At 38.6% G+C, this 127664-nt stretch overlaps 1 protein-coding gene across 2 annotated transcripts; it reads left to right on the plus strand.

Moving 5' to 3' along the window:
* Window positions 1–57340: 57340 nt before the first annotated feature.
* On the plus strand, window positions 57341–113166 carry RNF19A (ring finger protein 19A, RBR E3 ubiquitin protein ligase). 2 transcript variants are annotated; one of them, XM_020900011.2, is made up of 10 exons: window positions 57341–57609; window positions 84535–85300; window positions 96721–96929; window positions 98604–98748; window positions 99532–99694; window positions 102646–102760; window positions 103277–103438; window positions 108570–108783; window positions 110182–110325; window positions 110977–113166. In XM_020900011.2, the coding sequence occupies exons 2-10, from the start codon at window positions 84627–84629 to the stop codon at window positions 111665–111667; spliced, it is 2517 nt and encodes an 838-aa protein (XP_020755670.1). In that variant the 5' UTR covers window positions 57341–57609; window positions 84535–84626; the 3' UTR covers window positions 111668–113166. The 2 variants fall into 2 exon arrangements, with proteins under 2 accessions (XP_020755670.1, XP_020755671.1); XM_020900012.2 differs by lacking the exon at window positions 57341–57609 and adding an exon at window positions 58305–58383.
* Window positions 113167–127664: the final 14498 nt, after the last annotated feature.

Genomic DNA, 127664 nt, shown 5'->3' on the forward strand with positions numbered 1-127664 from the left:
CAGAGGAGAGATTTAATCTAAATAGAATTCACTGAGGGATGTGGAAAGCTAAAAAATCTCATTTTCTCACCTTCAAGGAACTTGCTAGTAACAAAAGAAGATAAAAACAAGAAAGCAGAAAAGCAAAGCAGTACAAGCAAGAAGATACACATACTCCAGTGTTTATTGCAGCGCTATTTACCATAGCCAGGACATGGGAGCAACCAAAATGTCCATCAACAGATGAATGGATAAAGAAAGAGTGGTACATATATCCAGTAGAATATTCAGTTCAGTTCAGTTCAGTCGCTCAGTCGTGTCCGACTCTTTGCGACCCCATGAATTGCAGCACACCAGGCCTTCCTGTCCATCACCAATTCCCGGAGTTTACTCAAACTCATGTCCATTGAGTTGGTGATGCCATCCAGCCATCTCATCCTCTGTCGTCCCCTTCTCCTCCTGCCCCCAATCCCTCCCAGCGTCAGGGACTTTTCCAATGAGTCAACTCTTCGCATGAGGTGGCCAAAGTATTGGAGTTTCAGCTTCAGCATCAGCCCTTCCAATGAACACCCAGGACTGATCTCCTTTAGGATGGACTGGTTGGATCTCCTTGCAGTCCAAGGGACTGTCAAGAGTCTTCTCCAACACCACAGTTCAAAAGCATCAATTTTTCGGTGCTCAGCTTTCTTCACAGTCCAACTCTCACCTCCATACATGACCACTGTAAAACCCATAGCCTTGACTAGACGGACTTTTGTTGGCAAAGTAATGTCTCTGCTTTTTAATATGCTATCTAGGTTGGTCATAACTTTCCTTCCAAGGAGTACGAGTCTTTTAATTTCATGGCTGCAATCATTATTCAGCCATAAAAATGAATGGAATAATACCATTTGCAGCAACATGACAGACCTAGAAATTGTCATGCTGAGTGAAGTAACTCAGGCAAAGAAAAACAAATATCATATGATATCACTTATATGTGGAATATAAAAAAAAAAATGGTACAAGTGAACTTATCTACAAAACAGAAATAGAGGTGTAGAAAACAAACTTATGGTTACCAGGGAGTAAGCAGGGAAGGAGGGATAAATTGGAAGCTTGGGGTTGACATATACTTATTACTGTATATAAAATAGATAGCTTATAAGCACCAACTGTCTAGTGCAAGGAATATCGCTCAATACACTGTAATGGCCCATACGGGAAAAGAATCAGAGTATATATATAAACTAATTCACTTTGCAGTATATCTGAAACTAACACAGCATTGTAAGTCAACTGTACCTCAATAAAAGTTATTTTTAAAAAAGGCAGTACAAGCAAAAAGATGAGTACACTGCTTGCAACATTGTCCATGCCCTGGTTCACTCAATATTTGCTTGTGTTCGGGCTCTCCCAATCCAGGGGTCTTTCATCTCCCATTTAGAAGCATTTGTTCACAAGTTTATTCAGAAACTGTGAAAGGCACCCCAGTGGTTGATTTCTACCAAATAGATAACAAAAGGGGGAAGAGGAAAATTAAACCCTTTCTAATCAGCACTTCTCCAAACTGCCAAGGTCACGAAAAAAACAAGATAGTCGGAGAAACTGTCACAGCCATGAAAAGCTTAAGAAGCCATGACAACTAAATATATCACCGTGTCATGGATGAGGTCCTGGAACGGAAACAGGATATTGGGTAAAAACAAAAGAAATTCAATTAAAGTATGAACTTTGATTAATAGCATATTAATATTGATTGATGGTGACAAATCTATCACAGTAACAGAAGATGCTAATACAGAAGAAAACTGTGTGCAGGGTCTATGGGGACTCTGTGCGCCGGCTTCACAACTTTTCTGTGAATCTAAAACTGATCTAAAAAGTAAAGTTCATTTTCCCAAAGAAGGAATTATTCATTCAGTGAACATTTAGAAAATGACTCTGAGTCAGGCACTCTGCCATGGATCTCACTTGAAGCCTGGAATTCTGGTGAATTTGCATCCTCCAAACTTTCCAATTGTCTCATTGCAGGAAAGGTTAAAGGAGTCATCTGCCCCCTTGACCTTGCAATAACCAATGTCAGTGTTTTACAAAAGACAGTTAATTCACTGTGAGATTTAATGGGTGCTGCAGAGGGGAGGGCAAAAGGGGTAGTCTTTGGTTCAACAACTTTCAGAAAAATTGTTGTTTAGTCACTAAGTCGAATCCGACTCTTGTGCGACCCCATGAACTGTAGCCCGCCAGGCTCCTCCATCCATGGGATTTTCCAGGCAAGAGTACCGGAGTGGGTTACCATTTCCTTCTCCTAGATATCTTCCTGACCCAGGTATTGAACCTTTGTCTCCTTCATTGGCAGGCCAATTCTTTACTACTGAGCTATGTTGGAAGCCCTCAGGAAAATTAGATTAAAGCAAATAAATACATTTGTTTATAGAACCTCTCAGAGCCTTTATTTTGCTTATGCATATTGTAACTATCCAAAAAAAATCTATATAATGCAGCATGTCCCCAACTTATTTGACTGTGAAACTTTCTTACTGCAGAACCCTTTTGGGGACTAACTTCCTCCAGATCATACTTTGGAAAACACTGTGCAACCTAAAAAGAAGACTAAAATAGCTGAAATCTGCTAAATGAAAGGCTTGGTACAGTGAATTTTAAGCAAACACAATGAAAATGATCTCATTAGTCATTACTGATTTTTAACTGGTTGCCTCAGGGATCTCAAGAGCCAAAAACTTTGCCAAACTAATTGCTGAAAATTTTTCGTTTTAAGCTCAAGGCCTTAAACAAGAACCTAATGGACTGTGTATCTTGTTAAATGTAACTGCATGAGGAAACTATTAACGTTAGACTCAGTTGATGTCCTCCATGGCTAAACAAAAGGCATTTGTAACTCAATTCTTTGAAAAGCTACACAAATTTGAGTGGGCAATGAATATTTGGTCAAAATGAGCCAATGCCGAAATGAATAAATCCTCCCTGTTTTGGGGAACAAAGTCAATTCTGTCGCAAATAGCTACAGACACTCTAACGTACCTTGGACAGCTAGAATCTTAAGAACTCATATGTGGAAATTGTACATTCTATTCCTTGAGACATGCAACTTTCTGAATCTAAATTACATTTTAATTTAATCAGTTTGGGCAGTTGTATCTCTTCTGCAGAGATTAAAATAATAATAGGCTCAGACCTGGCAGAATTTTCTTGCAAATTGGTTTCAAAATATAACAGATGACAGGCAATAAGACTTGAATCTTGACAACATGGGCTTTGTTATGGGATACAGATGTAGCATTTTTACCAACCTCTGACTGCTTTTAGCACAGTCCTTGAAGAATTGGAAAAATCTTGCTTGAGATGCATAAAAGTGGCAGAAAAGTAATTGTTAAGGAAACAAAAAAACTGTGGTAGTAGAATAAAGTAAGGCATCAGAATTCAGCATAAAGGGTGTGAAAGAGATGGAGGGTGAAAGAGATCAATTTGAATCCTAGGTCCATCCCGTTGAAGCTGAGTTATCTTGGGCAAGTGAATTTTGGAACTGCAGCTTCCTTATCAGAAAAACGGGAACAATAATGTCACCTTTGTAAATAACAGAGATAGTGTCTGCAAAGTAACTTTTACAGTCCTCGACACCTCCTATACCCTTGGTAAATGTTAATTCTAATAAGAAAGTGCTGTGCTCAATCTTAAACAGCAGAGGCTTTAGCAGGGATTCAAGTGAGTACTGCAGCACCACCGCAGAATAACTGGAAACCACATTTATAAGAAGCAGAGGAGGGAAAAATGTTTTAGGCCAGCTAAAAATGAGTGCTGTATGGAAAGAACAGCTTGATTTGCATCAGCAGAGGTTTTTTGGAAGGCAGGCAAGACATAAACTTTTAGCCCTTTGGCATATCTGAACTCAATTATAGTGGTTCTGCTTAAGTCAGGTTTGTCAAATGGGCTTCTCTGTACATCTCACTTCAAAACCTTCTAAAACCAGTACCTTCCTAGACTCAAACAAGAAAACTATTGGAGCCTCAAAAATGAGACAATGAAAGGGAAGCAAGAAAATGTTTACATATTCAAATCAGCAAAGCATTATCCTTTTCTTGGCTAACAGGGAAGCTTCTTCACAGTCCCACTGAAATGACTCCCTCCTTCCCTGACGGCAAAGCTTATGCTTAAAGCTGCCCAAAAGTAAAGACAATGATGAATAGCAGTTTCTGCAGATACAGCACCAAAGGAGATAAAGGGTGAATTTTATGGTACATGAATTATGGTATTGAATTGTATCTCAATAAAGATGTTACTAAAAAAATATGTAGTAGTAAAAAAATAAGTAGTAGATCTGCCGCAATTAAGTAAAACTAGGTTTTTCAATAACCATTTATATATATTGAGTGCTTATTAAGGACCAGAATTTTTCTAAGTATTATCCATGTATTAATTCATCTGACCCTTGTAATTACCCTGTAAGGTAAGCACTCTTAGCCCCCACAGATAAATTGTGGCTCACTTCATATCACACAGTAGTAAATGGAAGCCCTGGGATCTGATCTCAGGCCATCTGAATCCAGAGCCCTATTTCTTAACCAACTCACCACTTATGATCTTAACCACAATACATACTATGCCATGCTGCTTTCTTGAATACATGGAGTTCATTACTAGAACACAATTGTTTGGAATCCAATTCAAATACTACTATATATTCTAACAAAGAACTGCGGTGTAAGAGGAAGTTAATATTTAAGTCCATATAGTTGTATATTTGGCAGAACTAAATAATATAATCAAGAATAATCAGCCTACAGTCAAAGCCTGGTTTGACAAAATATGAGAGGTTATAAAACAGAGCAAGTCATTACAGACGAAAACCCCTTCCTGCCCAGGCTGATAGATGTTTGTCATTCTGCCGTATGCCCGGTTAAATTTTTATCAGGAAGAAAAATGATGCAATTAGGGAAGATGATAAATTACACATCCTGTAAACATTTAGTAGCCTAAACAAAGTGATTTGGCATCAAGATAAAATAGAAATATCTTCAATAACCACTTTGATGTGTAACTGCTGTTAGAATTTCATCATATGACCAAAAGAAAAAAGGACTTTTTTTTTTGGTTTCTATTTAGTTAGTTAGCTAATTTAGTGGGGGAAAATTGAAGTCTAAAGGAGGAATGAAGGAAGATTTCAATAGCATTTATTTTTTGTCTTCACAAAATTAAAGGCATATCATCTGTTAAATGGGACATAAAAGAATAAGGTAGTAACAGTTCATGCTTTATAGTAATGGTGACATTTCTTTGCTCTTTTGTTTTGAAATTAAGTTCAAGTGTCCTGCTTGACTAACAGTCACACAGCTAATGTTTTGTGCCTATAGGCTGCATGAAGTATAGTCTTTTCAGAAATTGATGGTGCTAAAAGTTTCCTACATACAAAGACATATTATCACTTTCATCCTGTGCCAAGGTTTTATAGGCTACTAGGACAGCAGCATGGAGTAAAAACTACATCAGAAGAATAGGCTAGCTGGCTTGGAGATATACCTGGATTAGAATTCACATTACAAACAAGAGCAGTATGCCGGTGAACTTCTCTCAAGGACATGGAAAAGAAGAAAATATGGCAACAAGCTACTTACTGATTGAGCTTCTTCCATTGCTTTCTTCCAAATCTCTCTTATCCAAAACCCCAGGCTTCATCTCCAGCAAGATGCATTTCTGATGGCTTCTGACATCTGTTCTAGCCTTCACCATCTCTGAGCATTGGTCCAAGCTGCCCAGATCCATGGAAAACTCATCTTCTTTCTACTAAACCCCATTTCCCCATCACCACCCTCAACACACACACACACACACACACACACACACACACACACATGCACATTCTGTGCTTTTTCTTCTTCATCTCACCACTGAACTCTCTTAATTCCAGGAATTTATCATTCGCTATCTTTCTCATTCATTTGTTTGATAATTTTGTTCAACCAAAATCCACTCATTTAGAACAAAAACTATGTGCCAAATATTTCAAAAGCAACCTTTAAATGACATTTCTTCTAAGCAGTTTTGCAACTACCATGGCAAATGTGCACATTTATATGATAACTCTGTCACACTCTCTGTCCTGGAACTAGATAGATAGAGGCTTGCTGGATATTTGTATCCTCAAGCCCTCTGGACTCTGGCACACAACTGGTAATAAATTTGAGTTAACCTAAGAAAAGACCAGTGCTGCCGAGAGCAGCTATTCTAGCTACACATCACAACAAGAGAAAGTAAATGCACTTTGTCTCACATTTCCAAGCCATGCTGATCCAGCCGACTTTTGACTCATCCTCTTCACCCAAACAAACATGGAACATTTATCCCCAACACACAACCACATATCCCACTCAACTTCAGCCAAAAAGAGGAACACCGAAGTCCAGAACGCTAGTTTGTCATTTAATGTACTTCTCGTTAACTGTGAATTAAAATTACATCTTAGAACATAGAGACAAGGAAACAGGTTTTGAGTCCCAGATCTGCCACAAATCAGTTGTGACACCTTGGGCTAGCCACAGCTTTTTGGATCTAATGTCCTCATCTTTAAGACGAAAATGCTTTCAGAGGCTTCTTGAGAGCATGAAATAAGGGGCCGCTATAAGAAAGTGCTTTGAAAATGATAGAAGTCTCCAGAAATGTTGACGAACCTCTTACTGCCATTCAAAAAACCCACAGCAAAAGAAAACCTGATTCCACACTGATGACTCAGACCTTTAATCCTTGCCGATCGGCACTAGAATTTAAAATCGAACTTTGCAAAAGATAATCATAGCTGACCTTCATTGCAGTCACTCCTGCCTCAACCCCCCTGCAATCGGCCTTCCATTCTCATGCAGCTGTACCCTGCCAAGGCCGCCATGAAGTTAACTGGCCAAGTCTGAGAACTTCTTTCCTTGCCCATCTACTGGTCACTTAATGCTTTCGATCAATTTTTCTTTCTCTACCTCAGAGACACGACCACAGGGTGCTTTTCCTTGGACTTCTCAGATTCACCTTCTCAAGTCTTGATCTGCATTTTTTTTTTCTCCTTCCACCTCGAGTCTGTGGCAGTCTTCCTTGTCCTGATGGCCATTCACCTCGTAACCTGCCCACTCTCACCACACATCCTCACCCACCGTCATGGCTTCAGTGACCACTGTCTAAGCAAGTGACCCCCATTCATAGCATCAGTCCTGATGGCCTTCTGGATGCTTCTGGATCCATGCCTACTGGATGTTTCCACATGGATGGCCTACCAACCCCTTGACCTTGTCACGTCTAAACCAGAACTTACTCGTTCTCCCCCATACTGACTTCTTTCTGCTTTCTCTCTCCCTTATCCCTCAGGTGGCATTTAATCCCTTGATTCTGGCAGTTCTTTCCAAATACCTTGGGTGTGTCCTAGTTGCTTCCTGGGCAGAGTTCCACATCTGTCTTGTCCCCAGAGTGGACTGTCCTTATTCATAAAAAGGGGGAAGGACACTTTTGATTTGTGACCTGGTGTAATTACATACTGGCTTTTAAAATTTCTGAGAAAAAAATCTTCTAGATGACAAATTTCTGCTAAGCATGTTTTTATCCATTGTCTTAGGTGCTAGATTTGAATTTATTATGATGATTGGGAGTAAAATGAGAGACTAAAAGATTATATAATATGTGGTTTTCGTATCAGCAGATTGGGGATGATAATGCTTTTCCCCCAGGTATTCATGGCAAAGGTTTTCCAGTTTTGTAAACTTTTGTGCTGTGCTGTGCTGTGCCTAGTCGCTTGGTTGTGTTTGACTCTGTGTGACCCCACGTACTATAGCCCACCAGGCTCCTCTGTCCATGGGGAGTCTCCAGGCCAGAATACTAGAGTGGGTTGGCATGCCCTCCTCCAGGGGATCTTCCCAACCCAGGAATCAAACCCAGGTTTCCCGCATTGCAGACAGGTTCTTTACCATCTGAGTCACCAGGGAAGCCCTTGTAAACTTCTACTCAACCCAAATTGACGCCTACTTCCAAGTGGGGCTCCAGAGTCCAGGTCTTACAGATGGGGTCTGTTTTACTCCTAGGTGTCTAGGTACCCAGTATCCCCCATTAAATTCATACCCGGTTGCCCACCTCAGTGTCCCTGCCTAGTGAACACACCAACCCAGCGAAGCATTTTTTTTTTTTCTACCATATGCAACCCACACATCTGCTCTGTTCTATTTCTGGAATACCTTCCAGGTGTCCCTGCTTCCATCAAACCTCTGCCTTCTGCCCCAGAGAAAAGGAACATGCCCATAGTTCTATTCAAGAACCAGAACTTCAGATGCCTCCAAAGAATACATGAGTGTTTGATAGGGTCATTTTGAATCTGTCTTTTGATGCTATCCATATTTTAACATTTGCCCCCCATTTTGTAACCCTAAAAGGTAAATCATGTAACTTTCAGCCCCTCTTGATTACTAAACAGTGTGTCTGGTAGAGGAGGCAATCCATCTCTCTGGCCCTCCTCCCGGACACCTGTTCCTTAGGAGGCCACACCATTCTTCATGAGAAGTCCAGGCCACCGCTTACCATTCGACCTGATTTGGGGTAAGGCTTCTTCTCACAGCCGTGTTATTTGGTCCTGTGCACCCTGTTTCACTTCTCTTGAAGGAGAAATTTTGGCCCACAGACCAGCTACTGCTTCCTTCTCTCACTCCAGCTGCTTCCTCTGTTCCCCCAGAGGATCTCTCCAAGCTTAATGAATAAATTCAGCCCCAAGACATTTGCCCCCTCTTTTTTAGAGGCTCTCATTACAGCTGCCTTTCACCTAAACTTTCACAACAACAACAAAATGCCATGATACTCCAATTCCTTTGCTCCCAGGAACTCTCTCCAGCAAACTGACGCTGTTGAATTAACTGAAGATGCCTGTCTCTCTAATGTGTATTCTTGGACTATTGGTCTATCACTGTCAACTCATTTGTGCTAGATTTTTATTCAAAATTGTAGACATAGCTGCTGAAATATCAACAGCAACATTGAGATATAGTTTATCTGCCAACAACAAAAGAGGCTCATAGGGAAGAAGGACAGGCAATCAGGAAAAGGAAAAGTCCCTGGATAGACTTGTTTCCACCTGGAGAATAGCCTGAGTTAGGACAGACAATCACAAGTGAGTTAACTGGGGCACCAGCGGGATGGATCTCCTTTCATGCTAATTCACAAAGATGTTTATGCCCCAGTTACCATGGGAAACATTTATTTGTTTCTTTGGGCTTTGAGGTCTATGACCTGGTTTTCAGTGTACCTTTTCTACCTGGTCTATAGCCTCCATATTCAAAAGGTTTTGGCAATTCCATTTTATTCAAGGCAAGGAATGATCTTTCAGGACTACTCCTAGATGAGAGTCAGCAGTGGTGGGAAGAGTTCTGCTTTTTCCTCTCTCATCTCCCCACTCTTCCCCACACATCCCTGGGGTCCTCCTGATTGAAGTCGAATTCTCCTACCAGTTCTTCAGCCTTGGGCATGGTCAGACAGGTTTTGCACTATGTTAAAATTGAAACATCATGAGAAGAGATACACATTAAATCTTATTAACTAGTCATTTGCATCTTGATTTTTAAAAATTTGATTGTATTTCTTTTCTTCTTTCCCACAGAGAAGGTTTTAAGAAAAAAGAGCAAATGGATCATGAACACTGAGGAAGAACAAGTGTCATGGAAGAATCTAGAGTCCAAGTGCCTACATCACAATCTAGCCAAAAGCAGGATCACAGGGATTCCTTTTTGCCAGTTCTGTCACATCCCCTTGGTCCCATATGGTCCCCAAAGGGCAAACAGGTCACTGCTCTCATCGTGATCGAAGACATGGGAGGAAGAAAAGATAAGTGGATTGCAAATGGGGAGCCAAAAAAAGATCAAGTCAGAGGTTTGGGCTGAGGAGCAATTCCTTAAGCGCAGCCTTATTTTCTTATTAGTCAATAATCTGGTGCAAGTTCATGTTTTCAACCAGTTTTTGTTGTCAGAGTTACAGAAACCAAGTGATATACAACAAAGACACAGTGAATCTTGGATTGAGAAGGGAAAGGAGAAAGTAACCCAGTAGCCATCATCTTAGGACATTGAGTTTGATTTTTGATTAAAACTTGGCACAGAGATTTCTGAAATGTGAATGGAAAAATAGCCATTTCAGGACTGCAGGCAGTTTTCAGCCTTATGAACAAGGAGATCTACAGGAGCCAATCAGGGCTGGCTACATAATGTGTAGGGCCCAGTGCAAACCGAAAGTGCAGGACCATTGTTCATTAATTTGTAAAAATTCCAAAATGGTGAGAGCAGAGCGTTAAAACAAGCACTCCTTCTAAGTATGGGCCCCGTGGAGTCACACGGGGCTGTTTAATTATTCAAACGTGGAGTGCAGAACCTCTTCTCACATGGAAATGGTTGCGGCATGATTCCAAGGAGCTAAACTGCTCTCTGTAAGAATACGACTTTCATAAAAGCAGCAAGCTGGACTGTTTGACTTACCACCACATCCTTGAATACAGAGTAGGTGCTCACTAAATATTTGTTGTGGGGAAAAATGAGCAAACGAACATAAAATAATTTGTATCAACAAGTAGCTGCCTCATTACAGATTTGTGTCTACCTTCAAATTTCCTCTGCAAGAAACTGACCCATAAGTGCAAGTAAGCCATCGCCCATGCTTATGGATATTCTTTAGGAAACATTTACTCGAGAAAAACAAGGTGCTGTGTGCATTAAAGGGTTTGAGGATAATCTGAGCATGGGTGGGTCCCTGGAGTTGAGAGTGTAGCCCCAGTTGGGAGCAGGCTCTTCTTATCACTCCTGAAAGAGCCTTTCTTTCGCCTCAACCATTAGAAGCGTCAGAAGTGGGTCTTGGGACACTGGTACAGCACCAGGCTTAAGACGATGAGCACTGTAGTCAGACTAGCTTCCTTATTACCTTATTGGGCAAGTTACTTAATCTTTCTGTACCTCAGCTTTCTAGTGTCTAAAATGGAGGGATAGTAGACTGTCCTCTTCACAGGTCTGCTTAAAGTATCAAAGGAGTGTTATGTGTCAAGTCCTTAGAACAGTGCCTGGAACATAGTGAGTGCTATCTAGGTGTTTGCTGCTTGCTATAACCCTCTTTGGAAGGACACCATCGCCTATGGCAATAGTGAGGCCCCTTCACTTTGGGAAGGTCATGTACCAACTGCTATATTTAAAATGGATAACCAACAAAAACTTATTGTATAGCACATGGAACTCTGCTCAATGTTATGTGCTAGCCTGGATGGGGGCTTGGGGGGGATAAAGGAGAAGGGATAAATGTATATGTGTGACTGAGTCCCTTCATTGTTCACCTGAAACTATCACAACATTGTTAATCGGCCATACCCCAATACAAAATGTTTTTGGCATTAAAAAAAATTAAAATAAAAAAAAAATAGTGAGGCCCCTTCAAGTACCTTCCCAGACAGTAAACACTGATGAAGGGAGCAGGAACAGAAGAGAAGCAACAAGCTGGCCGCTGCCAACTGGCAAGTGTGTGAACAGTTCTATCCCCCTTCCCCTACTTTAATGAATTGCCCTAGATTGCCAGGGGAGGAGGGTTCTTTACTTGGTGGGGTCTTGGGGTGATGGGATATCACAGGGGTTGACAGACTGCAGGCACAGGAACTTCAGGTCCCAATGCTATGATGGGAATTGTATGCTATTTATTAAAGGCAGAGTTGTACAATGGGGTCACCCCATCTTGATGAGCATAAGCAAGGGTTCTGGAGTCAGACTGAATTCAAGTCCTGGTCTACAATAGGGGTCAAAGCTAATCTGATGGTGTGATTAGAACCCAGCCCTGAGTCATTATCCTTTCAAAAGCCCAACGTTGAACTGTGCATTCTAAATCCTCATAATTTTCCACAGAAGACCAAGCCTGTGTTTGAATAACCAGAAAAGTCTTCCCCATTTCTTGAGGCTGAGAAGTCTCAAGATGGACTGTACTCCCAATTCATCCTCTTTCCAGGAGCCCTGGTTCAGTATATAGCCATTTTTAAAAATTATTTATTTTTTTGTGTTTGGCTGTGCTGGGACTTCGCTGCTGTGCGGGCTTTTCTCTAGTTGCAGGAAGTGGGGTCTACTCTCTAGTCGTGGTGGCTTATCATTGTGGCGGCATCTCGTGCCGTGGAGCCTGGACTCTAGGGCGTGTGGGCTAGTAGTGTGGCACGTGGCTTCAGTAGTCACAGCTCCCAGGCTCTAGAGCACAGTCTCAGTGGTCGTGGCACAAGGGCATGTGGGATCTTCCCAGACCAGGGAATAGATCTGTGTCTCCTGCATTGACAGGCACATTCTCTACCACTGAGCCACCAGGGAAACCCAGCACATAACCTTAACACTTATACTCTGAACACAGCTAACCAATGTAGTTACTATTTTAAGGTGCAGGAGAAAAAAAAAAAACTTGGAAGAAAATGTCATTTAATTAAAAAATAACAAAGTCTATGGATTTTACAGAAATTTTTGCAGCTATTCAAGAGCAGGAAGACTGAATGCTGAAAGCTGGGACCGCTCTTACTCTCCTAAGAGAATTAAGATCCTAAGAAGAAAACAAAATAAATGATGGTTCTTAGATGGAAGTGTTAAATTATCTCTCTACCATTTCAAAATAAGGAGAAAGCAGATAAAATATCTTCTATGTATAATTTACATATAGCTACAAAGTGTAATGAAAGCATTAGTAAGAAATTGAAAATTTTGGATTAGGAGAGGAGAAATGATTTAAAATCTTCAGTTACCACCGATTGTGTGTATTTTTCTTGCGTGTATTCTCCTGTGATCTAGAACAGTCTTATCAAGAATGCTTCCCAAGACTGGGAATTTCTGTTCCTGCAAGTATGGAAGGCTGAGGGCTGGATTGAGTGAGGACGCAGGCATTTTAGTTTGCTCTCTAGCACCAATCACCTGGACTGCCTGGAATACGCTTCTTTTCATTCTCCACATGGGAAACTCCTACACATCTTTCAGTACTCAGCTCAAAGGCTGCCTCCTCTGGGAAGCCTTCGAGGAAAGACCCCCAGGGAAAGCCTCTGAGTTCTCATACACTTCGTTTATACCTCTTTTATAGTATTTTTGCTGTTTCATAATTTTGGCTTTCATACAACGGTTTTCTGACTAAAGTATAACTTTCTTGAAGGCAAGGGGACCTGATATCTTTATTTCTCGGGCACCTAGCACAGTATTTGACTGAATAAATGATTAAATTGAATGAAGGAGCTATGTCATCATAGGCAACTAGGTAATTTTTGGTACTGCCTTTTCTTCATCTGTAAAAGGAAGGCATTTGTCTTTTTTCTCAAATTCCCATTCAGTTCAAATGCTCCTTGAATGTAAAATATTTAGTTACAGATGTTCCATCCAGGCCTTTCCTAGGGGTAAGGCAGATGACTCACCTCTGTGATCTGCCATCTCCCCTTTGTACCCTCTCCACGCATCTGATTCCCCTGCACATCCCAGATATGACTCCTTTTCTACAGACCCTTGCACGTAGCTGCTTAGCAATAGTGTCAAGGTTAAGAGCATAGATCCTGGAGACAGACTGAGACGTCAAAGTGAAAGTCACTCAGTCGTGTCCAACTCTTTGTGATCCCCATAGACTATACAGTCCGTGGAATTCTCCAGGCCAGAATACTGGAGTAGGTAGCCTTTCCCTTCTCCAGGAGAATCGTCCCAACCCAGAGATTGAACCCAGGTCTCCCACGTTGCAGTCAGGTTCTTTACCAGCTGAGCCACAAGACAGCCTGTCTGAGTTCAAATACTGACTATAGCTGCTTATTAACTATAGGACCTTGGCAATGTTATTTAACCTCTCAGTTTCCTAATTTTGAAATAGAGATGATGGTGATGATGGTGATGATAATAATAAATGACATCTACCTCACAGGGTGTCTAGGACAGCTTCTGATCAATCAGAATGGATGCCAGCCTTAAACAACCAGCACAGCTATCCTGGCCATGGGACTTCACCCCAGCCGGAGTCTGTCATGACTGTTGACTTCTTTTAGAGAATGGGGTGGAGGGGTGAAGCTTTTAGTAAATGATACTACTGTTGATATTTTCAGTAAGGCAGAGGGGGAGGCATGATTCAAGTCAAGTCCAGGCCCTAGAACCCTAACCCCAAGACAGGTTTCCAAGCACTGTTAATTTCACAGGCAATAAATAATGAGACCAGGCTGTTCTTTCTGGTTTGTGAGCAGAATATATGTCTATTTCTTATTACAAAATCATATTAGGTGATTTCTCAAGAGTTATGTTTCTCTGATCATATCTGCAACTTAAAAATTTGTTATTTTTAATAAAACATACTTAATAATAGAGTAATCCTTCTTTATATTTTTTCCTATAAATTATTTCTTAAGATTCTCATAAGCCTATGAGGTGCATAGAAAAGTTATTATCTGTTCCATTAAAATAGAGATCACTAAAAAAAAATAGAGATCACTAATCTATTTCATATAAGAGTGTTAAACATGTAAGATTTTTGGCAATTCTTTGGAAACTTACGTGGACATTGATGAAACAGTAATATTCTCTGGAAAGGTAAGACAGTAACCCAGATTTTCTCCATCAATTTCCTGGAATTTAATTGTAAATCTCGGATGATTTTAGCGTCTAATAACTTATATTAAATGGATCCATAGCTTAGAAATTGCTGCTGTCACAAATAATCTATTACTTCACTTACTCCAAGAATATGAGGTAAGTGACTTATTAAATTCATAGAGCAAAGTAGAAATAGACATGCCAAGTTCATAGATTAGATATAAAATGATATAGCAGCATCCCTTTGAAATACAAAGCTATTAAGAGCTCTGTAGACCATCTCTCCTATATGGAAATGAATATGGTGCTCGGTCACAAATTAGAATTCCACTTAACAGAATACATGGTGCAGAATGAATAATCTTCGCTCAAGCAGTTGACAATTATACTCTCAATCCTCTCTCACTGTTCATTGTATTACTACAGACTTGACTTTTAAGGGAATTGTTGACAACAGTTAAAACTAATATCTTAAAAATTTGAGTTTGGGTACAGATAGAGATCTATGGAATAGATATTAATATATAATAGCTGGATCTTCTCTCTTGTATTCTAGCTAAGTGTTTATTTGCTGGTAATCTTATTTGATAACTCCAGAGAAACAGAATTGTATCAACTCATCACTAAATGCAATTCTTGTGATGCTTTTTTATTCCTGAGAGCAAATGAGGTAAGCAAGCTTTTTTTACTGAACAGATTGAGGGAATAACATTTTGGAAAAATTATAGGGAGTAAACAGATGGGAAATGGGGGAAAAGTCACATGGGTAAGAAAAGCCATGAGTTTTCACCACAAAACTATGATATATAAAGGACAGTTCTTTGGGGAACTCCATAGGCCACTTGATTCAACAACAGTGATGCATTTTCGTTCCAGCAAAAGCTCCAAACTTCAGGAGCACAGAGAGTTTTATGACATATGGCTCTCGGTACCAGCTGTGACAGAGAAAAAGGGCTGTTGACAGAATAAGTCTGACTAAGATAATGAGATCCTTAGCTGGCTGCATCTAATAGCCTCACAGGAAATTCTAAGGTGGAAGTCAGCCAACAAGCCCATCTTCATTTGCCCTTCCCTTTGAGTTGGCACAAACAGTAGACACTTACTTATTTCTCTGAAAAATTAATTCCTTTAAAAATGTTTAATGGGAGCATTTCACATGATAGTCCAGCCTGTATTTCAAATTAGGTAAAAGCTTTAAAATAACTCCTTATCTTGCTGGCTTATCACCTCCCCTGCTTTCCTCATTATCTCACGCACAGCATCATGTCATGACAACGAAAGGTGGAGGGAACATTCGAGAACGGAAACCATTTGTGACGGGAGTGCAGGAGAGAAACGCCCCACAGGGAACTCTGAGTTCACATAGAGAATGATGGCTAAGTGGCTAGGATCAGGCCACAGATGGTCTCATCAGGAGTGCCAGGGATTGAATCGTTGTGCCCTCTCCAAATCCACGGATTGAATTCCCAACCCCCAACATGATGGAGGTGGAGCCTTTGGGAGATAATCAGGCCACTGTCGCTTGAGTCTCCATAAATAGGATCAGTGCCCTTACAAAAGAAGCCAAGAAAACACTCTTGCTGCTTCCTCTATGTGAGGTTACAGGGAAAAGGCGGCCCCTCATGAGACAGTTGGGCTTCCCAGGTGATGCAGTGGTAAAGAATCCACCCACCAAAGCAGGAGATGCAAGAGCTGGATCCCTGGGTCAGGAAGATCCCCTGGAGGAGGGCATGGCAACCCACTCCACTATTCTTGCCTGGAGAATTCCTTGGACAGAGGAGCCTGGCAGGCTACAGTCCCTGCAGCCACAAAGAGTCGGACATGACCGAGATATTAAAAAATAAGACAATGAGCTCTTGGAAGTGAAAGCGTTAGTCGCTTAGTCTTTTCCAACTCTGCGACCCCGTGGACTATGGCCCGCCAAGTTCCTCTGTCCATGGGATTTCCCAGGCAAGAATACTGGAGTGGGTAGCCTTTCCCTTCTCCAGGAGATCTTCCCAACCTAGGAATTGAGCCCAGGTCTCCCGCATTGCAGGCAGATTCTTTACTGTCTGAGCCACTTACCAGACAGCAAAGCTGCCAGTGCTATGATCTTAGACTTCCCAGACTCCAAAATGATGAGAAATGTTTGTTGGTCAAAAGCCAACCAGTTTATGGTATTTTTGTTATAGCAGTCCAAACAGACTAAGGGAATTTGGCATAATCAGTTTTGTGCTTTAAAAAAGTCACCCTGATGACAATGTGGAGGACAGACTGGAAGGAAAAGACAGTGGACTTTGTGATATTACATGGAAGAGTCAAGAGATAGGCTGAGGGGATAGGGGTACATGCAGAGAAACTGAACTAAGACAGTGCCTCTGAGGATAGAAAGGGAGAAATAGATTCAAGACTAGTCCTCAGATCTTGCTCTTTCTCTCTCTGAAGTCAATATCTCCACCAGGTTAGTCAAATGTCTCAATCATGTCCTTTAGAGCATTTTCCTTTCCTCCAGCCCAGGAACCAGTCCAGGATCACCTATTGTATTTGGTTACTGTCTCTTTAGTCTCCTTTAATCTTGGAAACATTTATCAGCTTTTCATTATCTTTTGTAACACTGCATTTTTGAAAAGGTCCATACCTTTATGGACGGTTCCTTGGTTTTGGTTTGTCTGATGTTTGCTCGTGATTAGATTCAAGCCATGCATTTCCAGCTGGAATAGCACGAGTGCAATGTCGCGGCCTTCACAGAGTCACATCTGGAGGCCACATGACGTCCGCCTGTTCCTCATTGGTGTATCTGTCTTGATCACCCTGTCAGGGTGTTGTCTGGTTACTCCATTGTACAGTTACTACCTCCCTTTGTGACCAATAAGCAATCTGCAGGGAAATACTTTATGAGCACATAAACGCTCTGCTGTGCACCAAATGTCCCTCCCTGGATTTAGATTCTCTGATTATTCTTGTCCTGATCTATTTTCACCATGTTGGTTGCCAAATGGTCATTTTTCCAAAACCTCCTTTTTTAAACTAGACATAGTGCTGCCTGAAATCTATATATATGAATATGAAATATATATATATATGATATATAGCTGTGGTTTTGTGACTAAATTCTCATAGAACTGTTCTGTGGGACTTCCAGAAGTCTCCTTAAAGCACAGGTGTCCGGGGTGGGGGGAATGGCAGGTGTTGGTCTTCCTCCGTTGTCCCTCCTGATGCCTGTGACACAAACATGAAAGCTGGAGGCCTGTTAGTCAGCTTAAACCACCTTGTGTCTTGCAAATAAAATCCTCAAACAGGATGCCAGAGCAGAAAGAAATTCAGGTCCCAGTTGATACCATGAAGCTTCCAACTAGCCCTGGACTGACTATGTCCAAACTCCTGTCTTATTTAAGCCACTATTTGGGAGGATCTCTGTTAGAGATGAGCAAAGGTTTCTAGCTAGATATATACCTCGTAGTTGACTCAGAAATATGAGCTTTAAGTTTAGATGACCTTTCTGTGAAGCTTGCTAGAAAAGGAACAGAAGCAGTGTTATAACCTACACCAAGACAATACATTGAGATTAGACATAAGCCGTCTGGCTCTCTTCAGTTCTCCAACAGTTAGTGGATGCTGGCACATAGTAAACTGTGGATAAATATTAACTGAATGCAAACTACACAGAAAAAGTCCCTTTCCTAAGAAACCTCACAGTCAGGTAAATAAGCAAATAAATAGGGTAGGAAGCATGGTGAAGGAGCTGTTTGTTTTTTAGGGTATGATTTTTTGTTCAGGTTTATTTTATTAGGTGTACAGCTCTATGTGTTTTGACAAATATATACAGTCATGTATCAACCATAACATAGAGAATTTCCATCACCTTAAAAAGTCATCTTGTGTCCCCTCTCCCTACCCCTAGTTCTTAGGAACCACTGATCTGATTACTGTCCCACTAGATCCAACCAGTCAGTCTTAAAGGAAATCAGTCCTGAATATTCATTGGAAGGACTGATGCTGAAGCTGAAACTCCAATACTTTGACCACCTGATGTGAAGAACCAACTCACTGGAAAAGAAAGACCCTGATGCTGGGAAAGATTGAAGGCAGGAGGAGAAGGGGATGACAGAGGATGAGATGGTTTGATGGCATCCCCAATGCAATGGACATGAGTTTGAGTAGGCTCCGGGATTTGGTGATGGACAGGGAAGCCTGGCGTGCTGCAGTCCATGGGGTTGCAAAGAGTCGGATATGACTGAGCGACTGAACTGAACTGAACTTTGACTTTATCAGCATATCAAGTAAATCAGGATCCTTTCATGTCTGGCTTCTTGATTTAGTGTGATGCCTCTGAGAGTCATCTATATTGTTGCATGCTTAGTAGTTCACTCGTTTTTATTCCTTTTATTGGTCCATTGTAAGAATATACCACAATTTGTCCCATCTATTTCTTAGTTGATGAATATTGGATTGCTTCCAGTTTGAGGCAATTATAAATTAAAATGCTGTAAGTATTTGCATACAAATGGCTACAGCAATTTACAACCCTATTGAAAGTGCATGAAGATTCCTTTTTCCCCTAATTCTCACCAACGCTTGTTATTTGCTGTCATTTTGATAATAGTCATTCTGACAGGTATGAGGTAATATCTAATTGTGATTTTGATTGGTATTTCCCTGGTGATTAGTGCTGTTGAGCACCTTTTCATGTACCTGTTGACCATTTGTATGTCTTCTTTGGGAAGATGTCTTTTCAGCCCCCATCCATATTTTAATTGAATTGTTTGTGTTTTAATTTGTTTGCTTTACTATTGAATTGTATGAGTTCTTTCTAAATTTTGGGAATTAATCTCTTAATCAGACCCATGATTTGCAAGTATTTTCTCCCATTCAGTAAGTTACCTCTTCATTTTGCTGATTCTTTCTTTTGCTGTGTGGGAGCTTTTTAGTTTAATATAGTCCCATTTGTTAATTTTTGCTTCTGTTGTTTGTGCAAATTTTGGTGTCACATTTAAAAGCTTTTTGCTATGATCGTTATCAAGAAGTTATTTCTCTATGCTTTCTTCTAGGAGTTTTATGATTGCAGGCTTTGTGTTTAAGTCTTTAATCCACTTTGAGTTAATTTTTGTGAGTAATATAAGGTACAATTCAATTTCATCCTTCTGAATGTGGTTGTCCTATTTTCCCAACACCATTTATTGAAGAGACTATCTTTTCCCCATTGAATATTCCTGGCTCTCTTGTCAAGTGTTAGTTGATCATATATGTACAGGTTTATTTCTGGGCTCTCGGTTCTGTTCTATTGATCTATGAGTCTACTTTTCTGCCAGTACTGCCATGATTACTGTTGGTTTGCAGTATAGTTTGAAATCAGGAAGTGTAAAATTCCTCCAGCTGTGTTCTTCTTCCTCAGGACCACTTTGGTCTATTAAGAGTCTTCTATGGTTCCATACAAATTTTAGTATTGTTTTTAATATTTTTGTGGGAAATGCCATTGGAATTTTGTTAGAGGTTGCATTAAATCTATGGATGGCTTTGGTTAGTGTGAACATTTTTACAATATTAATTCTTCTAATCCATGGACATGAGATACTTTCCCAATTATTTGTGTCTTTTTCCATTTCTTTCATCAAATTGATAGTCTTCCATGTACAGATCTCATCTTTTCGGTTAAATTTGTTCCTAAGTATTTTATTGTTTTTGATACAACTGTATATGGAATTGTTTATTTCTTTTTCAGAGAGTTTATTGTTAGTGTAGTATAGAAATGCAACTGATTTCTCTATGTAAATTTTGTATCCTGAAACTTTACTGAATTCATTCATTAGGTCTAATAGTTTTTTTGTTTGTTTGTTTTTTTGGTGGAATCTTTAGGGTTTTCCATATATAAGATTATATCATCTACAGACAAACAGAGTTTTACTTTTTCCTCTCCAATTTAGATGACTTTTACTTATTTTCTTTGCCTGCTTGTTCTGGTCAGGACTTCTAGTACTATGTTGAATAGAAGTGATGAGAGTGGGCACCTGTCTTCTTTCTACCTGATGAAAAAGGAAAAACTTTCCATCTTTCACTGCTGAGTACAGTGTTAACTGAGGGCTTGTGATATATTGTCTTTTATTATGTTGTGGTATGTTTTCATTCTGCCCACTTTGTTGAGTTTTTATCAGAAATGGTTATTGAATTTTGTCAAATGCTTTTCCTTCATCCACTGACAAGATTCTATGATTTTTATCTTCTATTTTGTTAATGTGGTATATTTCATTGACTGATTTGTGAATATTGAACTATCTTTGCATCCCTGAAATAAATCTAACTTGATCACAGTGTATGATCCTTTTAATTATTATTGAATTTGGTTTGTTAATATTTTGTTGAGGATTTTTCATCTGTGTTCATAAGGTATATATGATTTTATATAAGGCCTATAATTTTCCTTTTTGTCTTCCTTAGTTTTAGTGTCTTTATCTGGTTTTGTTATTCTATTGGACTTGTAGGATGATTTTGCAAGTGTTTCTACCTTTTGGAATAGTTTGAGAAGCATAGGTATTAACTTGCCTTTAAGTGTTTTGTGGCATTCACCTGTGAATATATTTGATCTGGACTTCACTTTGTTGGGAGTGTTTTAATTGTGTATTCAATTTCATTAGTAGTGATCAATCTGTTCAGATTTTCTATACATATTTATTCCTGATTTAGCATTGGAAGACTGTATGTTTCCAGGAATTCATTCATTTATTCTAGATTGTCCAGTTTGTTAGTGTACAAATATTTGTAATAGTTTCTTGTCATTTGTATTTCTGTGGTGTCAGTTGTAACTTCTCTTTCATTTCTGATTTTACTTATTTGGACCCTCTCTTTTTCCTTGTATGACTAAAGACTTCCATTGTGTTTATCTTATCAAAGAACCATCTATTAGTTTCATTGATCTTTTCTATTGTTATTTTAGTCTCAATTTCATTCATTTCCACTCTGATCTTTGTTATTTCCTTCCTTCTACTAACTTTGCACTTTTTGTTCTTTTTCCACTTCCTTTAGCTATAAGGTTAGATTGTTTATTTGAGATTTTTCTTGTTTCCTGAGGTCAGCCTGTATTGCTATAAACATCTCTCTTAAAACTGTTTTTGCTACACCAATAGGTTTTAGAATATTGTATTTCCATTTAATACGTCTCAAGGTATTTTTCATGCCCTCTTTAACTCATTTGTTGGCCTACCATTTGTTTACTAGCATGTTGTTTAACCTCCATGTGTTTGTATTTTCCCAGTATTCTTCTTGTGATTGACTTCTGGTTTCAGACGGTAGTGGTCAAAAAAGATGCTTGATATGACTTCAATTCTTCTTAAATTTATTAAGACTTATTTTGTGACCTAACATGTGATCTGTCCTGAAGACTATTCCACGTGTACTTGAAGAAAATGTGTGTTCTGCTGTTTGGAGGTGGAATATTTTATATATTTATATATATATATATATATATATATATTAATGTCATCTGATCTAAGGTGTCACATAAGGCCAATGTTTCCTTTTTGATTTTCTGTCTGGATGAGCTATTCATTGATGTAAGTAAAGTGTTAAAGTCCTCTACCATTATTGTACTACATCAGTTTCTCCCTTTAATATTTAGTTGTTCCTATATAGGGTACATTGATGCTTATAAGCATTATATCCACTTGTTGGATTGATCCCTCTATCATTACGCAATGCCCTTCTGGTTTTTTTTTGTTGTCGTTACGGACTTTATTTTAAAGTCTATTTTGTCTGATATAGGTATTGCTACCCCAGCTTTCTTTTAGTTCCTATTTGCTTGAAATATTGTTTTCCATCCCTCCACATTCAGTCTGTTTGTCTCTAGATCTGAAGTGAGTCTCTTTTAGGTAGCAAATATATGAGACATGTTTTGTTTTATTTTGTTTAATCTATTCAGCCACCCTATTTATGTCTCTTGATTGGAGCATTTTTTCTATTTACATTTAAAGTAATTGATAGGTGTATACTTACTGCCATTTTGTTAATTGTTTTCTTGTTGCTTTTGTAGTTCTTCCTGCCCCTTTCTTCTTCTCTTCTTGTCTTCCCCTGTGATTTGATGACTTTCTTTAGTGTTATGTCTGGATTCTTTCCTTTTGTGTGTGTGTGTCTATCTATCATAGTTTCTTGGTTTGTGGTTACCATAAGATTCATATTTAGCAATCTATGTATATAGCAGTCTATTTTAATTGGATGGTCACTTAAGTCCAAGCACATTCTAAAAGCAGTACATGTTTTCTCCCTTCATTTTATGTTTTTTGACATCATATTTTACATATTTTTATGTAACAGTTATTTTAGATATATATGATTTTACTACTTTTATATTTTATATATATTTTATATTTTAACCTTTATCCTGGCTTTACAGGTGGTTGGTAAATCCACTACCTTTACTATTCATTTGCCTTTACCAATGAGATTTCTTTTCTTTCATAATTTTCCTGTATCTATTTGTGGCCGTTTCTTTTTCATTTAAAGAAGTGTCTTTAAATTTTTCTGTAAGCCCAGATTAGTGATGATTAATTCCTTCAGCTTTTGCTTGTCAGGGAAACTCTTTATCTTTCCTTCAATCCTAAACAATAACCTTGCTGGGTAGAGTTGTAAGTTTTTTCCTTTCAATGCTTTGAATATATCATACCAGTTCCTTCTGGCCTGTAAAGTTTCTGCTGAGAAATCAGCTTACAACCTTATGGGAGTTCTCTTGTATGTAAGTAGATGTTTTGCTTCTGCAGATTTTAAGATTCTCTATGTCTAACATTTTAATTATAATGTGTCTTGGTGTGGGTTTCTTTGGGTTCATCTTTTTTGAGACTGTTTCCATGACTTAGAATGTCTCTCCTTTACCAGGTTAGAGAAGTTTTCATCCATTATTTACTCAAATAGAGTTTCTGTCCCTTTCTTTCTCCTACTTCTAGATGAGAATATTAATATGCTTGATGTTGTCACAAGGGTCCCTTAAGTTATCCTCCTTTTAAAATTCTTCTTTCTTTTTCCTGTTCCAATTAGGTGATTCCCACTACCCTGTCTTATAGATCTCTGGTCCATTCTTTTCCATCCTCTAGCATGTTGTTGACTCCTTCTTGTGTATTTTTCATTTCAGTTACTGTATTCTTCAAGTCTGATTTTCTTTATATAGTCTATCTCTTTGTTGAAGTTCTGAGTTCATCCATTCTTCTCTTGAGTTTGATGAGCATTTCTATGGCTATTAATTTGATATCTCTATCTGATAAATTTATCTGATATCTTTATCTGCTTATCTTTGTTTCATTTAGTTATTTTTCTAGGGTTTTATCCCGTTCTTTCTTTTTGGAAGATATTTCTTTGTTTCCTAATTTTGCCTAACTCTCTGCATTTTTTTTTCTATATATCATGTATATTGTCTATATCTCCCACACTGGAAAGAGTTGGCCTTATGTAGAAGGCGTCCTGTAGAGACCACTGGTGCATGCCCCCGCGCAGGCTGTGTGGGCTTTCTGTTGTATTTGGGCCACAGCTGCTATCCGCAGGTACACCGGCGGGTGGGGCTGGCCCCCAGTGACTGCCTGTGAGGACCAGCCACAACTTTTGTGAGCATGCTAGTGTACAGGGCTGAGGCAGGAGACACTTTGGGAGGTTGCCAGTCTCAGCCAAGGCCACCCACCAGGTGAAGTGGGGCTCGCCTCCCAGGGTGGGAGCCACTTTGGAGGGGCGCTGATGCCAGCTAGGGATGCCCATCAGGTGAGGCAGGGTGAGAGTCACGTCGGAGGGGTCAGCAGGGTGGCAGGGTGGGCAGGACAGGCCCTCAGGGGACACTGGGATGGGTGCACAGCATTAGCCAGGTTGGAGTGACTGAAATGGCGCCTGCCAAACCAGCTAGGCGGAAGGAAAGTGTGAAAAAAGGAGCAGCACCTGCCAGTGCTTCTACCCCCCCAGAGAAAGTTCCAGCAGATCCCTATCCTCTGGCACCTTCCTTAATATTAACCGGTGGATCGTCTCATATGACACAGATGCTTTTCAAGCTATTGCCACTGTCCTGGGACTTGAAGCAGGCAAGTCTGTGTGTGAGCCCTTCAAGTCTCAGTTTCACCCAGCCCTTCAGCTCTCGCAGATGTAGGCCCCACCGATTTCAAAGCCAGGCATTAGCTGGCTCATATTCTTGCGGGAGGTTCCCTGCGCTGGGGAGTCCAGTGCGCTGCCCAAAGCCCTCACTTCTCAGGGCGGACCTCCGTAGTTGTGATGGCATTCCCATTTTGGGGTTGTCACACTAGGAGTATGGGTTCTAACTAGGCTGCATCTCTGCCCCTCCTCCCCATCTCATGGTGGCTTTTTCTTTATATTTTTTGTTGTAGAAAATCTGTTTGGCTTACTCCCGGTCATTCTTAAAAAGAGTTGCTCTGTATACAGTTGTAGTTTTGGTGTGTCCGTGGGAGGAGGTGAACTCAGGATCTTCCTACTCTGCATTTTGATCTGAACTCAAGAAATAAACCAGAAGAGAGGAAATTTGAACATATTTGGAGAAGGGGGGAGGTTGGAAGTTATGCAATATAGCTATATTGCAAAAAAGGTAGAAGGAAATTGGGAAAGGAGTTTATGAAGACAAAAATGAATTCCTTCTCCCTCTAAAACAGAAAAGAAAGAAACTAAAACAAAATTTATTGGTTTGTAGGGTTTTTGGTTAGTTTAATTTTTAAATCTTTGCTTATTTATTTTATACTGGAGTATATTTGATGTACAATGTTGTATTCGTTTCAGTTATACAACAAAGTGATTTAATTATACATGTACATATATATATATTCTTTTTCAAGTTCTTTTCCCCTATAGATTATTACAGAGTATTAAGTAGAGTTCCCTGGTCTATACAGTAGGTCTTTGTCGATTATCTATCTATTTTGTATGTAATAATGTATATATGTTAATCCCAGCTCCCTAATTTATCTCCCCTACTTCTCCCCTTTGCTAACCATAAGTTTGTTTTCTAAGTCTGTAAATCTATTTCTGTTTTGTAAATAGGCTCATTTGTATATATTTTTATATTACACACATAAATGGTATCATGTGATCTTATCTTTCTCTGTCTTACTTCACTTAGTATGATAATCTCTAGATCCATCCATATTGCTGCAAATGGGATTATTTCATTCTTTTTATGGCACAGTAATATTACATTCTTTACCCATTCCTCTGTTGATGAAGATTTAGGTTGCTTTCATGTCTGAGTTATTGTAAATAGTGCTGCAATGAACTTTGGGATACATGTATCTTTCTGAAGTATGGTTTTCTCTGGATATATGCCCAAGAGTGGGATTGCTGGGTCATATGGCAGTTCTATTTTTAGTTTTTTAAGGAACTTCCATACTGTTCTTCATAGTAATTGTACTGATTTACATTCCCACCAACAATATAGAAAGATTCCCTTTTCTCCACACCCTCTCCAGAATAATTTATTGTTTGTAGACTTTTAGATGATGGCCATTCTGACCGGTGTGAAGTAATACTTCATTATAGTTTTATTTACATTTCTCTAATAACTATTGAGCATATTTTCATGTGCTTTTGCACCATATGTATGTCTTCTTTGGAGAAATGTCTAGTTAGATCTTCTGACCATTTTTTGATTGGGTACTTTGTTTTTCTGATATTGAGCTACATTAGTCATTTGTATATTTTGGAGATTAATTCCTTGTCAATTACTTCATTTGCAATATTTTCTACCATTCTTTGGATTGTCTTTTTATTTTGTTATGACTTTCTTTGCTGTGCAAAATCTTTTAAGTTTTGTCAGGAATATTAAGAAACAATTGTGAACAAGCAACAAAATTTTATATGAACCATTTTCTTCTGATTATCTTGACACCAGAGCAGGAAAGAAAAATTAAAACAAAATTTGTATTTGAGGTGATAAGAAGTTATATGGTCTCATACTTCTGGCCTCCTCTTGCCCTCAAAAGGGACAGAAGATTATCTGACGAAAGGAGGAAGACGGGGCTGTAAAAATAGGTTGGAAAAGAATAGATCTGGAATAGATGGTGGATCTGGAATAGAGGAGAATGGGAAAGAGAAGTAACTAGTAACAAATGAAAGACAAGCTAAATGGTGTTGGGGCCCAAGTGAGTCTGGAAACCTTGAAATTGCACTGTTTCAATTGCACAGTTGGGCAACTTTCCTCACTTATATTGCTGAAATCAACAGTGTACAAACAATGAAGGCCAACACAAGGAGGGACTTGGCAGTGTAAAAAGGGTGAATTCACTGAGAAATGAATGAGTTTAGATAGAGAAGGAATCCATGAGGGGCTGATGGATTAGGGCAAGAAAAAAGCCTGCAGGAACTAGTGGTCTAGATGAGGTTGGTGCTTTCTGTTTATGGGATCAAATTACATATTCTGTATAGTCGTTAGGGTATATTTGGTTGCAAGTAAAATCTACCCCCTCAAATGACTTTCAATAACAGGACATAACAAGAAATCTAGAGTTAGGAAGGTCTGGGAGTAGTTAAATAAATGATACAACAATATCAGAAATCTGGGCCAATGTCTCTGCTCTTGTCTCTGTTGCTCTCAAAAATTGTAAAATGGCTACCAGAAGTCCCAACATGTCTTTTCATGGTGAAATTCAATGGTAAGAAGGAAGAAAAGAGTTTACCCTCATGTGTCTCTCTCTTAAAATGAAGGGAAATCTTTCCTAGAATTCCTCTCCCCCCTAGATTCTCCTCAGTTCCCACTGGCCAGGACTGAGTCACATGCACATACCATAATGCATGTGTATGGTGGGCTAGAAAGCAAATAGCAGGGTTCCCAGTCTCTATAATAGGTGACAGCTTTGCCAGCACGGCTGAAGAGCTACCAAGTAGTCAACCAGAAATGTCTGTCCTGTCATGTTTTTAGAAAGGACCTTAGTGTAACAAAACCCTGCAGCCAGAAAAGGAACTTCAGATATAGTTTCTAGCCTTCAAGAGATCTATATAGCTTAGTGTGTATGTGTATATATATATATATATATATATATATACACATACATATATATACCTTAGATATATAGATCTATATCTATATCTATATACGTGTGTGTGTGTGTGTGTGTGTATTAAGATATATAGATCTATATACCTAAGGTATATATCCATCTAATGTATATATCCATCTAAGGTATATCCATCTAATGTGGATATAACTTCAACCACCTTTCACTGGTTTCTGGGAGAAAATTTTTTACCAAACAATGAATAAGGAAATTCTCTGCTCTACAGAAGCTTACCATCTAGAGGGAAAATAGAAACTCATAATCACAATCTATAGCATATAATAGGACTTAAAGATGGTACATGATAGAGGCAGTGAAGAAGGCACCTAATTTCAGCTTGATGTGCTAATTGGAGTATTTAGGGTTTGAGTAGAACCTTGACTGATGGTTAGAATTTCACCCAGGAGAAGGACCTTCTAGACAAAGAAAAGAGAAAACAGAAAAAGCTAAGATTCAGATGTTAGAAAGTATAGGACTGATTCTTGAAACATCTCATTTTTCTGGTGGTGATAGGATAGCATTCTAGAAGCCACAGTGTGAGATGATAGGCTTCAGAGAGGGTTGAAGCCTCACTGAAAACAACAGAGAAGACAGACTTTTTTCTGTAAGCAATAGGGAGCTATCACAGGTTCTTAAGAGGCAAGTGATTAATATAAGTGTTTTATAAGGATGTGACTAGAGGCCATGTATAGAGGGAAGAGATTAGTGATGGGCTTACTTAGAAGTTTTGCCATGATTGTAGCTAAAATGCATAGACAATGGCAATAGCAAAGGAAGGAACAGAATGAATTCAAGATGCATTTCAGAGGGTGGTGAAGGGAAAGTGTCATGAAAATTTTATTACCATAGGATTCCTGTCTTCGTAAAACACTACTCCTAAACCAGTCTTGGGAGATCTAAGCCGTGGTGTGATTGCTGCTGCTGCGGGTTTCCCCCAACACCAGATGCAGTAGCCTTCTGCTAACTATGGCAATAGTGAAGAGTGGTCTATGAGAATCCAAAGTTATTATTCTTCAAACTATCCATCAAACAAAAACTCACTACCATTAAGTACCCAAATGATAGTCACTGCACTAGTGCTTCAAGTATTTTTCCTAGAGATCTTTACATCAATGCAGTAAGGAATAATTTCCCCATTTATCAGGTGTGGAAAATGAATCCCACTGAAGGGAAAGTACTTGGCTGGGGTCACTCAGGATTTCCCCAAGTTCAAGGCAAGTGCTAAGTACCCTGATGGAGATGATGACCAAAATGCATAAAATCCTTTGAACCTTTACTAAAACATTCACCTTCTCAGGATAGCTAAATTTCTACTATATTTTCCCTTTATCTTAAAAAAGATACTTCTACCTAACTTCTTGTTTTTCTCATTAATATACATCCAATATGTTGCAAATATTTCTGAAAAAATACTTTCCACATTAGGCCTTCCATGTACTTGACTTTCCTGACTTCAATTCACAGTCATATATTGGCTGATGCTTCTAAGTTTCCTCCGTGTGCTGAATTTGGATCCTTTGTGTTCCAGCTAAATGATCATTTGAGGTTGACAAGGGAAGTGGGCTGGTAGGCCACAGTCTGCCTTATACTGTTTGGACAAATTTAACAGTTCACTGTATTTTACCTTTATTTTACTAAAAGAGTATAAAATATAGATAAAAGTATTGATGATAGGAATAAGAAGCATTAGTGTTATAAACTTAATATAGTTACAACAGAAAGGAGCAAATCTTCATTCTCCTCCACTGCTTTTTAGACTTCAACTGATTAATTTTTATCAAGTTGTGATGGAAAAATGCAAAATTGAGAATATGCGTAAAATGCTAGAGTCATATTATCAAAGATTATATCCACACAGAGAGAGAGAAATAAAATCCTCCCTTCAAATATATAATTCTATTAATTTGCATTCACACAGTTTACTCTAATTCATATTTTCACAAACTCATATATGAAAAGGGGACTATCTACTTCTCTTTATAGTCACAGTTCTCAAATCTTGTGGTCTTCTTTAAATAACTTTTCTCATTTCTTCCTAATACCCACCTTGATGCTTTTACTTTTAACAGAAGTCTAATGCTGCTGTTCCTCTGTGTTTGTGTCTGAATTTTCCTCTCTGTTCTGAACTGCAACTCTCACGCTCTCATTTTTTTTTCTATCAGTTACACTTGCTTTCCTTTCCCCTAAAATGTTCCTAAATGTCTCAGTGATTTTTCTTCCCAAAGTGATCCTAAGTGCCTTTAAGCAAAGAGAATAGGAATACAGTCAACATAAAGAAGTAAGAATCAAAAATAGAAATAACTTGCAATATTTTTCTCCATGTGGATTATTTCTTATTTGTGCTATTTAGACCATAACTACTAGAATTCCTCTGCCTCGCAGAGTCTTGAGAATCTTGTTATAAACACTGAATGTTGTATTAACCAATAAAATTTAGTGAACAGTGCACTCAGAGGACCTAAATTCCAATCTAATATCTGCCTTTGGATAATAATTAACACCACAAGATCTTGCTCATTTTAGACTTAGTAGAAGGAAAAGCAAATCTAAATTCATGAAAAATCTGAATCACAGACCATTTTTAAAAGCTAAATTGCTGGGACTTCCCTGGATGTCCAGCAGTTGGGAATCTGCCTGCCAATGCAAGGGATATGAGTTCCATCCTTGGTCTGAGAAGATTCCACATGTCCTGGGGCCACTAAGTGGCCACTAGCCCGTATGCAACAACTACTGAACCCAAACTCTAGAGCCCGTGCTTAACAACAAGAGAAGCCACTGCAATGAGAAGCCCATGCACCACAAGGAAGAGTAGCAACTAGAGAAAACCGTCATGCCGCAAGGAAGACCCAGTGAAGCCAAAAGAAAAAAAAGCTAAATTGTTGCATTATTTTCCTATATCTATCCTCCGGCGAAGGGAATGGCAACCAACTCCAGTATTCTTGCCTGGGAAATCCCATCAACAGAGGAGCCTGGAAGGCTACACAGTCCAAGGGGTTGCAAAGAGTCAGACGTGACTTAGGGACTAAGCAACTTGGACTGCTAAGTTCAACTTGAACTGCTAAGTAACTTGAACTGCTAAGCAAGGTTTGCTAAGTTTTGCCTACCCTAAGAATTGAATAACACTTTGGGTAGTTAGTAGGATCAGTTTAAATATAAGGACTTCCCTGGTGGTCCAGTGGTTAAGAATCTGCCTGTCAATGCATGGGACATGGTTCAATCCCTGGTCTGGGAAGATCCTACATGCCACAGGGCAGCTAAGGCCCTGTGCCACAACTGCTGAGTCTATGCTCTGAAACTCATAAAGCCCACGTGTCTAGAGCCTGCCCTCTGCAACAAGAGAAGCCACCACAACGAGAAGCCCAACACTGTGACAAAAGGTAGCCCTGCCTCATTGCAACTAGAGAAAGCCCTTGAGCGGCAATGAAGAACAAGCTCAGCCAAAAAAAAAAAAAAAAGAAAGTAAATGTAAGTAGCAAAAGGATATATCTCCTTAAAAACCTTTCTACTTTCAAGTAGGCTAGCATCCTAACCACACAGTCACAGTCTCACTTGGGACTAATTTTTTCTTGAGATAGCATTAAGAGTTATTCCTTCCAGAATGGTTTCATTAGAGATTTACATTTTATTTTCATCTCAAGAATTAGGGTTACATCTCTGACAAAATTAAAAAGATTTAGAAAGGGATTCACTGAATGAAATAGCATATGTGATTTCAACTGTGAGGGACAGGGTCAAACATTGTCATAGGCAGTATTAATCTTCAGTCTATTGCTTTCCATTTATCATAAGTAATTAGGTGGTACTTTGTTATGTCATCAAGTTCATGGGCCTTAATTAGAAAAACAAATCTGCATTATACAGAGAATTTGTGGATTTTGAGACACTTAGATATAGCACTTGGTGGTGGCTTAGTCGCTAAGTCATGTCCAACTCTTGCAACCCCACCAGGCTCCTCTGTCCGTGGGATTTCCCAGGCAAGAATACTAGAACGGGTTGCCATTTCCTCTCCAGGGGATCTTCCTGACCTAGGGATCAAACTTGGGTCTCCTGCATTGCAGGCAGATTCTTTACCAACTGAGCCACCAGGGAAGCCCAGATACAGCACTTAACTGATGCCAACTCCCTCCCCCCAAATTCTTAGGGAGAAAATAAAGGAAGAGCAAAGTGCCATTCAAAACCCACAAGATTTGGAGTAAAATGACCAGTTCGTATCTGGAGCACATAGTACTGTGATTTTGGACAAGTTCTCTAACGTCCCTGAGCCTGTTTTCCAGTTGCAAAATGATACTACCAACCTCAGAATGTTATTTTGAGTGTTAAGTTCAGTCATGCATAAGAAAACGTTTGAAACCTGTTTAGTAGCATTTCAAATGCTAGACTAAAACTGGAGGAATGTTTAATTTGCATTTGATTGTTTTTAAAATGAAATTGTTCTCATCTTGGTCTAAGAGAAAAATTTCCTGCAACACTTGGCATCTTTTGAAAAACTAATAATAAACTCTTCCACCCATGACTGACTCACAATCATTTCATACTTCTGTGAAAAGAAGGATACATGGTTTCAAAAGTAGTGATTTTAGTCAAATTGTCAAATCATCCCTACTTTTGGGTCAGGAAAACATCTCCATGTGGATGCAGTGTGGAGTTTAAAGTGGTTTTTCACTGAAACATCAACAATAATTTTAGCTATGTTGTTAAAAGTTAAATTTTCATTATATTTGGTTTAGCATGAACTAAAGTTTTACAAAGAGTACTAGGATCATAACAGATGACAGGAAAGCCCTGAAGGAAAGAACTGCCTTTAATGTACTTTGTATTTATACATGCAGGAAAACCAAGATAGCGACTCTGGACTAGGCAGATCATCTAAATCCAGATGGTGATAGGTAATATCATCATCAATAAATAATTTGTTTATTATTCACAGGACTCTAAGCACTGAATGGAAAATAACAAAGAAGGAGAAATGTAAATATGTAATAACACATCACCTATCAGAGTTTTGAAATATAGAAATTGTGCTCAGACTGAAATGCCAGTCACTTTCCCCTGCCAAAGTCTCCTCAGCCTGTTGCCTGCAGATTAGAAAAGGCTTCCGTGAAGAGGAGCCATCCTGCCCTGCTCTCTGACCACTTAATTTGGCCAGGGACAGATTCTTGGCCCAAAGTGAGTCAATCATATTTTCAGAGATGGAAAGGCTGAACTGGAGGGTGCTGGCACTAAAGACGCGAGGTCATGAAGAGTTGTTGCCAAAAACGACAGCATGGCAGCCCAAAGCCAGTGTTATGAAGGAAAAGAAACTAAAAACTTCAGAGAGAAACAGAATCACTCATCTGCAGAGAGGAAGATGGAACAGCCGTGAAACAAGGACAAAGAGACGTTAGGGAACCAAGCAGCTAGGAGGGGAGAAGGAGAGAGATCTCTGACCATGCTTCCTTCAGCTGGGTTCTGAATAATGTCTTAAAATAAATCTCCTTTCTTTTCTTGTGCTGTCTCCAGTGTGTTTTGGTTTCTGAGAATCAAGGGATACTTTACTAAGCCTTCAATGATTGGACTAGAGCCCAAAGTCAAAAGATAAACAAGAAAGTCATTTGAACAGTCAAATTACATTTCCAAAATACTATGGACTAAAGCTCACAAGACACTAAGAGTCTTTGATTGCTTATTTAATTTCTTATAGCAGCTTTATTAAGATAATTTGCTTACTATAACACTCGCCCTTCTTTAATTGTCTGTTTACTTTAAATTTCTTTTAATCCCACCAATCCAAATCTCACGTCCAAGTCTACCAGTAGCCTTAAAAACCAAGAGAGAATGACCAGTAGAAGCAAGCATGCTAAGGCAATAAAAAGTGACAGTTGACAGCATAGCAGCAAAGGAGGAAATAGAAAAACTATAAATAGGAGAACAATAATTCCAAAGAAGAAAAAAAAAAACTAAAAAGAGCAATCTGGGGCGTGTAGTATGTTTTCGTCAGGCCCTTCTAGTTCCGAGGAACAGCTCAAGTTACATCTAATATTAGGGGAAGGAGTTGTAAGGAATGAAGAAAACAAGAATCTCAACCCCACAGGGCCTCGTGGGAACTACCAAAGGCCAAATCACCAAGCCTTTGGAAGAACAGGCGCTGCAGCGGAGCCAGACCTCAGGAAGACTGGAACCAGGACTCCATGGAGAATCCAAGGTTACCCCAGGACTTCGGCATCGGAGTTCGCACATCGTCACCTCTGTGATCAATTATCTACGGCCTCAGTTCTCCCCTCTGGCTGCGCTAGGCAGTGGCTCACAGCTTCTCTGCTTCGCCCCAACCCATTTCCTCAACCCCTCTTTTGGAATTTGTAAACTGCCGGCTCTTGACCTATGGCAACCTGCAGACTCAGTCCGTTCGGCCAGCGTGGAGGCTTCACGTTTAGAATTCAAAGGTCCTAGGGTGGGGCATGAACTAGGCAGTCGCCCAAATCTTCGCCAAGCCCTGCTACCTTCGCCACGCCCTCTCCCCTCATTTGCATAGCCCGTTCCCCTCTTGCTGAAGGTGTCGAGTCATTGACTTCTGCTCTCCAAATCTTTTCTATCTCACAACTTAGCATCACAATTGCTTCCTCGGAACTTTGGTTTATTCTACCCAATCGGCTCCCTCTGTACATCTTTTTAGCTCCCACTGCTGGCCAGTAATTCCCAGCTCAAATCCCACGGAGGCAGAGATCTGAACCACAATCCAGTTTTTGCTAAACTTTTCCCATCGGTTCATTTTGAGATGCTGGCCAGCCTAGAGTATGGCTGCTTTAGGACAGGAGTTGAGTCCCTTTCATCAGCGGCGTCTGAAGAGTTGCAAGGCCTGCAGAGAACAGAGCACAGCTGTCTGGGGCTGACACCTCAGCAGGGTCCAGGAGCAGGTACCTGTACTGGGGCTGAGGGAGAAGTGGCTGCAGTAATTGTCCAGCCCTGTGGGTCTGAGTGACCTAACTCTGGAAACCTCAAAAGCCTGAGAGAATCAGGTTGCATCTAGCTTCCTTAGATGGAGTCTAGGACCCTCACATGCAGTCTTCAGTAGTAGTGGTAGTCGCTCAGTCATGTCTGACTCTTTGCGACCCTACGGACTGTAGTCTGCCAGGTTCCTGTGTACATGGGATTCTCCAGGCAAGAATACTGGAGTGGGTTGCCATTTCCTTCTCCAGAGGATCTTCCTGAGCCAAGAATTGAACACAGGTCTCCTGCATTGCAGGTGTATTCTTTACCATCTGAGCTACAAGGAAGTCCTGTAGCTTGGAGTCTTTAAGAAAAGGTTAAATAAGGAATCAAGTGATGTGTATAGTACATTTTGGAAGCATTTCCATGGAAAAATCATGAAAGTAAAAATAATGGAAGGTATTTAATGTGTATTAAGATATTTGAGAAACCTTGGATGGTTTAAAAAAGAGAAGAAAAAAAACCCCTCATTTTTCATTGAAATAAGAATTAGTCCCACAAAGTTAAGAACAAAAGCTTTGGAAAATTTTCTAATCCTGGCTCTACCATTTCCCAGCTAGCAAATTCTTTAGCAATTCAGTTCCTCAGTTGCCTCATCTCTAAAATGAGGGTAATAAAAGTACCTGTCTTGTAGAGCTGTGAGATTAAACAAAATAATCCAAATAAAACCTTTAGAGTGGGTACCTGGTTCATAGTTGGTGTTCAAAATTAATTAGTTACTGCTGCTATTGTTTTGTTACTATCATATAAATAAGAGAGGTATGTACTAATACATTAGTAGGATTTTTATAATGGTTGAGATTTTCCTCTTTGTACATACGTATTCTATTTGACATTTTGTTCTAGCTCTGTCACACGAATTATGTATTGTATTTCCACATGAAACAAACTGCTTCAATTGACTTGCTATACTCTATAACAACAGTGTTTTTTGAGGCAGGGAGGGGGGAGGGTGGTTCTGAGCCTATTTTAACCCTGTTGCTGGTCTGCTATCCAGACCAGCACTATTAGCTTATCTTGGTGCCTAGACTGAAAGGCAACCCAGGCAAGGCACCCTTCAGAGCAGGCTGCAGTCAGACAGCTGTCAATTTGAAAATAAACACCTTTGAAAAACAACAAAGGCTAGCGCTGATGCCAAAGGATTTATCTAAAGTCAGTCTCTTTGGAGTCTCTGGCCAGTTCTAGGATGACTTCCTGCCTGGAAATAAGACAGGAAAGTGCTGGAATGGGTGCACGCCAAAAGGACTGAGGCCTGAAAGAAGTAGAACTCAACACAACCATTAGAATCAGCAAGTAAGCTTTAGAAAAAAATCAATGCTAGTCCCACCTTAGACCAATTAAATTCTAATCCTCAGGGTTGGGGGAGGGGATGGAAGAGGGAAAGCAGCCATATTTTTTTTTTTTTAACATTTATTTTTGGCTGCACTGGAATTTATTTATTCCTTGCTCTATGCAGGCTTTCTCTAGTTGCAGCGATCGGGGGCTACTGTTCATTGTGGGGCATGGGTTTCTCATTGCAGTGACTTCTTTTGCTGCAGAACATGCCCTCTAGAGCACTCAGAGTTCAGTAGTTGTGGTGCAGGGCTTAGTCGTTCCACGGCTTGCGGAATCTCCCCAGACCAGGGATTGAACCCATGTCCCCTGCATTGGCGGGGGGACTCTTACCCACTGTACCACCAGGGAAGTCCTACTCAGCCATATTTTTAAAGCTCCTCAAATGCTTCTAAAGTGTAGCCAGGGTGGGAACCCCACTAGTTCAATTCAGTTCAATCACTCAGTCATGTCCGACTCTTTGCAATCCCGTGGACTGCAGCACGCTAGGCTTCCCTGTCCATCACCAACTCCTGGAGCTTACTCAAACTCATGTCCATCAAGTCGGTGATGCCATCCAACCATCTTATCCTTGGAACCCCACTAGGACTTCTAATTGGCTTTTGCCATTGGGCAGGCCCTCCTCAGAAGACAACCTTCTGGACAAGAACAGAGGAAAAGAGAAAAGAAGACATTGCCCAAGGACCTGCTCATCATTGCAGCCTTCTCAGCAGTTGGCCGGGCCTTCACCCTCTGCTGAGCACTGTGTGGAAACAAGGAGGCAAGAAGGTTGTGGTTAGCATTGACTGACTTCACAAGGCTTTCGACACAGCTGGGAAGTCAATATTAGCACTCAAGAAATGGTCGAGGGACTTCCCTGGTAGTCCAGTGGCTAAGACTCCATGCTTCCAATTCAGGGGGCATGGGTTTGATCCCTGATTGGGGAATTAGATCCTACATGCTGCAACTAAGAGTTCACAATTAAAGATCCCTCACGGCACAACGAAGATCGAAGATCCATGTGCCACAGCTGAGACCCCGTGCCACCAATGAAAGAAAGAGTCACAGGACTGCAAGGCATTGAATACTTTGTGGCTGTTATTGAAGGGACACGCTCTGAGAGCTCAGCCAGGGTTGAGGGGAAGGTCAACGTGGAGGAGAAAAAAACCTCCTGAGAATGAATAAGACCTGGGCATAAAGGGAGCCTGGGGTAGGCAGTTAAAAGAACAGAGAACAGAAGGAACAGAGTCAAAGAAAGGGCACGGGGTGGCAGGAACAGTGACGAGACCACTGTATGGAGGGTGCAGGATATCCTGGGGAGTAGTAGGAAATACACTTAGATGACTCAAGCAGAGTGACACCAAATTATGGAGCGCTGGTGTACCAGGCTGAGTAATTTAAATGTTATGCAATAGCAATGCGGTCCCAACAGGAATGGGGTCTTCAGTAATGATAGGCAATCTTTTTGAGTAATCAGACAGAATATTGGAGGAGACCAGAGATAGCAAGACTAAGTAATATTGATGGTTGTAGTAATCCTAATGTGGGAAATTAAAAATAAAAAAACAAAAACTGAAGGCCTATTGGCCATAATAGAAACAGATGAAGAGTGAATCCTAGAAATAGCTTTACATTCCATTTGTGTGTGCTTATTTTGACCTTTGTCAGGTTATATAATACATGCACATTATATAGTTTGAGAAATCACAGAAAAGTTTTTACTTTTCTGCATAATCTCTCTAAACACAAGTAACCACTTCTCTGGCATTTGTTTCCAGTTTTTCGTATACTTTTATGTGGTTGTGGTCTCACTGTCTAAGCAATTTTGTATCCCATCTTTAATGTAATATGTGTGAGAATTTTCTACATCATTAATAGCTTTTAACTTTTATTATTATAGCTGTGTTGCCTCTGTTAATATGGATGTACTGTGATTTACCTATAGGGCAATAAGTTTCAATTTTTTTTTCAATTCTTTCCCTGTTAAAAAAGTGCTGTGTAGAAGTATATCTCTACGTATTAATCTGTCCATCCTGGTGGTTAGATCCATAAGACAAATTCCTAGAAGACATTAATGAATAAAAAAATTTTTTTTACTTGCTGAGAATTTGCTTTTCCAAGTATTGAACTAGTTTGCACTCCTGCCAACAGAGTAGAGCAATGTTATTTTTTTATTCTAATTATCTTTCCTAATTTGCTAGAGTAAAAAAAAATGAAATCTAACTTGTATTTTTTAATTTGTGAAGTTGAACTTTTTATGTGCCTATTAACTGCTTATATGAATGGTTTGTCCCTTCTCTTTTCCCATCTAGAAATAATAAGAAGGAACAAATTTTATAATTAGCAAAATACCTGAGGATGAAAAAGAGTGAAGATTCTATGTTCTTGGTCAAATATAAATATAAGAAAGCAAATAAATAAATAAACAAAATGAAAGATTAGATAACAAACTAGAAAAAAAATGCAACACATGGCAGAAAACAGTCTGCTTTCAAAAAATACAAAGAGCTTATACCAATCAATAGGGCAACAGCCTAACAGAAAAATGGGCAAGGACATGACAAATGGTCCTAGAAAAGGAAATACAAGTGGATTTTAAAGACAAACTGATACCCAGCTTTCCTGACAATAAAATATGCAAGTTAGAATGAAAATGAGATTGCATTTTCACTTAGATTTGCAAAGACCAAAATGTTTAATAAACAGACTTTTTCATGGAGGATATTAGACAATAGGCACTCTTCCACTGTTAATATACTGCTAATTTATGTGATCATTTGGGGGGATAATTGGACAACAGATTTCAGTGTGGAAAAGAGACATGTCCTTTGACCCAACAATTCCACTTTTGGAATTTATCCTACAGATGATTCACAATATTCATGAAACAATATAAAACCCAAATCATCATTGCAAATTTGGTTATAGGAGCATAATATTGGAAACAATCTAAGATATGTTAGTAGGACATTATTTTAGTAATACATGATGTATCTGTACAGTTGAATATTATGCATCCATTAAAAAGAACAATGTGCCTTTGTGGGTACTGATATAGCATTTCTCCAGGATATATTGTTGAAAAAAAAGTAAGATGCAAAGACTACCACTCTGTAAAAGGGGTGAGGAGCATAGGTATTCATTTGCTTGTATGTGCAAATGAGGAAACTGAGAGAGGCCGAGAATTTTCCCTTTATCCTTTTGTTCCTTTTGAACTGTATGTTCTATATCTACAATGGGAAAATGTGACTGTTAAGAGGATGATGATGGCTTTCTTACATTGTGTAAAATCAAGGTTCAAAGGGGCAGCTGCTTGGATTCTCTCCAGGTTGTGATCTGGATAAAGCTGTACTGTTAGAGTCTGCCTGGATGGTAAGCCCAAGTTCATAGTGGCTGTCAAAGTTGACTTCCCCGTTGAATCACCACCATCTAGCCCAGATGATAGGTGCTTTGTAAACGTGTCTTAGATGACTAAAAGATTCTAAAGAATAGAAAACTGAAGCAGCCATAGAGAGAATCAGAGAGATCCGTGTGAAAAGAAGACTCAAGAGACAAAAGCATTTATTAGTGTAAAGAAGGTAACTTGCAAAAATGTTGCAAGAGAATCAGACTTCAGAAGGAGTGGCCCAGAGCCAGCCTGCCCCTTCCACACCAGTGCTGTTGTCTATAGCAGGGTCAAAGCTATGGAGAGAAAGCTGGAGGGGTGGGTGGGGCCAGATTGCCATGGGTCCTAGACGCTGCGCAGTGGAGGGAGAAGAATGAATGAGAGAAGTCAGAAAGAAACTGAAAGCCCAGACATGTTGTTCAGACTACTTTGGCTTCAAGAAACAGAGATCTAAACCAAAGTGGGAATTTATTGGCTTGTGTAACTGGAAAGCCCAGAGATTTGACAATATCATCAGGGTATTCTTTCTCTTTCTCTGCTTCTTCTCCCCCACCCCCAACACCCTGCATTTCTGTGCTGGCTTCATTCTCTTGTAGACTCTTGACACATGCTGGCTTCTGACAGCTCCAATTTTATAATTAACAAGTAAGTGGCCCCAGTAGTTCCTAAGAGTTCTAGTAAAAATCTTAGAAATGCTATTTATTGGACAACTTGAATCACTCACCCATTCCTGAAAAAGTCCTGTTCAAAATACTAGTAGACCAGGCAAAGTGTCATATGATCACCCCTAAGGAGATCAAACCAGTCAATCCTAAAGGAAATCAGTCCTGAATGTTCATTGGAAGGACTGATGCTGAAGCTGAAGTTCCAATACTTTGGCCACCTGATGTGGAGAACTGACTCATTGGAAAAGACCCTGATGCTGGGAAAGATTGAAGGCAGGAGGAGCAGGGGATGACAGAGGATGAGATGGTTGAATGGCATCACCAACTCGATGGACATGAGTTTGTGCAAGCTCCGGGAGTTGGTGATGGACAGTGAAGCCTGGCGTCCTGCAGTCCATGGAGTTCCAGAGAGGTGGACATGACTGAGTGACTGAACTGAACTGAACTAAAGGGTTAACACTCCTCTAATCCTATGAACTAAGAGTGAGGGAGGGGTAAGTCCTCCAAAGAAATCAGGATGCTGTTTCCAAATACAAAGATGCTAAATAAGTAAAATCAATAATAGCACTCCATTCTTCAGTTCAGTTGCTCAGTTGTGTCTGACTCTGTGATCCCATGGACTGCAGCATGCCAGACTTCCCTGTCCTTCACCAACTCCCGGAGCTTGCTCAAACTCATGTCGATCGCATCGGTGATGCCATCCAACCATCTCATCCTCTGTTGTCCACTTCTCCTCCTGCCTTCAATCTTTCCCAGCATCAGGATCTTTTCCAAGGAGTCAGTTCTTTGCATCAGGTGGCCATTTTACTCTAGGCAAAAACAAAAGATCAAATGAATATTGTTCCATTCTTTAGAAATAAAAATTGGAAAAAATCTTTGGAGAGAGGGAAAAATCAAGATCCCAGATATGGTGGGGGAAATTATGGGAGGAAACTCTGGAAGAAATGGGAAGGGATAGTGTTCAGATGGAAGTATTCATGGTAGAGAATTAATTATGGATTCCAAGGGCTGGGAAGGATCATGGAGGCTACCCAAAGCAGCTCCCTTACTTTTCTGGGAGCTTCTACACATAAATTAGGGTCCCTTACACCATTCGAACTCTACTTGAACATACTCATAATGGATAGTTCATGATTTTGGAAAGGATTTAATTTTGCTTTCATCAGATTTGATTTTTTTAAATGTGTGCTTTTCTTTGAGCTAAAATTTAGTTTTCAGTTTGCCCTCTGGATTAATGAACCTCAAGGCTACTCTTTTCATTGGAGAGTCCTTTAATCATTAGGAGACACATTCCTACCCCAGTCTTTTCTCTTTCAGCCAAGCACAACCAGTTCTTTTGACTACATATCAGGCAACATGGTTTCCAGCTTTTTCTACAGCCTAATTGTCTTTCACTGGATTCATGATGATTTCTATGTGTCTCTCTTCATCTTTATTGCCTCTCTTTATCTGGACAATATACTTTGTTAATACAATTTAAGGTTTCATTGGCTTTTTTTTTTTTTCAACACTGCTCAAACTCACCCATTTTGAGCTCCTTACAAATGAAATCCCTAGGTCTTTTTTCTCATGAATGGTTGCCAAGTTAGGCCTTTTGTAACTATGCAAGCAGTATTTTTTTTTTTTTTTTTTTTAGCCAGAAGAATGGAGCTTCCTAATTTTTTCAAATCTCTTGTTGTTTCTTTCAGACTCCATCCTGTTATTTCCCTGCCAAAATGTGACACTTTATAACCAGATGGTATGAGGCCTATAGATCTTGCTGCAATAGAAGAACCCTCTGGCATTCCATTTACCCAACTGGTCTTTTGGCTTCTTCACGGGTCAGCTCTCATGCTTAATTCCTAAATAACCTGGCTTTTCTTCTTTGCTGATGCTTTGGTCATATGTTACATCATTAATAAGTGGGCAGCCTTTCTAACTCATAGCGTGTGTGTGTGTGTGTGTGTGTGTGTGTGTGTGTGTGATCAGATGATGAGCTTTGACCTGTGTTTCAGGTCAGTCACTGTCAGCTTTGCGCCGGCTGTTCTAGATGAGCAGACACTGGTTCTAGTAAGCTGACCCCCCGTCCCACATGGCCAGTGAAACAGTAGCAGCTAGGTCAGCTCCAGAAGGATTTATAATTAGTCACACCTGGCCTGTGCTTTAAAGCAGAATTCTCAGAGCCCTAACTAACCATCACCCTAGAGCCAAACTGTCTAAGGAGTCTTTGACCCAAGTCCCTGATTCCTAGATGCCCCCCGGCCCCGCCCCAATCCTTACTGGAACTAAAGCCCTCCTGATTCCCTTTTGAATCCCTCATCTGGTTCATAGACTCTTTTCAAGGAGAAATACATCTGCTCCAGAATTTGGAAAGGCCTCCTTGACCTAATATTTGCACACCACTTGTTGTCTTAAGATGGTAATATCTAGAAACTTTCTCCTATACATCACCCCAGGCGCCCCGGAATAGACCCTTTGCATACAGACACTCCAAAGTGATCTAACATTCACCTTGTCCCTAGGACTTGAAGATTTTGACTGCTGACCTCTCCCAGATGGAGGCGAGCTCATTTGCTTTAATTCACCACCACTGCTCTCTCACTCAGCTGGTAAAGAATCTGCCTACAAAAAAAAAAAAAAAATCTGCCTACAATGCGGGAGACCTGGGTTCAGTCCCTGGGTTGGGAAGATCCCCTGAAGAAGGGAAAGGCTACCCACTCCAGTATTCTTGCCTGGAGAATTCCATGGACTGTATCGTCCATGGGATCGCAAAGAGTCAGACACTACTGAGCGCCTTTCACACTTCACCACTTTCTTAGCCCCAACTCCGCCCTCCCAACAGCTTGAGCCTGCTTCTGCACCAGGAGATGTTAAGTACTTGAGCCTCTTGGAAAGTGCCAAGTATATGTGACACTGATGGTGTGGTCACAAATGGAGTTTCCTCTCTGACCCAAAGAAGAGAAGGCGGGTACCATGTGTCAGGACTGGATACCAGCTGCCCTTTCATCCTGTCTCTTGTAATGTATGCATTCAAGACCCAATGCAGTCACCCTTAAAGAAGAAGGTCTGAGGTCTCAGACTCTCACTACAATGTAGGACCCACACCTCAGACATTTGAAGGGCCTACCTGTTCGCCGGGATTAATTTCTGTTTTCCCACAGGTCTCTATAACAGCTCATTGTCAGACTGTATCAACAGCAATAAAGAGAAGATGTATTTGTGCTTCTGGCTCACATGTTCTGTGTCCCTGAAGAAGAAATGCTGGCTTGAAGAGCAATGGTAAAGCAAAACCATCAGTGACGCTCTCATCACCTTTCTAAACTTGTTTTGTGTGATGCCTTTTTCGTATTATTTTATAAAGGGGAACCAGATGTTTTCCTAAGGGGACGTTTTTAACACCTTCTTTCTGAAAAATAAGGCCCTGGAATTGAGGGACCATACACTCAGGATTTTCCAGGTTATGACCACAATAAAGTACTAATGGATGACATCATCTATAGGAGAGAGGTTTTCATGAATCAATGCAGTAAATAGTGTATAAGAAGAAATTACTGAATCTAACAGGAAATTTTCTAATTCCTAGATACTGAAACAATCTTCCTTACCAGTCCAAAATTGGTAGATCACAAAATTAAAATATTTTTTCTTTAGATTTGCTAGCCAGTCTAAGATTAAAAACTAAAAAACCAAGCTTTGAAGTGTGGGACTTTTTCGGGATGAAATAGAAAGTACCTGGAAGAGAATCCAAATAGAATCATTTAACAAGAAGTAATGCTGACATATCTGCTGAGGAACTATTCACCAGAAACTTTAGACCGGATCCAAGAATGTCAGTCCCCTGGCTCCTATGCTGATTATTTCGGGACAGTAGACAAATTTCAAAAGAAAAAAAAATAAAACATGAGATAGCATTCAGAGAAACTCTGCCAACCCTGAGTTTGAAGATATTAGCAAATGTAGTCAGCATTTTTACACCGAAGTACAGCTTTGTGTTTAATACAGACTGTTTAAAGGATTTAAGAGAAATATCATTTATTTCAGAGTAAAAAAAAAAATTGAGAATGACAGAGCGTAAGGTCTTGGATGAGGGAAGAAGGGAATAAAATCAAGAATTCATGGGAAAGGATGTAGATTGGCACTTTTCCCGAGGGAGGAGGGAAGGTAAAAAAGACTTGAATAAGAGCAGAGAGAAAGGGAAGGTGAGAGGGTTACTGGTTCCCTGAAGGCCTGGGCGTTTGCAATAGAGCAGGAGAGGCGGGAAGCTACCTTTCCCCTCCCTAGACTAAAATCTATCAGGGCAGGGATGGGGTCTGCTCTGTTTCCTGCTGTATTACCTGACACTTAGCACAGCGCGTGGCACATTATTGAGTCTCAGTTAGCATTCGTTGAATAAAACGAATAAAAAGAGTGTGGGCATTAGGCAGTTAGAAGAGTGGGACATGCTGGGAAAAGTTATGTTAGAAATCAACCAGAAATGAATAAAGGGGTTGCTAATCTGAGGTTGGGTGGTATGCATCTGAATCGAATCTGCATTTCTCTGAGGTTCAGAAGCAAGGACAAAAAAGCAGACAGGAACTGGTGTGACCAAGAGAGTGAGATGAGAAAAGGATCAGAGGATCTAGCGTGTACGTGAAGGCGCTGCGGCCCAGGCTGGAAATGGGGTCAAAGGTGACAGAGAGACTGAAAGCAGCAACAGATTGCCAAGGTCATGAGATTACAAATACTTCTGCATTCTTCAGGCGAAGAGACTCTTTATAACATACAGCTTTGTAACAGGCTAAGGGTCCAACTCAAATTTTTACTTTAAATCCTGTGAATATTCAAACAAGAATTGTGTCATATAGCCCAAATTCTTGTATCCCAGTTTGTTCAAGTAAATGAATAAAAAAGGGAAGAGAGAAAGGAGGACATTATTGGCATCTGTTATGTCTATTAAAATTATGAGCTTTTCATATTTCATGTGTCTATAAATGTATATAAAATTTGAGTGTGTTTAATAATACAAATATTAAACAGAATACTTTATAGACTATTTTATTTAATAATACAAATAATACAGACAGAGGGGAAGGGGGCAGGGCACAACCTTTGAAAGAATGACATAGTTTGAGCACATGACATAAACTTATTGGGATCAAATGAGTCCAAGATGGCAGACAAGTCAACTTCCACCAGACCTTGAGCCTCAGTAACACATCAACAAGCTAGACGACATACCCATAGGCACCATGACAGTTCCAAGGCTAACCATCAAAGACAAAAAAGGGAGCGGTGCCCCAATTCCTGGAAATGTCCACCCCTTCCCCAAAATAGTTGGAATAATTCTCTCACTCATCAGCCTATGAAGTTACCCAGCCCATAAAAGCTAACTACACCTCATTTCGAGGCCACTCTCATCTTCTGAGATGGTTTCTACATCCTGTCTGTGGGGTGTGTTTCTCTCTAAATAAATCCACTTCTTACCTGTCACTTTGTCTCTCACTGAATTCTTTCTGTGACAAGACATCAAGAACCTGAGTTTCATTTAGTCCTGAAATGAGGTGTGTGATCTCAGTGAGAAGACTGTGGGTTTTGACTGGATTTGAGTCTGGCACATGTGTTCAAGTCCCACTCTGAGGTGAATGGTTTCACATATAAACATTCCATCATAAACCTTCTGAGATATTTTCTGCAATATTGTGGTTGACAGCTGTAATTGGAAAATCTGTCAGTTCATTGAGTTCTGTTCTATCATCTGTGTGGTAGGATGGGACCAAGAGCTGATAAATACTGACGTTGAAGACCCAAGGGACAGGCTGGAGATGTGAAGCTACTGAGGGCAGAGTACCAGAACAAAATTTCTAGGTATAGGCATCTTGTTCAGAGCCCACTTTCTAAAAGGAAAAGGCCTGGAAATGATACCATTTCACCAGGATCGAAGACTGACCAGTCAAACAGGGACAAATTGGCAGGTTCCATATAGAAAGTAAAAATCCAGAATTACTGTGTACTTGCCTCTTTGGAAGGCCCCAGAGTCAAACCCTTTGCTAAAACCCACCAGCTGTTTAATTTCTCTGCCTTCAGTATCAAACATATTTTCCTTTCTAGGGCTTTCTATTTAAAAGATGAATCTTTGGAATTAATTTTATCATCTCTTCCTTGAAATGTTATGTTTCTTTTAATTTTGTTTGTTTTCAATTTTGTTCATGTCTCTTTTTTTTGTTTTTGTTTTTGGAAATATATACACTCGTATACTTAGGAATCTCAGGTTAGAAATTCTTCACTTATGGAATATCAATGCAAAGGTACATTAGAAGCCTAATTAAAAGAAACAATGACTCATTGTTAGATAGGAGTGAGGTGGGAGTAGAGACTGGAGGGAGAAGAGAATGAAAGGAACTTCCATTCTCCTCCAGATTTCCTAAGTCTTAAAAATGTAATGTTTCAAGGGAATCCATTGTTCATTTAAAAGGAAAACAAAAACTCTACACTTGTTTTTCTGTTGGGTCTATAAATCAGTAAAATATTAAGATGGAGACAAAAGAAATACCTCTTTGCAATTGATCATCTACTTTAGTCATACAAGTCCTTAAATTTGATGGTGCTGCAAATTTATACTTCCAAAAATAGTATGTCTCAAGTGTTCTTTCTAAATTCCAAAGTGCTTGCTATGAAATTATTTCTCTTCTAGTCAACGCTGAATCACAGAGAAAATCATTTAAAAGAGCTTGTGTGAAGTGTGGAACCAACATTGTACAAAATCTGTATTGGGTTCCCTCATGTTCTTGGTAAAAAGCAAATTATAATACAACTTTAGTGTGTGGTAATTTTTATTTGAACAAAGCCATCTCACAATGCAGCACTGTAGCAATTGTTTTCCCTTCACGTCCTTGAGATATATTGTTTAAAATTTTTGCTTTTATCACAGGATATAAAACCCCTTAGAAACAGTTTGAAATTGAATACAGATCTCTGGCCCTGAGACTACAGATATTTTTCTCCCTTGCTTAGTTATCCAACTAGTTTAAAATCTTATTCTCTTTGATCATTGACAGGAATGTTGGCTTGGCACAGTCATTTTAGCTTCAAACTTGTGATTATTATTTTATTTTTTGCAAACTCCCACGTATGAATTTCAGCAAGTTAACCAAGTTTAATTCTCCCTTTTAGCCCTAAATATCATGTCATTCAAGGTATGACATGTCATCTCTTTTCCAACTTTTTACATCACATAGATTTTCAATTAGCCATTTTGGAGTCTAGCCACATTTGCTAGGAAATAGCTGTTTAAATATGCCCTCTGCTAACATATTTCTGATGGGATTCCCCTGGCAAAGGTAGACGGGATTTTTAAAATTGGAACCATACTAGAAACAGAATTGTTTTTGGTAATTGCTGATGAGTTTCCTGGCTAGCATACGTGGAACTGAAGTGACAATTCCATTGAGCAGCGTGGATGGCAGAAAAGGGTGAAAGACCACACCTGTATAACAGCTGTCTACTCCCAGCGGGGCTGAGTTCAGCCTTGGTTTCCTCTCCCCAGTGCTTTCTCCCTGTGTAAATGTTTGGTATCTTCTTACTTTCTGCCGAAAATACTAAACCCAATTTGAAATGAAAAGGAAAACTTAAAGATAAAACTTCCCCAAATGGTGTTACAGGGAGGAATAAAATTTTCTTTCTTCCTTACAAATCTACTTTACTGTGACAAAGACTACCTTCAAATAAAAGCCACTGAACCTAATATCCACTCATCTTAAAATAATTAATAATACTATTGATAATAGCTAATATTTACTAGAGTTGTACTATAAAGAAAGCTGAGCACTGAAGAATTGATGCTTTTGAACTGTGGTGTTGAAGAAGACCCTTGGACTACAAGGAAATCCAACTAGTCCATCCTTAAGGAAATCAGTCCTGAATATTCATTGGAAGGACTGATGTTGAAGCTGAAACTCCAATACTTTGGCCACCTGATGCGAAGAACGGACTCCTTGGAAAACACCCTGATGTTGGGAAAGACTGAAGGCAGGAGGAGAAGGGGACGACAGAGGATGAGATGGTTGGATGGCATCACTGACTCAATGGACATGAGTTTGAGTAAGCTCTGGGAGTTGGTGATGGACAGGGAGGCCTGCTGTGCTGCAGTCCATGGGGTTGCAGAGTCAGACATGACTGAGTGACTGAACTGAACTGAATATTTACTGAGCTATTAGTAAGTACCAGGCACAGTGCTAAATACTCTATATTTATTATTTCATTTAATGCCCCCAGAAACTCTAAGGAGATCTTTTTATTGCCCTCTTTATGAAATGAGGAAACAGATATACTGGAACCTTGATCATGAGCATTTATCTGCCTATACTAGTAATTTTAGACCTTTTACTGGAAGGACTCTGAGAATCCAAGTGCACATGTGTATTTTTTCACCCACTGAATAGTAATACCTATAAGTATAATCAAAGTGAAGGTGGGGGGCACAAGATGAGTTACAGTACTTTTAAACTTTTAAAAGTGTGTCTTCAAAAAAATAAATAAATAAAAGAGTGTCTTCAGCAATTCTGCTTCTACTTAATATACCCCAGAGAAACTCTTGCACACATGCAAAAAGAGATATGTATGAGAATGCTCATTTATATAGCAGTTAAAATGAATAAACCAGATTTTCATGTATTAACATGGATAGATCTTAAAAACAATGTTGTTTAGGAAAAGAAAGGCTGTAGAATGATATGAATTTACATACCATTTATGTTAAAAATTTGTTTAGTAAAATTTACATTTGAAAGGAAAAAAATTGTTATTTGGAAATAAGCATTTTTGTAGTAAAAGGATAAAAAATGTGAACCAGAAAAGTAGAACTTTCAGGATAACAGTTACCTTGGGTGAGGGAAAGGTACAAAGCAGAGTTCAACTCTATAATGTCTCATTCCTTTGGCTTTAGAAAATGAGACAAATATGAGAAAATGGTAACATTTGTTCTATCAGGAGCTACATGAGTTTGTTACCTTATTTTCTGAAAATTCTTTGTATTTTAAAAATAATTCCAACAGAAAGCCAGTGTGACACCACTGGATGACATGAGCTCAGCTCAGGGCTCTGTCCTGACTAGACGGACAGGTTAGGGGCGGGAGGAACACTCAGGACGGAGGGGATCTGTGTACACATTATATGCATTCAAACACAGCTGTTGTTGTACAGCAGAAATTAACACAACCCTGTAAAGCAATTACACTCCCATTTTTAAAAATTCAAAAATTTCATCTTAAAAAACATAAATAGGTATATTCATGCTGGAAGAGGGCAGGGAACACCATATAGAACATTACCTCCATAATTTTAGGGTCACATTTTTCGGAAGCAGATTTAACTAGATGCCCAATTTACTCAAAAGTGACTCAGTGTACCATCCATAGAACAGCTAGCTTTGAGTCTTATCAATTCAGTGCAACCTCCAAACTAATCTAGTTATAAAATATATTCTTCAGTCATTTCATTAAGGTGAATTTTTTTATGTGGTTTTATGTTAGCTGCAAACCACAAAGAGCCAGCCCCCAAGACCCCTGCAATATTATCAAGGCCAACAAAAAGAACAGTTGTCTGGGGACTGTTATAAGCCACATGCTTCTAATCTCAGACTCCTCCTTATGGTTGTCATTATTACCTGGACTGTACATCCCCAAATCTGGTTTCCTGACCTCCCCTCTTCCTCTCCCTTTCTCCATCTCTCAGAGCACAGGATTTCACTGTGAAGGTAAACACTCCTGATTGCTATCTAATTAGGCCATGTGGTTTCCTCAGTTCTTCATTACATTATTTGGTATAAGGTTCTGGGTCATAGCTAAAAATATTTCAGCTTGAAAACTAATCTAGTCTCTTGTTTGCTTTTGTTTGGAATCTTTTCACTTTCTAGATAATAATGTAGTTGAAGAATGCTATACTCAACATTACTTAAAGTGCCATTCATTTGTTAACATTATATTTTGTAAGTGAGAAAAACATTCTTTGTGTACATTTACAAATAATTCCTTTCTGTTATATCACTAGCAATCAGTACCAGCTTGTAGGTGTATGTGCATACACATTTTTTCTTTTTATACCTGCCTTGTTTCAAAAAGGATAAAGGCTGGGTTACAGGTACACTTAACACCAGAAAAATTAGATCCAAATTCAGTGAAGAAGTGGAAACAGAGGATTTAAGTCAGAAGTGAGTTAAGTATGTAAAGTGTATCCTGTTCAAACACAGACCAGAAGGATGCCACATACATGACTCCAAGCTTCCTCACAGCCAAGCAAAATACTTTCAGTCCCACAACTGGATATCCAGAAGACAAAACAAATGGGTATAATAAACAAGGGAAATGTGACTATACCAGGTGCTAAAGCTAAAGAAAAACATTTTCCAGAGAGTGTCAGTAAGTGTAAATACAGCAACAAATTTCATGGTGCTTTCTTATAAATCCCTTAATGTAGGCCCAAAGCACGATAGCAAAGTAAGTTCATTAAGTAACTGGAGGGAAGAAAAGGAACCATGGCATGGGACTGGAGGATGGGAAGGTGGGAAGGTGGCAGTCTAGGCACAATTTAGGGGCTATAGCAATGCAACTGATGGTCTTGACGTGAGGCTTATCACCAAGATGACCATATAATTCATTGTCTAGCCCAGAACCCTTCAAGAGAGAAAGGTGGTACTATTAATTAAGCTCACACACAGGCAGCAGCCAGGAGTGTCCTGAGCCAACTGGGACACTAAGTCCTTGTTCATCATCCACTGACATCCTGCTCCCACTGCAACACACCACTATGGACCTAGTCAGCCAAATTCATTCTGTCCAACATGGAGTCTAACCAGATCGAGTCATAGGGGACTCTGTGGGATTCTGGTCCAGGTCACCAGCACGCAGTCAGCTTGCTTAGGAGTCAGCCAAATAGGGAGGATAATCAAGAAAGACTGAAGTAAGCAAAGGACGATGGTGCCCCGAGAATCCAGTCTCCAACAAGTAAAGGTTAAAGGAAATGGCACATCTGGATAATGGGTAGGACGGAGAATGAATCAGGTTTCGGGTAACTGAATGAATACCAAGAAGAGGAAGGAGATACAGTCCTTTCTGAAGGGCCCAACAAGAGATCTAATAGAAGAAAACTGCTCAAAGTTGGAATGTTGTCATAATGGCTGAAGCATGTAAGCTATAGTTCTCAAACATGTGATATGAATTATCTGGGGAGCTTGTTAAGAAGTAGATTCCAGGACCCCCCAGGAATCTAGCTTAGTAAGCACCCCAGGTGATTCTAGCAATGATGGTTCTGACCATCAGAGACTTTGAGAAATACCACTGCAAAAACTGACTGAACAGTCCTTTGGGGAGTGGAGCCTTCCCACAAGGGAGGGTATCTTGGGCAGGATTTGGGGACGATACAGTGCCAGTTCCCCTGTGCGAGGTCAGGTGTAAGAGGCAGAGCAGTGGGACAGGTGGATCACAGCCACTCAGCCTTCAGCCACCTGAAGGACGTTTCCAGTGAGAGGCCTAGGTTCTCAACTTGGAAGAGAAAAGGCCCTCTCTTTCCGGATTCTTCCCAACAATTAAGAGAACCACCCAAGCTGGGACAAAGATGACCTCAGTTTTAAAATCCTAACTGGAATATCTCCCACTCTAGTGAGTTTCCCCTTACCTGGTAATAGTAGCTAACACTTACTGGTGATTTAGTGTGTGCCAAGCCCAAGTACTGTATCTGCATTTGCTCATTTAATCCTGAGAACAACAACCAAAAAAAAATCCTGAGAACAACACAATGGGGTTCAGTTCAGTTCAGTTCAGTCACTCAGTCATGTCTGACTCTTTGTGATCCCATGGACTATAGCACGCCAGGCCTCCCTGTCCATCACCAACTCCCAGAGCTTGCTCAAACTCATGTCCATCGAGTTGGTGATGCCATCCAACCATCTCAACTTCTGTTGTCCCCTTCTCCTCCTGCCTTCAATCTTTCCCAGCATCAGGGTTTTTTCTAGTGAGTCTGTTCTTCACATCAGGTGGCCAAATTATGGGACTTTCAGCTTCAGCATCAGTCCTTCCAATGAATATTCAGGACTGATTTCCTTTAGAATGGACTGGCTGGATCTCCTTGCAGTCCCAGGGACTCTTAGAGAACAACACAGTGGGGTAGGTACTACTTTCACTGTTTGATGGTGGGGTATGTTAGCAGAGCCATTGTGACGCACATCTACAGGGCAGCGTGCACAGTGTGGTCTATGTTCCTGGCACCCTCTTCACAGCCTTACACACTGGACCCCACATGGTGGGTCACAGGAGTTCGGTAAGCAGCTAGAACCAAGGCTCTAAAACCTCATTGATGAATAAAAGAAGGGAACTGTCTAAGAGGACATTTCTGTGACCCTGCCCGGAAGAAACCGAACCAATTTGGGAATCAATATATGTATTCACAAAAGGACAGGTGAGAGTGAGGGGGCAGGAAGCGGCACATTCCAGTGAATCAACTGTGTCAACTGAGAATCTCCAAGTCTTCCTGGATGAGGTCCCCATACTGCCTCCTCAAGCCGTGTTAAATGACGATGGAGAACAAAGCACCCAGGGTCCCCTTCCTGGTTGCTGCTTTCCCCAACGAAACGACACTAAAGCTGAGCTTCTTCCCTCCAATGTCCTGTCCAGTGCTCCTACATGCTTTTATCACTCTTTGGGTCCTTGGATTAAGAGCAATTTTCTCTGTGTCTGTTTCCTTGCCAAGTTTACAATCTTCTCGAAAGCAGGGACAATGCTTTACCGTGTTTGTATCTCCCATTGCCCAGGGAAGGCATGCCACGTACATGGCTAGGCATCATTGATTGCTTCCTTCTTCTCTTTCTTATGTGTCAGGAAATAAGCTACCTGACTTCAGAGTCTAGTAGAAAAGACCTATAAATAATAATGAGTGCTTTACACAGAAAGTTATAGATCTAAGTGTTGCTGTGGAGCTAGAGAAGATGTGCTCAGCTTAGCCTGTAAGGACCAGTGATGGTTGATGTATTGACCGAGATGGAGAGAAGGGAGGAGGCATTCTAGGCAGAGCAGATGGCAAGTGCAGAGAAAAGTAGATGCTCAAGTGTCAGACAGACAGAGGAGCTGAGGGAGAAAGGAGAAAGGTTTTGTGCAAGCAGTTTTGTGTGGCTAAAGAAATTTTCACTTTGTGTCACCAGTGGAGGGGGCTGGGGTAGAGGAGGGGGAAGGTTAGGAGCTCTGGAGCTGGATAGCCTGCATGGTCCAAATTTCAGCTTTGCCATTTATCAGCAATGTAACTTTGTGCTAATGACTTAACCTCTTAAGCCTCAGATCCTCATTTGTTAGTGGTATATTAATAGCACCTACCTTTTGGGAGTCTTATAATTAAATGGCCTACTACTAATAAAGCACTTAAAACAGTGCCTGTCATGTAATATGTATTCAATATAGAGTAGTTATTATTGTTACCTCACTGCTCTCTCTCATTCCCTACTTTTACTCCAATCCAAGCAAGTCTTCTCAATTCTTCCTCTAAAGCAAATACCAAGATCATCCTCTTTTGTCTCCACCTTGGTCCAAAGAACTATGACGTCTTTCCTGAATTCTAGTAATAGCTTCCTAAGGGCTCTCCCTGTTTCTGCTCTAGCTCTGTTATGATCTGATCCACAAAAACAAGGACAGCGATCTTTTCCAAAGGTAAATTGGGGGTCACTCCACTTAATCTATTGATTCTCATCACACACTGCCCCAACTATTTAGAATTCTTATCATGACCTTAAAAGGTCTTACTAATCTGCCTCCTCCTTGCCTCTGTAAGCCTACATCACATCCCCTGTCACGATGCTTTAGCCTCTGTGTGTGGGTGTGTCAGTCTCTCAGTGGTGTCTGACTCGTTGCGACCCCATGGCCTATAGCCCGCCAGACTCTCCTGTCTGTGGAATTCTCCAGGCAAGAATACGGGAGTTGGTAGCCAGTCATTCCCTTCTGTAGTGGATCTTCCTGACCCAAGGATCACACCCACATCTCTTGCATTGCAGGATTCTATACTGTCTGAGTCACCTGGAAACCCCACTTAAGCCTCTAGTTGCCTTGAACTCGGCAAGTTTGTCTTGCTACAACCTTTGCATCTGCTGTTCTCTCTGCCTTCCCCACCCCTTAGTTTGTTTTCCTCCTTATCTTGTAGAAACCAGCTCAAATGCCAGAGGAGTGGACTTTAGTTTGATACCCCAAACTGAAGTAACAAGGTCCCTGGTTTCTACATTACTCTGGTAAATTTATTTCCTTTTATGTCTTTTTTGTTATTTATTCTGCCTTCCCTAAATCTGCCCCCAGAATCTGTGTTCCATGAGAACAGATACAAGACCTTTTCCATTGCTATAGTCCTACTTTCTATAATAGCAAAACCCTCTCCTCATATACTGCTGCCGCTGCCAAGTCACTTCAGTCGTGTCCGACTCTGTGCAACCCCATAGACGGCAGCCCACCAGGCTCCCCTCACCCTGGGATTCTCCAGGCAAGAACACTGGAGTGGGTTGCCATTTCCTTCTCCAATTCGTGAAAGTGAAGTCGCTCAGTTGTGTCTGACTCTTAGCAATCCCACGGACTGCAGTCCACCAGGCTCCTCCATCCATGGGATTTTCCAGGCAAGAGTACTGGAGAGGGATGCCGCTGCCTTCTCTGCCTCATATACTAGGCACCCAATAAATACTTACTGAATTAATACTGAATGAATTAGAAGAAAGTAGGTAAAGAAGGGAGAATGTCAAAAATTATTACACTTCTTCAGTAATCCAGTGAGAAATTATGAAGCCCTGGCACTGCATTTCAACCTTGGCTCTGCACTGGAATCACCTGGAGAGTTTTAAATACTGACATCTGAGTGCCATCCTCAGTACTCCTGATTTAATTGGTAGATGCATCCTGGACATCAGGATTTTTAAAAACTCTGCAAGAGATTCTAACATGCAGCCAAAGTTGAAACCACTGCTCCAAATGCAGAAGGGGGATATAGAAGAGAGGGTGAGTGCAGGGCTATTTAGAACACAATAAGCAGGACTTGGTGGTTAATTATGAATTGTAACTGATCAAAAAGTGGGTGCCTAGGAAGAATCCTAGATTTCTGGCATGGTCCTGGTTAAAAGATAGAGGCAAGTTTTGAGAAAAAGATAACAAATTATGTCTTGGACAGGCTACATGTGAACTGCTTGGGGGGATTTGAGTGTAGCTGTTCAACAGATTGTTTAATAGATTTACACTTTCTAGCGAAGCACAGGGCTTCCCTGGTGGCTTGGCAACAAAGAATCCATCTGCAATGTAGAAGATGCAGGAGACATGGGTTTGCTCCCTGGGTTGGGAAGATCCCCTAGAGGAGGAAATGGCAACCCACTCTAATAATCTCGCCCAGCAAATCCCACGGACAGAAGAGCCTGGCAGGCTACAGTCCATGAGATCGTAAAAGTCGGAGACTGAGCAACTAACCAACAAGAAATGTAGGAAAAGGCATCTCCGGAAATTATGACAATTAGAACACAAGGCCATTCCCACTCTGCAGAGCCTCTATACTCAAAACTCCCTTCCAAGCCAATGCCCCATCTGTTCTGAAATGTTCAACATGTTGACATAATTACAAGAAGAATTATATAGTGTATGGGTACCATTCTGACAGGGACAGAGTAAAGGGACAAAGTAGGTGATTAAATAGTTAATCCCACTTAGGGGACTATAAGTAGAAAAAATATGGGAAACCCTTGTAAGTTAATGATTATTCAAGAAAGCAGGTTTGCTGAACCACAAAACCAAGCAGGCTTGCTTAGCAACAAAACCATGCAGCAGAACACTAGACAGGCATCCAAACAACAGAACAGTGGTGGCATGAGACCCACATACTGCCCAGCGAGCACAGTAAGTTAATGATCCCCAGGACACGTTCTCTATATGCATAAAAACAGTTATTTGTGGACCTAGCTTGACCATGTAGGGATAAGAAAACTCTCCTGAATAACAAGGAGGAGTTGATGATGATGGAAGCACAGCATCTACTCAAGAAAGACAAGAGAAGCTTTTCTCCTCCTCCCCACTTTTCCTTTGATTATGAAACGCAGCCCAGTAAGTTCTCAGGGCACAGCCTTTCTTATCTGCCACTTCTAAACCTCATTGGTTTTCTATTCTAATAAATCACTTGTCTATCACTTTGCCTCTCGATTCTTTTCGGCGCTGAGACATAAAGAGCTACATAGCACCAGAGCTCTGAAAGACACCGCGGTTTCAATTCTATAAATCCATTTAACTTACTATTCTTGTACTACCTATAGGCTTAAAGTATCCCACTTAATAAATTGCTGGCAGCCTTCAAATAGCACTGAAAGGAATATATAACAGCTTTAAAACATCGGATTAATAAAAACGAACATATCCATGATTACTTCAAGATTTGTGGTCAAAGATACTTAGACCTAAACTGCCTAGATTGTTTAGCTTTCTAATTGGTAAACATTTACTAGGTTACCAAAGATACCAAGTATGCTCACGGCTCCTTTGTGTCTAATTAGTCTCACTAAAACAAGGATTGACAGGGTGATATAGTTAAGTAACAGATGGCAAAAAGACACACAGTCCAGCATGTATCACATCCCTATTTCTCAGTATTCCAAAGAGTGACTGAATCTTGAAATCAACTAGGAAGGAATGGCCTGAATGTGTTTATTCAACTAAGAAGAACTGATAACCAGTCATGTGGAGGTTAAAAAATTCAGAGAGGGTATGACTGGCTTTTAGGACGGGATGGGACAGAAAAAGTGGATTAAAGTCATTTAGAAGGTATCGAACAGGACTGAAATATGAATTCTGAATACTTAAGCGACTTCGTGATATCAAAGAGGTGGAGAAAAAAAAAAAGAGGCGAGTGGTATATATTCTCCGAACCCTCACACAGGGTGTTAAATTGTGGCTAAAAAGCGCTGCTTTTAGCAGTGCCTGCGCTCTATTAAAAGAAGGTGAGGGGGGAACTCTGAGAGGACGTTTCCTCCAGCGGAGCGAAGCAGTTCGCTGCAGCAACCCCTCCCTGCTCTCCCTGGGATCTGCCACTCTAGCAGGTGAACCGCCAAGAAAACAAAAGGACTGAACAATGGCGTGCGGGACGCCGAAAGTCGGGGGGTCCCCAAGTTCATCACCTCCCTACACCCCGAGAGTGGCTTCCAGGCATCCCCCCCTCCCCCGCCCCCCAACCTGTCCTGAGACACCTGCCCCAGAGCCCGGGAGAAGTCCTGCGGGCAAAAGGGCAGGAAGGGCCGCTGACAGCCTCGGGCGGAGGTCAAGCAGGAGGCGTGGAGGGGGGCGCCACACTCCCGGCCACTCGAGCCGTAGGTGGGACGCTCCCGTGAGGGGAACCGGCCTAAACGAGCGAGAGCGAACGCCCGCGTCTCCCCGCGTCCAGCGACGGGCCGGGGTGGGCGTGACGCCATGACGCAAGGCACGCGGGCGGCGCTCCGGGGCGGGGCAGGCGCGGCTGGGCGGGGAGGGGGCGGGAGGAAGGAGTGGGAGGAGGGGGCGGAGACAGCGGGGGCTGAGGGAAGCGGGGCGGGGGGGAGAGAATGGCAGTTGCGGCGCTGATTCCCGGGAACCGCCGTCAAGACAGAACTGCGGAGGAGGAGTTCGGGAAAGCGGCCGTCGGGACCCCTCCTCTGCGTTCCCCCCGCCCCAGCTGAGAGGCGCCTGGGCGGCTCTGAGGAACCCTCCTCCGTGTTTCCTCTGGCCGCTGCCGCCGCCGCCGGGAGATGGGCCTGCTCGCCCGCAGCCCTGCGCCCTGCCGAGGAGTTGAAGGTACGGGCGGGTCCGGGGTGGGGTGAGTGGGGGAAGGCTGCACCCGGGAGCCGGAGGGCAGGGGCGCGACTCCCGTTTCCGACGCGGGGCTCTCCGGCCGCTCCCCGGGACAGAAATGGACTCGGAAATCCCACGGGAGAGGCGCCCCTTCTCGCGCTCTGAGCGGCGGGGCAGGGGCGGCGCCGGGGGTTGACGGGCTGGTTGGGGGTCAGGCCTCGCGCTGGATCCGCGGCCCCCACTCCCCGGCTCGGCCCCGGCGCTGGCGGCCGCGCGGGCGGGAGGCGAGGCTTGGGATCCGCCCCGCGAGCCCTGTCCTCCTGGCCGGGGCAGTCTGGGGCGACGGCGGCCGACCCGGCGGTGTTGTGACGGGGTCGGAGGCGGCGCTCCGCTCCGGCACTTCCCCGGCCCCCCGGAGCAGGCGACGCGGAGGGCGGCCGCGGCAGGGAGGCGGCGGCGGGGGCGGAGCGCATTCCTGATGGGTGAAATCGGCTCTTAACGGGACTGATTTCCGGGCCTCGCTGCAAAATTCGGAGCCGGAGCCAACGCCCCCCACCCAACCCCCCACACCCGGTGCAGCTGGGGGCTCCCTGGGGAAAAGAGAGAGGCATGCCCCGGGGAACGTTCATCCGGGGGACGGCCACCCCCTGCAAAAGCAGAAATTAAACCGACGAAAACTGGTGTGGCCTTGGGGTAAAGTATGTCTTAAGAGGGGGGTCTTCCAGGATTGTCTCTTCGTGCTAAACCTTGAGAGATTTCTCCGTCTTCATCCAGCAAGTAATGCCACTGTTTTTAATTTCCAGTTTTTCCTATCATTTGAATTCCCCTCTATCGTTCCCCATCCCCTTTCATTAATAGGAGGAAGGAAAATAAGTTTAGGGTTCATTAACCTCACGACAAGGGCAGTAAATAAAAGAGGGAAAAGAATGGCTATATATGGGAGAAAGAAAGATCTTATCCCCCCCCCCCCCCCATTAGCTCTTGAAGATAGAAATAAACGAACGATGCTTTATCTGGTTAATATTTACTATTCAGAATGTTGCTGAAAGTCTTGTTGGGTGGACGTTAAAAAGGACAGCGTTTAAATGCTGCTGCAATTTTCAAACCCAGGTGTTGGCTGCAAATGCTCGTGTTAAATGTTAGTAAACAGTGTAGGAATAAAGCTGTTCTTTCCTCTGATCGGTTGCCTTAAAATGTTCCTGATTTTTCCTTTCCATTCCTTTTTTTTGGGGGGGGGGGGGGAAGTGGTAAGAACATGACTGTGTTTTCATTTATACATATGTATTTTTTTATTTTAACTAAATTCCTTGACCCATTTTGTTATGTGAAGTCTGATGGTATGCCCAAGTTTCATTTTCAGTTTTGCCATTAACCATCTTCATAAGCATCTTTCCACTTCGGTTTATAAGTCAAGCCATTTTTACCGTATTTGCCAGTTTATGCTTCCTTAACACCCAGCTGTCAGAACTGAATCGAAATGTAAATATTTCTATTTAGAAAATGGCGATGATCTATTGTTAACATTTCAGATGTTCCTTGCCTGCTACTTACAATTTAGATTGTAAAGATTTAGAGTCTTGGGACTTAATAAATAAACCAAATTATGCAACAACAACAAAACCTCTTTTTGTTAGCTTTATTTCTCTTTTTATTATTGTATACAATGTAACTGAAATTTAAATTTCATATGTCCTCAGGAACTGTTTTAATACCTTAACAAAGGGTCTTTTCTGAGGAAAAATTACATTTGGCCAACTAATGTTAGTGTGTGTGCTTAGTCGCTCAGTCCTGTCCGACTCTGTGACCCCATCGACTGTAGCCCACCAGGCACCTCTGTCCATGGGGATTCTCCAGGCAAGAATACTGGAGTGGTTTGGGAGTTTTTCAGTATCTGTGACTTCCAGGAAGATTCCAGTGAGGTTATATTTTAAAACTGTAACATTATCTTAAGAGTTGAAACACAACTCAATTTTTAGTCTACAGATAGTAGCTATTTGAAATATTGGTGTTTCCTTTGGATGGTGCTTCACTTGATCATTAGAGTTTATGTAAAGAACAGCCCATTTTACGGTCTTTAGACCAGTATTGGAATTTTTAAAATTTTGGTGGTATTTATAGAATTTTGGGTGCCTTTTTACTAGGTTAAATGAAACAATGTTTTTTTTTTCTACTTAATATGTGAAAGATACTGAGATAACTGTCTATTTATAAAGCTACTTGAGCATTTTAGTGGAAAATAAATGCAAATCACAAATTTGAAATAGAGGAAGTTGTAAGGTAATACTTTTGTAGTTGTTGATTAAGACACGTGGGGTCGCCTCTCTGTAATGGGATCAAATTGAAAGAGTATCTGTATGGAGTTGTTAGGTGGAATTAAATATAGGTAATTTGAAACAAACTTATCATTTGAAAGAATCTCTTGTATATTATGGCAGGTTCTGATTTTAAAGCACTTACATTTATCACAGAAATTCTTTGGTTTCTCATCATCCCTGCCCACCCTTATCCCACTCCTCCCCAATTTGGAGAGCATTGAGGATTGAAAATGTAGTTTTCTGAATTTTCTAGGGAGGAGAAGGAACAAATATTTGTGACAACATGTAAAAATCCTTAGGTGCTAGGCAGAAAGTAAGCTGGGGATAAATTTTGTCACATTTATATCTGAATTGCCTTCTTCCATTTCTTCTCTACTCAGATTATAAAGGAAATCTTAGAAAATTCTTATTTGTTTTTCTGATGTTTCTGACAAGTGACAATTGATTGTCAAACTCAGGCTGATTTCCTGCTTACTAAGCTTTATGATCTTTTATCATTTAAGGCCCATTTAAAAATTAGGCCATTTTGGACTGAAGGCCAAAAAAAAAAGTTGTACTTCTAACTTTATATTTGATTGTATTTGCATTGTATTTGGTAAACTAGCACTAGTAGTTTAATGATGGTCTGAAAGGACTCATGATCGTATATGTAGTATTTTAGCTTAAAGGTTTGGGTTTGATCTTTTTTAAAAGCAAAATGTTAATCTTATTACTTATGGAGATCAGCTAAATTTTCCTTAGGTAATATTTTTTCCTCCAATCCGGAGTAATTATTATTTTTCTTTGGCCTTTTAGTTTTTAAATTATGAGGTATCAGTTTGTATATGTAGCTTTGTATAATGTTGAAACAGCTATATATAACCACACCTGCACAGCTAAAAACCAAGGGATAGTATTCCTTTGCTAAACACATCTGTATTTCAGATGATGGTAGATTTCAACCAAAAACATCAGTGAAATCATTTTGGGTGTTTCAAACTTGGAAACTTTGTTTCTCAATAGCTATCATATGTCCATAATACTTTCTGTATTAAATTAAGAAAGATTAACACTTTTGATAAAGTAGTTTTTGCTTGCTCTTTGTAGCTGTCAATAAAACCTGAACAATTGTTTATTGGTAACATTTTCTTGAAAGTTATTAGCCTAGAAAACATTGTATACTCTTGTCCTGTTGATGTTACCTAATATTTTGTTTTAAAAGTCATGTACTCAAGAAATGCTACTTGTTTTTTTTAAATTTCTACATGATAGTTTTTTATGTGAAAGTCTTAGTAGGACAAAACCAATAAAGAGTTGTTTAAGTCCTCAAATAAATTTGTGTGTTGAATTTTGATGCAAAATCCACAGCCTGATTTGTTGAAGCTGAAAAAAAACTTTAAAACTTGGTCTTGGGTCCAGAAATCTGAACTCAGCCTCTTAAAATTATGGACACTTCGTATTTTCAACCTCTGTCCTTCTCTGGAGACCCCTGAATACTTACATAGTATTGTAAGTCATGTATCACAAAAATAGATGACCAGTACTATAAATGTACTGATGATTCATATTTTGTGATTTCTAAGTCAGGTATTGGCATTTGCTCCCCAAATGGTGTTCTGTTATTCTTATGCATTACCATAAGTGAGATAATACATATGATATATGTAGTGGAAGTATAAGAGATAATGTAAACTCTGTGATGGCAGGGACCATTATCTTTGTTTATTCTTTAAGTCTCAGCATTTAGCATAGGCCTGACAGTGATAGATGTTGGATTAAGTATTTGCTAACTGAATAAAGTATGTATAATGTAATTATATCATACCCCTAGTAGGGCTATCTAATGGAAATATAATGTAAGTCATAAAGATTTTCTTTTAGTCACATTAAAAAAGTAAAAAGAAACAGGTGAAATTAATTTTCAAAATATATGTTATTTAATCCAACATATACAAAATACCATCTCAGCATGTATTAATGAATGACTTTACATTGTTTTATTCATACTAAGTCTTTGATCCACTATGTGGTTACACTAGACAGCATAGCTCTAGGAATATTTTGTTTGACATGTTTGTTCCTTTCCACCGAAATTCTTTGGTCTTTTTGATAGTCTTTTTCTAACATGGCTTTTGAATCCAAATACAGAAGCACAAGTATCATTGAATTGGAATTACTGAGTTAAACTGAGTCAGAATACCTGACCTCTTTTGTTTGTACAGCTTTCTCAAAGTGACTCTGCCTCACTTTCCCTGTTTATAAAATGAGGGAGAATGCGCTATCATCTATTTCATTTTATTAGTATAAATTATGTCTTTGAAGATTCCCTGGTGGCTCATTAGTAAAGAATTCTGCCAACAAAAGAGACAGTTCAGTCCCTGGGTTGGGAAGATATCCTGGAGAAAGTAATGGCTACCCACTCCAAAATCCCATGGACAGAGGAGCCTGACGGGTTACAGGCCATGGGGTTGCAAAGAGCCTGTCATGACTCAGCAGCTGAGCACATGGGTGCACGCGCGCACACACACACACACCCCCACCCACACCCGTGTCTTTGAAACGTTTAACTACTCAGACAAGACTGTTAGAAAAGAGGTTTTCTCATTACTAGTAACTTGTCATAGCAGATCTGAGTGTAAAAACAGAAGGAAGAAGTACCCATGAGACTACTCTGTGTGGAGGTCCTGGTGCCTCCCACACTGGAGTAAGTCGCAGTGGATAAATCAATACAAAGTGCTCTTACATTGAGTCAAGAGAGGTGACTAGGTCTACTCCAGAACCAAATTTTAAACCTCTTATCTATTTAAATATTGCCTGAACTAGTTTATCCTTCAGTTTTTGTTTATATGAATAACCAACACTTCTTATATAGGCATCCTTAAAATCATGAAATAAAGCCCTTGGGAAATAGAGGGTGGGCACTGATTAAGTGCATATAAATGGGGAAAATAACTCTGTCATCACAGGATATGTATGGTATAGCACAGTGATTCATTCTTTTATCTGAACTAGGGGTTGCAGTGGTTACCTGGTAAGCAATTATGCATGACCAAATATAGCTAAATCAAATACATAGCCAAACTAAATAGATATCTCCTGATAGCCATATGCTTTCATTAAAAATAATGATTTATTGCAATTACAGATGAACCTCCCTTTACTTTTTGCATAAACATAACACATTTTACTGATAATTTCTGGAATCATGCAGTAGATTGTATGGTAGCCCTCAAAAAGATACGTTCACATGCTAACCTCTGGAACCCATGAATGACACCTTATTTGGAAAAAAAGTCTTTACAGATGTAATTAAGGATCTTGAGGAGATCATCCCAAGCTATCCAAGGGGCCCAAAATTCAATGACAAGTTGCCCTTATAATGGAAAAGTAGAGGGAAATTACAGACAGACAAAAGAGAGGGAGATAAACAGAAGAGGTGGAGATAGTGTGACCGTGGAGGGAGAAATTGGAGTGATGTGGCCTCAAGCCAAGGGATGCTTGTGATCACCAGAAGCTGTAAGAGGTGAAGAACAAATTCTCCTATGCCACCCCAAAAGGGATTATAACCCTGCTGGATTTGAGGCTTTTAGCCTCCAGAACTGTGAGAACATAAATTTCTGTTGTCTTATGTCACCCGCTTTGTGGTAATTTGTCACAGGAAACTAATATACAGTCAAGAATAAAAAGATCTGTGCTTATCTTTATTTTGTATCACTTATTGTGACTGTCGGAGATAAGACAGTCCTTCCTTTGGAGTGCTTATCCATTCTTAGAAATATCAGAGGAAGCGTCTTAATACCCTCAAGCCTGAACAGGCTAAGAAATAGTTTATATTCTGTAAGATACATTGTTATTGTCTCTCATGTCATTCTTCACTCCTCCTGCCAATTTGCCCCTATTTGCTTTTGACTTTTTAAGATATAGTTTATATTTAGGGGAAGGGTGAAAACATAATACTGATGGGATAGACCAACAGGTTTTGTCTTATGAAGGTGTGATTCCTTCTACCTTCCCTGTCTCCTTTACTGGATCCTCCTGTAAACCTTGTAGCTTAAGGATGGAGTGCCACAGGGTTCAATCCTTACCCTTCTTTATTTACTCGTTTGGTGAGTTCATCCATACTTGTGATTTTACACACCATCCAGGAAACAGTTTTTCTCAAAATTTTATCTCTAGGCCAAACTTCTTCATAAACTCCATGCTTGTCATTTGGGTATTTGGATGCATATTCTCACCTAAGATTTAAAGGGAACCCCTGCTCTTAGCTTCTCCCTAAAACTTATTCTTTTCACAGCCTTCTCCATTTCAGTGGACAGCAGTTTCAGCCTTCTGGTTAATCAGGCCAAAATCCTCTTGGAATCCATGTCAGTTCTGTCAGTTCTACTTTCAAGACATATCATTTTGCCCATCATCATGTTTCTCCTAGGGTATTGCAGCTGCCTTTTAACTGTCCATGTTACTGTGTTTATCTCTTCTTGTTCTGCTCTTTCTGCTTTATTGACTATGCCAAAGCCTTTGACTGTGTAGATTACAATAAACTGTGGAAAATTCTGAAAGAGATGGGAATACCAGAGCACCTGACCTGCCTCTTGAGAAATCTGTATGCAGGTCAGGAAGCAACAGTTAGAACTGGACATGGAACAACAGACTGGTTCCAACTAGGAAAAGGAGTACGTCAAGGCTGTATATTGTCACCCTGCTTATTTAACTTATATGCAGAGTACATAATGAGAAATGCTGGGCTGGATGAAGCACAAGCTGGAATCAAGATTGCTGGGAAAAATAGCAATAACCTCACATATGCAGATGACACCTCCTTTATGGCAGAAAGTGAAGAAGAATTAAAGAGCCTCTTGATGAAAGTAAAGAGGAGAGTGAAAAAGTTGGCTTAAAGCTCAACATTCAGAAAACAAAGATCATGGCATCTGGTCCCATCACTTCATGGCAAATAGATGGAGAAACAGTAGAAACAGTGGCAGACTATTTTGTGGGGCTCCAAAATCATTGCAAGTGGTGACTGCAGCCGTGAAATTAAAAGATGCTTACCCCTTGAAAGAAAAGTTAGACCAACCTAGATAGCATATTAAAAAGCAGAGACATTACTTTGTCAACAAAGGTCCATCTAGTCAAGGCTATGGTTTTTCCAATAGTCAGGTATGGATGTGAGAGTTGGACTATAAAGAAAGCTGAGGGCTAAAAATTGATGCTTTTGAACTGTGGTGTTGGAGAACTTTTGAAAGTCCCTTGGACTGCAAGGATATCCCACCAGTCCATCCTAAGGGAAATCAGTCCTGAATGTTCATTGGGAGGACTGATGTTGAAGCTGAAACTCCAGTACTTTGGCCACCTGATGTGAAGAGCTGACTCATTTGAAAAGACCCTGTTGCTGGGAAAGATTGAAGGCATGCAGAGAAGGGGACAACAGAGGATGAGATGGTTGGATAGCATCACTGACTCGATGGACATGTGTTTGAGTAAACTCTGGGAGTTGGTGATGGACAGAGAGGCCTGATGTGCTGCAGTCCATGGGATCGCAAAGAATCAGACATGACTGAGCTACTGAACTGAACTGAATTCTATTCTTAACACTAGAATTATCCTTTTAAATTACTAATATCCAGATTCTAAACTATCTTGTTTAGAAGCCTCTTAAGCCTCCTCTAAGTTTTCCCATCTCGCTTAGAAATAGAAGTCAGAGTTCTTACAGTGGTCTGTGAAGCCCTACACAAGCTGGGCTGATAACATTCTGATGTGTCTCATATATTCCTTGCTCATTTCCCTTAGACCTCATTCTGGCCTCTGGGCTATTCCTTGAACCAATCAGGCACAGTCAGCCTTAAGGCCTTTGCAGTGGCTGTTGCCTTTCCCTTGGATGCTCTTTTCCTAGATTTCCTCATGGCTAACTCCCCTCAAGTCTTTGTTTAAATGTCATCTTCTCAGTTAGTTCTGATCACCCTTAAAAAAAATTGTCATGTGGCACTTCCCAGGTGGTCCAGTGGTTAAGAATCTGCTTGCCAGTGCAGGGGACACAGGTTTGATCTCTGCTCCAGGAAGATCCTGCGTGCCTCAGGGCAAGCCCATATGCCACAGCTCCTGAGCGCACACATCACAACTAGGGAAGCCACTGCAGTGAGAAGCCTGTGCACTGCAATTAGAGAGTAGCTCCTGCTTACTGCAACTAGAGAGAGCCCAAATGCAGCAACGGAATTTCAGCACAGCCAAAAGTAAAAAATTTTTAGTAATTGTGATCAGCACCACTCTTATACACATTCTCGATTACCTTTACTCTGGTTAACTTTTCCCCCACATTTCTAGCAAAGAATGACAGTAAAATATTTAGGTGACATGTTTAGAAAATTATAAACTTCTATATAAAAGAATAAAATAATTTTTAGTAGTTTATAATTACTGATGTAGAATGATTTGTGGACATAAGATAGGAGTTGGGCCTCAAAGAATAGTAGGAGTTTAAATAAGCAGAGCAGTGCGGTATGGGTGTGTGTGTGCTCAGTTGTGTCTAATTCTTTGCTGACTTCATGGACTGTAACCCGCCAAGCTCCTCTGCCCATAGAATTTTCCAGGGAAGAAAATCCCTTGGGTTGCCATTTCCTACCCCAGGGGATCTTCCCAACCCAGGAATTGAACCTGTGTCTCTTGCATCAGCAGGGAGCTTCTTTACCACTGTGCCGCCTAAGAAGCAGAGCAAAGAAGGCAGAAGAGAGTATTCAGGCAGAGACAAAGACATAGGAAGTGTCATGGAGGTGAAGCTATGTTTTATTAATATATTTAACAAGTAGACCAGTCAGCTGGAGTGTGTTTTTATGTCAGAGAATGGTAAGAGACTAAGGTAAGATTGTGGAAGCCTTTGAACTGCATGCAAAGTTTAAAATTCATTTATCTGTGGTAAGCAAATGGATGTTTGTAAGCAGAACTTAAAGGCCAATGTGATCAGTCAGAAACCAGCTGATTAATGAAGGTCTTGTCAAGAGTGTAAAATAGTAGAAAGAGGACTAAGAGTTTTTCTGGCACATTAGCCGTATGGATAAATCAAGTAATCTCTAGACCAGCACTGTATTGCACCAGAACTTGCTGCAATGATAGAAATATTCTAGACCTGCACTGTCCAGTATGGTAGCCAGTGGCCATATATAGCTATGCATGCATGCTAAGTCGCTTCAGTCATGTCTGACTCTCTGCGACCCTATGGACTGCAGCTGGCCAGGCTCCTCTGTCCGTGGGCTTCTCCAGGAAGGAATACTGGAGTGGGTTGCCATGTCCTCCTTCTGGGGATCTTTCCAACCCAGGGACTGAACCCTCATCTCTATGTCTCTGATAGGTGAGTTCTTTACCATTAACACAACCTCGGAATGGCGTATGTGGCTATAGAGCTTTTGAAATGTGACTAGTGCAACTGAGGAACTGGAGTTTAATTTTTTTTTAATTTTTTAAATTTATGGCTAGTGATGATGTATTCAACTGAGTAACTCTAGACTGCAGTTTTCTCACTTAAAAGCTTAACGTTAGATTGAAACATTATAGAGTCACTAAAAGTATAGGTTCCACAATCAAATGAAGTTGTTTTGAGGAACTCACGAGGGTATCTAGCAGATTCACCTGTGTATGACTAGTATTTGTGGAATAGTTCCAGTTTGTAGCCTTTGCATTTTTTGAATCTCCATGACTTAAAGAGATCCCCTCTGTCTCTTCATTGCTGATTTTTAAATTGGGGGTTGTTTATGCTTTCTATAGCTAAATATTTATAGTTAAAATATCTGATATGTCTAATTAAATACTATGTTGTACAATTATAGTTAAACCCATTTTGTTTCTTTTGAATTCTTAATGAGAAAGCCATAACAATGATAAACCTTTATGATTGTTTACCTGTTGTGTAATTCTTATCCAGATTCTCCTGCTTTCTTTTGAAAATACTCCCTTAGTTGTCTTCTCCTATAAAATTAATAAATTTCATTTGTATTTCAGTTCTGATTTTATTTGGGGGGTACATATTTAGAGGGAAGCTCTGCAAATGCTGTGTATCTGGAGCAAAAATAGACACATTTTGCTTATTGTGCCTCTTGTTTCCCAAGAGACACTGTTGCTTCTGAGAATTACTTTATAATTTGAAGACAGTTTTAAGGATAGTTTTTAGGACTTCTGCCACATAACTCTTCCAGTCTGTGCTCTACCTCATCATGTACATATGTTGTAAAATTAAATACACACACAAACACACACATAATGATTTACCCTAACCAAAGGTCTCTACTTTCTCCACTCCTCATGTTCTTTAGTAGAAAGAGACAAATGAATTTCCAAAATTGGAAATATTTTTATCAATACAGTATCAATTTTTATTAATTTATTGTTATCAATATTTTTTTTAAAACTTACAGAAAAATTGGTTAGGACAAAATTAGCCCAAATACTTAATATTTGTAATTGTCCAAATAGAAGTATTATTCAGATTAATGATGAAACTGGTAAAATTCAGTTTGCAATTCATTCCACTGGATTTACTTCATTCCACTGGATTTACTAAGACCAAAGAGTATACCAACACTTTAGAGAATTGGAGATATTTTTAAAAGAACAGAAACAAAAATTATCTCAGAAACTATTATTTGTCCACTTTTAACCCTAGAGTAAGTATGTATTGGGCTTTCCAGGTGGCTCAGTGGTAAACAATACACCTGCCAATGCAGGACATGCGGGTTCAATCCCTGGGTTGGGAAGATCCCCTGGAGAAGGAAACGACAGCCCACTCCAGTATTCTTGCCTGGGAAGTTGCGTGGCTCAGCGGGCTCCAGTCCATAGGGTTGCAGAGTTGGGGACGACTACGCACGCATAGTGTGTGTTACAGCTGTGTATGTGTTTGTATATTAGAATCATAGTCTTTTAGAACTAAGAGACCTTAGGCTTTACCTCATCCCATCACTTTAGCTTTCAAATAAGAAAGTTGAAATTCAGAGGTACACAAACTTGACTAATATCTCAAACTAGGTTTATATTGCCCTTCTGTTGATGTATAGCAGTGAGTATTTTAACCAATCAAAAAGATTCTTTTTTTTTTTTTTTTTTGACAGCCCGGTCTTTTTTTAACCTGTTTAAAAACTTTTTTTCATGTCTCTGGGCACTCCATCACACACATCATTTTGCACTATGCTTTTCCATCCTTTTCCTTATTGCTGTGTTGTTTGCCCTTCTAAATAGTTCCTGGAAGGAGCTAGTCAAAATGTTTTAAGTATTTTTTTGTTGGAAAATGGAATGAATAATGCCTTTTCTTTCTATAATAGTTTAAACTGTCTTTTTTGGGGAGGTTTTGTGGCATACGGGAATGAACTTTTAGTTTATGTTTCTAGGAGATCATAGACATTATCTAGAGGTAGAGCTCAAGGTAGTATATTTGAGTCTTGATAAGTATTCACTTTCCAAAAAACTTCCTGGAAACAATGTGCCTATGTTAATGATCTGTTGAGCTTCCTCCACCTCCCTTATGTATAAAAGTAGTTAAGTTGAATTTACTTATTCCATTTTTAATGTTAGACTACTTATTGTAGGTTTACAACTATATAAACATAAGGGTGAAAACTATATTCGTCTTGGAGAAATTTATGTTCTATAATGGTATATTCCAAACTTGCAAGTGGCTAAGTATTCTGATTGCATTAGACAAACCATTAGAGAGTCAACAGTTTGTTTCGTTTTATTTCTAACCTTAAGCATGATAATCTTTTTTTTTAAACAGGTTTAGCCAGTAAGTGGCTTAGTTACATTTGTGTCATCTTCTCAAATATTTATAATGGCTAATATTTGTCAGGTGATTAATATGTCATACTAGTGCTAGATTCTTTATATATTTTATTTAATCCTAGTAATAATTCTGTCAACTGTAGGGTATTTGTTATTCCTATTTTACAGTGTAGTAAACTGTCTTAGTTTAACGCAGTGTCACACAGCTAGTGTCAGAATCTGAACTTGAACCCAACCCTTGTGACTCTGAAGTCCATGCTTTATTCTCTGAATAAAAATAAGCTATTATTACCCTATATTTGTTTTCAGAATTTTCCTTCCAAGCTACTCTTAAGTATTCCCTCATTTTATCTCATCTTGGGTAAGATAGTTGTGTCTGAAACAAAAAAACCCCAAATCTTATGGTGGAACTCTATAAAAGTTAATTTTTCACTCACACAAAGAACCGTGTGGGTGACTCAGGTATCCCAATTCCTTCCATCTTGTGACTCACCTGGCCCCAAAGACCTGCTTGGTGTCAACCACTGGAATTACTACATTCAGCCAGCTTGTGAGGAAAGGGAGAGAGCTCAAAGGATGATTGAAAAGATGATTTATGGACTAGTTCTGGAAGGGGCATGCATCATCATCCTCACATTTCATTGGCCAGAACTAGACACATGACTGCATCTAGCTGCAAATAGAAGGAAAATGTAACAGGCTAACACTATCTCTACTTAAACGCTATCTCTATTTAAAATGGAACAGCACAAAGAAGTAAAACGTTTTGATGGCCAGTGAGAAACAGTCAGCAATGGTGCTAGAAATATAACCTAAAAGCCTTTTAATTACTGGAGTGTCTCCTCAGAAACACGAGCACATTATATACAGATCTAAGAAATCTGGGTTATTGACTTACAAGGTGAGGATTGATGAACTTAAAAAAATTTTCAGTGGTAACTGCCATTTTAAGTGAAGATGACATAATAGGTCTGTAGTATCTTTATACACAGCTGTCCTTTGAATGTACATCAGTTAGCCATTATTTGTTAGATTTTGTTTTTTAAATGTGTGATGGGTTACTCTAGGCCATCTACATACCTTATATTCTTGCATTATGAATTTAAGACATTTGTTTTACAGATGAAGGCTGTTTATTTTTTTAAAACTTTTCCCCAAACTTAACTCTTTGGAACTGCAACTTATCTTAAAGGAATAGAAGTGTGTTCTAACTGAGCTAATAATTAGAATAGATATGAATATAATACTAATAATGTAAATTAGTGAGAGCAGACCCAATTTACAGAATCTGATGTTAACTTCAAAAACCTGTATGCAGGTCAGGAAGCAACAGTTAGAACTGGACATGGAACAACAGACTGGTTTCAAATAGGAAAAGGAATGCGTCAAGGCTGTATATTGTCACCCTGCTTATTTAACTTATATGCAGAGTACATCATGAGAAATGCTGGGCTGGAAGAAGCACAAGCTGGAATCAAAGATTGCCGGCAGAAATATCAATAACCTCAGATATGCAGACAATACCACCCTTATGGCAGAAAGCAAAGAGGAACTAAAAAGCCTCTTGATGAAAGTGAAGGAGGAGAGTGAAGAAGTTGGCTTAAAGCTCAGCATGCAGAAAACTAAGATCATGGCATCTGGTCCCATCACCTCATGGGAAATAGATGGGGTAATAGTGTAAACAGTGTCAGACTTTATTTTGTGGGGCTCCAGAATCACTGCAGATGGTGATTGCAGCCATGAAATTAAAAGACGCTTACTCCTTGGAAGGAAAGTTATGACCATATTTTAGCATATTTAAAAGCAGAGACATTACTTTGCCAACAAAGGTCCATCTAGTCAAGGCTATGGTTTTTTCCAGTAGTCATGTATGGATGCGAGAGTTGGACGGTGAAGAAAGCTGAGCGCCGAAGAATTGATGCTTTTGAGCTGTGGTGTTGGAGAAGACTCTTGACAGTCCCATGGACTGCAAGGAGATCCAACCAGTCCATCCTAAAGGAGATCAGTCCTGGGTGTTCATTGGAAGGACTGATGTTGAAGCTGAAAGTCCAATACTTGGGCCACCTCTTGCAAAGAGTTGACTCATTGGAAAAAGACCCTAATGCTGGGAAGGATTGGGGGCAGGAGGAGAAGGGGATGACAGAGGATGAGATGGCTGGATGGCATCACCAACTCGATGGACATGGGTTTGAGTAGACTCTGGGAGTTGGTGATGGGACAGGGAGGCCTGGCATGCTGCGTTTCATGGGGTCGCAAAGAGTCAGACATGACTGAGCAACTGAACTGAACTAAACTGATGTTAACTTTTACTGGCAAATTAAAATCCACCATGTCAGCAGTAGTGGTTAACCTTTTGTTGTACTTTACAATTCTTGGAGAATCTGTTGAAAGCTGTGAATTCTATCTGTGAAATATACCTAAATTTATAATTTAGTATACATTTTTAGAGATTTCATAGATTTCTGTGAAGCCTATCCATGGGTAAGCTGTGTTTTTAAGCATTTTTATCCTTCACCAAAAATTTATTATTGTGCCTATTATATTTTTACTTTAACAGACTGTTTAAAGAGATGTTTAATAAGTCAGAGTTTTTATAAGAGAGTTTCTCTCTTTAATATTATTTGGACAGCAAGAATGACACCCAGAGCCTGCATTACTGCTATAGCTGAATTTCCAACTATACTGGGGAATAGATTTATTAGAGGAAAATATAACATTTCACATTTGACACCAGCAAGATGAATGACATAACTTAAGATAACTTTAAACGTTTAAATAACCTTTTTGAGCAATATGAAACTTCATTATAATGAACTTTAGTGATGTATCACTGTACAGAGAAAACCATATGTGAAAAGCCATAGAATTTAATGAACTTGTTCAGATATACAAAACTCTATTTACTTGGGGCCAAAATTAGCTTGTATGTAGATACATCATTTCTAGTACATAACTTCCAGTTGTGGTCTGATCAAAGGATAGCTTGTGATGATTAATTCTGTTTTTTATAGTCAGCTACTACATTAAATTGTACCTGCTGCTGCTGTACCTAGGCATAGTTAAATTTGATATGTTATTGTTTGCGACTCTGTATAAGAAATGCTATGGAAGATAAATATTTCCTTTTTCCATTGCCTTAGGAACTTTATAACTCTGGAGGAAGAGCAGGGCCAAAACATGTAGTTAAGTATAGAGGATATCCCCCACTGTTTATTCACCAACATTGGCTTCTGAAGTTGTGCTCAGTTAGCTAAGTTTATTTTCTCTGTATTAGATAATTTGGTCAGATAACTAATGATCCCTCTTTGTACAGCTTAAATTGCTGTTTATGATGCTAAAAAACTACTGTCACTGTGAAAAATAGAATACTGTCAAAAGCACATGTGTACAGTCTTTCAGAAAGAAAACTTTAAATAGATATTGATAAATATTTAGATTTGGGAACTAAAAATGTTTAGATTATGGGACTATCATATATGCTCATATAAAATCAAGTCTTTTCTTTCAAAATTATGCTTATGAAAAAAGGGAAATCACTTTATTATAATTTATATCCTTGCAAAGTCTAGTATTACTGTTTGGGGAAGACATAGTCTAAAATGTCTTTGCTCAGTGCTTGGTTTGGATGCCCTCGAATGAAAGTTCCACAGAACAGGGTCCTTGTCTCTCTTGTTCACTGTTCTGTGTCTACCACTTGGAAGAGTATTTGGCACATGACAAACACTGAACATACTTGTTGAAAGAATAAATGAATTAATGCTGATAAAGAATAATGAATTGTATACTTAAGCCAAAATTTCCTATAATAATAGCATCATATACAGAATAAAGAATATTATATCTTAGATCTTTAGGTAAAGGTATCCTTTGGAAAACTGCCAAATGTTTCCCCTGCATCAAATGCATACAACTTTCCTCTTGAGGAAAAGATCATTCAACACAGGACAGCTGAAAATCAAGCAGAAAACTAGGCTCAAGGTGTCAAGGGATGGAGTTTGGGACTGCCAGAATGGCTGGAAATTGAGTGGATAAATCCTCAAAAGGAGGGAGTTATAGTTGGATAGCCCTAAAATCTATGAAAAACTCCCCTAAAATATGCTAGTGACCCCTGAACTATGGAGAGATATTCCGTGGAGCTCAGTGGAAGATAATAACAGTTAAACTGGAAAAGCTGGCTAAAGATTTCAGTTGGTACTCTGGTCAAGAGAGACAATTTGGTGTTTGATTCCCACCAAATTAAAGGAGCTTGGTAAAACATTTGTGCTCAGAGACACATTTTAAAACAAAACCATGCCTCCACAGGTTAGACTTTATGAGCCAGAGATTTAACTGTCAGGTATACTAAAAATTTTCACTCTTAGGAGAAGATATCTCTACTGTATAATGGCCACAATACCCAGTTTATAATAGGCAACTACTAGACATGTGAAGAATTGGGAAAATGTGATGTAATGTCACGGCCATTGACCCCAGAATGATAGCGGGCCCTAAAATTAGCAGAATTAACAGACTTGAAAGCGACTATAATGTATTCAGTGACCTAAAGGGAGATACATGATCATGATTACTGAATATAGGTGGGCAATTTCAACAGAGAAATAGAAACTATAGAAGAATAGACAATCTAGAACTGAGAAGTACAATTGAAGTAAAAATTTTACTGAATAGATTTAACAACAGACTGGAGAAGGCAGAGAAAAAAGTTGATGAACTCGGTAGATCAATGAAAATTTGCAAATCCAAAGAATGGATAAAAGTACAAAAAATGAACAGAGCCTTGGCAGAAAGAGAGAGAAGAAAGAGACACAGACAGTAGAGTAAAAAAATATGTAAAGAAATACTTGCCAAAAATTAAATCAACTTGAAATTGAAGAAGTTCAATGACCCCCAACTATGATAAATACAGGGAAAATAACATTTAGGTATATTTTGATCAAAGCTGCTGAACATCATAGGTGGAAAGAAAATATTAATGCAGCCAAAGGAGAAAAAACACACATTACTACAGAGGAATTAAAATATCAGTGAAGGATGACTTAATCAGAAATGATTGGTGATCAGAAGAAAATGGAATGACCTATTTTAAGTTCTGAAAGTAGGAAGTTATCAACCTGGAATTCTATATTCAGAAAAGAATACTCATGAAAATGAAGGTGAAATAAGACATTTTTCAAATAAACAAAACTTGAGAGAATTCATTGATAGGAAATCTGCAACACAAAGAAATGTTTAAGGAAGTTCTTCAGGCTGGAGGGAAATACTATCAAGACATCAGATGAAACTTGGATCCACAAGAAGGAATAAAGAGAACCACAAATGGTAAATGTGTCAATAAATAGATTTTATCCCCAGAAAATGTTTTGTAAGCATATAAAGTGATGAAAGAATTTACAGAAGAACTGGTAGATGTGATTAAATAAACATTTTAAACCTCTTTACTGCAAAAATAAAAAAATTAAAGGGCAAATATTAAGAGGAAATAAATATGAAAGTTTTAAAATTGAAGAGGACCATTAATATTCCAGTGTAAAAACTGGGCAAAAACATATGAGCAGATAAATCATTGAAAAAATAAAGAGGGCTATAAGTGTGAGCAAATGTTTGGTTTGTTTAGTAATCAAAGAAATAGAAATGAAAGTAGCTTACTCTTTTTTCCCCACGACTTAGAAAAAGCTATTGAAATAATACAGAATGTTCATTAGAATCCAGGGAAATAAGCACCTCTCCAATTGGTGGGAGCAAAAATTGAAACAGAACAGTTTGGTTGTTTATTTCAAGAGCGTATTTTTGAGTTACTACCACCTAGAAAGCAGCTGGTATTTTGGAAGTCCCTACCACCTAGATAGCAGCAAAAATTGGAACAAAACAGTTTGGTTGTTTACTTCAAGAGCATATTTTGGAAGTCCCTAACCACCTAGATAGCAAGAAATTTATACACTAAGAAGTAGCTTATCAAATTAGGTCAGAGGTAGTTAGAAAGGAGATAATTATTCAGTAACTAGTGTTGAGAAAACTGGCTAGCCATTTAGAAAAAAATCAAACTTTGATCTCTACTTAGTTCTAATATGAAAGTAAATTGAAATGGATAAACAATGAAAGCAATAAACAAACAAAATACAGAAGTACCAGAAAGAAATATGAATGAATTTTAAAAATGTGATCTTGGAGTGTGCAGGATTGTTCCAAGACAGGTATAGAATCCAAAAGTCATAAAGAGAAAAATATGTGAATTTGAACACACACACGCACACGAAAGTTTTCATTTCTATGTTGGAATATTGCCATACAGGTTTTTTTTTTTTAATATTTTAAGGTATTTGACACATAATAGTAGAGTTCCTTTATATAAAAAAACCTTACACCAGCAGCAGAATATGAACATGTGGTTCACAGAAAGCGAAATGTGATTAAATTAATTAATTTTTTTTCTTTTATTCATCATCTTCTCTCAACCTCTCAACATAAATATATATTGCTGAAGAAGTTTAATGGCCTTTAATAGTTTTTTAATAGAATCTAAAATAGAAAGTGTTATTTATCTCCTTTCTTGACTCTCACTTGAATATGAAATAGCTTGGGCTTCAGTCATGACCAGAATTAATGATCAATAGAAACTGTGCTGGTAATCTCTGTACCTGTTCCTTTCTCACTTCAAACAAACAAAAACTACTTTATATTTAGTCCTCTTTCTGTTTTCTTCAACAGTGCTAGTAGGTGTTTTGGCATGCTACTTTTATTACCATGTTCTAGAGGTGCTGAACTGGGTGTCAGACATCAGTAAAAGAAATTAGAATCAGAAACTGTGGATACTTTTAGTGTTTATCAATACAAAATTATTGGGTTTTCTCCATTTTTTTACTTTTGTGAGAAGTAATAGAAGAAACCCAATTTTAGCTGAATAATAGGCAAAAACAGATATTCAAGAGTTGAGTGAGATTTTTCTCTTGGGAAATAATTTCTTTATTGTCTTTTTTTTTTTTTTTTTTTGCCCAGCCTACTTTCTGCAAAATATCCTTTCATGAATCTTAAATCACTTAGGCATGTGGATGATTAGTGAAAGTGAAGTCACTCAATCATGTCCGACTCTTTGCGACCCCATGGACTACAGCCTCCCAAGGCTCCTCTGTCCATGGGATTTTCCAGGCAAGAGTACTGGAGTGGGTTGCCATTTCCATCTCCAGGGGATCTTCCCAACTCAGGGATTGAACCCAGGATGATTAGTAGATGCTACTGCTAAAATGTTTGTGGTTGGGAGATGTTTATTGGTTGAATGTTTTAAATCTCTAATCCTTGAAGTTGTATAATGTCAAGCTATTTAACATGATCTTATCTATCCTATAGCACTTGTGGGGTACAGATTATTTTTACAGTTTAAAAAGCTGAATGTAGTAAGGTGGTATCACTTAAAAAGAATCTTACAGCAGTAACAAGCCAAAAGCAAAGATATGAACAAATCCTCAGTTCCTTACTTCCACGTCTGTGTGTCATGCATCATGATTGATTTATCCAGTGTGTCTTAGGCACATACTGTAAGTTACCAGTTGGGTCAGGCACTAGATATAAAACCTGTTTTACATGTCATTTCAGCTAACATGGAGGATAGTGCCAAGCTTTAGGCTGTGCCAGCTTCACTTTCTTGTCATGTCTATTTGAAGTAAGTGGAGCTCAGACTCAGGAATGGACATTATCAAAGATTTTTATAACTGACAGTGTCTGGCCAGGTCTTGACTCCCAAATTCTCTTCTTTATATATCCAGACTGAATGTTTTTATTTGCTACTGCAGACCCACTCCTCATCCTCCCCTTGCTCTGTGCCCCATAGGAGTCTCACTTACTCTCAGGACTGCCTCCCCTGGCTTCCTTTGTTGCTTTCTCATTGGGTTTAGCCAGTGTGAGGCATCGGTGGGCATTAGAGTGAGGCATTGGTGGACATTAGAGCTCTCCAGAAGAGAGAAGCTGGATGTTTATTCTTCCAACTGCCATTGGACAACTCCCTCCCTGCCCTTTTTTCCCACAGGGTAACAGGGGCTTTCTGAGTACTTTGCCATCACTGTTGGTTCCTTTAACCCTATCCACACCTTTGTAAATGAGCACTTCAGTTACCTCTTTGAAAATGCTTCAGGTTTTGGCCAGGATCCTAAATGCTATATACAGCTTTTCAAACATAAGTTGCTCTTTGTATGGATTTGAGCTTTCTAATTGCTCATATCTATCCTGTGTTTGTAAGCTGAGCATTTAAAATCTACAACACATTTTCACTTAAAACAATATTGTAATTATTGTAATTAGATACTTCACCTGGAATGCTCGACTTCCATGATTTTTATGAAATATAAAAAATAGTGTTCTGCCAAATTAGATTATTTTTGATGTGTCAGTACAAAGTTATCAGCACTTATACTACATCTTCGGTCAACAAGGCTTTGGCACACATGGTGGAAATACCTGTTGTGGGCCATTCCTATTTCTCATTGTTCAGTTGCCAAGTCATGTCCGACTCTGCAACCCCATGTACTGCAGCACGCCTAGCTCCCCTGTCCTCCACTGTTTCCTGGAGTTTGCTCAAATGCGTGTTCATTGAGTCAGTGATGCTCTCTAACCATTTTGCCTTCAGTCTTTCCCTGCATTAGGATCTTTTGCAGTGAGTTGGCTCTTCGCATCAGGTGGCCAAAGTATTGGAGCTTCAGCTTCAGCATCAGTCCTTCTGATGAATATTCAGGGTTGATTTCCTTTAGGATTGACTGGTTTGATCTCCTTGCTGTCCAAGGGACTTTCCAGGGTCTTCTCCAGCACCATAATTCAAAAGCTTCAGTTCTTTGGTGCTCAGTTTTCTTTATGGTCTGACTCTCACATCCGTACATGACTGCTGGAAGAACTATAGCTTTGACTATACAGACCTTTGTCAGTAAAATAATGTCTGTCCTTTTTATATGCTGTCTAGGTTTGTCATAATTTTTCTTCCAAGGAGCAAGCATCTTTTAATTTCATGGCTGCAGTCACCATCTGCAGTGATTTTGGAGCCCAAGTAAAAAAAATCTATCACTGTTGCCATTGTTTCCCCATCTATTTACCATGAAGTGATGGGACAAGATGCCATGATCTTAGTTTTTTGAATGTTAAGTTTTTCAATAGCTTACTGAAAGTTATTGATAAATAAGTTAGCTATCAATAACTCTTGACTATATTAATTATTTTTAAAAAGCTAATCCTGAAACTATTAATCTGATATTTGTCTTGTTCCAGATATTAAAGGAAATGTTTTCAGTTTCTCACTGTTGAAAATGTTTGCTGTGTGTTTGTCATATATGGCCTTTATTTTATTATGTTGAGGTAGGTTCCTTCTGTGACCATTTTCTGAAGAGTTTTTATCAGAAGTGGGTGCTGAATTTTGTCGAACACTTTTTCTGCATCTATTGAGATTATCATATTTTTATCTTTCAATTTGTTAATATGTTGCATTACATTGATTGATTTGTATATGTTGAAGAATCCTTGCATCCCTGGAATAAACCTCACTTGGTCATGGTGTATGATCCTTTTAATATGTTGTTGGATTCTGTGGGCAAGAATTTTGTTGAGAATTTTTGTATCTGTGTTCGTCAGTGATATTGGCCTGTACTTTTCTTTTTTTGTGATGTCTTTGTCTGGTTTTGGTATCAGGGTGATGCTGGCCTCGTAGAATGGGTTTGGAAGTGTTCCTTCATGAGGTTTTTTTCTCTTTTTTTTTTTAATGGAACTTTTATTTTTAGTACCTAAAGTAATGAAAAACAAGAAGCCTTGCTTTGGAGACCAAGCATACAGAAATTCTGTTTTTAAGTGCAAGAGTTTAGCAGACTCTTTAGTATTAGTGGTTCTTCACCACTAATTTAGTGTGCAACTAAATTACTGAGAACATTTGCAAAATATACAAGTTCTAGACCACATTCTCAATTTGATTGGTTAATTCTAGGGTGGAATATGTTTTTGTTGTTGTTTGTGGGGTTCAATTAGGGTTTTTTTTTTCCAACCTGTAAGCAATAGATGCTCATGATATAATTGTAAGTTATGCAGAAGGCAGAAAGTGAATACTAAAGATTATGCTCCCCAACATAGCTGTTATTAATGGTTTAATATTTTTCCAGAAATTCTGTAGGTAACCTGTAAACCTCTGTGGGTGCATTTTTTTCTCACAAATGTTTTCATACTATATATATTACTGTTTTGCAGTTATTGTTGCTCATTCAGTGTTATATAGAGAGATCTAGTCCTTATCATTACCTGTAAATTGTGGTTGATTCTTTTCTTTTTACCAGTTCCCCTTTGGACACTTACTTCCAAGTTTTGTTTGGGGCTTGTTTGCCTCGTTTTGTTTCCGTCTGTCAACTAGGATGCAGTGAGTTTCCTTGCACACTTTCTTTGCACACTTGTGTCCTTATAATTTCTGAAGGATAGATTTTACATGTAGAATTGCTGGTCAAAGAACAGTTCCATTTCGAGTTTAGTTGGTAACGCTAAATTGGTTCCCCAGAGTTGTGCTGACAGCTCTCCTCTCGACAGTATGTGAGATGCTTCTTTCAGTACACACTCACCCACCCTTTCAACCTTTATTAGCCTAGTGTGTACAGAGATGGTATCTTCTGTTTGAATTTTCATTTCTAGTGTGTTGAACACTGTTTCCATTCTTCCTAATTTTTGTATTTCTTTTTCTCCAAACTCTTCTCCCTATATCCTTGCTCATTTTACCACTGAGTTGTACATCTTTTTCTTACTAATGTGTAAAAGCCATTTGTATACTAAGGAAAGTTGTTCATTGTTAATATTTTACTGATTTATCATGTCTTTCTATTTTATTGTGCTTTTACCATATAAAAATATTAAATTTCTTAGTATTCAAGTTTGTTTATTTTCCTTTAAGGCATATTTGTTTATTTGCACAATGTTTTGGAAAGGCTTCCTAAGTGGGATCACCATATGTTCTAGTTTGTTCCCATTCTATTTTAAGGGCTTCCCTGGTGACTCAGATGGTAAAGAATCTGCCCACAATGCAGGAGACCTGGGTTTGATCAGGAAGATCCCCTGGAGAAGGGAATGGCAACCCACTCCAGTATTCTTGTCTGGAGAATTCCATGGACAGGGGAGCCTGGCGAGCTACAGTCTGTGAGGTCCCAAAGAGTAGGACACAACTGAGTGACTAACACATACACATCCTCTTTTAAATATTAATAGCACCTTCATTCACTCTTACTAGGTTCTTACGTGGATAATAAATTATGTGGTTATCAAATTTCTAAAAGTATGTTTGAAAAATTCTCCAGGTGATATACATTAAATACCACTGGTTTAATGATTTAAGTGATAAATTCTTAGGATCCCCAAGATAGTCTATTCTTTGATCCATATATTGAACCCTGGAGTACAGGCAGCATTTTAAGATGCAAGAGAAAATAATAACTGTAAAGAAGAAAATATGCAGAAAATTTTAGTTGAGTCTACCATTACACTGTATTTCCCTCAGAATTAAGGGAATATGCAGCAGATGATGGGAAGGTATAAACTGTTGGACATGAGTTAAGTTTGCCTGGGTGAAATGGTTTTCTAGATTTGTGTTAGAAAAGTAAATGTGACTTTCTTAAGAATATGTGTGACTGTCACCTCAGGGAGCTTTTTTTTTTTTTTTTACCTTTAATTCTGATATAAAGATCACCCAGAAAAATACATTAACCGTGAGTCTGTAGGTCAGTGATTTATCACAAAGTGAATATACCTTTGTAACCACTGTACATGTGCCATTTCTCAAAAGGTAGCTACGTCCTGACTTCTGACATATATTAGAGAGTAACTCTACCTGTTGTTAAACTTTATTTAAATGGAATTATACAGCACACAGCCTTCCCTGGTAGCTGGTAAATAATCTGCCTGCAATGCAGGAGACCCCGGTTTGATTCCTGGTTGGGGAAGATCCCCTGGAGGAGGACATGGCAACCCTCTCCAGTATTCTTGCCTGGAGAAGCCCCGTGGACAGAGGAGCCTGGCGGGCTACAGCCCAGGGGGTTGCAAAGGGTCGGCAGCACTCGGCAACCAAGCACAGCACACACACACCCTTTTATGAGAGATTCATGTTTGTTTTATGAGTGGCAGTATGTTGTTCATTTTCATTGCTTTCTGGTATACTAGAGTGGAATGAATATATCACAATTTATTTCTCCATTCTACTGTTGATAGAAATATAGGTTGTGTCCAGTGTTTGGGCTTGTTATAACTAGTGTTGCCATAAATATTGTTATATGAATGTTTTGATACATGTATGCATTCATTTATCTTGTGCATTCATATCTAAGAGTATCAGTATGTAATAGATACTATTACATATTGTACTAATAGAGTATCCATATGTCCAAATTTGGTAGATACTGTTGAACAGTTCTCCAAAGTAGTTATGCCATTTTACACTCCTATCAGCAGTCCACATCTTTGCTAACATTTGGAAATGTCTATTGGAATTTTAGCCATCCTGCCAGGTATGTTGTGTCTTTCAGTATGGCTTTGATTTGTACAACAAATGACGTTGAGCACTTTTTCATATTCTTTTGTGAAGAGCCTATGAGCGTCCCTCACCTGTTTTTCTATTTTTCTGCTTTGTCTTGATTTCTAAGTATTCTTTCTATATTCCAGTTACTGGTCCTTTATTAGTTTTATGTGGCAAATGTCTTCTCCCACTCCCTTAATACTATCTTGTGATTTTATTGTAGTCCAATTAACAGTCTTTTATGGCAGGTACTTTAGTATGTTTCATTTAAGAAATCTTTTATTGAAATATTCTCTTCTACTGACTGCTAGAAGTGTTATGATTTTACTTCTCACATTTAGATCTATTAACCATCTGGAATTGATTTTTATGCAGAGGGTTACCTATAGGTTAAGTTCCTTTTCTCAGATGGTAACCAGTAAAACAGTACTATGTTGTTTTTGTTTTGTTTTTGACAAGGCCATTCTTAATGCTCAGCAGGGTCACCTTTGACAGTAAGTCAGGTATTCATGTGTGTAAGTGGGACTTTTTTCCTGGACTGTGTTTTGTTCCCCATTGGTCTTTATATCCATCTTTGTGTTGTACCACACTGTCTTCCTAATTACTGTAACTTTATAATGAGTGATTATTTCTGCCAGTGTAAGAGAATCTGTTCCCTCTCCACATACACATTATTCTTCAAAGTTGTATAAGCTCTTCTTAGCCCTTCGTATTTGCATGTATATTTTATAGTCAGTTTTTTAAAAACTCCTAAAGGCAGTGGGAATCATTGAGGTTTGAGTATGATAAAAATCAGAAGTTTTATACAAGATCTTAATAATAAGGTCAACTCAAATCTAGATTCTTTTTTTTATGAAATATTTATATACTTTAAAATTCAAAAGAATGTGTTTTTTTTCCATTTATTTTTATTAGTTGGAGGCTAATTACTTTACAATATTGTAGTGGTCTTTGCCATACATTGACATGAATCAGCCATGGATTTACATGTGTTCCCCATCCCAATCCCCCCTCCCGCCTCCCTCCCCATCCCATCCCTCTGGGTCTTCCCAGTGCACCAGCCCTGAGCACTTGTCTCATGCATCCAACCTGGGCTGGTGATCAGTTTCACCCTTGATAGTATACTTGTTTCAATGCTGTTCTCTCTGAACATCCCACCCTCACCTTCTCCCACAGAGTCCAAAAGTCTGTTCTTTACATCTGTGTCTCTTTTTCTGTTTTGCATATAGGGTTATCTTTACCATCTTTTTAAATTCCATATATATGCGTTAGTATACTGTATTGGTCTTTATCTTTCTGGCTTACTTCACTCTGTATAATGGGCTCCAGTTTCATCCATCTCATTAGAACTGATTCAAATGAATTCTTTTTAATGGCTGAGTAATATTCCATAGTGTATGGAATAGTACATATAGTGTATATGTACATATACATAGTACAGTACATATACTATATGTACTATATAGTGTACATATAGTGTATATATACAACAGCTTCCTTATCCATTTGTCTGCTGATGGGCATCTAGGTTGCTTCCATGTCCTGGCTATTACAAACAGTGCTGCGATGAACATTGGGGTACACGTGTCTTTCAGATCTGGTTTCCTCGGTGTGTATGCCCAGGAGTGGGATCGCTGGGTCATAAGGCAGTTCTATTTCCAGTTTTTTAAGGAATCTCCACTCTGTTCTCCATAGTGGCTGTATGAGTTTGCATTCCCACCAACAGTGTAAGAGGGTTCCCTTTTATCCACACCCTCTCCAGCATTTATTGCTTGTAGACTTTTGGATAGCAGCCGTTCTGACTGGTATGTTATGGTACCTCATTGAGATTTTGATTTGCATTTCTCTGATAATGAGTGATGTTGAGCATCTTTTCATGTGTTTGTTAGCCATCTGTATGTCTTCTTTGGAGAAATGTCTGTTTAGATCTTTGGCCCAAATCTAGATTCTTAAGATTAAATAATACCTTTGTTATATCAGCATTGGTTTTAAATCTCGTGTAGACTGTTCACTGCTAACGTGCTATGTGCTGAGTCTGACTCTTTGCAACCCTATAGACTGTAGCCTACCCGGCTCAGTCCATGGGATTCTCTAGGCAAAAATACTGGCGTGGGTTGCCATGCCCTCCTCCAGGGGATCTTCTCGACCCAGGGATTGAACTCATGTATCATTACATCTCCTGCATTGGCAGGCAGGTTCTTTACCACTCGCTCTACCATAAACTGGCCTTATTTTAAGAAATCAAAACCAAAAACCAGTGATTAAAGTACATACTTGTTTGATGTTTCATAGAGAGTTTGCAAGTTTATTAAAAAGACATGCACATGGTGAATACAATTAAATAATCTTGGTGTTTTGTTTTCTTCTGTTTTTCAGAACATCTGTGATAAGTCTTCTATAGATTGGACTCTTTCAAGAATTCTCTGAAGGAACCAAGTAGGATTTTCTAACATCATGACTTAATCTGAATGCAAGAACAAGAAATAGATTTTATCTTTAAATATAATGAAGGGCTGTGTGTAAACACAGACCCTGACTCAATTCTAATGAGCATTTTAGACATGAGTTTACATCGGCAGATGGGTTCAGATCGAGATCTTCAGTCTTCTGCTTCGTCTGTGAGCTTGCCTTCAGTCAAAAAGGCTCCCAAAAAAAGAAGAATTTCAATAGGCTCTCTGTTTCGGAGGAAAAAGGATAACAAACGTAAATCAAGGGAGCTGAATGGCGGGGTGGATGGAATTGCAAGTATTGAGAGTATACATTCTGAAATGTGTACTGATAAGAACTCCATTTTCTCTACAAATACCTCCTCTGACAATGGGCTAACTTCCATCAGCAAACAAGTTGGAGACTTTATAGAGTGCCCCTTGTGCCTTTTGCGGCATTCTAAAGACAGATTTCCTGAAATAATGACTTGTCATCATAGATCTTGTGTGGATTGCTTACGACAATATCTGAGGATAGAAATTTCTGAAAGTAGAGTTAATATCAGTTGCCCAGAATGTACTGAACGGTTTAATCCCCATGATATCCGCTTGATATTAAGTGATGATGTCTTGATGGAAAAATATGAAGAATTTATGCTTAGACGGTGGCTCGTTGCAGATCCTGATTGTAGGTGGTGTCCAGCTCCAGACTGTGGGTAAGAAGGTTTTGTTTGATTTTTCTTGAGTTAATTTTTTTCTCTAAACTTTCTGTTACTTAAAAGAAAAGTCTTAACATGCCAAGTAGTTAATTCACTCAATAGGCGAAAATATATTGAGTATATACTGTGTGTCAGGTACAGTGTTAGATGTTCATTTTTATATTGTCTTTCCACCATATATTCACATAGGCTATTTTCAGAAGAAAAGGATAAGATGGTAGAGTACAGGATCTAGTCATATTGATTTTCCCCATCCACTTGGAGAATTTTTACTTTGGTATAATAGATAAAATGGTCAGACATTTTGTTAGTTTGCTTTTGGTGGGAGAGTTATTTGTATTAACTTAAATGACCCTTTCAAAAGGCCTCTTAATATGTGCCACTGTATGATGTGTTTCTGTAGGAATGTGTAAGTACTTACTAGTCTCGAGATCTGGAGGTTATGTAACACTTCATTTGCCTCAAGTTTGTGAACTACAAATACTTTCCCAGTATTTAAAATAAAATAATTTTGCTTGTATCTTTGGTTATTATGTTAACAGCAGTCCCTGTTAATAGCATTTACCATGTATGGTTATCAGGACTAGGAAGAAGTAGTCATAGGCTTTTCAAGAATAAGGAAAGCCATGAAGACTAGGTGAAATTTAGCACTCCATTAGTAAGCCAGAGATTATAAATAGGAGTTTGGGAAAACCCAGAACTTCCAAGATTATCTGGATATCATCAGAGACAAGGCTGGAATGTGATTTATCAAATCACTCTATCAAATGACAATTTTAGGACTCTGACTAGTCAAATTCATTATTAAAAGCTTACGGAACAGCAAATTTCATGTTGCATCTAGTCTGTGAATTCTGTAGTTTTAAATAAGAAAATAATAATATGTTTATAGCCTGTGCAAATTCCAACCAGTTTTCCCAGGTCTCACTAGCACTCACTTGACTATCCACCAAGGATTTCTGTGTAACATAAAGCATTAAAAATATTATCTAATTATTTAACATTTTATGAATCCATTAGTTGTGTGAAAGACTCAGAGGTACTATTCAGTTTCAGATCTGTATTATGATCTCCTGTACTACAGGATGCTCATACTGTAGCATAAATCACAAAATAATATATTAAAGATATTATCTAAACTGGCCGAGGTTGCTGTGCTTCCAGGTCTATGGTAAAAGCAAACTCTGAGACCTCTAAAGGGTTAAATTCTCAAGAAAAAGATGGGAAGAAAATAGAGATAATGAACAGTGCATGTAAAGAATTTGAACCAGCAGAGAACAGTTTAGGTGTGGTTATATCACTCTTGATCCTATGGACCCCTGCAGAATAGTTTTCACTATGCAGGTGTGCACATTCAGTAGAGTAGATTTCAAGTCAATTGCAAATTTTAGGTTAAAAAACAGGCTTATGCAAGTCATTATAGCAAATATCCCTATAGCAGGAGTTCAAATAGGGAGGTGTATATTGCATTTCTCTGGAGAAAGTGTGATTTTCTAACTGTCTCTCATGGAACCCCAGGATAAGTTGTGCTTCACAAGTTCCTTTAAGCATTTAATACTTTAAGAGAAAATGATGTAACAAATTAAAAAGATGCTTATCTGTAGCAACCTGTGACCAGGAGAGATTCAAAGAATAAATCCAAGAGCGTAAGCTTTCTGGTCACCAAATAGGTGTGTTCTCTTGTGCTGGGTTGATGGATCATGTCATCATAGAAGATAATGTCAACACTATCAGCCTGAAAGAACACAGTAAGTAAGGCTGACATAGATTTTTGCTTGTGTAAGAACTTGATTTGGGGAGAAGCATGCCAAACCAACTGGGAAAGGATTGATATTCACTATATAGAATTGTGAAAATTAGCTATTTGAGGGGAAAAAAATTAGATTGTCATAACATATAATAGATCAAAACAAAGTCAAAACAGATTATAGAGGTAAGTTATATAAATAAAAGGAAAAAAATTAAACTATAGGAAAATATGGGTGATTGGTTAGCTCACCTACTATTATATTAATAAAGTTGAACACACATTTACCCTATAACTTAGAAGATTCATTTCTAGTTAAAGACCGTAGGGAAACTCTTTAACTTCTGGGCCAGGAGACATCTATTTAGGAGACATCTTTAAGAATGTTCTTTACAGCAAAGAAACAAACAAAAAATACTGATTAACAATAAAATGGATAAAATAACATTTAGTTTCATGGTTACCTCTTGTGAAGAAAAAGAAGGGATATGAACTTCAAGGGATAATCAGGGAACTTCTCAAGCTACAGCTAAGTAAGGTAACAACAGATTCTGGTTTGCCCAACGTAGTTCCAGTTCATGATTATGGTACTGATGTACATTTTAATAGCATTACCTTTCTTTTTCAGGGTGTTCCGTTAGGTTGCAAATTAAATGATCACCCTACTGATACTGTTCTTAACTTGTGTGGTAGATGCAGGGGGTATTCATTTTATTATTCTTTATAAAACCTTTGGTAGGTATGATATTTCTCCATAAATTTAAATTTTTTTCATAATTTCATACTTTTAAGTATTTTGCACATTTTCTTCTTGTTGAGACTTCATTGGTAAAAAGTAAAATGGCTTAGTATTTTAAGTATTTTGCAGAGGAAGACATGAATGTTAACTCAAATATAAACTAACATAAAATAATAGAAATACTTATTTGATAGATTCTCTTATGAAAACCACTTGATTTGTTATATAAGTTGAATAAGAACTAGCCTGGATTAACTTGGCTATAAATTAATTTTTGGTTTTGGTGGTTGTCAATCTTACCCACAAAAGACAAAGAAAATGCCACAGAGATTATTTTCATTTGTTTTTTATTTATGCTGATAACACTAGATTGTTGAGAGCATATTTTGTATACTTATGTTGTAGATTTTATGGTTGTGTTATGTGGAAAAGGTCACCTTGTGACAAAATGTATATGTGTGCTTTGATAACATGGAATACTGCATGAGATCATGGAGTATTAAAAGTTATAGTTGTACTTAGCATGAGTGTGGACAGACTTGATTTTGAATATCATATCACGTTGTTTTAAGGATTGAGAAGGGTTTTAATACGATTGCTAGAGTAATCCCGAGCATACAGGAAGCTTTTTATAACTCTTATTTATCATTCCTCATCTCCATTTCTGAAGTTTTATTTATTTATTTATTTTTAATCAGATAGTTATTCAACTATTTAATGTACCTTTGTGCCAGGTACTGGGCATTTTTAATAATAAACAAAAAGATGAAAATCTCTTCCGTCTTGGAACTTACTTAAATCTTTGGATTTGCAGAGGGAAATTTTTTTATTTAAACTACATTTATTGCTGAAATCTGGCACAAGGGATACTGATAAATATCTGGCTGTTGGCAGTTATTCATAGCAATGCTTAACCCACAGTATATGTTAGGACTACAGACATGCTTATGCATGTAGTATTTTAATCCCTTTCATTGCATTCAATACATTATACTTAAGAGACTCTTTCCAGAAATGCTAGATGTAAAATTTTGTCTTTTCTCTTGCATTTGATACTTAATCAAAATGACCATTTTCTGTATCTGACACCAATTTTACTTCACCCTGTGGTTTATTTAACACACTGAGAAATAATTGTTCTTAGCTCAGAGTAAAAAGAAAACCTGATCTGGTTTCTATTTGAGATCTCTGAGGGTTTCTGACGTAATATTCTCTCTACTCTTCTGAGGGCCAGAGAAGATTAAGCTTGTTTAAAGGACAGTATGTATTTCTGAAAACCTCTGTTGAGAAAGGGTCTAGGAGGCCAAACCTCTGTGGTGATTTAATCAGGGTAGTTAGCTGGACTGCTTCTTTTTTTTTTTTTTTTTTTTTTTTATTAGTTGGAGGCTAATTACTTTACAGTATTGTAGTGGTTTTTGCCATACATTGACATGAATCAGCCATGGATTCACATGTACTCCCCATCCCAGTCCCCCCTCCCACCTCCCTCCCCACCCGATCCCTCCGGGTCTTCCCAGTGCACCAGGCCCGAGCACCTGTCTCATGCACCCAACCTGGGCTGGTGATCCGTTTCACCCTAGATAATATACATGTTTCAATGCTGTTCTCTTGAAATATCCCACCCTCGCCTTCTCCCAGAGTCCACAAGTTTGTTCCATACATCTGAGTCTCTTTTTCTGTTTTGCATATAGGGTTATCGTTACCATCTTTCTAAAGTCCATATATATGTGTTAGTATACTGTAATGGTCTTTATCTTTCTGGCTTACTTCACTCTGTATAATGGGCTCCAGTTTCATCCATCTCATTAGAACTGATTCAAATGAATTATTTTTAATGGCTGAGTAATATTCCATGGTGTATATGTACCACAGCTTCCTCATCCATTCGTCTGCTGATGGGCATCTGGGTTCCTTCCATGTCCTGGCTATTATAAACAGTGCTGCGATGAACATTGGGGTGCACATGTCTCTTTCAGATCTGGTTTCCTTGGTGTGTATGCCCAGAAGTGGGATTGCTGGGTCATATGGCAGTTCTATTTCCAGCTTTTTAAGAAATCTCCACACTGTTTTCCATAGTGGCTGTACTAGTTTGCATTCCCACCAACAGTGTAAGAGGGTTCCCTTTTCTCCACACCCTCTCCAGCATTTATTGCTTGTAGACTTTTGGATAGCAGCCATCCTGACTGGCGTATAATGGTACCTCATTGTGGTTTTGATTTGCATTTCTCTGATAATGAGTGATGTTGAGCATCTTTTCATGTGTTTGTTAGCCATCTGTATGTCTTCCTTGGAGAAATGTCTGTTGAGTTCTTTGGCCCATTTTTTGATTGGGTCATTTATTTTTCTGGAGTTGAGCTGGAGGAGTTGCTTGTATATTTTTGAGATTAATCCTTTGTCTGTTGCTTCGTTTGGACTGCTTCTTGAACATGCCAGTCTGTACAGGTTCAGAGAAAAATCTGGCCATGGCCATGGCTGAGGAAAAGAATTGTGGTGAGGGACATGTAGGAGGGGAAGTATAAAATCTGTCTTGGATAAAAATATCTATTACCTTCTGCCTAGGAGACTTAGTTTGTACATTGTCTAGGTAAATAGAAAAAAAATGGCATTTTAATGTCTGTCATCACTTGTTTCAGTTGGCTAAGACTACCCTACTATTAGCACACAGTATCCATGTCATCTCCTGTGAGTACTTCTGACTTTACTGGGGAGCTTTGAATATGCAGGAACGTTTATTATACTAGAATATAAAAAGTGATTTAATATTTGTGAGCAGGAAGACAAATACAAAAATAAAACTATATTTTTCTTTATAACCATAGGTTTACCCCATGATAAATAAAGAGTTATTGAATGAACAAATCTGACTATATGCATTAATATAGATCGTATATCTTAGGAACAGTTAATAAACCATTTTAAAGTAATGTGCTCAACTGTAATCAGGTTTATGAAGCTTTGAGCGGATTTTCTGACATTTAAATGGCTCTAAACACTAACTTACTCTGGTGGAAGAAACTGTTAATAATGGATTAAAAAGAATGGCACCATAGGTTTAGGAACTAAAGAATATGTATTTTTAGAATTTTATGCTATCTGTATGACTCTTAATTCCCGTCCTCTTCGGGTTTTAGCCATAACTTGCCCAATTTTCGACATGCTGGAAATGCTTTTGTAAGCTAACCTTTTAGAAATTTTATAACAGACAACAGATCCAACTTTGATTTTCTCCCAAGAAAACAAATACACGTGCCTTAGAAAACAAGAACTGAGTTGATATATAAGACACAGGAGACATAACAACTTTCTCTTACTAATTAGTCAGCTAAAGAAGTTAGCTTTAGATATGCATCCTAAATGGCTTGGTAACACTCCACCCTGAAATTAGACAGACTTCTGCAAATAGCCTGGGCAGTTCTCGACAACTGTAGACCTTCCTTGCAGCATGTACGGGAAAGCAGAACAGAAAGCATCCTATCTAGGAAAGCAGATCCTGAAAGGAGGAACCAGGAAATGAACCTCGCTTTGTCTAGACTGTCTCTCAAATACGTAAATTAAGTCACTCCTTTTCCACGGAATAATAACTTCTTGCTAGTGGAATCATGAGCCTTTTGATTTGAATGTAAAAACTGACTTTTCCCCTTAACTGGACCAACTGATTTCAGTGTTTCTAATTATATTTTTTTGTTCTTTAAAGGTTTTGTTAATTAAGGCTTTGTGCTTTTGGGGAGAGTTACCTTGGACTCCTGGATAAAAATTTTTTCCCCTCATTTTTTAATTAAAACATTTATTGAGATTATTATATCTGTCTTAGGATTACATTTCATGTTAGGTATAGTTTGTTCTTCTTTCTTGTTCCTTCATAAAGAATTTGTTCTAGGTGGAATATACAACCCTAGTTGGTATTCCTACTTCCACGGTGCTTTTTTATGGAACTCTAGTACTGTGAAACACTCCCAGGAAATAGATGTCTTGGTCAAATAAATTTAGAAAATAATGTTTACTATTTATGTACACGATTGGTATGTTAGTAGCATCAACACATACACACTATCGTGTGTAAAGGGGAGAGTTGGGGAGAAATTACTGTAAAACATTGGGAGCCCAGTCTGGTGCTTGTGATGACCTAAAGGTCGGGTGGGGGTGAGGGAGGGAGGCTTACGAAGGAGGGTGTATATGTGTGGTTATGGCTCATTCACATTGTTCTGCATGACAGAAACCAACACACGTTGTGAAAATTAAAATAACAAAAAATAAAGAAAAAATTATCTTAGCAAATCCTGTTGTAAAAAAAATATAACTTTACCACAGTTCTTTCTTAATATGGATCGCCTTTAGTAATCCAACAAATAGAAAATATTTCTGGAAAAACTTCTGTTTCAGTCCCCTTCTCTCTTCCCCACTTTCTCCTGCTAAGTAGAAAGGTTTAAGCATTTCAAGTAACTGGAGACCTTTAGCTGAAAAATAGAGATGGAAAGTAAGACTTGAGTTAAATAAGGAATCATAAAAGGAAATAGAACTGTCTTCTGAACCAAGGTTTGAGTACTGTTTAAGCTAGAGATCTTTAGTTGGTTAACTAATATTATTCAGTTATTTCTATTAACTGCTGAGCATGTTATTTTCACAAATAATACATAATGCACTAGAGCATTGAAAATTTTCTTTAAAGCAAATGCTTTACCATTTGCTTCCATTATAATTGAAAGTTATTTTCTAGTGGAAAAAAAGTGTGGCTCCCACACAATGAAAATCATCTTCAAGAGTCCTGTCATTCTGTTTTCAAAATATGTGAATGCTTCATACATTTAATTCCTTGGTATATTATACAATAAAATGATAAAATGTGCTTAACAGTTACTATTAGGATTGAATATGTATGAAGATGGAATACTTAACATAGTAAACACTCAGTAATTATTAGCATAAGAAAAATTTTCTAGACAAAATACCCTAACTATTATGGTTATCAGAATTCAGTCATGAAAATATTTGGTTAGTATTATTAAAGGCAATCCCGTTTTTCTTTGGAATTCGTTTAGATTGAATGGGACTTAAATGTTTAGTTATGCACTAGGAATACCTTAGCTTTTCTATTTAAGAGAATGCTGCAGAGTAGCATGAAACAATTTTGATGTACTTTAGTTCTAACATTTGAGTCCATATGATGTGTTATAACTATTCCTTTCTTTTCCTCTCCCCCACCTCTCTCTCCTCTCTTCCTTACCCTCCCTCCCTCTACACACTCGTTGTTTTTCATAAATACAATAACTCTTTCTTGTTATTATGTCCTAATTTTTGAAATACATAAAAACCTGCATTTTCACAGAAGTCAAATGGCCAGATGTTTAATCAGTGTTCATCTCAGCCAAAGTGTAATATCACCAGGGATGAACTTCTGAGATACAAGAATAAATATAAAATTCAAAGAAATAATTTTTTAAAATTAGCGATCAGATATTAAATGTTTGACATCATAATGCTAGGACTGATTATTATTCTAACATGTCAGCTGTTAGTTTTCTCCTGATAATAACTGCATATTTTTTAATATTTAAATAGACATACACTATCTATGAGCAGTCATTTTCAACAAACTTAGGTCTTTAGACTCAAAACTATTAAGAAATTTTCATCTTAAAGGAATTTATAAAGCTGTTTGGAAATTTGATTATTGAGAAGAAACTTATGTTTTTGAGTCCTCACTTTTCTTGCTCTAGCATGTTTTTATGGATATTTTGCTAGATTTTGGAACTTGTGAAATTTTGAAATGGCAAAGTTGACATTCTGCTTTTAATTCTCATCATGATATGAAGAATTCCCAAAAAAGGCTTTTTCTTGAAAGGCTATCTCTAGGTAGCCTACATCACTAATTAGAAATTGTCAGTTCTTAAAAGTTCTGCTTAGTGATATACTAATATACTGAATGGCCTCTACAAAGGTTAGAATTATGATTTAGCCCAATTTCTGCTAAACTTCATATATTTTATAAATGTTTGTTTGCTCAGAAAGAATATTTTCTTCCTAAGTTTATCTAATTAAAGCAATCTTGACATTCATATTTACTATAAATCTGTTTCCCTATTTAATAATTTGAAAGCTCTTAAGTTTGTATCTAAATTTGGCTTTCACAGTCATCACTAAATATTGTTACATTTTCTTCTTGCAGCACAGTGTACCTTTATATACTTAAGTCGTCCAGTAAAATTTCATCATTTAAAGCAATTACATTTCTACTGTGTTATGGTCTTAGAAAGGCTTTCAGCATTTATTTAAAAATGAATATTCACATATTAATGTTTAAATGACATACATTATTTATATTGATGTAGAAATGATAATGGTCATTCAGTTCAGTTGCTCAGTCGTGTCTGACTCTTTGCGACCCCATGGACTGCAGCACGCCAGGCTTCCCTGTCCATCATCAGTTCCCGAAGCTTGCTCAAACTGGTGTCCATCAAGTCGGTGATGCCATCCAACCTTCTCATCCTCTAATTGCAGAGGTACTAGAAATGTCACTGAAGCAGTCGTTTGCTTATTTGGCCTTCTAAAAGGTCAAGGCCAAAGCTGAAGCTGTTTTTGGCTGAATACTGAGGCTTAGCCAGACTTTTGTTGTTGTTTAGTCACTAAGTCGTGTCAGACTCTTTTGTGACTCTTTTGTCACCAGGCTCCTCTGTCCATGGAATTTCCCAGAATACTGGTGTGGGTTGACATATCCTTCTCCAGGGGAATCTTCGCAACCCAAGGGTCGAACTGGTGTCTCCTGCATTTGCAGGCAGATGCTTTGCCACTGAGCCACCAGGGAGGCCACACTTGAGTGAATCCCTGCTGGATGCTCAGGAAAACATAGTTGTAGGCGGGTAATGTGTAACTTTTATACAAGCAATAAGTGGCAGAAGTGGAGTCTGGTGGTCTAAAATTTTCTTCTGCTTTCGTAAATTGTGATTGACTTAAAAAAATAGTTGGTCTTACATTGTGCCACATACACATTCTGTCCCTCCTCTTCTCACCTTTTTTCCAAGAAAAATTAGGGTAGAGAAGAGATTTAGAAGTGAATACCATTTTCACCAAAATTACTACTGTTATATAGGTTATAACTTGGGAGAAAATAAAGAGTCTTTGAAGAATTGTTTTCTATTTATTGAGACTGTAGTGAAATAAATCCTCAGGGAAATCTTAGAGCTCAGGGAAACAAAATTTTCCTAGATTACCCTGTGTTGATTTAAACTGCTTCAATTCATTCATGTTTGAACATGTTTATGATAGATGATGGTAATTATAGTAAATGGCCTATCAGAAATAAATTAGAATTTAATATATAAAATTTAAGTTTAAAGGTGAAATTCTAAGGGGGTAAGAGGTCCAAAATTAGAGAAGCTTCCTTACACTTAATATTTTGCATAATTTAATGGATTATCTTGAAATTCAATAAAAATCTCTGTTACAGCTAGTATTTAAATTTTATTGCCAGTAACAAGAAAAGCCCTGAAAACTTCCCTAAATTTCTAGGCAAAAATGTTTGATATTTACAAAAGCCTCTTATGTATAGATGACTTGTTTTCTTTCAAAGAGAACCAGAAGCTCTACACTCCTTTAATTGAAAGGTCTGTGTAGATAATTGATTGTACTTACGTGTAGTTGTAAGAAATAATACAGAGATATTCTATATATCCTTCGAACAGTTTTCCTCAATGGTATAATTTTACAAAGCTATATAGCAACATCGTGACCAGGATATCAATATTGATACAATCTTCTTGTTCAAGTTTCCTTAGTTTTACTTGTACTCATTTTGTGTATTTGGTTATATATCGTTTTATCACCTGTAGGTTTGTGTATCCACCACCATAGTCAAAAGTATTGAACAATTCCATCACAAAAGGATTGCTTATATTAAAAGATCTTGCTTTTTAAATACAGCACCTTGCTTCTGCCCACTCCTTGCCCCCACCCCATTTCTAACTTCTGGCCACAACAGATCTCTTTTCCATTTCTAAAATTTGTCATTTCAAAAATGTTATATAAATGGAATCGTAAGTATATAACTTTCTGAGACTGACTTTTTTGACTCCACATAATACCCCAGAGATTGATCCAAGTTATTAAGTGTATGAACACTTTTGTTGTTGAATACTATCCCATTATATATATGTGTGTCATAGATTGTTGAACCATCATCTGTTGAAGACATCTGGGCTGTTTCCAGTTTGGAACTATGACAAAGCTGCTGTAAACATTTGTGTATAGGCTTTTGTATAAATGTAAGTTTTCATTCTCTGGAATAAATATCTAAGAGTGCCCAGAATTTATTTAAGTCAGAAATTCTTAAAGTGCCAAAAATTTTAACTCAGAGAAGAGATATTAGTCACGAATCTGCTGTTCTCAGTCTTTTATCTGCAGCAAAAAAAAAAAAAGAAAACACGTTTCCTGATCGAGAATTGAGAAATTAATTGGTACCAGAGACGACTACTGCCATGCATCTTAAAAACAAAAATATGAAGAATTTATGCATAAATACAAGATACTCACAAAATGTATGAATTGGCCTCATAAATATATATATAGAAGAAAAAACCCTAATACCAGGGAAACTGGTGTACTTTTAGTCTTTTCTGTGTGCATACAATGCTAATTTAATAGAATTTTTATAAAATTAGGAATAGGCTATATATACAGTTTGGTGTCCTAGTTAAAAGTTGAAAATTAAACTTTAACAATGTTTTTTAGCCATTTATATGTCTATTGTGAACTGTTTATTTATCCCCATTTTTATATTGATAGGAAGATAGGTTTAGGTTTGATGAGCTTTTGATTGTTAGCTCATGCATAAATGTAAAACTTTTTCAAGAATAGCATTTAAATTGGATAATTTTTTTACTTAATGAATATCTCTTATTTTACATCACAATTTTAAATCATTTTTCTTATTCTTTACAGGTATGCTGTGATAGCATTTGGATGTGCTAGCTGTCCAAAATTAACTTGTGGGCGAGAAGGCTGTGGAACAGAGTTTTGCTACCACTGTAAGCAGATTTGGCACCCCAATCAGACCTGTGATGCTGCTCGACAGGAGAGAGCTCAGAGTTTACGTCTAAGAACTATACGTTCTTCATCCATTAGTTATAGTCAAGAGTCTGGAGCAGCAGGTATTTACATCTAACTTCTTCTAGTAAAATATTTGACACATATAGAACACCTGTTATTTTACTCAAAAATGCAATAAATATTCAGTCCCTGGTCTCCTTTTAATTGTGTTTTACATGTTAGCATTTCTGTCCCAGAAGCACTCATTTTTTTCTGTAGAAGAAAGTGGTATTAAGTTGGAAAAATTTTATTGTCCAAAAATAGAAAGGAAAAAAAGAAATGTCACAGATGATTTATATAACTGATAGCTGAAGATGGTCCCAAACTGTTGTTTAAAATAAAGGTGTTTTATGCAAAGCTTAGCAATTATTTTAAATACTAATATTCCTTAGAGATTATTTCTTATTGTACTAATATCACACAGTTACAGATTTTAAATAGTATTTTTTGGATCCTTTGCATTTACATGTTCTACAAAATACAATTTTTATTTCTCGATATTACCAATTCCAGGATCAGGGATTCAAAATCATACCTTGGTGGGGAGTACACTAAGAAAACTTTATGTCTTTGGCTAGAAATTTAAAGTTGCCTGGAAATCTATACATGAGCAAAACATACAGCATAAATCTCAAAAATTAGAAAAAGTCTGACCATCGTACATTCATAGAATTTTCACTGTTTATTGGAATGTCAATCATTTTTAGAAAAATATTTACTTTTTTCATTGATTATTAAAGGAAAAAACTTGGAAAATACAGAAATTTATTAAGAAAATAATTTATATTCCTACCGCAGCATATTAAAAGAGTCATGTACTTTATGCTACTAGAAAAAGAAGTCTTGCTCAATATTTAAAGTTGAATTTAAAATTAAATAAACTTTAAATTCAACACTTGATATTTTATATAACGGACATGGATTTTCTTACTCGTTCACTGATTCACTTTATTTCCTTTCTTGAAGTTTTTAGGGTAGAACTCCAAAGGTATTAATAATAATTTGTAGGTATTGTTTGAGAAGCAGTTCCGGGAAGAGCCAAATATACCTGAACTGTCCTGTGTAGAGTCAGCTAAAGCTATCCTGGCATGCCTTACTGTTTATAGCCTTTAGCTACTTAGGCGTGTGCTCAGTTGCTCAGTCATGTCTGACTCTCTGCGACCGCGTGGCCAGGCTCCTCTATCGTGGAATTTCCTAGGCAAGAAATTCCTACTGGAGTGGGTTGCCAGTTCCTTCTCCAGGGGATCTTCCCAACCGAGGGATCGAACCCACATTTCCTGTTTCTCCTGCATTGCAGGCAGATTCTTTACCACTAAGTGACTGGGGGATATCTACATTATATTTAAGTGGAGATGGTTAGAAAAGTTCTAGAACTTGAAGTGCTGCTCATTGAAGACAGCTGTGGGGGAAGGACAAAGACAAACTTTATATAGTTTCCAGTTTGCCTAGAGCTGCCTTTGGTTCTCATTTCTTTGTTTTTATTATTTTGCTATTCTTCATTCTCATTGTTCTGCTGCTGTTTGAAAAATGTTTACAATTTGAAAATTTAATGTAAAATTGTTCCTTTTCTTGAAAGGGGAAAAAAAAGTGCTTTATATACTGAAAATAGCAGGCTAAAGCTATCAGCTAACAAACTATACACGTTAAGATTTTTTGGCAATGCTACAGTTGATTATCTACTAGAAATTGTTATTTTTAGACAAGTTTTATGTACTAAACATATGTTTTCCTAACAGCTGATGATATAAAACCATGTCCACGATGTGCTGCTTATATAATAAAGATGAATGATGGGAGCTGTAATCACATGACATGTGCTGTCTGTGGTTGTGAGTTTTGTTGGTTGTGTATGAAAGAAATCTCAGATTTACATTATCTCAGGTAAGCTTATAGAAGGGACTACTTACATCTAAATAAAATTTTATATTGTAAGACAAAAAGACTTTTTTTTTTTTAAGCATTATCCTTAGTATTACTTAAAGAGATCTATTTTATTCTAGCTACTTAAATTTAACAGGAAGCCAATTATTATGTCAGTCATTTGAGATTAATAGTCAAAAATAGGAAATGGAAATTTTTTTTTTTTTTTTTTTTGGCTTTGTGTTTTGTTTTGTAGAGCTTGTGGAATCTAGTTCCCCAACCAGGAACTGAACCTGGGTCTGTGAACTCACCAAGTCCTAACCATTGGACCTCCAGGAAATTCCTGGCTTTGTCTCTGTTAAACTAGAAAGTTAGCATTTAATATCTAATTATGCTAGATCACAAATATTTCCATTTTATTTTCTCATATATAAATTTCCTCATTTAGGTCACAGAGTGAATTTATGATATAGTCAGATAATTTTGTGTCTTAAAACAGGGGTAAAATAAGCATATTTTGCATTAATTTACTCTTCAAAGACAAACCTAAGGTTTTGAGGCTAATAGGAGACAAGGAATGAGTGTTTAACCTGAATCCCAGCTATTAGTATCCTTTTGATATAATTAATGGTGGTTTTTTAGTTTGATTTTTTTAGCTTTTAATAAACCCAGAATTCAAAGAAAGGGGAAAAACCCCTCATTCCTAAATTTGAGAATTTTTATAGTCATTGCTGAATGTACTGTAGTAAGTTGTTACTGTGATGTTTTGCAGCAGTTACTTTACATTGTAATTTTTTCCTTTAGTCCATCAGGATGTACTTTTTGGGGGAAGAAACCCTGGAGCCGAAAGAAGAAAATATTGTGGCAGCTGGGCACACTTGTTGGTGCTCCTGTAGGAATTGCCTTAATAGCTGGCATTGCTATCCCTGCCATGATCATTGGCATTCCTGTGTATGTGGGCCGGAAGGTAAAATGCTTGACTCCTTGTTAATTTATTATCTCATTTTTAATCTTTAGATTTAAGACTGATGGTTTTGCTTTGTGTTTGTTTTGAAAGGTCATTTTTAGCATCTTAAGTATAAAATAATTACTATTTTTTCATACGATAATAATTTTCAGTGTTTGGCAAGCTTGTATGTCTGCATGAAAAGTAAACTTACTTGAAAATTATCTACCTGAATCTGAAAAATTCAGTACATTTGCATTATAAACTTTACATATAAAATATTGAAGGATAAACACCTGACATTTTTCTCATGCATGTGTCCTTGTACACTCAGCTCTATGAAGTTAATAAATAAATAATTTATGCCTTCAAGGCAAAAGAATAATCAGTTCCTGAGTCATTTCCAACTTCAAAGTTTTTTTTTTTATTGCTATTAGTAAATATGCAGTTTTGTAGATTACAATCATTTTGTGAAAGTCTGAATGCCCAGTATTTGCCACTGTCCTGAGTAATGAATTATACTTCATTAGCTAAGCAAATGATTTTTATTGAAAGGTTAAAAGGATAATTTATGAAGTGCTTAAGAACTCTGCTGCTCCCTAAATTAGTAGAATCTCAGAATTGAGAAGTAACTTCAGAAATTATCTAATCCCAACCCTGCACCAAGCAGAACAAAGTACAGGAATTTTTAAAAAGGGAACTAACATTTGTTGAGTTTTAACTGTGTGGTAGATGTTTTATATACTTTGACTTATTTTAACCTCAATTAATGTTAGAATATTGAAGTTTTGAAAAAATTATGTAATTTATCTTAAGTTACACAGGAAGAGGCAGAGCTGATTTAAACCGAGACGCCCAGATTCTTCATGTGAGATCCCTGATACATTTGAGCACTTCAGTAGTGGGGCAACCACCGACAGCCCATTGTGCCCTCAGGGAGCTGTACTGAAAATTCTTACGTTGAGTCAGAATCCATTTTCCTTTAAATTGTTTCATTTGATTCTAGTTCTGACTTTTGGAACAAAACTCAAGACAAGGCTAATCCTCTTTCATAAACAACCAAAATTTTTTTTTGTAATGTTCAACATACTTACTTTTATAGTCAGAAATAATAGTACGTGTTATTTTTTGATTAGCTTGAAACTGAAGCCAAACAGAGATATTTATGGGCCAAATGTTTATTTCAGAAGATTTTAAGTAACTAAACTTAATTGTTATAAGTCCCAAACATAGTAACAGATTTTAATTTTTCATAGAGTTGTCCAAAGCAAGGTTTTGCTAAAAACAAAACTATTCAGATACTTTGAAGTAGAAGGGGAAGAGAGACTGTTGTACTGTACATACCTACAAATAATTTATAGAGGAGAGATTATTTACCTCATTGTTCAGTCTTAGGTGCAGTAACAAGTCTCCTTTTTTCAAATGTGTCCTCAAATGATTGCAAGTTGATGCATTAGTTTTCCATTGAAATCATGTTCTCTGTGGTGTTTAGGGATACAAACCAGCCCAGGAAAACCTATTAAATTGATAAAGTACTTAAAAGTGAGCTTTTTTTTTTTTTTTTACAATAGTAATAGAAAATGTGGCACAAAATAGTAAAACAGGAAAAAGTGAGCCAGAAGTTAATAGGGTGATATGATCACTGTAATTGAACATTAGTGCTTGAAGATGCAGAATTTTCTGGAAGACTCAGATACTTGCTGCCTGCTTTTGCAAGTCTGTTCCATCAGTTTTTAGCTTTGGCTTTTTTCTGCTTCAGTGCTAAGTTTTCTGGGAATGGGAGTGGCAAGGAATTCTGAAGAAAAATGAAAGGTGCCATGGGAAACTTTGCCATCTCTGCCTGTAAGGATTGTTCGGGAAGTGTGGAGGCCCATTCCTTGAGACATACAGTTCATTCTGGAAAACGGAATTCTGACTAGAATATAGAAATGTTCCTTGTCCATGCATGCTTTGCCTGTCTCCCCACCCCAGCCTTCTCACTGATTAAAACATCCCACAAGATTCATTGTACTTTACAGCCTTCAGAATAACCACAGGATAATGATAGATTATGTTATTTTGCTTCATCTGTAATACTGTTTTTAAGTCATGTATTTTACTTTAGAGACTGCCTGTACACTTTTGAGGCTGTTTTGAATCTGTCTTGAAACAGAGGGGAATGTACTTTATTAGTTTTAGTTAGCCCTTGGAAACCATGAGAACAGAGATACTGAGCTATTTCCTGAAGTTCATATATCTCACAATCAACTTCCATGGTGATACTAAGTTCTGTTTATTAGTAACACCTATACTCTGTAGAGATGCCAAGTAAATCGGACTGCTGTCCTCTGGCAGGATTATTTGTTCTTTTTGTTTCTCTGTACCCCTTATTTTGAGCTATAAATAAGAGTCCAGGATCCTGAGTCATTTGATAATATTTTTCTTCATAAAAAGGGATCTGAGAAAAAATTCATTCTTTTTAGTGATGTTAACTTATTAGTACTGCTTTTTAAGGTCAGGTTCTTTTCTTTTTTCCAAAAACTGTGTAAACCTCTTCCAGGAACCAGTTTTTACTTAGGGATGCTTATTTAGAAGGTGGAATGATACATTTGTTAGAAATCCTATTGGTCAAATATCCAGCTCCTAACTATGTTGAAAATAATGTTCTTAACGTTATCTTTGTTCAAAACATGATTTATCCTGTTCCTGAATAAGATTATAAGGACTACTTTTACTCAAGACTGTTTAAAAATAAACACAAAGTAAAATCTATTAAATCACTGTTTTATGTAAACAAATTATTAATAAAGAGCAAATTATAAGAGTATGATTTAAGAACAATAATATATTTACCTTGAATTTGGACACTTGACTATGAAGTTATAAGGTAAATAAATCACTTTACACTTCCAGCAAATGTAGGTCTATTTCATTTAAATATGTAATACGGTTTTTCTTTAATCCATCATCCCCATTTTTATTTTTAATTCAAGATTCACAATCGATATGAAGGCAAGGATGTTTCAAAGCACAAACGGAATTTGGCCATAGCAGGTGGTGTAACATTGTCCGTAATCGTGTCTCCCGTTGTAGCTGCAGTAACTGTAGGTAAGAAATACTTAAAAATAGCTATTACCTCACATTTTGTAGAATTAAAGTTTTGTGGAAGAATTTTGAAAACCAGAGCATCTTATTGTTAAAGGTAAGAGAGTTACTTTTATTTAGAGACAGTAAGCTGAGCCTATAGAAAGCCTCTCATTAAAAAAAATAAAAAATTTTAAAAAAAGCCTCTCATTTAGTAATGAAATTGGTTAAAAGTAATATAAACTTAAAGAGGCTCGCCTTGGGGGGATAGATGGTAAATTACTAATGGTTCCCCACCAAGAGAAAGTTTAGAGCCCTGGCACATGAAAGATTGTATATATAACCTCATGTGTGTCACCTGATAGGCTAGAAGCTTTGAATCTGCTTGCATCCTTTAATAGTTGGGTAAATCCGCTTTGGTCAAGAGTTACAGAACCCTAACACTTTTCTCCTATACACTTTCTCTTGAAAAACTTTCTAAAATGTGTGTTTCTGTGATTTATTTTTTGGATTGTAATGACTAATTTAATTCCTCTTTAGGTATTGGTGTTCCTATTATGTTAGCTTATGTCTATGGTGTTGTTCCAATTTCTCTCTGTCGAAGCGGAGGTTGTGGAGTCTCAGCAGGCAATGGAAAAGGAGTAAGGATTGAGTTTGATGATGAAAATGATATAAATGTTGGTGGAACAAATACAGCTGTAGGTAAGTCCTTTCAGCAAAGGAAGAAAATGTACTTACTAGTGGTAATAGTGTAAGTGGGAGGCTGTAGGTAACATGCTTTGCTCTCTTACTAGTCCTAATAGTATTCACCCAGAAGTATATCAGAGAAGAGCTGCTGAGGAAAGATGAATGGATGAAAGAGGGTGCAATGGTTCTGGGTACCTGTAACCTCCAACAGAAATCTAGTATATTAGAAAGTCTAGACTTTTAATCTTTTAACTTTGTGTAAAGCATTACAAATCAATAATAAAAGGATAGAAGAGAACTGCAGTTTATAAAAGAAGAAATGCAGATACCCAATGAGTAGAAAATACCTTCAACCTAATGTTATTCAAAGAATCAGGCATTATTTTTAAAAAATGAATCATATAAAGGCCATCATAGACTACCAGTAGAAGATAAGTTACACTTTTTAAAGTGTGCAAGTTTTCCTTAAATTCCAACAGTTCTCATTAAAGAAGTTGTTCCATTGAAGTACAGGCATACCTTGGAGGTGTTATACGTTCTGATCCAGACCACTGCAATAAAGCAAACATCACAATAAAGCAAGACATGAATTCTGGGGTTTTCCACTGCATATAGAAGTTATGTTTATACTATACTATAGTCTGTTAAATGTGCAGTAGCATTATGTCTAAAAATAAGTGTATATATATCTTAATTTAAATATACTTTATTGATAAAAAAATTTAATCATCATGTGAGCCCTCAGCAAGTCATAATCTTTTTGCCTGTGGAGGGTCCTGCTTTGATGTTGATAGTTGCTAACTAATCAGGGTGCTGGTTGCTGAAGTTTGGGGTAGTTGAGGCAATTTCTTAAAATAAGGCAACAGTAAACTTTGTAGCAATTGACTCTTCTTCCCTTCCCAAATGATTTCACATGCAGTACAGTTTGATAGCATTTTACCCCCAGTAAAACTTCTTTCAGAATTGGAGTCAGTCGTCTCAAATCCTGCCACTGCTTCATCAGCTAAGTTTATGTAATATTCTATATCCATTGCTTTCTACACCACTTTCTTTGCTTATCCATAGGAAGCAACTACTTATTTGTGAAAGTTTTATCACGAGATTTGCAGCAATTCAGTCATCTTCAGGCCCCACTTCTAGTTCTCCTGCAATTTCCACCACATCTGCAATTACTTTCTCCACTGAAGTCTAACCCCTCAGAGTCATCCATGAGGGTTGGAATCAACTTTTTTGTTATTTCTTTACAACTCCACTTAATGTTGATATTTTGACCATTTGCCATGAATTGTGAAAGTTCTTAATGGCACCTAGAATGGTGAATCCCTTCCAGAAGGTTTTCAATCAGTCGTTGTTTCTGATGAATGGCATCTATAGCCTTAGAGAATGTATCTCTTAAATCATAGTGTTAAAAGTTGAAATGAACCCTTGATGCATGAGCTGCAGAATGGATGTTGAGTTGGCAGGCATGAAAACATTTATTTTGTCATACATCTCCATCAGAGCTTTGGGTCACCAGATGCATTGCCAGTGAACTAGTAATATTTTGAAAACAATCCTTTTTTTTGAGCAGTAGGACTCAATAGTGGGCTTAAAATATTCAGTAACTTATGTTGTAAATAGATGTGCTGTCATTCAGGCTTTGTTGTTCCATTTATAAAGCACAAGCAGAGTAGATTTAGCCTAATTCCTAAGGGTCCTAGGATTTTTGGAATGGTAGATAAGCAATGACTAGTTTCAGCTTCCAAGTCACTAGCTGCATTAGCCCCTAATAAGAGAGTCAGCCTGTCCTGTGAAGCATTGAAGCCAGGCATTGACTTCTTTCTAGCTATAAGAGTCCCAGATTGCATCTTCTTGCAATAGGAGGTGTTTGCTCTATATTAAAAATCTATTATTTAGTGTAGCCACCCTCCTTAAGTGTCTTAGCTAAATCTTCTGGATAACTTGTTGCAGCTTCTACATCAGAACTTTCTGCTTCACCTTGCACTTTTATGTTACAGAGACAGTTTCTTTCCTTAAACCTCATGAACCAACACTGCTAGCTTCAAACTTTTCTTCTGCAGCTTCCTCACCTCTCTGTCTTTGTAGAATTAAAGGCAGGACCTTGCTGTGGATTAGGCTTTGGCTTAAGGGAATGTGGTGGCTGGTTTGATCTTCTGCCTGAATACTACAACTTCCTCCATGTCGGCGATAAGGCTGTGCTTTCTTATCATTCATGTGTTCACTGGAGTAGGACTTTTAATTTCCTTCAAGACTTTTCCCTTTGTGTTCACAGCTTAGGTAAATGGCACAAGAGGCCTAGCCTTTCAGCCTGCTCTGACGTTCGAAGAATGTTCCTCACTAAGTTTAATCACTTCTAGCTTTTGATTTAAAGTAAGAGATGTGCAGTTCTTTTCACTTGAAAACTTAAGGGCCATTTAGGGTTTTTAATTGGCCTAATTTCAATATTGTTGGGTCTTAGGGAGTAGGGAGGCCAAGGAGAAGGGAGAGAGAAGAGGGAACAGCCCATCGTCAGTGGAGCTGTCAGAACACACACACATTTATTAGTTGTTAGTATATATATGTCATATATGGGCACAGTTCATGGCACCCCAGAACAATGACAGTAGTAACATCAGAGATCATTAATCACTGATCACCATAACAAATACAATAATAATGAAAAAGTCTGAAATGTGACACAGAGACACCAGGTGAGCAAATGGTGTTGGGAAAATAGCGCTGATAGACTTGCTCACAGCAGAGTTGCCTCAAACCTTTTACTTTCCGACTTCCCTGGTGGTTCAGGTGGTAAAGTGTCTGCCTACAATGTGGGAGACCAGGGTTCGATCCCTGGGTTGGGAAGATCCCCTGGAGAAGGAAATGGCAACCCACTCCAGTAATTTTGCCTGGAAAATCCCATGGACAGAGGAACCTGGTAGGCTACAGTCCATGGGGGTCACAAAGAGTCTGACACAACGGAGCGACTTCACTTTATTTTACTTGTTTATCTAATCAGGCATGTGTGCAAAGATAATGTTCTATTTCCTACCTCCCATTTTCTCTTGGACTCACTCCAATTAGATTTTGGTCCCTACCAGTCCAAAATTTCATCTCTCCCACTTCACCAAGGCAGAGTCACCAGGCACCTCCATGTAGCAAATACAGTGGTCAGTTCTTGATTTTCATCTTACTATGACAGTATACTTGACATGGTAGAGCATGCCCTGCTTCTTAAAACATTTTCTCTACTTGTCTTCTCATATCTTGTGGCCACTTCTTCTCAGTCTTGTTTGCTGATTCATTTTCTTCTCCTAACCTCTGAATTTTGGAGTTTCCCAGGGCTCATTCTCAGATTTCTTTATCTATACACACTCCCTAGGTAATCTCTATTAAATAATATATATAGACAGATGATTCTTAAATTTGTATCTAGGCTAGAACTGTCCTCTGAACTTCGGTTTGTACATGTAACTCTTCTCTTTAATCTGCACTTGAATGTCTTAACAAGAATTGCAAGGTTGACTTCTCTGTAACCAGACTCTTTCTTCACTCTCAAACTTGTTGGCCTCTCAGTCATCCTTACCTCATTAAGTAGTCTCTTTATTCTTGCTGTTGCTGTGCTAAAACCCTTACTTAAGATTACGCTCCCCTTTCCCTTTTTACCCTACGTCTGATCCATCAGCAGATTCTGCTGGTTCCTTCAATGTTTAGCCATAATTCAACCATTTCTCACGATCTCTATTCCACTAGTCCAAGCTGTCCCACTAGTACAAACTACTCTCTTGCCTTCGTTACAGTAGTAGCCTCTTACGTGATCCCTTAGTTAGACCTAACTTATGTTCAGAATTCTCTCAGTGCTTCTGACTGTACCAGGGGTGAGGGAATGGAACCCACAGCCCCTACTGTGGCCTGTAAGTCCACCTGTGTTCTGTCCTGAGGTGCAGCTTTGAACTCTCCCCTTGTCACTCTATTTTATACCTCCTGCCCTTGATGCTGAGGTGCCAAACACTTCCACCTGTAGGCTTTTAAACCTGAAGTTTCCTCTGCCTGGATTAGTCTTCCCCCAGATAATTTCATGGCTCACTCCTTCACTTCCTTTTCAGAGAGGGCCTCTCTCATTACACTATACAAAACAACAAACAGGCATGCGGGCTCACACACACAGACACGTGCACTCCTCATCACTCTCTCTGCCTTTTACTCCACTTTATTCTGATTTATTTTTTCTCATAGCATTTATCACCATATAACTGTATTTATTGCTCTCCCTGATTGGAGCATAAGCCTTTTGAGGGCAAGATGTTTGTCTCTTTGAGTCACTGTGTCCCAGCACTTAGAGTTGTGTTATATAAATAGGAGCTCAAATATTAGAGCAAATAAGTAAATTCTCCAGTATAAAGCCTGTGAAAAAGTACTGGAAGATTGGAATGTAATGGTATCAGACCTCATAATAACTTATAGACAGTCAGAACTATGGAATATATTCAGAAGTCAACTTTTGACCCATTCTTACTGACCTTGAGACATGGTTACTGAAAACCATCACATAATTTTCCTCCAAAGTCAGCTAAATTTTTCAGCAATTAGGTTCTTTATAGAATTCTTAAATCTTCTAGATTTTCTTCTAAAGTGCAGGTGCACTTCATTTTATTGCATTTTGTAGCTCATCACTTATTTTTACAAATTGAAGAAAGTTTGTTGCAACCTGACTTGTCAGATGATGGTTAGCATTTTTTAGCCATAAAAAATTTTTTAAATCAATGGTATATACAATTTTTAGACATAATGCTATTGCACACTTCACTATAGTATATATAGTATGAACATAACTTTTAATTGCATTAGGAGGACCAAAACTTCATGATTCACTTTATTGTGATATTTTTGCTTTATTACAATGGTCTGGAACCAAACCCACAGTTCCTCCAAGAGATTCCTGTAGTGACCATTTAAAACTGAGGCCCAGTCCTTAATCTAGCTTCGCTCTGTGAGGTATTTCCCTTTACTCTTATCCCATAGTTACATGGCCCTGACTCCAGACATCTTTTCTATTCCTGTGTATGTTTTACACTTTATATGAAAATGGATCCTATCTGAAAATCACGACAGACTCTAAGGAGAGGGAAATTAATAATCACACTAATTTCTTTGAAATATTTGCATTTAGATACAACTTCAGTAGCAGAAGCAAGACACAACCCCAGCATAGGGGAGGGAAGTGTTGGTGGTTTGACTGGCAGTTTGAGTGCAAGCGGGAGCCACATGGATCGAATCGGGGCCATCCGGGACAACCTGAGTGAGACGGCCAGCACCATGGCGCTCGCTGGAGCCAGTATCACAGGGAGCCTGTCGGGAAGTGCCATGGTGAACTGTTTCAACAGGTAAGAAACCTGTGCGTTGTTTTGTTTTGTTTTAACGAACTAATTAGATGAGAATTTTGAACACAAAGCACGATGACTACATATAATCCTGCTGTGTCAGGGTTGAAAACAGTAAGGTTTCAAGTAAGTTTTAAGGTTTCAGAAAATGAAATTTCGTGGCAAACAGTGAATCAGGAGATCTGATGAGGTGAAAACCAAACTTTGGGGATAACGGGCCATTTTTCTGTTCACTGCACTTGTCAGATTTTATGGGTCAGTGCTCGAGCTTCTCTGCTGAACGCATAAAGGCGCTGATTAAGCCTGGACTTAGATCTGTTGGGAGGTAGCCAGCCACAGCTGGATGTTCGCGAATGAGACGCTGGCTGAAGCCTGAGGGGACAGGTGGTGTCAGGATGTCGGGAGTGCATGGGCTGAGGCCAAGGAGTCTGCCTGGGCCCTGTTCTATATTAATGGTTATTTAATTCTCACAAAGTCTTTTACCAAAAGCCATATAGATAAGTAGGATAAGTTAAGCGTTTTAGTCTCTTGTTTCCTCTTTAATTCATTTTTCTTTTGTTTATTAGCTTTAGGGGTTTTTTTAATGTAGGGGAAAATACATGAAATTAAAAGAGTTATTTTTAGGTAGTGTGCTTTTAAACATAAACTCTTAAGTTATAGTGGTATATATTATTATTTTTTTGAGAGTCAGGTGTTAAATTTAGAACCATTTTTAGTATACAGATGCCCAGAATTTTTTGATTCATTGATCTTAGAATGTTTTTTAATGTACTCAGGTTTGGTGTTTTGCACTGAAATAGGGGAAGCAGAGGAGAAGGCAATGGCACCCCACTCCAGTACTCTTGCCTGGAGAATCCCATGGATGGAGGAGCCTGGTGGGCTGCAGTCCATGGGGTCGCTAAGGGTTGGACACGACTGAGCGACTTCACTTTCACTTTTCACTTTCATGCATTGGAGAAGGAAATGGCAGCCCACTCCAGTGTTCTTGCCTGGAGAATCCCAGGGACGGCGGAGTCTGGTGGGCTGCCATCTGTGGGGTTGCACAGAGTTGGACACTACTGAAGTGACTTAGCAGCAGCAGCAGCAGGGGAAGCAGACTGCCACACCCTAAGTGAGAATAATGGAGCATGTTTAAGTTAAAATCCTTTATATTCTATTCTTATTACTCTGTTACTACCTTACTTGCCAGACAGCTAATTTTCCCATTTTATTCAGATGACTGGTACTATTCAGTGTGCTACAATAGAATTTGAATAATCAAGTAAAAGGAAACTCAAAAAAATGCTTATAGTTGTCTCTAAATTAGCTTCTTGTTACTGAATTATTTGAAGATAAGCTTTCCCATAGTAGTGCTGATATTATGTGTAATTTTGGTCTTTTTCTGATACCCCTCTTTTTAAGGTTGGAAGTCCAAGCAGATGTACAGAAAGAACGGTACAGTCTAAGTGGAGAGTCCGGCACAGTCAGCTTGGGGACAGTTAGTGATAATGCCAGCACCAAGGCAATGGCAGGATCCATTCTGAATTCCTACATCCCACTGGACAAGTAAGGAAAAAGTTGTTGTAAAGTCAAAGTAGTTTTAGATTAATTTATATTCCTATCATTAAGCAGAATTATGGTAAATAATAGTTATCTCTACTGTTAGGTTCTCTGAAAAATGAAAGTGGTGAGAGATGTCCAGAACAGGCAGATCCATTGAGACAGAAGGTAGATTAGTGGTTGCTCAGGGTTGAGGGGAGGGGGAGGATGGGAACTGGCTGCTTATGGTACAGGGCTTCTTTGGCAGACAATGAAAATGTTCTGGAGTTCGATCATGGTGATGGTTGGACAACTGTGAATATACTACAAACCACTGAATTGTGTACTTTAAACAGGTGAATTTGTGATATGCAAATTCTCTCTCATTACAACTGTTCTGGAAAAAAAATGGAGAAGGTAAGCACAGTACCTGGAACAGTGTAAGAAGTGATCGTAGTTGCTTTTTTTTCCCCTTAATTGAAACATTGTTATAAAGACAGTTCTCTAATTTCAAGGAGCTTTTTTCGATTAGTAAAATGTATCCTGCATTAATTTGTTCCGATGCTTTTATACAGTCTTTGATATTTTCACCCAGAAACCCTCCCCCTTTGATGCATTTGCATTTAATAAAAAAAAAGAGGAAGTCAGAAATTTGTATTTGTTTCACTTATGTTCCAGAGAAGGCAACAGTATGGAGGTCCAAGTGGATATTGAATCAAAGCCGTCCAAGTTCAGGCACAACAGTGGAGGCAGCAGCGTGGAGGATGGCGGCGCCTCCCGGAGCCAGCCTGGGGGCTCCTCCGGTGGCTTGCCTGACAGCAAGTCCAGCGCCACCAAGTGGTCCAAAGAAGCAGCAGCAGGAAAGAAATCAAAAAGTGGTAAATTGAGGAAAAAGAGTAACATGAAGATAAACGAGACCCGAGAGGACATGGACGCACAGTTGTTAGAACAGCAAAGCACGAACTCAAGTGAATTTGAGGCTCCGTCGCTCAGTGACAGTATGCCGTCCGTAGCAGATTCCCACTCTAGTCACTTCTCTGAATTTAGTTGTTCTGACCTAGAAAGCATGAAAACTTCTTGTAGTCATGGTTCCACTGATTACCATGCCCGGTTTGCTACTGTTAATATTCTTCCTGAGGTAGAAAATGACCGACTGGAAAATTCCCCCCATCAGTGTAGCATTTCTGTGCTTACCCAAACTGCTTCATGTTCAGAAGTTCCACAGTTGAATCATACTGCAGAAGAACATGGTAACAGTGGAATAAAACCCAGTGTTGATTTATATTTTGGCAGTGCGCTAAAAGAAACAAATAACAACCACTCACATCAGACAATGGAATTAAAAGTTGCAATTCAGACTGATATATAGACCTATACATGCTGCAAAGTAATTACCACTTGAAAAACCTTGTTTGGAGCTGGTTGAACTACAGATGGCTGTTTTAAGTTTCAAGTTGCCAGCACAGGCCGGGTGACATAATCATAATGCAGATACGTTTTCTGTGTTCAGCAAAGCGTTGTGTTTCACGTGGATCTTAATTACCAAACTATGAAATGAAAGCTTTAAAGTGCATTATCGTAAGGACAATAATTCTTAAGAGAATTATGTTTTGTGTGTTTGCCAGAAATCAGTGCTTGAAGCACATACTTGTGTATTTAGATAGAAATTTGGCTTAATTTATAATCAATATAAAGTACTAATGCAGTTCTACAGCATTCTTAGGAAGAGAACTTGAGGCTTAGGGATAAGTGGTTAGTGACATTTTATTGAAACCACTAAGGGATACTGTTTAAAGAACCTTGCAGGTTATTCTCAGTATATGATATTCTTTGTAACATTTCTGTTCATCACTGGGCATAAATTTCGTCTCTTCTTCATATGCAGTGTGGATATATACAGCTAACGCAGCCCAATTGCTACCATGTGGATACTTAGACACCTTGAGCAAGATTGTGGCAGTTTGCACAACTTTGAAATAGGAATACCTGGTACTCTATTTAGCTTGTATATTGTTGCCATCTTAGAAGACAAGTGTAAAAGTAGGTAATTAAGTATACTGACAGCACCAAATAAGATATACAAAGCTGCAAAATAAAATTTCATTAGTTTATAAGTATTACAAAAAGTCACCTTTCCCAAAGGGGAACTTTGCACCCTGTTGATCCCTGGTGCCTTGGGAATAGACTGGATTTTAAGGGCCTACTTGTCTGAGAGTTCTGCTGTATTGTTTTCCATAAAGTCCTCCTTAGTCACCTTGGATTATGTAGAAAAATACAGGATAGAGAAACATCAATATAATTATAGTAACAATGCTGAAAAATTATTAGCCTACCAAAGACACACTCAGGCTTTAGTGAATAACTACATAACCTCAGTTTTTATAGCACATATCTTCTCCAATCATGAAATCAAAGCATGGCGCAGAGTTTGTACCAAGTACTAAGGAGGGGTCCATGTATGGCTGGCTTTATTTTCCTTTGCTTTTGTTTATGGAAGATGTTTAACTGACATAAACAAAAGTTGGCCAAAATATTGCCTATACTGTTAACTTCCAGTATAATTCACTTAAATAAAACAGGCTCACCTCAGTGATTAGCAGTTAAAATATTCCATCTTATATGTTTCTATTAAGTATTACCATTATGGTGCTACTAAGCGTTTTCTTTTGATAAAAGGAAAAATGCCATGGGCTGCAGTCTTCTCTCATCACTTTTCTCACCAGGCCCATTAATATGCTTATAACACTAGTGCCAGTTATTTTATTTGATAATGCTTATTATGGTATGTGTATATTTGTCTGCATTCCAATTTTGTTCAGTAGTGAGTGTGTAAACTGCATACATGAAATAAATGTAAATACTAATGTATCACTGCTGTATGGTTTGTGCACAGGCGTTTTTATAAGAACAGGAACATTAATTTGTCGTGTGGAAAATTCATAAACATTGCAAGCCACTGAGAGGATTCTACATTCTAGTCTCAGCCCAGAGGGTGGCATCTGCTGAAGTTCTCAACAAACAGTGTTTGAAAGTATCCTTTCTTCATGTCAAAGACCTGCCTTCCTTCAGAAAGAAGCTGCTTTCTTCATACACAGAATTTCTTTTTTTTTTTTTTTTAAGTAGATTGGTTGGTTGGAAAGTAATTAGGTCTGTTACTAAATTATGAAGAGAGAAGCTTTATAAATCCTCATCTTAAAAGTAAAAAGATCTTAACTTTGAAGAGATCCTACCTTTGCGACATTAGGTTATGAAACTATAGTCAGTTAAATTCAAGCTAATAATTGTAGTGAAACACTTTGTATTCTTACAACCTCTATAAAATACATAGATGGTTTTTCTGTTTTCCTGTTACATAGTTAATACGTCATGAAAGTAATATGTATGAATACGGTGACACCCTTCTTGACATTTCATAAAAGACTAAAGATTAAATGGAAAGCTAAATGATCTTAGGAGGAATACAGCAAAAGCAGTGCTGCATCAGGACCTGTGTGTGCAGCTCGCCCCATCCCCTCTCCTGGTTGTACCCAGCCAGTACCACCTCAGCCTCACTTTAAAAATGGTCTTAACTTTTCAGTTGACTTCAGGAGTTCCATCAAACTTGGGTCAGTTAAGGACCAAGTCCGATTCCCCTGGAGCTCAGCCTTGGGCTACCATAGCATGAGAGAATACTCCAGAATTAAGACAGGCCGTACGTCATCACCTCCAATATTCTTGCCTGGAGAACTCATGGACAGAGGACCCTCGTGGACTGCAGTCAGTGGGGTCATAAAGAGGCAGACACGATTGAGTGCTAACACTCTCACTTTTTCACTTAATTCATCAGGATCTTTTAAAGACCCTAAATTTATACTTCACTTCTCTAAGGCCTGTGGGGAAAATCACATGATAGAGACTACGCTGATTATGATCATATATACTGGTCACTGTGTGTGCTACCAGTTTACCTGAATTCTCTTACATGTGCAAATTAGCTTTTTCTGTTAAATTTACACAATTCATTCTTTTGCTAGAAATCAGGTTAATTTGTAAATATGAAAGATTTTCCATAGCATATTCTCCAGTTAAATACAAGTTTTGGAAAGGTTCCTCATGATGATGGAGAAAAAAGACTCCAATCTCACCTCCTCCCACATGTACACCACAATTACAACTATTTACAGAGTACCTATCTATGGAAACCACCTAAAGACTAGCAGAAAAGAGACTCTACAGCTAAAGATACAAAGAAGGAGCCACAACAAGATGCCTAGGAGTGGGAGAGACTGGTATAGTCCGGACTCACACCCCCAAGTCCTTGACCGCAAATCAGAAGAATCTCACACATGCAGAGGTCTCCCCAAGGAGCGAGGGGGGTCTGAGCCCATGCTGGGCTCCTAGTCTGGGAGTTCTGCACTGGAAAGATGAGCCCTCAGGACATCTGGTCAGGGATTTAAAAACAGGCTAAAAAACTGAGCTTACCTTTCTGAAAAACTGGGCTTACCTTTGAGAGCTGGGGGGTGGGGTGGGACGGGGTGCTCCTACAGGGCACGTGCAAAATCTCAACATACTCCAAGTCCCAGAGCAGAGGGAGAAATTCTAGAGGAGCCCAGGTCAAACCCACTTGCTTTTGCAAGATGAACAAAATCATCTACCATGTGAAAAGGCAGCCTACTGAATATCAAATATCAAATCAAATTCTTACCAATATAAAAAAAAATTCCATTTAAAAGATTGGCAGAGGACCTGAATGAACATTTTTCCAGAAAAGACAGCTGGCCAAAAAGCAAGTGAAAATATGCTCAATATCACTAATAATTAAGGAAATGCAAATTAAAAACACAAGGAGATATCACCTCACACCTATCAGAATGGCTGCTATCAAAAAACAAGTAAGTATTGGCAAGGATGTGGATAAAAGGGAACCCTCCTGTACTGTTGGTGAGAATGTAAATTGGTAGAACCGCAATGGAAAACAGTACGGAGGCCCCTCAGAAAATTGGAAATGGAATTACCAAATGATCCAGCAATTCCACTTCTGGGTATTTTTCTGAAGAAACCAAAAACACTTTTCAGATGTATGCACCCCTGTGTTCATAGCAGCATTATTTACAGTAGCCAAGATGTGGAAACAATCCAAGTGTCCGTTAGTAGGTAACTGGATAGAGAAGATGTGATATATGGATATGTGTCTGTGTATATTTGGGTATAGATACCTCTGTGTGTGTGTGTGTGTGTGTGTGTGTGTGTGTGTGTGTATGGAATATTAGCCATAAAAATGAAATTGTGTCATTTGCAACAACTTGATATACAGAGTATTATGCTAAGTGAAATAAGTCAAAAGACAAATACAATCTCATTTGTATGTGAAAACTAAGAAAACAGACTCATTGATACAGAGAGCAAATGGGTGGTTGCCAGATTTTGAGGAAGAAGGATGGTTTGGGCAAAACAGGTGATGAGGATTAAGAGAGACAAACTTCTAGTTGTAAAATAAATAAGCCCTAGAGAGGTAATATACATCATAAAGAATATGGTCAATACTATTACAATAACTATGGAGAGAGATCGTTACTAGGTTCATCATAGTGATGATTTTGTAGTGTATGTAAATGTCAAATCACTATACAGTACACCTGAAACATAATATTGTATGTAGACTATATTTCAATTAGAAAATAAAAAATAAAAAAAGATTACCAAAGGATAAGATACATGTTGAAAACCATCAGAGTATGTTAATTCATACATAACATGAGCAAAATACCTAAACTTCTATCATTTTGCCAATTTTAGAGTCAGTTAAGATTCTCAGAGGTACATTTTATATGGCTCTTTTAATGGGCTTGTTTCATTTATTTCTCTTAATTAAGTATAAAGCCATTATTTACATATTGGTTGTTTCTGGAAGCCCAAAATAGTATTCTAAATCTGGGGAGAGTTATAGTATTTTAGTAGCCATCATTTAGCAGATAAATAGTGAAGGGGAGTTTACAGTTTATACGTTTAGTTCAAATGGAGTCACTACATTTCCTATGCCAGTCAGAATGTTTGTGACTTCTGCCAATTTATTTATTCATTCAACGAAGAAAGTATATCTGGAGATATAGCATTATACCAAATAACCAGATTCTCTGATTTCAGCAAGCTTATAGTCAGGAAAGTGGCATAAATAATAAACATACACCCATATATTAAAATATTGTCAGATGATGGATGTTATGAAAACACGGAGTTGGGAAAAAGTGAAAGTATTGGGTGTGCCATTTTATACAGGTAAATTGGAAAGAAGTCTTAGGTGACACTTGTGCAAAGATTTTTTTTAAAGTAAGGGACAAACTATGAAGACAGACCTATTGAATGAGCATTCTAGAAGGGAATCTTCCCCCAGGTGAGTTAATGGACAATTTAGGCAGTAAAAGTTAACATCAGTTCAGTTCAGTTCAGTTGCTCAGTCATGTCTGACTCTTTGCGACCCCATAGACTGCAGCACACCAGGCCGCCTCGTCCGTCACCAACTCCCGGAGTTTACTCAAACACATGTCCATCGAGTCGGTGATGCCATCCAACCATCTCATCCTCTGTCATCCCCTTCTCCTCCCGCCTTCAATCTTTCCCAGAATCAGGGTCTTTTCAAATGAGTCACTTCTTTGCATCAGGTGGCCAAAGTATTGGAGTTTCAGCTTCAACATCAGTCCTTCCAAAGAAAACCCAGGACTGATCTCCTTTACATTTATGTAAACATTTTAGAATAAGCATGTTGCATTCCACCAGTTTTGTTTGGGATTGCATTGAATCTATAATTATCCCTCTAGAGATCTTTCACATCTTTTCTTAAATCTTATCCCCAGGTATTTAATTTTTTTAGATACCATTTTCTGTTTGTTTCAGTTCAGTTCACTCAGTCATGTCCAACTCTTTGCGACCCCATGGACTGCAGCACGCCAGGCTTCCCTGTCCATCACAAACTCCCAGAGCTTACTCAAACTCATGTCCATCACGTCAGTGATGCCATCCAACCATCTCATCCTCTGTCGTCCCCTTCTCCCGCCTTCAATCTTTGCTAGCATCAGGGTCTTTTCCAATGAGTCGGTTCTTCTCATCAGGTGGCCAAAGTACTGGAGTTTCAGCTTCAGCATCAGTCCTTCCAAAGAATATTCAGGACTGATTTTCTTTAGGATGGACTGGTTGGATCTCCTTGCAGTCGAAGGACTCTCAAGAGCCTGCTCCAGCACCACAGTTCAATAGCATCAATTCTTTGGTGCTCAGCTTTCTTACAGTCCTAATTTCTTGTGATTATTTAATTTTTAAAATTTGCCTTAATTGCTGTTATTAATATATAATCTATTGTTTCCTAGTGATCTGAATACTGTTTTTATGATGGAATTTCTAGATTTCCACCAAAAAGCCTCCTAGGGTTTTTATTGTGATTCCATTGAATCTGTAGGTCAATTGGGGGGAAATTAGTCTCTTAATGATATTGACTCTTCTTATCCATGAACAACACATTTTATCTATTTATTTAGTTTTTAAAATTTCTTTAAACAGTGCTTTTTAGTTTTTAGAGTGATCTTTTAAAAAAATCTCAATTTCTAATTATTCATTAATAATATATAGACATACTTTGTTTTATTGCACTTTGCTTTATTGTGCTTTGAAGATACAGTATTTTTACAACTTTGAAATTTTGTGGCAGATAATGGTTAGCATTTTTTTTAAGCAATGAAGTATTTTTAAATTTATTTTTAATTGAAGGATAATTGCTTTACAGTATTGCATTGGTTTCTACCAGACATCAACATGAATCAGCCATAGGTATACACATGTCCCCTCCCACTTGAACATCCCCCCCACCTCCCTCCCCATACCACCCCTCTAGGTTATCACCAAGTCCCAGTTTGAGTTCCCTGAGTCATATAGCAAATTCCCATTGGGTATCTATTTTACATATGGATGAAGTATTTTTTAATTAAGATATGTACACTTTTTTAAACATAATGCTACTGCATACTTAATAGACTACAGTATATTGTAAGTAACTTTTGAGCACACTCAGGGATATAGTGAGGACAGGGGAGCCTGGAGTGCTACAGTTCATGGGGTCCCAAGGAGTCGGACATGACTTAGCCGCTGGACAGCAACGACTTTCATATGCACCGGGAAACCCCAAAATTCATACGACTCACTTTCTTGTGATACTCACTTTATTGAAGTGGTCTGGAACAAAACCTGCAATATCCCCAAAGTTGCTTGTATAGAAACACAATAGATTTTTGTAGATTGATCTTGAATCGTACAAATTTGTAAGTCATTTATTAATTCTAGTAACTTTTTGGCAGATTCTTCAGGATTTTTTTACATAAACAATCGTGTCTACAAATAAAGACAGTTTTATTTCTTCCTTTCCTCTTTTCCAATCTGGAAGCCTTTAGTACCTTATTTTTCACCTTATTTCACTGGCTTCTACCTCCAATACAACATTAAATGGGAATGTTAAGGTTAGAGTCGGACACCACTGAGCGACTTCACTGTCACTTTTCACTTTCCTGCATTGGAGAAGGAAATGGCAGTCTACTCCAGTGTTCTTGCCTGGAGAATCCCAGGGACCGGGGAGCCTGGTGGGCTGCCATCTATGGGGTCGCACAGAGTCGGACACGACTGAAGTGACTTAGCAGCAGCAGCAGACATCCTTACATTGTTTACAGTTGTAGCACAGAAGTATTTAGTCTTTCACTCATCCTTAGCTTTCAGTCCTTCTGGTAAATTCTTCTTTTTTTAAATTTATTTAACTTTAATTGGAGGCTAATTACTTTACAATATTGTAGTGGTTTTTGCCATACATTGACATGAATCAGCCATGGATTTACATGTGTTCCCATCCTGAACCCCCACTCCCATCTCCCTCCCTATCCCATCCCTCTGGGTCATCCCAGTGCACCAGCCCTGAGCACCCTGTCTCATGCATTGAACCTGGACTGGCGATCTGTTTCACATATGATAATATACATGTTTCAATGCTATTCTCAAATCATCCCACCCTCACCTTCTCCCACAGAGTCCAAAAGTCTGTTCTTTACATCTGTGTCTCTTTTGCTGTCTCACATATAGGGTCATCATTACCATCTTTCTAAATTCCATATATATGTGTTAGTATACTGTATTGCTGTTTTTCTTTCTGACTTACTTCACTCTGTATAATAGGCTCCAGTTTCATCCACCTCATTAGAACTGATTCAAATGCATTCTTTTTGATAGCTGAGTAATATTCCATGGTGTATATGTACCACAACTTTCTTATCCATTTGTCTGCCAATCGACATCCAGGTTGCTTCCATGTCCTGGCAATTATAAACAGTGCTGCGATGAACATTGGGGTACACGTGTCTCTTTCAGATCTGGTTTCCTCGGTGTGTATGCCCAGGAGTGGGATTGCTGGGTCATATGGCAGTTCTATTTCCAGTTTTTTAAGGAATCTCCACACTGTTCTCCATAGTGGCTGTACTAGTTTGCATTCCCACCAACAGTGTAAGAGGGTTCCCTTTTCTCCACACCCTCTCCAGCGTTTATTGCTTGTAGACTTTTGGATAGCAGCCATTCTGACTGGCGTGTAATGGTACCTCATTGTGGTTTTAATTTGCATTTCTCTGATAATGAGTGATGTTGAGCATCTTTTCATGTGTTTGTTAGCCATCTGTATGTCTTCTTTGGAGAAATGTCTGTTTAGTTCTGACCCACTTTTTTTTTTTTTGGCCCACTTTTTAATTGGGTCATTTATTTTTCTGGAATTGAGCTATATGAGCTGCTTGTATATTTTTGAGATTAATTCTTTGTCAGTTGCTTTGTTTGCTGTTATTTTCTCCCATTCTGAAGCTGTCTTTTTACCTTGCTTATGGTTTCCTTTATTGTGCAAAAGCTTTGAAGTTTAATTAGGTCCCGTTTGTTATTTTTGGTTTTATTTCTATTGCTCTGGGAGGTGGGTCCTAGAGGATCCTGCTATGATTTATGTCAGAGAGTGTTTTGCCTATGTTTTCCTCTAGGAGTTTTATAGTTTCTGGTCTTACATTTAGATCTTTAATTCATTTTGAGTTTATTTTTGTGTATGGTGTTAGCTGGTAAATTCTTGACGTGCTTAAAGGGGTGAGCTTAGTAAGTTAGTGTCTGAATTAGATGGTTTGTGCTTCCCCCCCCCCTCAATTTTTAAAATTGAGATATAGTTAGTTCACATATGAAATGGAAAAAAATAGCAAACCAAATCAGTTTGGTTTGTACATCTCCTGTCTGGTTCTGCTCACTATGCCGTGAAGCATCCCTGCAGTGGTCCAGTTGCTGAGGTTCCAGTGCCCTGTGCCACTGGGACGTCTACAGTAAAGTAATTCAGTCAGACTGAGCGCTTCCTTCTCATCAACCCAAGTCAACATGAAAACACAGCTTAGATTTACCTCTTACTAAAAATGTTCTTGATTAACTTTGGCCCATTTAACAACTTTGACAGTGACTTGAACATTTTATCAATGCCTTTTTTTTTTCTACTAGAGCCTCTTGAACTTGGTTTTATTTTCCATTTCTTCCAAATTAGTCATAACCTCATTAAAAGCAGGAGCTATCATTTTTAGGTACAGTACTTTATTATACTTTATTTATTGTACTGTATTTATTGTACCCCTACAATACTTTATTCTGAGGGTCACAAGTAGTTTAGTTTACTCACAATGCTTATGTATCTCATATTAATTAGTTATAACACACTTGGCTTCTAGGACATTGGGTGAATATTTCAACTTGCCTGAGAATCACAAGAAATATTTTAAAATTTAGATTCCCAACCCCTTGAACTCTAAGATTCTGAAGCAAATATTCCAAGAACTACTGTTTGAGGAATATTTAGAGTGTCATCATAAACTTCTCAGTAACGGGAGCTTCTCTAATCTGAATTTGGAAACCGGTGCACCTTAAAACTCCGGGAGTAAACTCTGGGAGTTGGTGATGGACAGGGAGGCCTGGCATGCTTCAGTCCATGGGGTCGCAAAGAGCTGGACACAACTGAGCAACTCAACTGAACTGCGGGCACCTTTTAGGGCAGCGTCCTCTAGGCTCATTCATTCAACATTTGCTAAGCTCCCACCAGCCTGTGCCAGATTCTGAATATATATCAGTGTTGGCTCACTCTCAAAACAGTAAAGGTTAGAAAAGGCATGTGCTATTACAGTAGGTTGTTAACCTCAACCTGTGGAGTAATCTCTTGGCTGTTGTGACATGACTGATTTCCAGCAGACGGCACCAGACTGCTTCTCTAGCTATCCTGTCTCTTTTGGCTGAGTCTTAATGTGTGTGACTTATCCAGTGAGTAAATATAATGTGGTCTGTAAATATTTGAAAAGAGCTGTATTATCCTTTTCTAACAACATAGATGAGATCATAATACGTATGGGAAGAAAGAAATTACACCACGAAAGGTAAGAGCAGGAACTTATGAAGTAACACCAGGCATTTTACAAGAACTTTGTAATCCTACAGCCCCGAGTGGTCGGAAGGTATCCGTCCTCGTTTTTTGCAGATGAGGAATCTAAAGTCTTCATGAGGCCTTCTCAGCCCCTGTGAAGAGGGAGAAGGCTGTGTGTGGAGGGCTGTGTGCCTGCTACTGCATACTTTGCCCGGAAGTGATGGACTGCTTCTACCTCTAACCCTGTTGGCAGAAGTGGTCACCTGGCTCTAACCCATCACAGAGAGGCTGAAAATACAGTGTTGTGTGTGCCGAGTTGGGAAGAAAACCAGGTACTGGTTAAGAGTGGTAATGCCTGACTAGGGAAGGAACTATTTGTATAGTTAAAACTCTGATGTTTCTACCATTTCAAGTGCAGCTTCCTGCTGTATTCCTTCAGGCTTATCACACAAAGCTTATGCTCCACTGATCCTAAGATGAGACGCAGTTCCGCGAACAGGCTGTTATTTCACCCTTTCATTCAACACGCACCTTCAGCATGCATCTTAATGCCTTTGTGTCTCCTCTTTCCTCTGCCTGGTACATTGTTTATTCTCATCCAAATGGGAAAACTTGAGCTGCGACATCAACTCCTTGAAACCTTCCCTAACCCATGCACAGGCAGGGCTGGGCACTCCTCTTGCTCTGAGTAGCCACCCCAAATACCTCAACTGGGGGACCAAAGCTGCTGATTTACATTCCACTGCCTCCCCTAAGCTGTAACTCATAAAGGCAAGGCACCACACTCATTATTCTAGTCATATATGTAATGCTTTCCATTACACAGCACAGTGCATATGAATTCAAAAGAAAGACTGTCCAGGTATGAATCTTGGACTGTTTGCTACATTGGTAGTCCTTGTTAATTTACAAGGATTTAACTTAAATTTTCTGTCTTTAATTTTCTGTGTCGTGGTTTAGTCTATAAGAGAGTTGTTATAAAGATTAAACTAGACAACATGTGATAAACTAGGCACAGTGTCTGGCCAAAAAGTGAAGCTAAAAATAAATATATGCAATTATTTTTAATTGAAAATATATTTGGCATGTAATAGTGTACATTTAAAGTATACAATGTGTTACTTGATAGATTTATATACTACAATATGATTGCCATTGTACTGCTAATTCACACCTTTATCACATCACATCATTATCATTTCTCCTTTGTGGTAGGACTAATTAAGGTTTAGTCTCTTAGCAAGTTTGATGTTTATAATACAATATTGTTATCTAAAATCTATGCTGTGTTTGATCCGGGACTTATTTACCTACTAGTTGTTACTTGGTACCCTAAACAGCATCTCTTCTATTCCCCACCCCTAGCCCCCTGATATGCACCAATCTACACTGTTTTTATGAATTCAGCTTTAAGATTCCACACATAAGTGTTATCATACGGTATGTCTCTGACTTATGTCACTTAGTATTTTAGAATACCCTAAGGTCCATCCACGGAGGAGCCTGGTGGGCTGCAGTCCATGGGGTGGCACAGAGTCGGACACGACTGAAGCCACTTAGCAGTAGCAGCAGCAAGGTCCATCCATGTCACAAATGGCAGGATTTCCTTCATTCTCATAGCAGAATAATATTCCTTTGTGTATATATACATTCCATATCTTCTTTATCCATTCATCAGTTGATGAGCACTTTAGCCTATCAGGTCTTATAAGTTTTTGATCTATTTTGAGTTAATTTTTATGAGTGGAATAAGAGAAGTCCAATTTCTTTTTTCTGCATTTGTTTGTTCAGTTCTCCCAATACCCTTTGTTGAATAGCCTACCCTTTTCCCATTGGGTGTTTTTGGTTTCCTTGACTAATGTCAGTTGGCATGTATGTAGGGGTTTAATTTTGGGGTCTCTATTCTGGTGGTCTCTGTGTCTATTTCTATGCCAGTAACCATGCAGTTTTAATTACTATGGTTTATGGTATAGTTTGAAATCAGAAAGTGTGATGCCTCCAGCTTTCTCTTTGTAATTTCTCTTTCTCTTGTAATTGTTTTGATTGTTGGGGGTCTTTTGTGGTTCTAGACAAATTTGGGGGATTTTTTTCTATTTCTGTGAAAAATGCCATTTGAATTTTGATAACAATTGCACCGAATCCTACAAAGATGGCTTTGGGATCTTTGTTAATTGTTTACTTTTTAATTAATTATTAAAATTAATTTTAACGATACTAATTATTCCAATTCATGAGTGTGGGGATATCTTCCCATTTGTTTGTGTCACCTTTGATTTCTTTCAACAAAATCTTGTAGTTTTAGTTGTATAGATCTTTCATTAAATTTATTTCTGGTATTTTGCTTTTGATGCTATTGTGCATGTATGTGCTCAGTCGTGTCTGACTCTTTATGACCCTATGAACCATAGCCCACCAGGCTCCTCTGTCCATGGCATTCTCCAGGCAAGAATATTGGAGTGGGTTACCATGCCTTCCTCTAGGGGATCTTCCCCACTCAGGGATCAAACCCACATCTCTCTTGTCTCCTGTATTAGCAGGCAGATTCTTCACTATTAGCACCACCTGGGAAGACCATTGTGAGCGGGATAGTTTTATTTTTCAGGTGTTTCATTATTAGTGTATAAAAATGCAGCTGATATCTATAAGATGATTTTGTATCCTGCAACTTAACTAAATTTGTTGATTAGTTCTAACTATTTTATTGGTTGAGACTTTGGAATTTTCTAAACTGTCATCCCTTGGTATCTGTGGGGGACTGATTTCTGGAACCCCCACCAATACCAAAATTCATGGATGCATAAGTCCCTTATTAAAAAAATGGTGGTTGGCCCTCTCATGAATTCTGAATCTGTAGATCCAGTCAACCCAGACGTAAATCAACTGGATAGAAAATCAAATCATCTGTCTGCAAATAATGAACATTTTACTCCTTTCTTCCAAGTTGGATGCCTTTTCTTTCATTGTCTTGCCTAATTGCTCTAGTGAGGACTCCCAGTACTAGTATTGAATAAGAACAATTGTCTTGTTCCTAATCTTAGAGGAATACTTTCAATTTTTCATCCTTGAGTATGCTTGCTGTGGGCTTGTTGCATATGGCTTTTATTATGTTGAGGTATGTTTCTTCCGTATTTAATCTGTTGCGAGTTTTTATCATGAAAGGATGTTGCATTTTGTTAGATGCTTTTTTCTGTACCTATTGAAATGATTGTGTGATTTTTTTTTAAATTAACTTGCATATGTTGAACCATTGTATCCCAGGGATAAATCCCATTTAGTCATATATTTAGATGCTCCTATGTTGTGTGCCTATCCCCATCTTTATGATTGTTATATCTTCCTGCTTATTGACCCCTTTTATTATTACATGACGACTTTCTTATTGTTTTTGGCTTAAGGTCTATTTTGTCTGATATAAGTATGCTATCCCGCTTTTTGTGGTTTCCACCTGTATTGGAATATCTTCTTCCATCCCTTCATTTTGGGTCTGTGTGTCTTTAAAGCTGAAGTGAATCTCTTGAAGGAAGCATATCATTGGGTTCTTATTTTTTTTTGGGGGGGGGGGCGTCTTGTTTTTTAATCAATCCAGCCACTCTTTTTAATTGATTAACCATATGTAAAGACTTACTATTTACTGTTTTCTGGTGGTTTCTATTTCCGTTGTTTCTTTTCTGTTTGTTTGTTTGTTTCTTTTTCATTCATTTTCATCTTTGTAAAGTGGTTTTCCATGATGGTATGCTATTTACCTTTTTTAAAATCTTTCATGAATCTACTCTAGATTTTTGCTTTGTTGATTACAAGGCTTACCTAAAACAGCTCATAGATGACAGTCCATTTTATACTGATAGCATCTTCATTTGCCCATGAAATTTCCACCCTCACTCCCCTTCCTATTTTTGATGTCACAACTATCTTTTTATGTTGTATATTTGTTAACAAATTATAATAGCTATAGTTATTTTTAATGCTCTTTTCCTTTAACCATTATCTATAATTAAAGTAGCTAATACAGCATCCTATTATAGAATTTTCTAAATTTGAGTACATATTTTTCATCTTTACAGGTATAAAGTTGTTTTCATGTCACTGATGAACCTCTTTTCATTTCAGCTTTAAGAACTCCTTTTAACATTTCTTGCAAGGCAGTTCTAATGGTGATAAACTCCCTCAGCTTTTGTTTAAGATATTTTTCCTTCATATCTTAAGAATAACTTTGCTAGATGGAGTATTCTTGGTTGGCATTTTTTACCTTTCAACACTTTGAATATGTAATTCTGCTGTCTCCTAGACTGAGAGGTTTTGGTGAGAAACCTATTGATAGTCTAATGGATGTACCTTTGTAGGTTATACTCATACTCCGTTGCTCAGTCAAGTCCGACTCTTTGTGACCCAGTGGACTGTAGCCTGCCAGGCTCCTCTGTCCATGGGATTTTCCAGGCTAGAATACTTTAGTGGGTTACCATTTCCTTCTCCATTGTAGGTTACACTTTTTTTTAACTCCTTGGCTGCCTTTAAGATGCTTTGATTTTTGGTAATTTCATTACAGTGTATCTTGAAGAAGGCATTTTCACATTTAGATAATAGGGTGATCTATTAGCTTTGTGAATTTGGGTGTCCAAGTCTCCCCAGGTTTGGGAAGTTTTCAGCTAATATTTAAGTAAACGTTCTGTCCCCTTCTCCCTCTGGATTCCCAATTCTCCTAGCATATATCTGCTCTCAAATCCCATAGATCATACATGCTTTCTTTGCTTTTTACCTTGTGATTTATTTAAAAATTCTCATCCCCTAAGTCATTTACTGTTGGAAGAGATGCACTACTGCAGACACTCTCTAGTGCATTCTTCATCTCATGCATTGAAATTTTCAGCTCCAGAGTTTAATTCTTTTTGTGATTTCTTGGCAGAGTTAATTTTGTTCATGTATTTTCATTCCTATTATCATTAAGCTATCTTTGAGTTTTCCTGTAGTTAACTTATTTCAAAACAGCTATTTTGAAATTTCTATCAGCTACATCAGAGTATTTTGTGGCTTTGAGCTCAGTTGTTGCAGAATTATTGGGGGTGATATATTTTCTTGATTTTTCATGTTCCTTGTGTCTTTGTGTCACTGTTTCTGTATTTGAAATAGCAGACCTCTCCTTAAGTCTTTAATGGTTGCCTTCAGACGGTACTGATTGCTGGTGTTGCTACATGAGGGGTTTCCTTGATTTCTGAATGGGTGGACCTCTTCCACTCTTCTTGTTCAGCCTTGTGGAGGAACTCTGATGTTTCTTCTTGTTCCTAGAGCTCACCGGAGTGGCTGCTGGAAATCTCTCTTTTGTTTTCTAGAAGGTAGTGTTATATTATAGCTCCAACTGCAATTTCTCTCTTACCTGCACACCTTGGTCCACTCTTCTGTGAATACTCCAACTACTGGGCTTGCTCTCACTGCCACCACACTCAGGGGTGTGCCACAGAATGGGAGGAGGTGTGGGTTTAGCACTTGGGGTGTTGGGGATGCCCACAGACCCAGCAAAGAGATCCCTGAGTGGGGTACTCCCAGAGACTCATGGGCAGACTTCCTGCTGAAGTCCTGAAGCAGTCTGCAGGAACCATGCTCCTTTCATGCCCTTGATATTCTTACCTGCTTCCTTCACCTCCTCTTCCCTTCCTTCCATCATGGAAGTCCCACCTCTGGACTGCTGGTACCATTGTGTGACCCCAACAGTTGGGACAGCCCACTGCTTCCCACTCCTCCATGGGGGAGGCTGTCCCCTGCAGCTAGTACTGGGTATGTAACTGTTTCCTTTTTATGTTTCTACTATATAGTTACTAACACACTCCCTCATTTGCTTATACAAAAAAACTATCATTCAAAAGGAGAAAACTATTTTTTTTTTTTGCTTGAAGACTATAGAGTTAAATACCCATCACAGTAGATTTTCATTTATGAACTTAGGAAAGAATAGTTT

This window comes from Odocoileus virginianus, chromosome 15, assembly GCF_023699985.2.
Source record: "Odocoileus virginianus isolate 20LAN1187 ecotype Illinois chromosome 15, Ovbor_1.2, whole genome shotgun sequence".
Taxonomy (NCBI): domain Eukaryota; kingdom Metazoa; phylum Chordata; class Mammalia; order Artiodactyla; family Cervidae; genus Odocoileus; species Odocoileus virginianus.

Coding starts and splice junctions, on each gene's coding strand:
- RNF19A (XM_020900011.2), top strand. CDS start 84,627: ATGCAAGAACAAGAAATAGATTTTATCTTTAAATATAATGAAGGGCTG. Junction 102,761..103,276: donor TGTAGCTGCAGTAACTGTAG/GTAAGAAATACT, acceptor ATTCCTCTTTAG/GTATTGGTGTTCCTATTATG. Junction 110,326..110,976: donor TCCTACATCCCACTGGACAA/GTAAGGAAAAAG, acceptor CTTATGTTCCAG/AGAAGGCAACAGTATGGAGG.